This window comes from Lissotriton vulgaris, chromosome 4_1, assembly GCF_964263255.1.
Source record: "Lissotriton vulgaris chromosome 4_1, aLisVul1.2, whole genome shotgun sequence".
NCBI lineage: Eukaryota > Metazoa > Chordata > Amphibia > Caudata > Salamandridae > Lissotriton > Lissotriton vulgaris.
The window spans coordinates 371664537-371808715 of NC_141691.1; the positions used below are offsets into that span (position 1 = coordinate 371664537).

General features: G+C 43.3%; 1 protein-coding gene across 1 annotated transcript; it reads left to right on the plus strand.

Moving 5' to 3' along the window:
* Positions 1–5498: 5498 nt before the first annotated feature.
* P2RY10 (P2Y receptor family member 10) lies at positions 5499–81785 on the plus strand. The gene is made up of 2 exons (XM_086918748.1): positions 5499–5635; positions 80141–81785. Exon 2 carries the CDS (start codon positions 80179–80181, stop codon positions 81139–81141), a length of 963 nt encoding a protein of 320 aa, XP_086774874.1. The 5' UTR covers positions 5499–5635; positions 80141–80178; the 3' UTR covers positions 81142–81785.
* Positions 81786–144179: the final 62394 nt, after the last annotated feature.

Below are 144179 nucleotides of genomic sequence, written 5' to 3' on the forward strand. Positions count from 1 at the left end.
AGCCAAGACCTGCCAGCGCTTATGTATATGGCTATCCCACTGTTGTAACAATTTTCTGCTAGATAGTAGGGTTTGAGGCTCACCAGCTGGCTGGAAGCCCCTACATTGGAGGTAGTTTTGAAGGATCACTTTTTTGCAATCCCCAACTGCCTCCTGGACAAAATCATATATGGTCTTGGTATTCTCCTCCGGCATGAGAGGGGGGAAAAAAGTACCTATGGGCACCAGAGTGTGGTGTCTTCATTTTGCAATGCCATGTTGTTCACTTCCGGGGTATTTGCAATTTATCATAAGGATATGTTGCCCACTGAGTAATGATATGCAGATTGGGGGATGGTACATTACACTGACGAATACTTCAGTACATCCGTTTCGAGTACAGCAGAATAGTGCAAACCTTGAACTCTAGATTCTTCTTTGACAGTGCATTCAGGTTATACTAACAAAGGAGACAGAACTACACATGCCGTAGGCACAAAATTATGAATTTGCTAGAGGGTGAAAAAATGTGTTCAAGGCCTGCAACTTCACAGAGTGCAGAATTCTATGGACATCTGTGAACAAATGCATGTATATTTATTTAGAATATGGTGGGGATGTTATACTAGCATATCATTCTAATGTATGTATCAGTGTGAATTGGACAATGTGTATGGACAAAGGTGTATTCCAGATGTCATCATAGACTCTACACTAACTGTTCAGTATAGTTCTGCAGCCAAACATGTACCTCAGGAGAGATGTTAGGTTATGATCTGGTAGAAAGCATGCATGCCATGAGCCCTTCTTTTTGGCACGTGCCAAGGAGCTAAACAGAGTCGGAATGTGGGTTCTAGCTATGTATTATTACCAATGCAATGTTGTAAAACATGCCATAGGCCAGGATGATCAAGCACAATGTTCCTTCTGAGCATGGCAGTACTCCATCTAAATTGTGACTTGATGAGCCAAATTAACACACTCTGATGCCTCTGGATTGTGTATGTACTATGTTGTACCTCAATAGGTGCACAGTAGTTGGACTACAATCCATGGCCATGACATGAGGAGATACCGCATATGCAGAATTACCTGTGAAGATGATGGTGAACGGGTATGGGCAAACTTATTTGCACTATCACATAAAGATACGTCACTCATACACTGTGAAGTGATATTAGGGCTGCGCAGTGTTCCTTTTCATAGTATGCCACAAGTGAACATGCAGGTCTAATGTAGATGTGTGATATTAGCCAAGAATGTTTCTGTAATCCTCTGCAATAAGGTAAGCAGAAATTGATGACTGACAGAACGTGAAGCTGGCATGCATTGCACCAAAAAAAGCCTCCATTCTCACGTGAAAAGTGACTTTTGGCATTGCAGAAGCTTCAACCTTGATGAGCTGTCTGCAGTGTCAACTGTGATAAAGTTGTGCAGCATGCTGGGATCACTACGGTGCGACGAATGTGGCCACTGGTACCACTCATTCAAGGATATGGAGAATGTCACAAAGTTGCCATAGCAGAATTTGCCTATACTGGTGCACATTGCTGAGGAATCAACATGCCTTGTGCAATTAAGCAAGTGGTTTGGCTTGGTTGTGAAATGCCAGCTGAGCTGTGTCTGGTTTTCTGACATTTATTACCACATGGTCCAAATTACCTATTTTATTTATCGTTGTTGTCTGATTGACTACATCCACTGGTATTTTTTTTTATTCTGATGCAGATCCAGAGAGTGGTTTGTGTACTAATTAACTTACTTCAGTGCTAAGCAGGTGTAAATTTGAATCTGCGTGACCCGTGAGGTTTTCTGGTCTTCTTTACACTGTTGTGGGTGTGCCAGAGGCTTTGGTTGCCATCACAGTGGTCATATTTTGTTCCTTTCTTTGCCACACCATTTTTATGAGGAGGTATCACCAATTTCTGTTAGAGCACGTGGAAAAGCCAACCTTTACATAATGACTTTTTGCTGCAGAATATTATGCAAATATGATTGTCAATATAGTTGCAGGCGTCCTGCATTTTACAGCAAGTATGTCCTCCATTGGCTTAGTGAATTTAAAAACGTAACTTTTCATTCAACATATACTGAAGATGTATGTCAATTGTATTAGCACGCATTGTTAGAATAAGCTTTGTGAATAAGGAAAGTATTGATATGTATGAAAATAGCCACTTTAAAAGTAGGACTGATTCACAGAGGTTTTTCCGTGAGCATTTGTGCCTAACTTTACCCCTAGTTGAAAGAATATGAGATGCTCTTTCAGAGAAATTGGTTTCTGAATCACAAAACATGTTTCCATGAGTAGACATGTCCCACTGTCAGAAATACATAATAAGTCACATCTAGGCCTGGAAATGTACCTTACGAATTAAGTACCTAGTGAAGCAAGCCTGAAACAACTACTTCCACAAATTGGCAGGAAAGTGTGTTCGTGTGTGTGTGTGTGTGTGTGTGTGTGTGTGCGCGTGCGTGTGTGTGTGTTAATGAATAATATTTAGGGCATGAAAAGAGAAGAAATAGCACCTGACACTGTTTCACATGGTGAATAAAGTGCCCATCACCAAATCTTATTATATTCGCTCTCTAAAATAAGAAAAAAAGTCTGCTAAAAAGGGATTTAATTCAGATCTCTCAAAGATTTAGAGGCTTCTTTAACCTTAGTACAAGGGGTCAGATTAGAAAATAACCGAATCTGTGGATTTTCCCAGAACCATCTGCCCATGTCTATGCTAATTTCGGAGCAGCTTGCTGATAAATTTCCAGGCTGGAATCATGTGCGTGAATGTAGGCTACAGTAAGTAAACCCCCCCCCCCTATCTGCTATTTGGAGATTTCAATAATTACTCTTAATATGACGAAATTGTCCGAGAGAATGTATCAGATATTCCTTCCCAAATCAATGGCCATCTCGTATAATGTATGTCAACACATTGAGGCAATTTTCCATACCCAACTTAAATAGATATGCTTGATAAAGTTGCCCCTACTATACATGATACTCTGAATGATTGAAATCTGTCAATGCTATGTCTATGTTTTGGTTACTATGATCCATTGAATTCACCATGAGTATATTGCAAGGGCAGGGGTTATTCAAGGGACATCTATTAGGCCATCAACAGATTACCTTACGATTTATTTGAGATCAAATGTGGGTTAGTCTAAATTTCCTATTTGCATATAACAGATCTGCACTGGTAATTAAACTGATTAACATTTCACTATCTGGAGGAATGGTCACCTTAACCTTTCGATATTACAGGTAAAGAATATGGTCTTGTTACGTGTGGCTGTCTGCTTGTTCGATGTTATAAATATCCTTACAGCCTTAAAAGACACAAAATCAGTGGAACATGAGGAATTTGCAGGGATTACATTTTTATTGATTCAGTCACTCATGCAGTTAAATTGATAGTTCCTCACCTTTTACCTAAAAGAACCCCAAATGGCTTTGGATCTCCAAGGATGGAGGTGAGTGGTGCATAGAAAGAAATGTGCAGATCCAACACACTGGTGACCCTTCTCAAGTCAAGCACCAGAATTACAAATATAAAAAATATATTTTTTTCCATGCTAGTCTCCCTAATGAATTTGTGGCACGCATCTAATTTTTTTAATGAATGTCATTGTATAAGTGATAATCACTAATTCATTTCTAACCAAGCTTAGTTTTTGTTCACGAGTATGCTTACAGAAAGTCTACAATAAGTCTTCAAATGCTGAGTATATTTCTAAAGTGTATGCCTAGTCCCCTCCCCCTATTTTCAATCACTTATGTGAAACAGCAGCCCCTGCGTCTTCCTACACTACTGTATTTTATAGAAGCATAGCCAGAGAGATGTAAGGCTCCGATGGGCATGGTACGTTGAGTTGGGCACAAAGTGCTGATACATCTACAACTAAAAAATGGATATTCACTTTTCATGACACCATGCATTAACACCAGCTTTTTCAATGAGTAGCATCGTCATAGGGTTGGATTAAGAGGACAGCCTCATAATGTTATGTTATGTTATGTAAGCATCTGGTAGAGTGCGGCAGCTGCCCCAGCAAAGAGGCGTCCCGGCGCTGAGAAGACCATGTCAGCTTCAGAGTGAAGAGAGGGAGACAGCTAGGGGGACTAGAGAGAGGGAAATAACGGGCCGCCTTCACAAGCCATCAACTTCTAGTAAGCATTGCCTGTTCAATGTAACTTTTGGGAATCAGAAAAAAGGCTGCCATTTTAATAGACAGTTTGATACGTTTGATCTATCTTACACCGGTTTTGGGGTACCCACAAGTGTAACTATAAACCAGAGTGGTTTGGTCTTCTTAATTTAAGATGCCAACTCGTGTGATAATGGCTGGAGGCAGAGGGTGTTCTATTAAAAATCGATAGATTTTATATTACGTGTGTGCTTTTTCAGCCCCCTTCTTGTAAACAAATAACAATTTTGTTTTTTTGGACTGACTTACCACTGCGGCACTTGCTACTTAAATATGTAGGGGCAGATTTATGTTAACTGGCGCATCCCCAGGGATGCGCCAGTTAACGTGCGCCACAGTGCGCCACAGCTCCACCACCCATGGTGCGCCGCATTTATGATGCGGCGCACCATGATGCAAAAACGGCACAGATGCGTGACGCATCTGTGCCGGAAATGTGGCGCATTGCTGGAGTTGCGTCGCAAGCGCGACGCAGCTCCAGCAAGGCTCGGGGGTGCCCAATCTGCACAATGCTGCGTCAAGACCTACGCCTGCTTCAAGCAGGCGCAGGGTTTTGACGCAGCATTGCCCTGAAAGTGACTGAGTGAAATCTCATAGATTTCACTCAGCCACTTTCAGGAGGCGTTCCTGCGCAGGAACGCCCCCCCCCCTGCGCAGGAACGCCTCCTTATGGCGCAGTGCTTTACAATGTGACGCATCTCCTAGATGCGTCACGTTGTAAATAGGGCGCATTGTTTGCGCCGCAGTTGCGTCAAATAAAGTGACGCAATTGCGGCGCAAAGAGGCGCAACGGCCTCATAAATCTGCCCCTATGCATTTTAAGAATCTATCAAATGTGTTTTTACGCACAAACGATTTGTGTGAGTCAGAATTAGTTCGTTTTTTTACTTAAATAAAGCCATGCAAATACACGGTCGAGTTTTGGTAGAATATGTCTATGGTAAAATACTGCACTTCCCTTTCTTGCCTTGGTTGGTTGTAGTTTTTAGGAAAGAAGCTGCATTCAGCAACTGAAGCGGTTCACTTAGCCTCCAACGTCCTTTCCAAGCCAACATTTTGCTATTTTAGGTGTCGATTCAATATTTTTCAATCAAAACAAAACATACTATTTTCAATAACTAATAAAGTGTAAGAGGTGTTGAGTACAAAACCTAAAATGATTGACGACATTCATTTCTCCCTGTTGCTATGAACAGAAGTGTTTACATGTTTACACCACGGTCTCGACAGGCACACGCAGATCGTGCGTGTGGTTAGAGCCATATCGACGCCACTTCCTCTTCCTAGAGTCATCAAGTCGGAGACGCGGTTACTTTACAATAATTATGAGGCGTCAACGGTCCTCGAGCTGAAAACGCAACCGACGCAATGTCTCAGAATCCACCATTTCAGAAATCAAAGGGTGTCTGGGGCTGTTTTACTTGTAATCGAACATTACAATGAGGTAAGATGCCTTTTATAAAGCCTTATGTTCTTCTGGAGACAAAGATGTAAAGCAACAACTTTTAATACACCTGGATCATGTTCGCAGCTGATTATATTTTAGATGTAGAATGTAGTATTTGTCACTTTCTGGAGTTGCTTTGCATGAAATAGGAAGTTGGTTAGAAGTAAGAAAAGGTTGATTAAATAAATCATTGTTTTATCATGCCTTAATATTTAGCGAGTCGAAGTAGTTCTCTGCTTTATTAATTGCCTTAAAGTGGAATGATATCTCTTTTCCGTGTTATAGCAGTAAATATTAATGCCATTGCCGGTGCGTCGAAGCGTGCCTTAAACTCCAGGCACTATCATAATAAGTGTATATTTTCATGTATACAAGTAGTAAGTACATATTTCTTGCGGAGCTTTCATATAGATTTACTCATGATGCGTTGGAACTAATACAGGATGAAACAAAATAGTTTTTTTTGCTTCATGGCGGATGTGGTTCTCACTTAAATATCCATTCGCAAGGATTCATGCGAATAAAACTTTTTGTTCAATGCAATCTCGACAAAGCAGGTTTAAAGGCGGTGCTTCATGTGCCCACCTTACACTTTTTGTAATCCAGGAGATAATTAAATTGGAGGGGTTTAGGGTCTAAGAACTATGGGGCATATTATCAAGGGCCTTATCGCCGCTTTAGCAGGCACGGCCCGTGCAGGGCGTTATACCGGGGTGGTGATGTCAGGCAGGGAAGGGTTAGGGTGGGGGGGGGGTGTAAAATGCGGGATATGGACCATTACAGGTAAGTACCGAAAGAAAAAAAAAACAATTTCGTTGCCCACGCTGCATCGCCAAATGTGATGCCACGGGGGCAACAAAATTAGGTTTTTTTTTTTTTTCGGTACTTACCTCTAATGGTCCATATCCTGCATTTTACAACCCCCCACCCTGACCCTCCCTTGCCTGACGTCATCGCCCCGGTATAACGCCCTGCACGGGCCGTGCCTGCGCTTTAGCAGGAGTTTTTCCCGCTAAAGCAGCGATAATTTCATCGGCCTTTTAGCAAGCTGTTGCTAACAGCAGTTAGTGACAGTTTGTAGGCTATAGCGAGCGGTTTGGGGCCCGCTTTGCATGTCAGCGATGTTTATCGCTAATGACATGCAAAGTGTGCGTACCCAACCTGTTAGCGACTGAAAGCAGTCGCTAACATCGCTATTGCCTATTATCAACACAGGCAAAGCGATGAAAAAATTTTCGCTAAGCGCGAATATTGACAAAAACGAATGCCTGCTCAGAACACTTCTTAACCTGTATATCCAATGGGAGTTGGATATTCAGGTTAAGACCCTATTGGCGTTAATGCCTGAATATCGCTGGATTTCCAGCAATATTCACGCATTGAGCCGCTATCGTCGGATATTTTATCGCATTTGAGATAAACGTTGCTAATAGCACGTTATCTCTGCAATAAAATCCGGCGATGCGCGGCGATGAAAAAAAAATCGCTAAGCTGCTTTAGCATTAAATATCGCTAGTTGTTGATAATATGCCCCTATGTTATTGGGTAGATTGAATCTCTTAAATCTCCCTTGGCAGTGCCTACTGTACTGGTATACAATAAAAAAAAGAATAAGGGCAAGTTGGCAGCCTCCGATTTTTCAAAATACAGGAAGTGCTATCACAACACCTTGAAACTGGGGGTGCTGGAATAAAATTGGGCCACGTCAATCCGGAGCAGGAAAACGCTTGAGGTGTACTATTTTGTGTGCGTGATAATTAGCATGTGTGGCAAGGAGGGCCGACCAATCAAAGTGTGGGTCACGAAGCTGCAGTCGGTAGTTTACTGAAATATCGTTTTCCCTGAAAACCAATGAGGATTTTCACAATAGAATCCATGAATTGGTTACAGAGTTCTGCTCTTGTTAGTTGTATTGTATAGAGTTTTGAAGATGCATTGGAGTTGGCTTACAAAGGTGTAAGTAAAGGAGTTATTTGCAATGAACAACATTTAAAAAAAATGTTTTTTAAATACATTTCTTTGGTTACAATGCTGTCAAGCATTAGAAAAATCGGCTTGTTTGCTGATGGAAATGAAACAACTTTGTGTACCTGGAAATCCTTGCAAATCTACGACTTGAAGGACTGCACAAGGTGCTTTAGTTAATGTAAACTAACAATTGTCAGATGATGTTCCTTTTGTCCAATACAATTGTCTTCAAAATGGTACTCTATAATTCAGACTTTAACACGACATTACTCCTCAACAGCAAAAGGCATTTTCTGATCACATCACATATAGTTTCTGTCTCCTATGTAATTCCCTTATATTTCATATAGTCAATGTCTGCGGCACGAATGATCAAATTTGGAAGGGCACAACTAAACAGGTCACATCAAAGATGCATGCATGGGAAAGTGAAACAAGTTAGGAAATGGTTTGTTGGTGGAAACAAGCTTGGCAAGGAATGCTTTGATAATGTGTTTTGTCGTTTCACACAAATAGACAACCACGTTTGGTTGAGCTACAAAGCCCCTTTTACAATACCCAATGTGGTGGCTTCTTTGGAGTGGGCGTGTCTTCACAAAGGGTATATTTACTCACCTACATGACTGTTCCATCTAGTGCAATCGAGAGGAGATTTATTGTCCATGCACATGCTATCATTACAAAAGCAAGCAAATGGAAAATTAAGCCCTTGCAGATGTGCCCAATGTGTGGTGTACTGTGATTCGAAGTGTGTGTCAAGCTCCTAGACCATGGGGCAATATCGCGGCATCAAAGCTTTTAAGTTAAAAGAAAGACTGAGACAAGTTTTGCTAAAGAATAGAAGACTCAGTAATCTGTGTTTTAGGATGGAATTTAAGGAGGATACTGAGGGGGTGAACTGGCAAATGAAGCAATTAGCAATGCATCGGGTCAGGGAACTTGATTGATGATGATGTTGTGTCCTTACCGGAATGTTCATTGGAATAAACCCAAGTGCAAAACATGTGATTCTTTTTTTTTTTATTTTTTTTTATTGAAGGTGTATTCAGATTTATGCAGCATAGATCATAAAATAAAAATATTGCAACAGAGTAAATTACATTTGTTTTCAATTTAACGTAATATCAATCCAATTTACTCAAAATAACACCCCCAAATTTGATCGAACTTTCTAATACACCCAACTCTTTGAGCGTACAACAGTTCGCTTTTCCTAACCCTTTCCATTTTTTCCAACCATTCCTGCAACGTCGGGACATAGGTTGAAAGCCAATTCTGCAATAATAAAGATCTAGCAACGGCCATTATAATATAAATCAATTTTGCCAAGTGACTTGAAAATGTACATTCAGGATCATAGCCAAATAATAACATTGCTGCATTGCATGGAACTGATAGGATACAATAGGTTTTTAAAAAACCAATAATTTCTTCCCAAAAATGCTTAATTTTAGGACAAAACGCCATAATATGTGACCAATTAGCTTGTTCGCAATTGCAATGTCTAAAACAAATAGCAGATGCATTGTTATACATTTTAGCAATTATTACTGGTGTACGATATAATAGCCATTTGCTAAAATACAACATCCGGCGCCAATTGGCACCACGCAGTACACAGAAATTAAACTGATTAATAGTTTTCCATATTTCCGGTGACAATATTACATTTTCCTGAGTGTACCATTTACGGATAACTTTAGCAGTCAACTCTACCTCCCGACTTTGTATCAGACACTGTTTCCATGCTCCAGGTTTCTTCTCCAAGTTATTAACAAAAAGATCTAATACAAGAGTAGAAGTATAATTCGAAATGGTGCCGGGATGTAACTGCACCAACATAGGATAAATTAAATTAGTATAGGAACCAATTAGCAAAAAATTGCCAAAAATTCGACCTGACATCTCATTGACAGAGAGCCAAGCCCCGCTGACCAAAAAATCAGCTAATGTTGTAAACCCTGCCCGGCCCCAATTTTCTATAACAATGGGATCGATTTTAATCCTTAAAAAGGAAAACACGCCAATTAAAGGAGTTAGTAAATGAAAGGGAGGAAGTGAATATCTCTTGAGCATTGCATCACGTCGTTTAAAAAACCAGTTTAGGATTTTATACCGCACAAATTTGGGTGATTTCGGCACAGACAAAGGGGATGGAATTTGAATTTCTAAAAATTTATAAAACAACCAGTTGCTGCATTTATATTCTTAAATCTCTCTAAGTACTGCGCAAAGTAAGCATAGTAATAATCTTTCAAATTTGGTAGGGAAAGACCGCCATATTCAGTTTCTGCAGTTAAAGTCCATATGTCTAATCTGGGTGTTTTTTTCGCCCAAATAAATTTGGAAAACATAGATTCTATTTTAGAAAAAAAAGTACCAGGCAAATAGACTGGAATTGATGCGAACAAAAAGTTAAAAAGAGGAAGGATTGGCATTTTAATTAAATTGATACGGCCGAGAATAGTTAAAGGCAGGGGGTCCCAACGAGCAAACATTGATTGAACTTTTTTTATTAATGGAACGAAGTTGAGTGCATATAAATCCAGAATATTGGAAGAGAACAGAATCCCCAGATATCTTTTTGGTTTTAAGTTAATACAACCTTGCAAATCTTTGTATAAAACTGGGTCTGCACCCCCACAGACCAAAATTTCGGTCTTTTTTTTGTTAATTCGATAACCTCCCAGAGATTCAAACTCTTCAAAAATTTGAAAAATATAAGTCTGTGATTCCAAATCAGGTTTAATAAGTAACATAATATCATCTGCATAGAGTTTGATTTTGGCCATGGAGGTAACTGGTGATGTGATCTGTAAACAATTCCTGATAGCAATGGTTAACGGTTCGATAAAAAAATCAGAAAGAATGGGTGATAAAGGGCAGCCTTGCCTAGTGCCACGTTGTACTAAGATTGAGCCTGCTAATGATTTATTAATAATTATGTTTGCTCTAGCGCCCACATACAAATTCTTTATCAGATTGATGATGCGTTGAGAAATGGCAAACTTAGATAAAATAAGAAAAAGGGTGTCCCATACCACCAAATCAAAAGCTTTCTCTGCATCTAAAAGTAAAACCAAGGCCTGTATCCCACGTGCTTCAAAGTAATCTAATGCTTCAACTAAAAAGTGTGTATTAGTGAATAATTGTCTGCCTGTTATAAAACCGTTTTGATCGGGATGGATCAAATCCGCCGTATGATCATTAAGATGGAATGAGAGCAGCTTAGTAGTTATTTTATAATCTGAGTTTAATAAAGTAATTGGCCTGTAAGAGTTCGGATCTTTGGATTCTTTCCCTTTTTTTAAAAAACTAATGACTGTACCTTCATGGAAGGATTCCGGGACTTGCCCTCCTTCCAGCATTGAGTTCAGCAATAACAAAAATAAGTCACTGAAGGAACTAAAGAAAACTTTAAAGAATTCTGAAGGGAAGCCGTCGGGACCACAAGCCTTACCTAATGGAAGGTTTTTTACAACTTCTTCCAATTCTGCTTTAGAAAAAGGTCTTTGCATATACCGCTGATCTTGGAGGGATAAACTTGGAATTTCATGTCGGTCTTAAAACTCTGATAATTTTTGATGATCAAAAATATGTTTTATAGAGTAAATACTATCATAATGTTTAAGCATAATAGTATTTATTTCAGCCTGGTCAAATGTACCGATATGAGTAAGAGGGTCTTTTAAGGAATGGATCAAATTTGAAGCCGCCTGTTCTTTTACTTGCCAGGCTAAAAATTTCCCTGAGAAGTTACTCTCTTCGTACACTTTTTGTGATTGTTTCCGAAATACCATTTCACTTTGCTCATAGTAATGAGCGCTAAGCGCTTGTTTAGCTTCCCTCAATTGATTTACAACTGCATCATTTGGTTGACGATGATAGCTTAATGTTAGATCCTGAATTTTTTGAAGCAAAGAGTTCCTTTTACTTTTCACAACGTACCACTCAGCCGCATCTTTACTAATAAGAATCCCCCGTAAAAAAGCCTTTAACGAATCCCAGATAATATGAAGAGGGGCCGTGCCTATATTTCGGTTAATGTACTCCGCTATCTCCAGCTTTAATGCCGATATCCAATTCATATTCTGTAGATAAATTTTATTAAACATCCATCTTTTCGAAACCTTAGTAATCTCCGCATAATCAAAATTAATCACTACCATGGCATGGTCTGAAAAGCCATTATGGTAAAATCTCTGAGAACTAAATTTAAGCTGTCTAGAAGTTAGAAAAAAATCTATGCGAGATGAGGATTTAAACCTTCCTGACCAGCAGGTATACTCCATTTTCAGAGGGTTTCTCACACGCCATGGGTCACACAAACCAAGTAAAGATATATAATTTAGAATAGTCTTAAGGGATCTAGGCTTAGACTGCCTCTTAAGAGATGATGTGGAGTCTAAATTAGGGTTCATGAGTATATTGAAATCGCCACCTATAATGATATCTCCATCTACCAATAGAAGAGATTGAAACAGAGCATCATAAATCTGGGGATTATCCTCTATAGGGGCATAGAAGCAAACAAAAGTAATTAAAGAGTGATGGTATTTAACTTTACATGAAACCCAGCACCAACGACCTGAAGAATCATTTTCAGTCTGGACTATCTCAATCTCTAAATTTTCATTTAAAAATAGAGCGACACCTCGTTGTGAACCCATGGCGCACGAAAAGCCCCGGAAAGAAGCCCACGTTTTAAACATCTTGAAATCCTCTTTTTTAGAAACAGCAATATGAGTCTCCTGTAACATGATCACTGTTGGATTTTCAGTTCTAATCCAGGACTCTATTGCACACATTTTTCTAGCGTTATTCAGACCATTCACATTAAAGGATACCAATTTCAACCCCGTATTAAACGACATGGAGCTTATTTAATTGCAGGAAGAAATACAAAAGTTTTAATCTAAAAAAAACTTAATTTATGCATATATATGCTAAAATATCTACCAGAGTACCAAAAATGTAAGTTCTTACCACATTCAAATCTACTGAAAACAACCTCAGTTTTTTCATTTTTTTCCCCCTCCCCCCTTCACCCATGGCCCTCCTCCTACTACTCTCCCCCACGCTTGCCACCGGGTCTTGCCCCCAACCATGGAGGTGTCTTGGAATAACACCCCGTATCCTGCCCAGCCCTCCCCCTCCCGCTCCATCACCCCATCACCAAATCCACCATATCTGTAGCCATAATATGACCATCATCTGAAAGAAAAAAAAAACACCAGAGAAAAATACAAGCAAAAAGTGTGCTAGGAAAACACAGAGTTAGCCTACAACATCTATCCAGGTGACATTTGGCTAAGCAAATCATTAGCTTCATCAATATCCGTTAGCAAGTGGAATTTGCCTTTAATCAGCACCTTTAATTTCGACTGTTGTGCTATAGAGGCTTGTGCCCCTTTAGCTTTAAACAGGTGCAAAATTTTCATAAACTCCTTTCTGCGCTTCGCAGCGGCAGCAGACATATCGGAAAAGATCCGGCATTTTGAAGTAGCATTTGCTGCGAATTGACCCTGTTTTATGGCCCTTGACAGAATTGTCTCTTTAACCCGAAAGTCAGCAAAATTAACCAAAATAGTACGGGGAAAAGGGGAGTTCGGAAATGGCTGAGCGGGCACACGATGAGCTCGGGTGTTTGTCAAATCACCTTTAAATTCCGGAATGACTTCGTGCAATATAAAAGAAGTGACCCACTGAACCATATCCGAGCCCTCAATTTTCTCCTGGACCCCTACTATTCGCAGATTTGATCTACGATTGCAATTCTCCAACTCATCAAGCTTGGATTCCAAGGCCTTAGACGATTTATAAACATCTTTAACGTCCTTTTGAAGTTTGGGGATTTCATCCTCTAAGCTTGAAATTCTGGCTTCAGCCTCCTGAAGACGAGGTGGGAAAGAAGTAACAATATCCTCAATTTTGTCTAGACGATTTTGAATCCCATCAAGTTCTGCCTTCTGAGACTGTTTAACTTCACGAATCTCATCCAAAATTATGTTAAGCATGTCAAGTGCACCTTGCCAGTCATGATCTGAACAAAGAGTGCGAATGCTACGGTGGAGTTCCACGCCTCCACGTAGCACCTGAGCGCTCCTGCCTCCTCGCTCCTCCCCCCTACCATGAGCACGAGCCACAGGGCGATGGCGTCTATCTGAAGCAGATGCCAGGCCGATGCCGTTCATCTGAAGCCGAAGCCGAATGCCGTCCTGATATCGGTCTTGGCGCTGGACCGCTGCTAACCCTACCGTGAAGGGTCCGAGGTGACTGCCGGACGCTCTGAAGCAGTACCGGCGAACTTCGACTGACATTGGTGAGGGGTGATCCGGAGCCTATTTTGGGCTGCTGCAGGGGGGCTTCAACCTCGGCTCTATCGTCATTATCTGATACTATTGTACCTGTACACGGTGCGGTGCGATGTGGTTCCTGCGAGGTGTGGTATGCTGGATACGCTGAGCGGAAATTAGCAGGCATTGACTTTTCATTCATTCCAGAAGACGTTTTCTTCAATAATAACGGCGCTGCACTCTTCAACCCCTCAAGAGACCGGGATTCTCTTGTAAAGCAGTAAAGCAGAGTACTTAGTACGCCTGGATTTTGCTTACACTATTTTGACAGCGTTTCTTTTTAAGCAGTCGCATTGGTAGTGATTGAATACTGCATATTGGACTACATCTCCCATATTGCCCTGCTTCCCTGTAGTCTCGTTGTTACACTCTATTTTTCTGTTTAATGCAAGAGTGCTTCTATTGTGCGACTCTCCCCATCTCGATAAACTTCTTAAATAACTGCAGTCGTTAATGGGCAAACTAACAAACGCGCGTGCTAAGGCGAGAGCCCGGCGGCTTAAGGTTATAGAAGAGGCCGCACTTGCAAAGACAGGGGGCCAGATGGAAGGCAGGGTGGAGATTTCTTTTTGTGAGCTCCGAGGGGGAGACTGAGGCAATTATAGAGTCTCCTGATACTTTGGGGAATGTTCGCCCACTTGAGATTCTTCAAGCTGATTCTATTCAACAAGATCCCGTGCCTGTAGTGGATACTGGTGCACAGCTGAAGGCGATGTCTACTAATAAACCTTTAAGACAGTTTCCACTGTTTGAGCCTAGAAATAACTTGCTCATATCGAATTGTTCTGTTTCCACCCAGCCTAATCCGGGTTTAGTTTGCACTCAAGATCCAAGCACAGCTCCTGTTGCAATAGTAGTCACTAACTTAAATGATGGAGCTGATAGCCATGTGGATCGGGCCGCAAGTTATGAAACGCAAGTTGGGGAGGAACAAGCGGGTATGGTGAGCTCCATCCTGTCTTTGAATACTGAGACTAATCGGACAACGGGTTTAGATACGCTGCAATTATCAGTCAAAGGCAAAACATGTGATTCGTCAATTTATTTAATGACGACCGACATGGACTAGAACTCTCTGAAAGTGCTAAGAGACTAGCACAGACATTGTGTTGAAACCATTATTAGTTCATCGAGTAAAGATAGTGCAAGAGGCAATATGGAGACACATTACAGACTAAATTGGGTAGGTCTTTGACTGGTAGCTAAATTAGCTAATGTCATAGATCAGAGAAGACCTAGAAAGTGTTTGAAATAATTCTTTACACTTATCATATTGTGTTTTAAGACCAAGACTGCCTTCAAATGCATTTAGAAGTGGTAACTGCTAATATACTGTTGTAATCTAACCACAAATGGGTAGCTGTACAGTACACGTTGACGACGAAAGGGTTCACAGTGCCCATGACTGCCATTGCAGGAGTGTGTAGTGCCTCATCTGTAACTGACTCACGGAATGCATCTGCACACACAGGAGGATGTTGCTGGACAAAAGCACAAGTTTATTTTATGGTAGAAGACTTCTGTTTGCTGGAGTGTGTAATTGTTGGGCAACACGTTTCAAAATTGGAGGAAGACGTTTTGACACCTCCTAGGACTGCTAAACATTACATATGTTGTTAAGCAAAGAGTACCGGTAAAACTGTGTGGCAAGCAATTACACCTCTGAAAAAAATAATTTAGAAAGTCAATAAGGTATGGTTTTTGTTATGAGTGTACTTCGTAACATGTTACTGACTTTGTGTGTGTTTAGGCCAGCTGACCGAGAAACAAAAAATCACAATGAAGGAACATTTTAGGCTACAACATAATGACAGCTGCATTTATATCTACTTTATTGAACAGACAGCATTAGCAGAGATAAGCGGCGCAAAAAGTAGAAATTAGAAGATGAAATTATCATTGGAATGGGTGTACTTAAAAGGCACATACAGGGACATATTAATAGCAGATTGCACTTTTGATAAAAAATTTGAGCATTTTCGTTCCATCTATTAGTAAGTCTTCATGTTTAAATGTATTTTTTTCTAAACAAAATAGTAGTAAACCCTACATGTTATCTTAACTACAATGTGAAACAAACAAATGCATCAGGATGATTAGTGACTGTCAGCGTGCCTTAATGACAAGTGAAAAGAAAACAGTAATTAACCCTCATCTACAATAGATGATCAACGTCTATTTAATTTCTCAACAATCTCTTTGAGGCAACTTTTTTAACTCATCATATATATTGACAGGAGAAGGTACCCAAAGAGCAACTAATTTTTTACCAAGAAAATATAAAATAAGATTGTCAGCAAAGTAAATATATAAATAAACTTACACTGGGTCTCAAAATCCATGATGCATCTGCAGTTTCACAAACGGATTACTTAATACTGCAATCACCAAACCTTAATGGGAAAATAAATGGTACAAAGTAACTATACTCAAAATGTCATAGCCTTGACGGAAAAACAATTCAAGAAATGGCAAACAATGAAAAACACACTAAATGATAGTAAGTCATTCTCTCACTTTATTTTTATGAACTTTTTGTTAAACAATGATAACTTGAGGGCGAAATGACACGTTAAGATGTCTTTAGCCAGACCTAAACATTGATGGCACTGTCCCCATATAGTGGTGCAAAATCTGTTATGCTAAGCGAAGGAAACGTGTATTGTAAAAACTAAACCACCCTTGAAAAAGCAGGAGAGTAGGAGGGTGAAACGTATATCGAAGTTCTCACTGGATGCTGGACTGGACTGCAAACTGCTTGATATAATTTTTAAGAGTTTCGTCGCGATCCCGCCTGAATAAAACAAGCTGTGTGCATATGTTGGGGTACATGCCGTGTAATTGAATGTAGATTTTGTATTTCAAAATTCCGAACCAATAAATAGTAAAACTTATGTAGTGCCTTCATATTGGTTACTGCAACTGTGTACATGTGATTGGTTAGCTAACATCATTCAAGTGTGGAAAGAAAAGGGAATGCAGGATTCGTAGCACGTAGTATATATCGGAACAACACAATTCTTTGGTTAATTCAGAGGAGCCTGATATTGCACGCAGTCACAGTGAAGTTGTGGTTTTGCGTGTGTAGCAGCATCTGGGCAAGTGGAAATGAGCAATATTAATTCCTTGATTTATGGGAAAAGGGATCTAGTTTATTTAATAATGACATTATCCATTGGACTAGGGTAAGACATGGAGGATTTTAACAGGTGCAAGAATGGTATATATGGCTATCACAAGTGCACTGGCTTTGATAAGTAGATTACAGACCAACAGATCATCAAGATTGACAACACAATTATTCAAAAGAGGAAATTGTTTGCAAGAAGTCTCTAAATTTAAGAAAACGAAAGGGTAGCAAAATGGAGGACATGTGAACGCAGTGGGAGAGTAAAGGAGACGTGGGTGTGTTGAGGTAATATAAATTTTATGGTCAAGTTATGTTCCCTAGCGCGTACCCCACCGACTCCATGTACGAGTTAAAGTGCATGTAACTTCCCTCCTGTACCAGCTATGAAGACGCAAATACATTTGCGTCCAACGTTAACTTGTCCTCTTTCAGACCCACCATGAATGGGTTGGATGGTCCGTTCCTAAGTATGCTATGCCAACGTCTTTTTGTAGTGTACTCCTACGTTTTTCAGCCCTGGCTGAAGTAGGCCCTGAATCTCTGCCACCGAGCCTCTTTTCTGGCTTCTGACTCCGAGAAATCTCTGCCCAGGCAGCCCCCGTATCCGTGAACTCTGACTTACTTCTAGCGCGGCCCTCCGTGCTCAGCTCAGCCTGCTGCCTGCCAAGATTGACTATAACCTTCGAGTTATCTGTTTCCCTCCCCGAAAATACATTCCAGCCTGCTAGCTTCAGTAAACATCCTTCCTCAGCTACAGGGCTAAAGGGCCGACCTGTCTCTATGCAAGTAATTCATAGCCTCTGTTGCCATGCTTTCCTGGAAGGCCCCTTGCCCCACGCTTCTCATACAGACACCCAGGCGCTTATACACGCACTCACAGCAAGTATAGAATAGCTTCTGCCCTAGAGACCTTTCTGCCCCGATAGCTTAGTTCCTAAACATCAGATATCAGATATGATAGAAGCACAAGTTGATCTGACATGCCAGACTTCTGTCTCTTTCCGTCAGTGTAAATGTCAAGTCCCCTGCACCCCTCTAATTACACGTCATGCAGCTGCGCGCGCATCCAAGCTTCCGATTTCTGCTGACATTGCAACATTCTGTTAGCACCACCCCTTGGTGCCACCCACTTGTGTCACCTATCAGTGACGTTTCCAGAACACACCTCTAGCTCACGCCTCTTGATTACGTACATGTGCCACGTGTATATGGTTATCTTGTCTTCTCTCAGCTGTTACGCCTCTTGCACTGTTACTTATGGAATGAAATAAGTATATAAGCTATGTACTGTTAATAAAATGGAGCGCGCTCTATCCCTTCTGACACCCTGTGTGGTGGTCAGAACATGATATCCTGATTCCTTTATGAGGAATAAAACCCTTAGAAACTCTTACACCACGGACTCTGTTTTCCTTCATTTTGATTGAGTTATTATTGATTAAGTACTTACCTGCATAGAAATTAAGAGAGTAAATTAATTATTTACGTCATTTTGGCGCCCGAATAGGGACCCCTCCCCCACCTCACGCGCCGGTTGGCGCGTTGCATACTGTGTCCCCTGCCATCAGTTAGATGGAACACACGTGTACTGGCAGGCTTTCCTGCATCTCCCTCTGACCCACGGAGGTGACGAAGACTGCAATCAGTGCCCAGACGAGGCGGTGAGGAGTGCGGAGGATCCCGACCAGAGCCCAGCCGAAAGAAGCAAGGTCCGAGGTGTGAAGAGGCCCACCAGTTTTCCGAAGTTTTCCGAAGTTTTCCGAAGTTTTTCCGAAGTTTTCCGAAGTTCCGAGTCGAGTCCAGTCGAGTTTTCCGAGGCCTTCTGTTTTCCGTGCTTCCCGGTGAGTACCATTGCTGGGTCGTATCTAGACGGGTTTGGGTACGCAAGTCCGGTCTGCACTGTTTTTAGGCAGTGTATCTGTACTGTTTAGCAGTATATCTAGTATTCCGAATTTCTGAAATTCTGCACTGTTACAACAGTGTATCTGTACTGTTGAGCAGTACATCTAGTAAAGAGGGGTAGTCATCTATGTTTTAAATGTTTTTGTAATTAATGTCGTGGTATGAATGTGATTGTTTTTGTGCATTTTTGTGTTTTCTTGTATAAATAGTTACAGTCGAAATTGAGTATCAAGGATCAAGCATTTCAGTATCAAGTAGGCACAATGCCGTTTTTCAACAAGTTAAAGCATATAGGAACTAGGAAAGGGATGTTAGAGGAAGAGATTCCAATCCCCCCTAGGGACACTCCAGGTAATTTCATGTATAATAAGCATGGCATAGACGCCATCCTGTATCTAGAATTATGGACCGATTATACCAAGCACTTAGAGGAAAGATACCGATGGCCAGTTAACGGAACATGGGATGCCGAGTGCATCATAAAGGTAGAAGAGGTATTACGGAAAAAGAAAGCCAGACAATCTCAGAAAGACGCCATAGAATTTTGGCGTAAGGAATCACGTAAGCGTGCTGAAAGAGCACTCCGTAGAGAAGACAGACTTAAAGAATCAGAAAAGGCCCAAGAAAACGAATTAGTTACTGAGGGAATTCGAGTAAAATTAGAACAAATAGATCGTATCCAAAATAGCCAAGTGAACAACATGTATCTTTTGGCCGAAGGTACCCCTGACGCCATTTCAGGAATACCGAAAAATTTGCCGTCACCATTGGTTCCAACTAAAGTAATGCACAAGACTACTAAAGACATATTCCTAAATTCCTATCTAGACGATGTAGCACCAGCTTACACCAATCTGCCTGTTCGTGCCCTGCCTACAGACAGGGACGGGGGTGGTATTCCGCCCCCAGGTCACGTTCCGCCGGTACCACAACAGACTTCTCCTGTTCCGCCAGCCCCGCCACTTCCCCTACTCAAAACTGACCTACCGAAACCACGTTTGCCTGATCCACCTAAACGACAAGTTCACGTTCAGATACAGACTCCCCAGGGAGGTAATGTACAAGCGTCCGCTTCAGGAGGTGCGACCGCGGGTCCTCAGACCCCGCCACCAACTCACAGATTCAATCTCAAAGATATGCAGAGTCCTCTCACCTACAGGTCTCCCCACTCCTCTAATTCATCCCGCCTCGACGCATTGAAAGAAAACATGTCAGTCTGCAGATATGATCCAGTACCCGGAAAGGACGATTTAATGATATTGGCATCATTACGGTTAAGATCCGCTACTGATAGCTTGTTATGCTATGCAGGAATGAAGGATCGTCTAGACAGAATATATGAGTTTGTTCAAACAGGAAAGGACTCTGACAGTATTAAGGATGCCATGGAGAAACAGAAAGTTGGCATGCAAGCACTGATACTACGATTTTTCATAAACTGTCTAATAAGAGAACGAGACAGGCCCGGAACAGATCAGAGTGAATTAGACGCATTGAACAAGTGGGGTCAAAATATAGCTGATGGAAAACATGACAGACAAAATTGCATAGAGTCCATGTACAAGAAGATTAAGAAAGCAGTGATAGCAGTACACCAGAAAGAGAAAGAAAAGGCTTCCTCCGAGGAGGAAGAAGTACAGGAAGAATCCGAAAGAGATATAGGAACAATAGCATATGTAGGTAAGGGAACTTACCTTAGGAAGGGTATCCGTCCGGAGAGCAAGAGAGTTTTCTTCTCTGCCTTAACAAATCCGAATTCTGCTGAGCATCAGTTCCAGGAAACTGATAAACGGCTTCGAGATCGAGTTGGGTACCATGTACTCAATTCTATGGATGAACAAGAACTAGCCCGATCAGCTGTATCATGGGCCGAAAATGCAGACATATATAATGATGACACAGTAGCGCAGACATTTCTGAACCTCTCCCCCGACGAACAGAAATTAGCAGGTGTATACATGATTCAGCACCTTCTTATCAAATACAGGAAACACTATTCTGATCCAGGTCCTTTACACGAAACACTAGAAGCACTACTGATGGATAGATGGAGAGGCTTAAGCACTAAATTAATTCAAATAATTCTAGAACAACGACACAGATATGATACCTTTGTAAGCTCTGAATATGTTCCCGCCCCACCTCCAGAAAGGAAAATGTACCATATGCAGTGCGGGGGTGGTATTGAAAGTCAGAACCCCTTACGAGAAGTGCACCCTGTTATGGGTGAGGATAAAATTTTGAAACGCGTGTATGTACACACGCCTCTGACTAAATTAGAACTGTTAGAAATGAAGAAACTAGTACCATGCCATGATAAAGACCCTGCAGGTTTTCACAGAGAGCTTAAAGACATGTTACTGATGGGAGATTACACGTATGATGACATCATGAAAATGTTGAAAGTATTATTGCCTACGGGAATATTCGAGAAATTAAAGGAAAAGGAATGGGAGGTGGGAGACACAAAGATAGCATGGGCAGAAATAGAGGACGAAGAAAGAAAACGGGTTCCAGGGTTAGGCCTTGGGGACAAAACTAAAGCATTACCAGGTTTGATAGTACAGGTCCTGCCCAGATTGTTGACAACTAGAAAAGAAGATTGGGACGCAATTTCGTCCTGTAAACAGAAACAAGATGAAGATACTAGTGACTTTTATTCAAGATTCGAGAAATGTTTTATTATAAATAGTGGTCTAAAAACTAGTAGCGAGTCATATCCACACCTTTTTGTAACCAAATTAGTCGAGAACGCCCTACCATTAGTTAAAAATAGAGTATACAAGGTCGAGAGTACATGGCAAGCAAATACGCCATCCCAGATGTTACAAATGTTACAATATCACCAGAATAGAATTAGGGAAGAACAAGATCAGGAACAGAAACGTATGAAAGACACGAAAATGAAAATGTTAGTAGCTCAGACGGTCCCATCCGACAGTCACAGAAAAGGTACGACCCAGACAAGTCACACTACAGCTCCCGTTAAAGGGACATGTAACTACTGCAAGCAGCCAGGTCACTACGTACACGAATGCCCAGTTCTGAAACATAACATAGCGACAGGTAAAACTAAAGAAAGACCGCATCCGCCTAGACAAGACCATAACCAGCATCAGTCTACACAGAATACACAGCCTATGCATGCATCCGCACAGACAGCACAGACCGTAGCAGTACCACAGCCACAGCCCATTGCTGCAACTCAGCAAGTTTCACAGCAGATGTACCAGTATGCCCAGTCTGCTTACCCTGAATATTCCCGATATACATGAAACAGCCTAGAGAGGGAAGGTGGCTTGCCTCTTATTGAGATTCCTGTAGATCAAGAAGGTCCTTATGTACACATTCAAGTATTGGGAAAAGACAGAAAGTTTTTAATTGACACAGGGGCAAGTCGCACTACAATAAGTCATGACGAAGTTCCAGGGGCACCCCTCTCAGGCTCACAAAATGTTTCCCTTGGTTTTTCGGGACAGCCTATTGTAAATGAAGTCTCCGAACCAGTCCCCCTGGCTGTGGGTCCATTATCACGTGTTACAGACTTATTACTCACGAAATCATGTCCAGAAAATCTATTAGGAATTAAAACATTGAAGGCTCTAGGAGCTATAATCTGCTGTTCCCCGGAGGGAGTTAGACTCTTTCTGCGGGATTTCAAGGGTCACTATGTTCTGCGTGAGTTTGACGTCAGATTGAAAAATGTACCTGATTACTTGTGGGCAAAAGGCCCAACAGATGTAGGATGTATGCACATTACACCATACCGTGTTACACTCAAGGCAGGTGTTGTATTACCCAGAATCAGACAATATAAGTTACCACCCGATGCTGTAGTGGCTTTACTGAAAATCATTGAAGAGCTCATTGCCCAAGGAGTGGTCGTCGAAACCGACTCCAATATCTGTAACTCGCCCATCATTCCGATTCTTAAACGTACAGATCCCAATGCACCGCCAGTATATCGGCTGGTGATTGATCTTCGAGAATTGAATAAATGCATTATCCCACAGTATCCTGTGGTCCCCGATATCTCATCCTTATTGACTGCTATTGATTCAGAAGCAACGTTCTTCACTGTAATTGATCTCAAGAACGCCTTCTTCAGCGTGCCTATTGATCCAGAGAGCCAATATCTCTTCGGATTCTGTTTAAATGGACGCAGTTTCAAATTTTCGCGCGCACCTCAAGGATTCACAGAAAGCCCCAGCATCTATAGTCAAGCACTGAAGAGACAACTAGATTGTATTCAAATGCCAGTTAACACCGCTTTACTGCAATACGTCGATGATCTGCTGATCACCGCACGAAGTGAGCCCGAATGTGAAAAAGCATCATTGACAGTTCTACACTTTCTGGCCGACAAGGGACACAAGGTGTCTCCTTCGAAGCTACAATTCTGTGTTCAGCAAGTTGTGTACTTGGGTCACTTGCTGTCCAAAGTGGGGAGACAGCTCACTCCCGATCGCATTCAGTTAATTGCAAATATGCCACAACCCCAGACACAAAAGGAAGTGCGGGCCTTCATAGGCCTCACCTCGTACTGCAGACAATGGATTCCCCAGTATGCATTTCTAGCCAAGCCACTCATCCAGTTAACGACACAGGAGGCAGCGACTTCGACTGCCCTCCCTTGGACTCAGGAACACACACAAGCTTTTGAAGACTTAAAGAAAGCCTTATGTCAAGCACCAGTTTTAGCGACACCGTGTTACAACAAACCGTTTACACTTTTTGTTACAGAACGTGATGGTACAGCGTTGTCTGTCCTCACTCAAGATCAAGCAGGTTCACATAAGCCTTGTGCTTATTTTTCTAGTACATTGGATTCAGTAGCCCAAGCACTCCCTGCGTGCTTAAAGTCAGTAGCAGCAACAGCGTTAGCAATCAGACAGAGCGATTCAATTGTTCTAGGTCATCAGTTAACAGTACAAGTTCCACATTCTGTAGAGGTTTTGTTAAACAGAACCCAGACTCAACACTTGACTATAGCACGATTGACAGGTTATGAATTAACACTATTCCAGCCACACATAGAAATCAGACGCTGCAGTATCTTGAACCCAGCAACACTGTTACCTACAGTTATGACAGATCCAGCTCCACATGATTGTATAGAAATAATTAATGCAGTAACTAAGCCTAGACGAGACTTAACAGATGTCCCATTGACAAATCCAGACCTGACACTTTATGTGGACGGTTCATGCATGAGAACAAGTACAGGAGAATTAGTGGCCGCGTATGCCGTGACCACTGAAACTGAAGTTAAAGAAACACATCGTATTGATACACTGTCTGCTCAAGCAGCCGAGCTCATCGCTCTGACCCGAGCTTGTATTCTAGCCAAGAACAGAAATGTTAACATATATACTGATTCCCGTTATGCCTTCGGAGTTGTACACGACTTCGGAGTCCTCTGGCAAGAACGAGGTTTTCTGACTTCCCATGGGGCCAAGATACAACATGGCCCCCTCATTCAAGCACTGTTAGAAGCAATACATTTGCCCTCGGGCATATCAGTCATGAAGTGTAAGGCACATACTAAAGTCACAGATTCTGTTTCCCAGGGTAACGACCTGGCAGACCAGACAGCAAAACATACAGCACTGACTCACATCCAGATTACTGATGTGACAAAGACAATAGTTCCGACAAAGTGTATGGCAGTTAGAGATCCCGCCCTAGACGTAATTGATATCCAGACACATGCTACTCCAGAGGAGATAAAGAAATGGACTGAACTAGGAGGGATTCAGACAGATCAAGGTTGGGTGACGAAGGGAAAATCTATATGGTTTCTCCCCGACTCAATGGTTCAGGTCATGATAAATACAGCACATAGCCCGGCACATCTAGGAGAGAAGGCGAAGTTAGACAGTTTACAGAATCTCTGGTACAACAAACACTTACGAGCAGCAGCAAAACAGAAAGTGCGTACTTGCATGATCTGTTGTCAGTTCAATCCAGGTAAAAGCGTCCCTGTTGAGCAAGGAGGATTTCATCCTCCCGATCACCCTTTTGAAGTCCTCCAGATGGATTATATCCAGATGAATAGCTGTCGAGGTTTTAAATATGTCCTTGTAATTGTTTGTGCTCTGTCCCGTTGGACCGAAGCATACCCAGTCCCAGACTACACTGCTCCGACCACTGCCAGACAGTTGGTTCGTGAATTCTTCCCACGGTACGGTTTGCCCCGTGTCGTGTATTCAGATAACGGACAGCCGTTCTCGTCCGAGTTGATGAGACAGGTTTCCCTTTTGCTAGGATATCAGTGGAGGTTCCACTGTGTCCGACATCCCGAAGCAGCAGGCCTTGTAGAAAGGCATAATCAGACACTAAAAATCCGCCTTGCCAAGATCTGTCAGGAAAAAGGGGTCGACTGGATAGTCGCCCTGCCCGTGGCACTATTCTACATGAGAATGGTCGCCCATTCTAGATCAGGGCTATCCCCGTACGAAGTGGTCTTTGGCAGACCACCGAATATGTGGGGGACGCCCATTCCGAAGAAGATCACTGATGTTGATTGTAATATGTTGACAGATTACCTTGCCTCCTTGATGTCTGCACTCCAATCATGTCGTTCACAGGTTGCCGCGGCCTTCCCTGACAACACCGATGTAAAGGCGCATGAGGTCCGTCCTGGGGACCTGGTACTCGTCCGGAATTTCGACCGGAAAAGTCCGCTGGAGCCCCGTTGGAAGTCTCCGAAGACCGTCCTCCTTACGACCAGGACCGCTGTGAAAATCGAGGGGAGAAAGGGGTGGGTCCATACGAGTCACATCAAACTTTGCAATGAACTAAAAAACGGACTGAAACAGGACTCTGACTCGTCCACCCCCACCAAAGACTGTGTTGAAACGAAAGACTTTACCGTTACCGAACGAGAAAAGACTCCCCAAGAACTATATCGAATGAAACTCAGATCTAGCAAGTCAGACAGTTTAATTGTTTAAGTCCTCCCCTAGGTGAATCGGTTAAATAGTTTCTGACATGTATCCCCTAGATCGAGAGAGAGAGAGAGAGAGAGAAGCAAAGAAACGTACTTACTGCAAATCACTGCGTAGTCACTGTATAGTGACGTTGTTAATAATGTTTTTTCTAAGTATTCTAATTATTATTGCCAGCATTCTGCTACCTATATATTGGCCTATTTTCAGGCGTGAACAATCTGCTTACAATGTCTCTGCTGAACACACTTTTAGTGAACTTCCTGCACATGAACTCTCTTACAGACTTGCGCTGCGCAACAATACATTCATTAGTATGTTACATCACTCCCATCAGACAAATAATGCTACCGACTGCTGGATATGTGGCCGACTCCCTCCGTACCAGAATTACAAGGGAGCTCTGCCCCTCTTTCCGTACCCGTTCACTCACAATGGCTCCTGTGGAGCATGGTTTAAAATAATTAATTCCTTAGATCCTGATATTGCTGTTTTCGACGGGGGCTGGGTTTGGGGAAACTTGAACTTAGTCCTGCTCAACATCTGTTACCCTGATAAAGAGGGACTTCCCACTCGAATAGGAACTGATCTAGAAAATGAAGTATATGGATTAGGTAATTACACAATTAGCCTTATGATCCTTACTGTTGAATCCGAAGCTGCTCCAGTATTGCCCCATATGTTAGTATTACCAGTCACAGGTGAATTATGTGTTAGCAAGAAAGGTTCAGTACACGTAGGTCATAGTAAATGCACTACTGTGGTCGAGTTCAGTGATCATGGTAAATCGTCCTTTAAAGCTACCAGTCATTCCTACTTTGTTTGTGGTCATACCGCATACATACGTTTGCCTCCAGATTGGGATGGTACCTGTTACATTGCATTCCTTCTGCCACCTGTTTTTCTAGCTCCCCCTGATTACCATAGAAATACGAATCTAGCACCGAATAGACCCAAAAGAGATATTCCCCTTGTCGACTACACAGAAACGGCATGGGAACAGTACACTGATTTCAATAAAGGATTCTTTTTCTTCCTAGGACCTGTCCAAAACAGTAAATTGATACGCAGATTAACCAGAACACTTGAAGCAGTAGTACATGAAACTGCCTCCGCCTTAGGTAACTTAACAGAGGAGCAATCTGCTATGCGGGTTGTTGTCCTTCAAAATCGTCTTGTAATTGACGTCATCTTGGCAGATAGAGGTGGAGCCTGTAAGGTCATCGGGTCAAGTTGCTGTGTTTTCATTCCACAAAATGCACCATCTGTCTATCAAGCTATTACCCGTCTGCATAAAATTGCAAATCAGATACATCAGAATCCAGGCACCTGGACTTGGTCCGGTTGGTTCTGGACTACGTTAACAGCTTGGGGATGGAAGATCTTATCATTCCTAGGCATTGGCCTTGTTATAGTATTCAGCTGCTGCCTGTGCCTACAGTGTGGGCCAGCGATTTGTGGACTGTGTGCCACATCCTGCATTGAACATTCCAGTTGTCTCTCAAATAGTCAAAGAAAGAAAGATGAACACATAATGTTACAAGAACAGACTGATCGATTCATGAGGATCGATATATCATGAAGGGTCCGTAGGGAACAAGGAGGGAATGAGGTAATATAAATTTTATGGTCAAGTTATGTTCCCTAGCGCGTACCCCACCGACTCCATGTACGAGTTAAAGTGCATGTAACTTCCCTCCTGTACCAGCTATGAAGACGCAAATACATTTGCGTCCAACGTTAACTTGTCCTCTTTCAGACCCACCATGAATGGGTTGGATGGTCCGTTCCTAAGTATGCTATGCCAACGTCTTTTTGTAGTGTACTCCTACGTTTTTCAGCCCTGGCTGAAGTAGGCCCTGAATCTCTGCCACCGAGCCTCTTTTCTGGCTTCTGACTCCGAGAAATCTCTGCCCAGGCAGCCCCCGTATCCGTGAACTCTGACTTACTTCTAGCGCGGCCCTCCGTGCTCAGCTCAGCCTGCTGCCTGCCAAGATTGACTATAACCTTCGAGTTATCTGTTTCCCTCCCCGAAAATACATTCCAGCCTGCTAGCTTCAGTAAACATCCTTCCTCAGCTACAGGGCTAAAGGGCCGACCTGTCTCTATGCAAGTAATTCATAGCCTCTGTTGCCATGCTTTCCTGGAAGGCCCCTTGCCCCACGCTTCTCATACAGACACCCAGGCGCTTATACACGCACTCACAGCAAGTATAGAATAGCTTCTGCCCTAGAGACCTTTCTGCCCCGATAGCTTAGTTCCTAAACATCAGATATCAGATATGATAGAAGCACAAGTTGATCTGACATGCCAGACTTCTGTCTCTTTCCGTCAGTGTAAATGTCAAGTCCCCTGCACCCCTCTAATTACACGTCATGCAGCTGCGCGCGCATCCAAGCTTCCGATTTCTGCTGACATTGCAACATTCTGTTAGCACCACCCCTTGGTGCCACCCACTTGTGTCACCTATCAGTGACGTTTCCAGAACACACCTCTAGCTCACGCCTCTTGATTACATACATGTGCCACGTGTATATGGTTATCTTGTCTTCTCTCAGCTGTTACGCCTCTTGCACTGTTACTTATGGAATGAAATAAGTATATAAGCTATGTACTGTTAATAAAATGGAGCGCGCTCTATCCCTTCTGACACCCTGTGTGGTGGTCAGAACATGATATCCTGATTCCTTTATGAGGAATAAAACCCTTAGAAACTCTTACACCACGGACTCTGTTTTCCTTCATTTTGATTGAGTTATTATTGATTAAGTACTTACCTGCATAGAAATTAAGAGAGTAAATTAATTATTTACGTCAGTGTGAGTAGTGGATATGATAAAAAAAATAACTAAGCAGTGTAGAAGTATCCATGTGGCAGCAGAGTATCTAGCAGAGACAGTCCATCCCTTCGGTGTGCGTATTGTCACCTACACGGACGATACCCAACTGGTGCTCTCTCTGGACCACACTGAGGGGTCGTCCAACACCTTGGGCCCCTGTCTAGAGGCGGTTGCTAAGTGGATGCAATCCTCTTGTCTGAAACTTAATGGGGAGAAGACGGAGATTATGCTACTGGGCAACCCTCCACGGACCACTCTGGCCTCCATCTGGCCCACATGTCTCTGCGCTCCTCCCCCCCCCCAACCTCAGATAAAGAGCCTTGGAATTTGGAACGATAAAGCGCTAGATTTTTCAGTCCAAGCCACCAAAACAGCCTCCATGTGTGTCGGGCTAATGAAAATGCTCCACAAAGTGCTCCCTTTGCTTCCATTCCAGGCGAGGAGAATCATGGTTCAGGCCCTGATAGTCTCCTGCCTGGATTATGGAAATGCTTTATACCTAGGAGCCCCAGCAGCAGTGACCAACAGGCTCCAAGTCACGCAAAACTGTGCCGCTCGATTACTGTTCAACATCCCCCGCTGGCAGTCAGCCAAGAAAGCCCTAAAAGAACTTCACTGGCTCCCAGTGGCTGCCAGAGCACATTTTAAGGCCATGTGCATTGTGCACAAATCCTTCCACCGAACAGGCCCTGCCATCCTGTTCCCCTTAGTTGTGCCCTACGCCCCGTCCAGAGCCCTCCGCTCTGATTCACTACATCTAGCAACCACTACTAAAATCAACAAAGCCCGATGGGGCGGGCGCTCTTTCTCCCACACCGCCGCGAGGCTTTGGAATTCTCTCCCCCTAGCCCTTAGAGAGAATAATAACCGGATGGCATTCAGAAAAGCGTTTAAAACCCATCTGTTTGCAAAAGCGTGTTAATCCACCCTGTAGCCCGCCACAGTAATCAGTCAAAAGCGCTGCGAGGCCTCCGGGTAGTTACGCGCTATATAAATATAATTTTTCATTTAATTTAATTTCATTTCACCTGGGGTAGTACAGAATGCAAATGGCAGCCAAAATCTGCTAAATCCATCGGAGCTCTGCACAAACAGAGAAACCAAGGTAATCACATTGCGGGACAATGGTAACAAGGACTTCCCAAGGGCTAAAACTCTCCAACATAATGTGCACCCGGAACGTGGTGCAACAAATAGCAAGGGGGGTGTACAGTCTGCATGGAAGTGCAGGAAGGGGATTTTTGAGGAAACAACCAAGTACCAGTATATCCTTTGGCACACAAATTTGGCATAGGCAGTGCCTGTGCAGTTCTCAACTTAGGGAATGGGACCCTCCACTACAAAGCTCCTTTTCCATCCAGAATACAAATCTAGAAGAAGGCACGAAATCTTAAATCAGGGCAATATTTTGAAAATGTTAAGAGGCCTATATGACCTCACATCGATTGATTTATCAGACATCGATTCAATCAAATGTTTGCCACCCAGGGGCTCTCAGTGCATGGAGCCTAACCGGATTTCCTTTGTAGCACTCTTGCTCAGAAAGTCTACCAACTGAAAGACAGACTTAGAGATTGTGGACTTAAAGTTATAATATTTCATGGATATGCATATCCCCGGATTCACAGCAAAGCCTACCACATAATGAGGCAATTGTTGATTCCCAAGCACTGGGAGCTCCCAGATTCAGAGCCCAAGCCATTGAGCAACAAGACAAATGAAGAAGCTGCATTCTGGCCTATATAACCCCAAAGGTTACAAATTGCCGGCCATAAAATCTGGATAGTGTGCCGATAGCCATGACAAAATACAAGAATGGACTTGGCTTTCTTTCCCTCTAGTTCCTGACACCTTAGTCTGATTAGGCGCCCCAGTGGACCTATCAAGTTATCCGCATATTACATCAGAACTAGTAGCCTTACTCCAAATCTGCTCCTGGAATGTGGAAGGGTTACGCTAGAAACTTGACAAAGAAGATTCTTGCATACATCTGCATGAATTCCAAATCATCATTCTGTAAAACATCTTGTTAATAGCATCAACACCTCTAACGGGCTTTACAGAAATTCTCACACCAGCTAGTAAGACAACACTGAGGTCTAGACACAAGTGAAACCTGGCTACAGGCTATGAAGGTTGTCGCTGTGACCAAGAACTAGACTTTTCCCCAGGATATAGTAAATATCTAGGGGCCATATGTATTAACCCCTTTACTGCTAAGGCAAATATTAGGATTCTATATAATTTCCATTGAAATCAATGGAAAGTCCATGACGAGTTACCCTTGTCATTAGCAGCCAAGAGGTTAAGCACAAATGCGTTCGCAAACGCCGAAATTCGCAGAATTTCGGAGTTTGCGAACGCATTTTTGCTAAATGGTATGTTTGTAGGTAATATGAGTGCAAAATAAGGAATCGCAAATTTACGATTCCTTATTTTGCGATTGCATTTAAGGAATCGCAAATTTTGCAATTCCTTAAATGCAATGTAAGAAGCACCATAAAAGTGCAATTCCGCCTTAAGGAATCGCAAATTACCACCAACTTCAAGTTGGTGGTAATTTGAGATTTCTTTCACAGATGCACTTTTTTGCATTTGTGAAGGTGTCATGTGGCGCACATACATTCCCTTAGGGCATGTATGTGCGCCATATGCGCACGCATGTGAATTTCAGGGGTGCATCAGGGTGTCCTTATGACACCCTTGCACCCTTGAAATTATTCTCAATTTGCGATTCTCAAATTGCGAATCGCAAATTGAGAATAACTTCCCATTCATTCCTACGGGCCTCCTGGCCCATAGAAAAGAATGGGAAATTATTCCTTAATTGCGATTCGCAATTTGCTATTTGCAATTAAGGAATTTTAAGAAATTGCAAAAAAATTCAATTTTCTACATACATCCCTATTTGCAAATCTCAAATAGCAATTTCTAAAAAATCGTTATTTTAGATTCGCAAATCAGGATGTTGATACATCTGCCCCTAGATTACCCTATGCCATGGGGATAACAAAGCCTCATTAGATAAAATGCAGGCTACTGCGTTGGGTTTAAGAATGCCTCACCTAGATGCCCGATTGTTAATAACTAAGGATTACATTTCGTGTCTCCTACAAAGGGAAACTAATGATGGGCATACTAATGTGCAAGTTTACTTCTGGAATATCCCTATCCAGGCATTCACAGCAAAGAAACTCAGGAAAGTTTTTTTAGGGAACATCCAAGTACCAGTATCTCCTTGGGCACCCAATTTCAACATAGGCAGTGTTTGGACAGTTCTCAACTTGAGGAACATGAAACCTGCACTAGATAGATTTCTTTCATTAACTGTGGGGTTACTTAAAATCTTAACTGTAAAAAACACATGAACACTGCCCCCCTCCCAACCACCCTTCCCCCAGGAACAACCCAGTGTTCAGCTTTAAAATAGCGCTGTGGCTACATGGGCTCTATTTACTACTTTATGTCCATTTTTAACTTCAATAAAAAATAAATAAATTGGGTTACCACCCTTTCACGATTTTACACCTATAGGGATCAATGGTTATATAAAAATCCAACAGGGTCATTCCCTCCATGATATTAATTGTCATTAAGAAAAGTTCTTAAAGTGCCACCTGATGGGCCCCAAGTTTAATTTCTGATTCCAGTGACCTTGCAAAAAAAAAAAACCTGGGTTAGGTGACGGGTTACAGAGTTAGGGCACCAAATGATTTTCATTACAGAATGACAGGACCCCTGAGTTCTGTGGCCTTTTGATGGGAATCAAGTGCAATTCTAATTAGATGGATAAACTTTCCAACTCTGGCAAGAAATCAAGTTGTGGTTTCTGAAAAGCACCAGTCTGAGGCCTCTCTGCAGGTTCTGAGGCCCAAGTCCTTTAGGTCCGGGCGCAGCAAATGACAACGATCGCTGGCCAGCGTTGGGCAGCAGCATAAAAGATGTAGCCAGGATTCTCTGTGGTAATTGCATAACTGGCAGGAGGTAATGCTGTCAGTATGTGCCCATTTTGGGTTACAATCTGAAATCTTGAGGGACATGAGGTGCAAGTACAGAATTTTCTTTCTTGCTTGGGCCGAAAGTGAATCTCGCAAATATAGTTGAGCTTTCCCAGGAGTATATGACTTATCCAGGGCCAGTGTGAGGGAGCTGTACCGGAGTGATGAACAATCCAGTTCAGACAAGATGGTCTGGACTTGGCGCTTCACAGCTTTGGCACAGGCAGAATAAGGAATTTTTTGAAGGAGCATTCTCTTTGCCTCGATTTTCAGTAGGTCTATTGCTTCTTCCAACTTGGAGCGCCAAGGGGAAACACGCTGCCCTGAAAATAAATATTTGGAAATATTTAAGATTGTTTTCAGGGGCTTTCAGTACTCTGATGTAATATTTTATTAGGTCCCCATGTAGTACCAAGTCCGGTCTGTTCAGTTCTATTCCCTGCCTTAGCGTGGTGTTCCTTGCTTGTCTAGGAGATTGTAGCACGGTCTTGTAAGCTTTTATCTGGGCCGCATTGATGACTTTCTCAAGTGCTCCTGGGAAGGCTAAATGACCGAAAGTGATTGCGGGGATTACTTTTGCCCTACGTACAGTCAGCATGGGTTCTACAGATGGACTTACTAGGCGATGGCTTAGAAGTCTGAGAGACAGAATTATTTTGTTAATTCTCTGTATTAACTCCTTTATGTGTTTGACTGCTGTGGCCCTCTCCAACACCCATACCTCCAGATAATTGTAGGATGTAGCTGATTTGGTGCTAACCCAAAGACCATGTTTCTTGTTTTTGAGAGGGTATTTACCAAAGATTACTATCTTGGTCTTGCTCTCATTGATCTGTAAGCTATTTTTCTGTTGTATACTGCAAGACAATTTAGTGCTCTTTGGAACCCCAACCGAGTGTGGTCCATGACCACTGTATCGTCCGCATACTGGAGAATTCCCAAGGCCAACTTCCCCAATCTCGGATGTACTAGGCTGTCATCTTTCAAGGCGTGCCCCAAGTCTGCAGTGTACAAGTTGAATAGTAGCTGGGCCAAAACACATCCCTGCTTTAGTCCGGTGTTAGTTTCGAATCTTGGTGTTACGCTTGTCAGACTTAGTTTGCCCCAGACCCATGTCCCCTCATAGAGGGCTTTTATTGCTTTTAGCAGGGATTCCGGGATCCCCCAAGATTCAAGGTTTGCCCATAACTGTCTTCGATTGACTCGGTCGAAGGCCGTGGAGTAGTTTATGAAGCAGCAAAACAGGGGCAGATTATTACTCAATAGAGCTTGCTTCGAGAGGTGAGAGAGTGCTAAGATGTTGTCCATGGTGGAACTATTGGCCCTGAAGCCAGTCTTAAAAGGCGGGAGGATTCCGTTCTTTTCCGCCCACGCCTCTACTTCCCCTATTAATAGATGAGCATAAACCTTGGCTTCTATGTCAAGCAGGGCTATGAGCCTATAATTAGCAGGGTTCGAGTGGTCTCCCATCTTGTGTATTGGAAATAAGATTGAGCCTTTCCAGGATGTTGGTAAAATTGCTGTGAAGAAGGAATGATTGTATAGTGGGGTAAGTATGGATACAAAAAAGGCAGGAGCGGCTTTGAAGACTTGGGCGGGAATACCATTTGGGCCAGGGGCCCCATCTGTTCTTATCGCCCTAATGTACCTTACAGTCTATTCCACAGTATAAGTGACGGGCTGACTGGGCACTGTCATTTCTTTCTGCGTGCTCTGAGTTTTAATGGTTACAGCTGCCACCTGCGACCACTCTGAGCAGAGAAAGCCCATCTTGTTTGCTCCACTAGTGTGCAGACCCTTCACGTACTGTTCCCACATGTTGCCTGCAACACTATTTTCTTTGCGCTGGCTTCCAGAGCTCAGACTATTGATATATCGCCATAGCTTGCTGTTCTCTTTTTCTTTAATTAGTGAGAACACTTTAAGCCAGTTATTTTCTGTCCGCTGTCTTTTCAACTCCCAGACTTTCTTCTTATAAGTGTCTCACAAGGTAGGGATGGAGGACATCTGTGACGAGTAGATACCTTTCTTTTTTGCCTTAATTGCCTTCTTAAGGGCTTGTTTACTTTGTGTCAGGCACCTCGGTTTTCTACGTTCTCGCAAGGATTGATTGGAGTGTCGGCTGCTTCTCGATTGGTTGTTGTTACCCAAGTTCTTCTGTAAATCCGTTATCAGTGTTTCCCAAAAATGTGTGATGTTCTTTATATCTTGTGTCTTTAGTGCTGCCTCCCTTTTGGCTACATACTCCGCCAGGCTATGACTAAGGTTGACCGTCCATTTTATTCTTTTGAGGGATAGATGACGTTCATCGCCTGTGGTTGATCCAATTGTTTCTAGGGCTTCCACCTGTTCCCGGGCCAGATTAAAGGAGGCATAGAGAGGCCTGTGGTCGCTTTTGTCTCTGTAGTCCACAGTGAAGTCACATAGTTTGTGTGTCTGCCCTTCATTGATGAAAAAATAGTCTATGGTGGAGACATTCCTGAAGGTCAATTTAGGGATCCACAAGGGACGACTATTTTTTTCTATTCCATGAGTGGATTTTAGGTTAAAGTTTGTGAGGAGTGAGATCAATGGGCCCGACTTCTTCCCATTGCTGGGTACGACAGGGATCTGACCCAGACCTCTCTTGTTGATGTCTCCCGCAATTATCACATTATGATGTTCAAATCTGATGAGTATGTCTTCCAGGATGTTGGTAAAGGATTCCATTGCCTGTTGCGTTTGAAGTTGAACTGGGTTAATGTAACAATTAATTAGTAGAAGAGGATGGGGCTGTTGTCACTTTTTCAGCCCCTCAATTATAATGGGTTGAAGGTCAGACGGCTCTACTTTTATTTCTTTGATTTTAAATTTGAAAGTGTGACTTAAAAAAATTGATAAACCGCCAGATTGGCATCCAAAGATGGTCCTTTTGGTCGCTGGTATGTGATGTTCATAGAAGCCGCCAATTTGGGTGGTTGGATTGGCCCAGGTCTACTGAAAGCAAAATATGTCCCCCTTTACCACTCTATCTCTATCACGTCCGCGATTAGACCCCAATGTTTGTTGATGGTTTTTCTTATTTCATTGCTTTTTGTGCAATGCGTTGTAACACATATCATCCTGTCATTGGTTGTCGTATGTTCTTTAGGTGTTAGCAAAGTTTCCCTGTTGCTGTACCAGGCTCTTCCTGGCGCTTTTGACTAATCTCTTTGGGTAACCCCTTTCCAGAAGGCGTGAGATGAGTTCGTCTGACTCTGTGAAAAAGTCTTCTTTCAAAGTACAGTTCCTCCAGTCCACCAAGTTGAAAACTTGCATTGTGTCTCTTAAATAAGTTGATGTTGTTTCCGCGAGTGGTTTAAGGAAGATATCCACATATTTGCACAGTGGTTCAAGTAGTGAGCCACATCCTGATATTTTGAAGTAATTTTACACATAGGACAACCAGAATATATGTCCTAGGTCCTAACGAAGGGATCCCATTACATTTTTCAGAAACAAAAGGAGCTCCTGAAGGCCCTACACAGACGGTCAATAAGAGGCCGCATAAGAAGTAGGTATCATGTACCCGGATACCACTCACTGATGCAATGTTCACCACAGACCATCATATATACTAAACACAATTTATTGTTTTAAGTGTTCCCACACTGCCATGTCCTGATGAAGACCCCAGAATGAGGCGTGACTAACCCTTATATCCAGCGGGGTCGAAACGTAGACTTCATCACATTCTCCCATCATAGGATCTAATGAAATTGTTTAATCTGTCCTATGTGTGATGAGTTTTAGGGAACTACGGTTCATTTTAGACTGTAAAGGTCTACTTGTATTTTAACGTGATTGTGTTATTGTCACACTACCTTTACCCAGCCCCTCACCTACCTAATAACCCCCATCTTACCTAAATACCCTTCTTCTCTTCTTCACTGAGAGCACTATAGAAATATCAAATAAGTTTGAAGGCTATACGGATGACTTTGAATTACAAGAGTTATTTGTGAATTTTGACTTTTGGAACCAGAAACTTTGATTAATATATTTGGAGCTATGGAATTTGCTTTGAATTTCAAAACTATTAATATTTATGATTATGTGTTTACTAAATAAATAATGTTGATGAATTATGACAAATCAATTTGTGGTGAAACGATGAAGTTTTGAATTTTTGGGATTTTTTTGCATTTATCTTTGTTTGGGATGTATCTTTTCAAGTGTCATCTTTAAGTGCCAGCATCATGGGGCTCTGGAGGATTCTATTCAGTGCTGTTTAGTACTTAGGGACCGCCTGGTTAATGCGTATTAGCTGTATTTGGTTTGAAAGACTAACTCAGCGAACACCAAACAAGACTACGGCACCCAGAATGCATTAAGTCACCACGTAAATGCTCGGGTCTGGAAGCAGGGTTCGTAGTAATATAGAGTGAACTGTATCTTTATATTTGCAGTATCATAAAACACTTGGCAAGGGAGTACAAAAGTCAAAGTGCCGGCAGAAGGCCTCCTTAAAGTTTCTATAAGCTGCTATGACACCCGGAGTCAGCCACCCCTCCCGCAAAATCTCCTGTTATATATTCAGGCTGTACAGGCAATTGTGTATTGTTTTATCTACGGAATCCCTTGACACTTTCGCTCTCCTACCTGGGTGATGCCCGCTGCAAAGGGTGAGCTGGGGGCCGTGTCAGTAATCTCCCATTTCTGTCCAAATCTTTCCGGTTCCACACTCAACCAGCTCAAAGCGCCAAAGACGAACTAGGGGGCTCCAGGTGAAAGAATGAATGTGCGGTATGATGACCACAAGCCGAGGCTGCCGGTTTCGGCTGTGCACATCAATGGAATATAAAAAGGACACTGGCAGCTACTGCTGCTTCAGGCAATGCCCTCGCGGCTTCTGCCGTGTTTGGAAATGCTCTCGCGGCTCCTGCAGCATTTGGAAATGCCCTTGCAGCTCCCGCCATGTTTGGAAATGCCTCACGGCTCCTGCTGCGTTTGGAAATGCCCTTGCAGCTCCTGCCGCATTACAGAAATGCCTTTGCAGCTCCTGCCACGCTTGGAAATGCTCATGGCTCCTGCCGCTTTACAAAAATGCCCTTGCGGCTCCTGTCATATTACAAAAATACCCTTGCGGCTACTGCCTGGTCTGAAAATGCTCACGGCTCCTGCCGCTTTGCAAGAAAGCCCTTGCGGCTCTTGTCGCATTTGGAAATACTTGCGGCTCCTGCCGCGTTGCAAGAAAGCCCTTGCGGCTCCTGCCACGTCTGGAAATGTTCGCGGCTCCTGCTGCGTTTGAAAATACTTGTGGCTCCTGCCACATTACAGAAATGCCCTCGCGGCTCCTGCGTTTAGGAAATGGCTCCGGCCACGATTTGAAAGTACTCGCGGCTCCAATGTTGTCTGGACTCCTAGGCGGACTGAGCGCGCTGAAACCTTCACTGCAAATCTTCTTTTCCATCAAGAATACAAATCTGGAGGAAGGCACAATACCTTAAATTGTGGCAATATTTTGAAAGTTTTAAGAGGCCTGTATGATCTCACATCAATTGATTCACCAGGCATTGATTCCATCAAATGTCTGCCCCACCAGGGCTCTCAGTGCACAGTCACCTTTGTCTCTTGTACTCTTCCTCAGATGGACTACCAACAGAAAGAGAAAGGGACACTAATTTACATCAGGAATAACCCTACCCAGGCATGTACAGGAAAGAAGCACAAAGACAAATCGAAGAAAATACGATTTCTGCATCACTTGCAGCTGGTTTGAGAGTTCTCAATGGACACCTTTGCAGGGATATTCATCCTGCATGGACATATACATCAAAAAACCCAACTCTACAACTGATTACACATCAGCTAGTTTAGCGCTGTTTAATCAGCTAAATCTTGAAGTCAGTCTCAAAATACCAACATTTTCTACACAGACGCACACACCGAGAATCTAAAGAGACTCAGTTGTTGGGTTGAGCTAGTACCTGAAATTGAGGTAGAGGGCCTAATTACAATGTTGGTTGGAAAGCTTTACGCACAACATTGTAGGTTTAAACTCTGACCGCCGTATTACAATGACGGTAGTGAATCTGACTCGGTTCCGATGGGCTCAAGGAGCCTGTTGGCCAGTCAGAAATGCCTCATAATCCCTTAAGGATGGCATTATCGTCATCGGGATTATGAAGGCACTTTCAGACAGCAGTTCCATGTCAGCCTTTCCGCCATAAAACTGCTGTCAGAAAGTGTCTTTGGAGCCCCTTAGCCAAGCCCCCTTCTCCCCTGCCCTTCGCATGTGGGCCTCATAGGTGTCCCTCTTCACATCCCTACACCATGTGGCAGGTACCATGAGGTGCCTGCCACACGGTGCAGGAATGTTTATAAATGTCCATTTTAGAATGGGAGCTTGTGCTATGGATGGTTTTGGCCCATCGCACAAGCTCCCATTGAATAATGGACGTTTGCGACCGCACCATGTGTGGTCACATCCTAAATGCGGGGTCGAAACCGCCGAACTGATGTCGATTGGTTCCCCATCCACAGAGATGTTGGTCAGAGGCAACCCTGACCGACATTGTAATCAGGGCCAAAATGTGTACAACTTTGGAAGGAATTACATCTTGACAACAGTAATCCTTTCACTATCTAGAATTGATTTACAAAAAGGATCTTCGCAGTATGCCCCAAAGAAATAATTTATAGACACTATCCCCTGGTCAGAAAGCCTTGCACACCATGGTTCACACCTACGCTAATCGAATTAATGAAATGTCTCTCGAAGTAACTATGATGCTTAAATTTGGCACCCCAAGACCAAAACCACATTGTTAAGCTAAGACAGCTTTGGTGCCAGTGTAAAACGGGAATCTGCACTGAAAAAAATGCACCAGGATTGTTTCTGGGCCAAATTGCTCAGAGGCAGTAACAAAAATAATCCATATCACTTTTGGAAAATCATAGTTTAATTGAAATTGGAAGTGGAAGAGCTAGCAACGCGAACATAAATGAACAGGTATGGGTGCCTTATCTGCAAACTCTTTATACCTTATCTAGCCCCAGTACACCCTATGCTTCGTCTGGCACTCCATCTATTAAGGTTGCTATACTAGAAGCATAATCCACCTCTAACTGGGGAGCAGACGGTATGGCAAGGGAGGCCGTGCAAAGTGATGATAAGAAGTTAATAACTTGGCAAAAATATTCCATAGATCAATTGCTCAAAATCAGAAGGAAAACCAAAGCAGACATTGCTACTGGGCTGAACGGTTTTCTGCAGGCCTACTTCAAAGCCAACACAGATTTCCTGGTAGGCAAGCTATGCCTTTTGTATATTGCAGTTGTGACTCTGGGGGGGGGGGGGGGATCAAGACTCTTGGAGAGGTATATCTTAAACCCAAGCTAAAAGGGGGGAAAAAGAGTAATCCTGGCATTTACCACTTAATAACCCTAGTAAGAAATTGGGTTACTGGTTGAGGAGGATGAACCCTACTTAAATAGGAATCACTATCCTTGTCAGGGTGAAGTCACAAGCACATCCTATACTACCCAGTGCTCAATCTTTGGGTAGCTTGGCACAGAGGCTTAACTCAGAAGCAAAGTGTAACTGAGGATATGTCGGGCAGTCGAGGTGATGTGTCAGTTCAGAGGAGCTGTGAGGCTGTGATGGAAAAACCTGCATCGTCATCAAGGCTGCTGTAGAAAGGAGATTTGTGATGTGAGGGCCTACATCGGGAAAGCTTTGCATAGGCAGAAGTTCCTAAGTGGGCTTGCAGGTTGATCCAAAATCCTTGCGCTGAGAGATTCCTCACAATAGAGGCAATGCATAAGTTCTGCTCAGGATTGTATTGTGCAGAAAAGGAGATGGGTTGGTTCTCCTAGGTCCACAAGTGGGCTTGCAGAGCCCTTTTAGGCCCACTTTCAAGGGCCCTACTTGGGTGGTCCTTCTTCCAAGGGTAGAACTCACAGATGGCAGAGTCCAAGTGTTAGGTTCAGGGTTGTCGGAGCCTTCTTTCACTGAGACTCTAGCCATTGGACTCACTCTGGGGTCCTTGGCTCAACAGATTCAGGTCCAGTTTTTCTCACCCAGGCAAGAGGGCTGCAGGCCACAGGTCAGCACAGCAGGTCCAGAACTGTACTGAAGAGTTGGTATCTGAGATCAAATATTTATACCCAGTTTGACTTTGAAGTGTGAGAGGCTTCTAGAGGTTTCCCTTTGCAATTCACAGCCTTTCTGCCTTCCCTGCCCTGGCTCCAGAGTAGCTATTGGGAAATGTATCCCTTTGTGTGGTGGCAGGGCACAGCCTAGTCAACTGTAAACAGGGCTGTGCCTAGCTCTGCCCTCTCATCCCGCCAGTGATGGCCTATATAGACACACCTAAGCTCTCTATATTGTGTGGCTATCTAGAAGGAATACACAAAGCCCAACTGCCAGCTACACCTAGCCATGTGACCCAGGACCAGGCTACAGCCACTAAATGGTTAATGCTGGAAAATTATAACTTTCTTAAAGTAGCATTTTCAAAACCATAATTTAAAATCTGACTTTACCATAAGAGGGGATTTGTCATTACAATTCGAAAGACACCAAGCATCAACTGGGTACCTGTTCCCATTTAGAAATTACAGCTGATTATATGGCATAAGGTAACTCCAATGTTATTCTACGGGAAAGGAAGCCGTTGCAGTAGGGACATTTAGGGTTTTTACCACCAGGACATATGTAACTTAAAATTACATTTCCTGATCTTTAAGTGCAATGCACCCTGGCCTCTGGGCTGCCCATGGCCTACCCTGGGGGTAGCGTACATGTATTGAAAAGGAAGATTTGGGCCTAGCAAAAGGTTAATGTTGGCAGGTCAAAATGGCAGTTAAAATGCACACAGAGGCTGCAATGGTAGGCCTAAAACATATTTAAAGGGCTACTTGAAAGGGTGGCACAATAAGTGCTGCAGGCCCACTGGTAACATTTAATTTAAAGGCCCTGGATACAGTTAATATAACTGTACTAGAGACTTATAACTAAAATAAATATGCCAATTGGGGATAATCAATGTTACCATGTTTTAAGGAGTGAGCACCTGCACTTAAGCCCTGGTTAGCAGCGGTAAAATGTGCAGAGTCCTAAGGACAGCAAGAAAAATGGAGGGGGGGCATAATGTTTGAGGAAAGACCACCCTAAGGCTGACAGGTCTAACAGCCCTTCTGAACAATGAAACGAAGCATTTGAAAGCCTACTGCTATAGGACCTACACAAATGGGCAAGTGATAATGAGGCAGTTCCATTGAATCAGACCGGTTTCCATGGCGGTTCTGGAACTCTATCAAACCTCCTGGTGCTTTATATGGAAAACTTCTTTGTGGCTAAACTCGTATTACATACATGTTTTGTTGATTTTAAAGCTGCTTTTGAGAGTGTGCAAAAGATATTTTGTGTCAGAAACTAGAAGACAGGGGCATCCCAATGAAGCTACTAAGGGCTGGATCGATGTTGTGCACTGATAAGTACACACCACATCAGGACTGAAGAAGGGTTGCGTCTTGGTGCTTCTCCTTTTTGATTTGTTCAGTGCAGACCTTTCAAGAAAGTTGGACCAAGTAAGTGCACACCCGCCAAGACTGGGTGATAAACTGATTGCAAACTTCCACTATGCGGATTATTTACTTCTGATGAGTAATACCAAGATAGGTCTTCCAAAACTGCTAAATGAACTGGAATCCTTCACCACTGCTAAAATAATACTTATAAATCTGAAGAAAACCAAAGGTGCTTAAATCTTGTAAACTAATAAATAGACCTGGTGTCTGGTGCAGCAATGTAAAACCTCTAGCCATTAAAAGCAGTTACAAATATAATGGGGTTATATTTGACTCTAGAACGACTTTTATTCAGCAAAAGCTCTGGTTGAAAGCCAAAGCCTGTTCTCTCAATTTTGCATTTGGTCTCCTCTCAAAGAAATTGAAAGGCTCAATCTCAGGCTCTCTGCAAAAAAAAATGTAATTCCAAGTTGTTGGCCACTATAAACTGTGAGAATGAAATAATGAGAGGAAAGATAGATTTCCAAACTCCTAGACAGGCTAACAGTCAACACATATCAATCCACCTTTGGTGTACCCAAATTTGCCTCTCAACCGCAAGTGTGTCTGGAGTTTGGTCTCATCAAAAAAAGCTTGGCCAGATGAGGAGCATTCCTTAAAGCCTGCAATTGATTTAATACCACCTCACATAGACCACTGGACAATCTGATCTGCCATGAGTTAAACTTCCCCCTAGGCACCTCACCATATAGAGACTATATAATGTCCTCCCACCACACATTAAAAGCATAGGAAATGTTTGCTCACATTAGTACAGGGAATGAATTCAAAAACTTTATAAATAGCCAAATCTGCATGATCCCATTCTTCAACAGACTGCTCTCCTTCTACATCCCCAACCGCCAGCTACGCTCCGCCGACCTCTCACTCACCACCGTCCCGCGCATCCGAAGAACAACCACCAGTGGGAGATCCTTCTCCCACCTCGCCGCCAAGACATGGAACACCCTCCCACAGAGCCTACGACAGACCCGAGACCTGCTGACATTCAGGAGGATACTCAAGACCTTACTGTTCAATCAGTAGCGCCCCCCCAGCACCTTGAGACCCTCGAGGGTATGTAGTGTGCTTTACAAATGATTGGTTGATTGATTGAATGAAAAGACAAATTTAGCCAAGCGTGCAAACACTTGGTAAGTTATCAACAATTACCTTCTTTTTAGACTCCAGCCATATCTGTCCATGTCTTACTCACAGTTCATAAAGAGTACATTCCTGCTAACATTGGATAGGCTATCCTAAGATTAAAACATTCGAAAACTGTTATGTCAACTGTGTGTCAAGGTAGACGAAATGCCGATACATATACTATGCATTTGCTTTAACCTTTAAACTGAATGGAGACATTTCTTCAAGCAGCCCCTATTCGTGCTACGGGATCGCAACTTACAGGCATGCAATCGTCGAGTGTTTGAACCCAGCTAACATCACACTAAATGTAGGGTTCATCAAAATATTGGCATCATTCTCAAATCAGATTGCAGGGCCAGTGTTTGGCAGAACCTAACCCATCACTTGCCAATCTACCTATCATACCCAGCTGTTTCGCAAGCTGGAGCAATGACAGACCATGTTTTGTAACTTCAACTGTCACATCAGGTCTCCAAATAAGGACTATGATGACAAGAGATCTGTTGGCGGCAGCACTTTTCAACATAAAGAGGAAGTCATTTTTTCTGTGCTCATGATTCTATCAGCACAGGCCGGGTTCTTAACGGTTTTAACTTCTTGATGTTTTGTATAGTTGTCTGCACCTTATCTTTCATTTCCTCACTGTACAACAATGATTTCACCGTGTTCATGTACACCATACACTGGTTTTAAAGATTTAGGGGCAGATTTACAAGCCCCTTGCGTCATTTTTGCACCACTATTGAGCCACTTTTTGTGACGCAGCAGCAGCGTAAAAATGCAGCTTGTTTAAACGTGACGCATCTAGGGAGATGCGTCATGTTGTAAAGTCCTGCGTCACAATATACCTGCGTCAGGTATAATGTATGCAGGTGGGCGTTCCAACGCAAAAAAGCCTCGTAGAAGTGACGCAGTGAAATCTACAAGATTTCACTCCGCTACTTCTAGGACTCCACTGTGTCAAATTCTTGCGCCTTCTTGAAGCAGGCGTAAGGAGTGACGTAGCACAATGAGGATAGGCCTCCCCCTGCATTGCTGGAGTTGTGTCGTGCTTGCGTCCCAAACAGGGGCATTGTCCGAATAATAACCTATGCCCCAACTACATCTAAACCTATACCACAGCTCCAGGGCTGCTCTCAAAACCTTCAAACGTACCCGCTTAAAACATTTTAGAGATCCAAACTTATATATAAATGGCTCACCGCCTCCCCCTCCTTCCGCTCTCGCCATTTCTCCTAACAGCCTACCCCAAGCTGACTCCTCTGGTTTGATAAGTAGCATCCGGATGCTTTTAAACTGGAATGCTGCTGCGTATAGACTAACATCTGGAAGGGCTAACCCGCCTTTCTTTAATCTGCATCTACGTTTTTTCCATGCCAATCAGACCCCCTTGTCTCCCCACACAAAGCTCCCGATCTTGCTCTGCACCTTACTTAAGCTTTTTTTCGTGAAGGTTAATGGTATAGAGGTAAATAGGTACGACAGCTTAGGTAGAATGACCATCTTTACCAAATTGGTTTTTCCATAAATGGTTAAGGGAAGATTCCTCCATCTACTAAAGAGGCTCTCTATTTCTTTAATGATTCTGTTGAGATTGGTCTGAGGATTTTTTCCAAATCCTTAACAATATAGATCCCCAGATATCTCAGCTCTGTGCTGACCCTTCCTGCCCACTCCAAGTTCCAGCACATCACCTCTGTCTTTGTTTTATTAACTAAATATCCAGATAAAGATCCAAATTCCCCCATAAGCGCCTCTATCTGCCGAATAACCGCCTCAGGATCGCTCGTATACAGTATTAAATCATCTGCGTAGAGGTATTTTAGCGCTATATTGTTCAGATCTAAAGGGATAAATTAAATCGCCCAATTTCATTGCCTGTGCCAATGGTTCTATATAAATATTAAATAAGAGGGGCGAGATCGGACAACCCTGCCTGGTTCCTCTCTGGATTTTAAAGCTCGAAGTTAATAGCCCGTTAAGAAGGATTTGGGTGGAGGCACCCTGGTAGCAGTTCTGCAAGGTTTGGATCAAGTTGGAACCGAACCCCATTACCTTCAGAACCTCCCAAAGATACACCCAACAGACCCTTGTCAAAAGCCTTGGCTGCGTCCAAGGCGACTACGGCCAAGGGATCAGTCCTCTGAATGGCCAGATCGATATTGCCTATTAACAGCTGCGTCTGCTCCTGAATGTATCTTCCTGCAACAAACCCTTTCTGATCCGAGTGTATCAACTTCGGAACCAATTTTGCCAATCTCCCTGCCAGTATGCCCATAAAGATCTTATAATCGGCATTCAGCAGGGAGATTGGACGGTAGGAATCCGCCTTTTTAGGGCCCTTACCAGGTTTTAAAATCAGAACAATTGTTGCCTCGTTCCAATGCTCGGGCACCCATCCAGTTAGGCAGTATACCGAGTTAAAAGTAATGCCCATTGCAGTAATCAGCTCCTCTGCGAGGAGTTTATAAACTTCACTCGGGAGTGAATCCGAGCCTGCAGCTTTTTTGTACTTAGATTTTTTGATTTGCTCGGTTATCTCCTCTAGAGAAAAGGGAGCGTCTAGTTTGTTCCTGCTTTCTTCCGACAAGATGGGCAGATGTTTATTGCTCAGGAATGACTGAATAGAGCTCGGTGAGGGTGCAAGATCCTCTCTATAAAGATCCGAAAAGAGGGAAAGAAGACAGGACTGCATATCCTCAATCCTGCTTGAAGTCTCCCCATTGATGTTAATAATAAGTTCTTTAATATCATTCCTAGCGCGATCAGTTCTCGCTTTCCAGGCCAGTAGAGCTCCTGCTTTCTTCCCATATTCAAAATTCTGCATATTTCTGGTGTTCCATTGCGCTCTATATTTTGCATCTAACTTCCCTCTATATTCCGATCTTACCTCATTTAAATCCTTCAAGACTTGTGAGAGACGTTCCGAGTCCCCATTGCTTAGTCAATTTCTTTCTTTCTCCAGCTTGCTTATCTTCCCCTCAATACTCTTTAATGCCTCCGCCTCAACCCTATTCTTGAAACAGATAATTCCATGAAGCTTCCCCCTTAACCAAGCCTTATACGCATCCCAAGTAACATCCATTGTCGTGGAGCCCATATTTCATTAAAAAAATTCCAGAGAGGAAGCCTGCACTGCCTTAATGACCTCAGGGTCAAGAAGCTTGGCCCTATTCAGTGTCCATCTCGGTGGCTGCTGCGGCAACCCTTTATTCTGGTATGAAAATTGTAGAGGTGCATGATCGGAAAGGTGGCTTGGCAAAACTGATATCCCCTCTAGGTTGTCCAATGACAGCCTATCTGAGAATATAAATTCAATCCTTGAGGAATTACTATGTTTTTTTACTATAGAACGTAAAACCTTGTTGATCACCTCTTTGAGCCCTCCATAGATCAATCAAATCCATATCATGCATCATATTCAATAAGGCTCAACATATCTTTACTGCTCCTACATAGTGACTCAAATTGGATCTGTCTTTTGATGGATCCAACAAAACATTGAAATCGCCCCCGATGACATAGGGCGGTGACTCCAATATCAATATTGACTGTAATTTATATATGTAGGTCGGATCATCCATGTTTGGGTAATAGAATGAGGCACACATTAAGTCTACGTTCTCAAATGCTAATTGGGCTACCAACCACCTTCCAGTATAATCTGATTGTGTTTTTTTATAGAACAAAGAGCACTTTGTTTAATCAAAATTGCCACACCTCTACTTTGAGACGTCTGATGTGACACACTGAAGCACTTTACCCAAGGAACCTTGGAGAAAATTGCACTACTTTCTATAAAACTCAAATGAGTCTCTTGTAGTATACAGACTTGGGCGGTTGAAAGCTCTAAATACTTAAAGATTAACCTTAACCCATTAACATTCCAAGACATAAAGATGGTCTTTCTATCCCCTAGTCCTTGGTTTTCTACCATTCCCCTGCTCTACCTGCAAAAACTGACTGCCCTGCATGGTGTGATATTCCATACCTAAGGTTGAGATGAGGTTAATTCTTTTTCTTTTTTTCCCACTGCTCCCCACCCTCGTGCCCCCCTTCCCTCCGCCCCAAACCCCAGTGCCCCCTTATCCCCTCTTCCCATGAGGAACCCTCCCTTCCAATAGGCAAAGGCCTATTTGGCCTTCTCTCCCCTGTGGGATAATATTAAAGTTTCTAGATTAACAGAATTTCTGCTAGAAGCATAGTATATGGTGCAAAATGAAAAAAAACATCCCCATGATCCTACTTCCCTCCCCTCTCGTTTCTGATCTTTACTATGAGAGTGTCTGCCTCCTCACCAGTTTTATTCTGGTACATGTGATTGTTCCACATCACCCGAAGCAGTGCTGGAAACTTCAACTGAGCCTTGGCCCCAATACTGTTCAGCTCTTCCAACCTTTTCCCCAACTCCCACTGCCTAGTTGCTGTCGTGTGTGAGATATCTGATCTAATTTGAAAAGTGAAAGGATTAGAGCTATTGAAAAGTATGGAGCCTTCTTTCAGAGCGGACGACAAGATCTGCTCCTTCACATAATACGTTCGAAAATTAACTAAGATCTTTCTGGGTTTCTGTTTCACGGGGTTCCTTCTAAAGGGATTGCGATGCACCCTCTGGATTTCATGTACAAGATCTACTTCTGGTGAACCCTTTAGTACTGTACCCTTCAAGAGAGATATTACGAACCCCTTGATGTCAGACCCCTCCAAAGCTTTCGGAACATTCAAGAGTCTCAAATTGTTCTGCTGCAAATTATTTTCCAGATGCTCAAGATCTTCTTTTAGTTTTTTATTCTGAGTAGATAGCTTGACTACCTCCACTTCAGTAGAGTGCATAGATTCCTTAGTTTTAGGGATTTCCATCTCGAATGCTTCAGATCTTAGGGTGACCTCATCCAGTCTCTTAGCTAGCGCTTCGCATGATGATGAATTGCTGCCTGATTGGCCTCAGAAGTTAAAAATCTGTTAGCCATCTCCGCTTGGTTGGCCTCGGACACCGTAATCTGCTGGTTATTTCAATCTTCATAGCAAGAAGTATATACACCAGTGAGCGTGAGGTTGTACCAGAATTATCTGTTATGTCCTCCACATCTACATTCTTAGTAATAACAGAGTTATGTGCTATATCAGGTTGCGCTGCATAGTGACATTTTCTGTTTCATCGGCCACCAGTGCTGAATATCTATTTGCCAGGCTAACTACTGGATGCTTTGTGACCTCCCCCGAATCTGATGGTATATCTGAGCTCCCTTCTTTAGCAAGATTCAACATAATAGGGGCCCCCAAGGAATCCCCCTGGTTCAACATTCCTGTGGCGTTAACTACAGGGATAGACTGGGAAGAGCAAGTAGTAGTGGTAGCGGTAGAAATAACTTTAGAGAAGGTTTTAAGTGAAGGGGTTACTTTTATTTTAGGGGGAACCCCCTTTTTACCTTTACCCTTGCCTTTAACGCTTATGCACTCATTAGAGGTACTCCCCTTAGCTTTGCCCCGTCTTACACAAGCCCTTACTTCAGAGACTGGGGGAGAAATACACGAGGGGTAGACAGGCTTTCCTTTAGTTGGATCAAAAACTGCCCTGGCGCGTAATGTATATCTATTTATTCTAAAGTCAGGGTACTTTTCCTTACTACTGGGGCTAATCACACTACCTACTCCTACATCAACTGTGCCTTCTATAACCATACACCTAGTTGGTACCCTAATAGTCGTTGCCTTTCTTCCTTGTTGTAGATTCAAACCCCCATACTCGAGATACTGCACAACACAATGGGATTGTGCTCCCTTATTATGTTTCCCAGGGCTGATATCCTCCTCACTAAACGGAAAAGAAAGAGAGTGCCGACTCCCAACCTTAATGTCGGCGTCAGCTTTACAGTCCACTCCCTTCACACGCGTCTTCGTAATCTCCCTTACTGGCTTCAGCGAGCTAATGCTCCCACTGGTTCTCCCTCCTGCAACCCGGAACAGAAGCAGAGTGGAGTCGTGCCTCTTCCGCGTTTGGGCAGCCTCCTCCCAGCGCCATCGTCGGCCACAGCAAGCGCCGTCCCGGTCGCTCCTCTCACCGCCCGCTCTGAAGATCCGCGGGGAGCCAAGAGAATCTAAAAGGGATGCACCGTTTTGCGCATTTTGTTTATTCTAAAAACTAGCAGAAAGTCATAAACCCACAGGGGAGCTGGACTGCGACCGTTTACCTGGTGGCCGCCATGTTCCTCCCTTGAGCCTAAGAGGAATTGTCAGACACTTCAAAATTTTTAATACCAAATTTGAAATTACTTTCTAATATATAATCTCATATTTTCCACTACTGTTGTATTTCTTTGTTAAAGATTGACGTTTACTATTCTGCTCTTTTCTCTTTCTTCAGGTGTTGTTACCATATTTGCTGCTGCGTGTTCATCACCATATCTATTGTTTGTTCTTTTTTTAAAACTGTTCAAGAACTTCGACGTACAATCTTTGTCATCATCTACTATTTGTTTATTACTTAGGGATGTCCTTCCTAGGAGTTATTCCCTTTTTCATTTATTTACTTTGGTGCTTTTTCTATCCTCTCTTTATTTGTTTGTTTCTTCTATAAATTATCAATCTACATTAGGCATATTGCATTTATTGAATTCTTCAATGTTCTGTGTTGCGCTGTTTTTATTTACATTACATTTGTTTTACATGTTGATTAAGTCAATTTGAGAACTTAGTCATTTAATGTCCCTTCGAGTCATATATTGAAATGTCAAGGTGACGGGTTCCCCTGTCTAGAGATAAAGAGTTTTTTTTAAATTCATCTCAGTTGAAAGCAGATGTTACATTATTGCAAGACACTCACTTAATTGGCACTGAAGCTGTAGGGCTGAAAACGTTTGGGTAAGTAATGATGTATTTTTCCAGGGTTCAGTGAAAAAGAATTGCATGATAATTTTATGCAGGAAAGCCCTTGATATTAAATGTATTTCCCAAAAACTGGCTGTAATGTAAGATGGGTTGAAGTTAAATTATTGATTAACTACATTCCCTTGTCTATCTTTAAGGTTCATGGTCCTACACAACCTGATAAGATATTTTGGAAAGTTGTGACTGACACATTAATTACTTTTCCGGATGAGTTTTTATCTTTGGAGATTATTGTAATCTGGTTCTGGATCCCATTTTACATTGGAATTCCAGGTTTTCCTGCATACCAAATGTTATGCAAAACAATTTAACGGTATTACGAACAAAAGATATTGTGTGGATACTTGGAAACTATGCAACTGTTCTCCGGGAGAATACTTTTTCTCTACAGTACATTCTTCTCAAACTAGAATTAATTATGTATTTATTGCCAAGGTTTAATCTTAACACATACTAAACTCTGAAATTTCTACAACTGTAATATCTGGGAATGGTCCTGTCATTTTAGATTTGGATTTATAACCCCCTACCAAAGATAATAAAAGATCTAGATTTAATAATCTCCTCATATTAGAGATCACCCTCACCCAAAATTATTAATCTTTTACTAATTAATGTTTTTAATCTGAATTATACTAAAGACATCTCTGCGCAGATCATTTGGGACTCTCATAATGCGAATGCCGGAGATTTTATAATCAACTTTGTATCAAAGCAAAAGAAGAGGAGAACTAATACAAACAATAACATTTTACAATTATATTAATAATTTATGTTTTACTTCTAAGTCTAAAACGCATTTAGATAAGTTATTTAAAACTAAACGTCAAGTAAATTAAATACCTATAGAGAACCATGCTACCTATTTACTTAGATCTAATGCTAAATCCCATGGTCGTCGACCAAGGTTGGTTAACTCTTAAAATCAAAAAGATTGTGACAAAATAGACTCTATTTTGCAAGATAATACTTACCCACATTCAAAGACTCTGAAATGGGGTCTGAATGTTCAAAGTATTACCAAAAATGATATGCACTTTGTGAGAAATTGGTTTGCTGCCTGGGGGGGGGGTGGCAGCCAAAATCGTTTTCAGAGTGAACTACAACAAAATCACTAAATTAACCAGAACTTAGCCCTCTGGTAGCGTGACACAAAAACAGACAAGCTTAACTCAGAGACAATGAGTAAATTATTTATGCAGCACTTAAAGTGAAAACACAACACAAGAAAAATCCCACACCAGTATAGAAAAATAGAGTACATGTTAATACATTATTTGACATCAAAAGGACAAAAAATCAATTAGTAGAGTAGGAGAAATGCAATTTTCAAAGTTTAAGTAAAAATAGTGTTTAAAAAGGCACAAAGTGCTAACTGTGGTTATCTGGTTGCGTCAGACTGGTACAAAGTCACAGGTTCAGGCTGACCATGATGGAGCAGTGACCAGTCTAGTGACCACTGAGAATTGTACTTTATGTTCTTGATGTTGGATGTTTTGCCGCATAGGAGTAGATCCAAGGAGTGATGCAGGGTCCTGCACTGAGTTGGGTAGGAATGCGTTGGTTCTGATGAGGAGCTGCAAGTGCTACGAGGGGAGGTTTGTATCAAGTTATGTCACGCTGTGTAGGTTCCGATGAGGAGTTCTGATGATGATCACAACTGGGCTGACAGAGCACCTTTAGCCCCACTTCCAAGGGTCCAGACTTTGGAAAGCACCACTTGTGGGGTCAGGGCTCATGGCAGGCAGAGTCCAGGTGAAGGGTGTGTCCCTGTAGCTCAGAAAGAGGAGGACAGTCTCCACTGGTGGTCCTGGGTTCAAGGTGCAGGCCAGTTCTTCTTCCTCAGATAGCAGGTTGCAGCTGGGCAGTCCTTCTTGCAGCAGAGTATCAGGGCAGCAGATCAGTTATTCTTCTGAGACTTCCACAGGTCCAGAAAGGGATCTGAAAAGTGGTTCTGAGGGTCCTATTTATACACCTCCCCTTTTAAGTGAGAGAAGCTTCTGGAATTTTCCCCCTACAGAGTTGTGTGGAATTTCATGCCTCCCATGCCTGATCCCAGTCTCTCTGGGGGCACAATATGATACTTGAAGCACTTTGTGTGTGATGGGCCTGTACTTTTCGAAGAGTAGTAGGTGGCAGCTCTACACCCCTACCCTGCCAGAGATGGCACATCCTGCTAACTCCTAGACCCTGTATTGTGGTACTATCTGGAAGGAATACTCAAAGGCAAACTGCCAACTACAGCTAGTCATATGATCCAAGAACAGGCTGCAGGCCATAAATGGTTAGGATAGGAAAGTGGCAACATTGTAGCTGCTTGAAATGTCCTGCCTCCCTGCCCTGGCTCCAGGTAAAGTGGGCTAGTGTGAAGTTAGGTGAGAGCAAGGCTATGTAATTGGGGCTGTGCCTAGCTCCACCCTCATTGTGCCTGACATGGCCAATCCAGGCACACCTAATCCCTCTAATGTACAGCTGTCTGGGAGGAATATACAAAGGTCAACTGCCACTCGCAGCTAGTCATGTGGTACAGAAACAGGCAGCAGGCACCAGATGGTTGTGGAAAGAAAATTGCAGCTTTCTGAATTGTGAATTAAGCTCTCACTTAACTATTAAAGAGGGTCTTAAATTACATATCCCTAGACACGAAACACGACTTTCCTACCTGCTCCCAATCAAAAGTTATCACTCATTAAATGTAATAAGGTAACTAGGAGTGAAAGGAACTCGCAGAGTTTCACTCTGATGAATTCCTCAGTTATATAAAAACGCGGTGAGATTCCGATGAGTTCCGCAAGTGGGCAGAATTCAGCAATTTGTGCTGGTCGTTCTGACTTTTTGAGCTGGGAGCTTGTTCCGTGCTGCAAAATCAGCACAAACTGCACCATGAGGCGCATCAGTGGGTACTGCTTCTTTTTGCTGCTCAAGTGGATTTTCTACGCAAGGATGGCAGTTTTCTCAACGTGAATGGTCGCAACCTGCTGCAACTGCCTGTGTTAACAAATCTCTCCAGAAGGCATTTTAGCCCCCAAAAAGTATGCTTAGGGATGCAAATTCTTGCTTGAACTCTGCCACTTAATGTTGGTGAACTGGGCATGAATGGTTGGTGGAGTTTTGCTGGAACTCTGCGCTCTAAGTAGAATGCTCAGTGGATAAAACTCTGCAAACTCCGGTGGCGGCGTTCACATTTTTCACCCACCCCTAAAGGTAACCAAATGTTATCCTATGGGAGAGGTAGGCCTTGCAATAGTAAAAGACGAAATTGAAAGTTTTTCACTACTAGGACATGCAAAACTTACAAATACATGTCCAGAGCTTTAAATACAATGCACCCTGCCCTATGGGGTGTTTAGGACCTACCATAGAGGTGACTTATATGTATTAAAAAGGAAGTTTAGGCCTGGCTAAAGGTTTATTTTGCCAAGAGGCAGTTTAAAACTGCACACACAGGCTGCAGTGGCAGACCTGAGACATGCTTAAAAAGGCTACTTAACTGGATGGCACAGTAGGTGCTGCAGACTCATTAGTATCATTTATTTTACAGGTCCCGGGAAAATGAGGTACCACTTTACTGGGACTTACAAGTAAATTAAATGTGCCAATTGGGCGTAAGACAATTTTACCATGTACAAAGGAGAGAGCACAAACACTTTAGTACTGGTTAACAGTAGTAAAGTGTATGGAGTTGTAAAGCCAGCAAAAACTAATTCTGATAAATACGAGGAGGGAAGGAAATAAATTTGAAAATGACACTACAAAAAATTCTAAGCCCAACATGATTCGCCTACAGCCAAAAGTCAGGGTAGACTAATCAATACCTTGACGGGCTTCCCTTCTTAGACAGTGGAGCGTGGACGAAGGCCCTCTTATTCAGAGCCACTTGCTAGCTCTATACCCCTCCCTATGATGTCACTCACCTGAGCTATGGGACTGACCCAAGAGGAACCTTTCCCCTTACATGTGAACTTCATCTGCGGTGCACCCAAACTTGACTTGCTCACAGATGCATCCCAGTAGGCACAGTACCACCATTACCAACAAAGTGATGTGGCCCATTCCGCCCCTTGGATCCAACTTCTGTCCCCAACTGAAGGAAACATTCTGCCCAAAGGACAACAACCTACAGAGGCCACTGACAGCTGTCAGTTTAAAGAGTCAGGCACCGGCCACCCATTGCCAGGTGGGATTTCCAAGTGGGGGAACCTCTAGCCTTGGAGCTGACAAGGAGTTCTCTAAGATTTCCTGAGATTTCTCTGAGGTTTCTTAGAGTGGGGGTAAAAGGCCTGGGTGTTAGGCACTAAACTTCCACTTTCTATCCTGACAGTCTAGGGGTGGTGGCCTGTAACTAGCTCTTTAGCTCAGGTTCTGTACCCTGAAGCTGAACAGGTTTTGGGCTGTGTCCTTCCCTTCCCTTCCCCTCCATCTGTGCTTCTTTACCGTCCGATTATGAGTGGTACCCCCAGAAAAAGCAGCTTTAAGGCTTCTCTGGGTGCCCACCCGCTGCCAGCTCACATGAACTGGTGATAATAAAGTACCCAGAATGCAATTATTGGGCATCTGGGGGCTACCTATCTCTATGGAGCTCTAGCCAGTGTGTGGTTTCTTAGTACAGACCAAGTTCCCTCGCTTGTGCCCAAGCTGGGAGCAATAAAAGCACTGGGGGTGGAAAGGGGGTGCCTGGCCCACCTCCCCCTCTACTCTTAGATGGGGCATTGGGACACTTCCCCCATAATGTTATGGGTCCTGTCTGGGTCACTGTGTACCTCGCACCACTCTCTGCTGGGAGTAACCCACGCCTCCCTACTCAGGATCACTACCAGACACTCTGGTTCTACTCCAGAGGTCTGCCTCCTTTGCAAGCTCCCTTGGGTCAGTGAGCTTGTAGTCAACCAGGTGGTGGTGCAACTCAGTGAAACAGTTACTGAGCATATGCTATCTCAAAATTAGTGCATACAGCCCCTCATAACTGCATGCTTGGCTGCTCTTCAACCAACCATTCAGTGCCTTACTGCAGAAGTCTAGAAACTCTACCCAATACTGGTCATTCAGTTTGTGACTGTCCCTAACCTCAAGTTGTATCCTTCTGGGGAGAGACTAAACTTAGTGTTACGGGCTGTTTTCATGGGGGTATCCCTCCTTCCTTCTGGCATGTGACTCCACAGACTGGCCCCCCAAAATTTCTCTGGAACCCTATGTATTCTACAGGCTACCTCATAGGCTCCAAACTATCTGTCAATATAATCCCTCACCTCAAAGCTGGGTACCAGGTCTTTGGGTAATTAGACTCCTTGATCTCGATTAGGTACTATGCTGTGGCTGCCACCATTTCTGCTGGACCCTGATAGCGGTTTGGCGATCAAGACCATCTCCTTTAGACTAATTTCATGAGCCCACAACATCCATTTTTCAGCCAAGACCCTTTTGGCCTGAGCCCCCTCCTTCACTAAGGTCCTTTTTGCCTCAGTTCTTCTCTTTACGCAGCCAGTTTCATTAGCTGAAGCTTCAGGTCTTTCGCAGCCTACCTCTTTGTCAACTCTTCAGGTTACAGGGTGTGGGAGGTTACACTGCTGCCTGCATTGGGTCTAGCAGGGGACTCGGTTGCTGGAGCCTCCCTCTCTCCTCGTCATTTGCATCCTCCTCATCATCCTTCTTAGGACAAACACCCTCTTGTTCCTCTGTGGTATTTTGATTCTTTGTGTAGTCTTTCACCAGTGCATTACCTCAAATTCATACAGGGCATCCTGAAAGTCCTGCTTTGTGGACCCCTCCTTCACATCAGTTCCCTCTCCTTGCAGAACTTCCTCAAATCAGGCTTACTGAAGTCATCAATCTGGACCAGCTCAGTCATATTGTAGTCTGATGGGTGATTGGGAACCATTTCCATTCTGGCAAGGTACCACTGTTGCAACAACAAAAGAGTCCCAAGTGTATGACGGTGAGGTAGTAATTCATTTTGGAAAAATTACCAATTTGAAGGAAACAAAGGAGAATTTAAAATACGTCTTATTATGGTATCAACTTACTTATTATGGGATTTTTTTACTACATAGACCACTGTAATGTGCAGGCCAAAAACAAGTACTGAATCTCACCGCTGAGAACCAATATGAGAAGTTGGGTTCTTGGTTGGGGGTGGTGAAACTGTACTCAAGCAGCAGCCACAATCTATGTAAGGGTGACCAACAAAAAGTGACTACATTAACCCATGATTAAACCTCTGGCAGTTTGCCATAAAAGCAGACAGGCATTGCATAAAGTAGTTATGCATCACTTAAAAAGTTTTAAAATGAAAACACAATACAAGAAAAATTGCACACCAATTTAGGAAAATAGTGGACATTTTTATAAATTAATTGACACCATAATGGCAAAAATCCAATTAGTAGAACAAAGAAATTCAATTTTAAAGGTTTAGGTAAAAATAGTAATTAAAATCAGTTATCTGGTCGTGCTGGACTGGGACAAAGTCGCAAGTTGAGGTAAATCACATGAACCGCAGGCCGGTTAAAATGATCAGGTTAGGCCTGTTGAGAATTGTCCCTCATGTCCTTGATGCAGGACTTTCGCAGTGCAGCTGCAGTTCCGATGAGCGGTGCAATATCAGATGTGTTGTGCAGCTTGAGTTCCGATGAGCGATGTTTTGGGCCTGCATTGAATAGCTTCATGCTGCATTAGTTCCTTTAAGGAGCATGTGAATTGAGGACTGCTTCGAGTTGTGTTGAATTGTATTGCTTCCAATGAGGGCAACAGTTGAGCTGGCAGAGCACCTTTATCCCCACTTTCAAGGGTCGAGGAATGGGAAGGCACCACTTGCGGGTTAGGATTCACAGCAGGCAGAGTCCAGGTGCAGGGTTCAAGGGTGTTGGAGCTTGTGATAATGTAGCTCAGAACAGGAGGCCAGGCAACTAGCACTTGGAGTCAATCTGGTGGGACAGGGTTCAAGATGCAGGTCAAGTCTTCTTCCTCGGGTAATAAGCCAGTAGAGAAGTTCCTCTTGCAGGCAGGGCAGCAGAGCAAAAGAGCAGCTGGGTAGTCATTCTCGTGAGCCTGCCACAGGTCCTTGAAGGGATCCAAAGAGTGGGTCTGAGGGTCCTTTTTTTTATACCTGATGCCCCCTTTGATGTGGGAGAATCGGCTGGAGTTTTCCCCCTACAAAGGTGTGTGAAATGTCCTGCCTCCCTACCCTGGTCCCAGTCTGTCTGAGGCCACAGTAGTCTAGTGTGAAATCCATTGCATGTGAGCAGAGCCAGTGCCTTTGAAGTGCAAGTCTGGTAGGTGAAAGCAGTGCCCCGCTGAGGCCCTCTATTGTGATGCTGTCTGGGAAGAATACACAAAGGCAAACTGCCAATCACCCCCTAGTCATGTGACCCAGGAACAGTTTGTAAGCACCAGAATGTAGGGACAAAAAAATGTCAACTTTCTAAAAGTTGCATTTTCAGAATTTTTAGACCTAAAATCAGACTCTACTATTAAAGAGGGTTTTAAATTATAAATCCCCAGACTCCAAACGTGACTTTGCCACCAGCTCTCATTCAAACGCTAACACTTATTAAATGTAATGAGGTATCCCAAGGATATCCTATGGGTGATGTAGACTTTGCAATTGGTAAAAAAACAAATTTGATAGTTTTTCAGTTACAGGACATGCTCAGTACATGTCCACCTTTTTAAATACAATGCACCATGCCCTATGGGCTGTTTAGGGTCTACCACAGGGGTGGAATATATTTACTAAAAAGGAAGGTTTGGGTTTGGCAAAAGGTTTATTTTGCCAGGTCAAATTGGCTGTTTAAAATTGCATTCACAGGCTGCAATGGAAGTGCTGCAGAACCACTACTATCATTTAGTTTACAGGCCCTGGGAACATGCAGTATCGCTTTACTAGGGATGTATGAGTAAATTAAATATGCGAATGTTGTGAAAAATCATTTTACCATGTTTTAGGAAATGAGCACCAGCACTTTAGCGCTGGTTAGCAATGGCAAAGCGCCCTAAGGCCAGTAAAAATGTATCCAGAAAAATAGGAGGCTGAAGTCAAAACGTTTGAGGGAAAGCCACCCCAAGGCTGGCAGTTCTAACATCAATCATAACCGGTGAGCGGTTGTTTGCATGCATTATTTCAATTCTACTGTTTTCAGCTTGTCCTCAAGTAACATCATGTGTTAACAATATTCTGTGAAGGAAGCCAAACTGTAATATCTTTACTAACTTATAAATGAAAAAGGGAAAGTTACAGCATCACACATCATATGTTATACATAAGTAGGCACATAGAGCGACCTTTAAGTGCTAAATATTCATGTTAGCAGAGATAGTTAATAATTGTTCATCCAAATTCAATTCATTTGTTTCTTTGGCATACACTATTGCAATATGAGAATTCAGTTGCCTCAAAGTCTATTTTCTGTTCTAGATATCTCTGATTACCTGATGTATGACAAAGTATTTAATCTAATCACTATTACCACCATGGTGTGTTTGGAACAGTCTTACCACTCGGTAACTTTCATGCGGACTTCAAATTGCCCATCTGTGTTGCAACATTCATTTACATACAGGTAGAAAGGTGTTTCCTATTGTAAGAAATTATAATAATATTTGGATTGGATGACTTTGCTTGTCACAGGTGAATCCTCAATGTCACTATTTTAATTTGAGCTCAATCCCTTTGCAGCTATGACACAGAGCAGACAGATAATTTAGGACAATGTGTAAAGTATTGATGGGGGGTCAAAACAGTAATAAAGTCAAAACACAACAGATTTACTTTTTTTTAAATGAATTTGAAAAATAACGACACTAAAAAAAAAAAATGGGTAAGTGGAGATATGATTTTAATGTTTTTTAGGTACAAATAGTCCCAAAACAGGAAAGCACCAATGGTAGCCGATGGTCCTGGTAGACCCAGGACCCTAGTGCAATTTCAGGCCAACTGCAATGGAGCACAGGTCAGATACAAGAACCAGGTTCTTCTCCAACAGAACCCAGGGGGTCCAACTCCCTTCCTTCCTCTCCAAACCCACGGGAAACCCACGGAAATCAGCTGCAGAGTACCCCAGGGATCATCACTCAGCCCCACGCTCTTCAACATCTACATGGCCCCTCTCGCCAGACAGCATGGGCTCAGCATTGTATCCTACGCCGATGACACTCAGCTTATCCTCTCACTCACGAAGAATCCCGAAGATGCCAGACTCTACTTCCAGGACGGAATGAAGAACATGGCAGCCTGGATGAAGGACAGCTGCCTAAAGCTAAATTCAGAGAAAACCAAGGTCCTCGTCCTCGGACCCTGCACCGCCACTTGGGACAACACCTGGTGGCCCTCCGCCCTCTGGGACAACATCTGGTGACCCACCGCCACAGACCATGCTCGGAACCTCTGCGTCATCCTTGACTCCTACTCTCCATGAACTGCCAGATGAACGCCATTGCCTCCAACAGCTTCAACTGCCTTCGCATCCTCCGAATCCTCCCCCCCACTGCAGAAGGACCATCACCCAAGCACTCATTATTATTATTATTATTTAATTTTATAGAGCGCGTAGTCACCCGTAAGTATCCCAGCGCTAAAATCAGTACAACTGGAAGTTGAAAGGGGGAGGGGAAAGACAGTTTAAGGGAAGAGGTGGGTTTTCAGTTGCTTCCTGAACCGTAGGTAGTTGGATTCGGTTCTCAAGTGGTGCGGTAAGACGTTCCAGAGACGTGCGGTGTGAATCGAGAAACGTCTTCCTCCTGTTCGGGCCTTCTTAATTCTGGGGGTAACAATGAGGTGTTCCTGGTCCGAGCGGAGGGATCTCGGGGCTTTGTATGGTTTGATGAATTTTTTTAGGCTTGGGGGCCATTGTTTTGGAGCAATCTGTGAGCAAGGCAGAGAGCCATGAACATCACCCGTTCTCTCACCGGAAGCCAATGGAGACACTTTAGCGCTGGTTTGGCTGAGGCTCTGTCGGGGGTGTTAGTAAGGATCCGGGCAGCAGCATTTTGGACCCTTTGTAGTTTGTTCAGGGTTGCCTCTGGGGCCCCTAAATAGATGGAATTGCTAAAGTCGAGCCTAGACAGAATCAGTCCTTGGATCAACAGTTTTTGGGAGTTGTGGGGGAGTAGGGGCTAGATCTTTCGAATAGACCTGAGCAGTCCAAAACACGTCCCGGCTACCTTTTTTGTCTGTGTTGTAAAAGATAGTTCCTTATCGAGCCAGACACCCAGGCTTTTTACCTCTGGTTTCGGATCTGGGATCGGACCTAAACAAGGTGGCCAGATGTTATGAAGTGAAGTGGGTCCCTTCTGACCAAGGAGGAGAATGTCAGTCTTTGAACCGTTGAGTTTCAGAGACGATATATTCATCCATCCTTGTATCTGCGTCATACAGTTGTAAAGGTCCGCAGGTTGTTGTTTAGGATGAGAGAGGGACACCACTAACTGAGTGTCGTCAGCATAGCTGACGATGCTCACTCCGAACGGGATAACAACCTCCTCCAATGGGGACATGTAGATGTTAAATAATGTGGGGCTCAGGGAGGAGCCCTGAGGCACACCACATTGGAGGGGAGTGTCGGAGGAGCAGGTGTTATTCTCCCAGATTTGAAAGGAGCGTTGACTCAAAAAGGACGATATCCAGGACAGGGCAGTTCCTTCAACACCAACGCTCATGAGTCGTTGGATAAGGAGCTGATGGTTGACGGTGTCGAAGGCCGCACTGAGGTCGAGGAGGATCACTGCCACTGATCCTCCTTCATCTAAGAGTGCTCTAGCCTCCTCCACCGCCATGAGAAGGGCAATGTCGGTGCCCTGCCCGGGGCGGAAACCTGTCTGCGAGTTTTTTAGACGGTTGTTGTTCTCCAAAAATTGTGAGAGTTTTCTGTTCACAATTCGGCAGGCAAGGGAGGGTTTTTTTAGAAGTGCCTTGACGACTGCCGCCTTCCAACTGGGGGGGACGACTCCTCGTTGGAGGGAGGCGTTGATGAGGTGAGTGAGAGAAGGAGCGATCGAGGGTGCTACCTTTTTGAGAATGCGTAAAGGGGCCGGGTCCCTGGGGGATCCGCTTTTAATGACTTGCAGCGTATCTTCGACCGCTTCAACTGTCACCTGTCCCCAGGAAGTGAGGCATGGGAGAGTCGGAGGGTTGCTGGCTTCTCTCTCCTCGCTCGAGCTTGTGGATGGAATGGAGTCAAGAATTTTTTGGATTTTCTCCTTGAAGAAATTGGCCAGCTTGTGGCACTTTTCCTCATCAGCTTTGGGGTCTGAGGGGTCTCTCGGTCCCGAGTCAGGGACCCTGAGGAGTTCCTTCAAAATGGTAAAAGATTCTTTACTAGAGCTAGCGGAGTGTTCTATTCTATCTTGAAAGAATAGACTTTTGGTATCGCGGAGAGCAGTTTTGTAAATTTGTGAAGCGGTGTGATAAGCTTCCTTATTTTCATTGGACTTGTCCTTCCTCCAAAAGCGTTCTGTTCTCTTGCATACCTGTCTCAGCGATTTAAGCGCCGGAGTATACCAGGGAGCGGGAGCCACTCTTTTTGTATGTTTGAGAGTGGTGGTTTTGGGGAGGAGTTGGTCCAGTGAGGATGTGAGCCAGGAATTGAACTGCTCGTCGGCCGTGGCTGGATCCATGGAAAGGGCAGGTTTCGAGTCTGAGAGTAGACTAGCCCACTCTACAGGTTCAAGCTTGTGCCAACGTCGGTCCGTCACTCGGATTTTAGGGGGTTGGGGGAGTGCCGTGGCAAGGTCCCAGGAGAAGGGAACAAGAAAGTGGTCTGACCACGGTAGAGGGATGGGGGGATCTGAGGTGATATCCCCAATATTGGTCAGGACGGGGTCCAGAAGGTGACCTTTATCGTGGGTAGGTTAATATTTGACAAGTCGGATGTTAAATGACCTCAGGTCCTGCAGGAGATCCAAAGCTAAGGGGTCTGTGGGGTCGTCAAGGTGAAGGTTGAGATCGCCCACGAGGAGAAAGGTCGAGGCAGAGGAGGCTGATTGTGATACCATGTCAATGAGGGCGTTGAGGAAACTCCCTATTGTCCCCGGAGGGCGGTAGATCAACAGTCCTGAGATGGAGTGTGTCGGGGAGATTTGAAGGGCGAAATGGCAGCTTTTTGCAGTCTGCAATGTTGGCGTTACTAGTCCTACAGGCGAGATGTTCTCTGTGGATAATTGCCAGCCCCCCTCCTCTCCCTTTAGGTCTATGTAAGGTTTGAATGAGGTAGCCTGGGGGAAGGGCATTGACAATGTCCGAGTCCGTGCTAGCAGAAAGCCAGGTTTCTGTAAGAAACAGCACGTCCAGGCCATGATCCTGTATCAACAAGTTGATTTCGTGCGCATGCTTAGGAAGGGAGCGGCAGTTAAGGAGGCCAATCAGTAGTCCCGGCTTTCCCAAGCCCTGATCGGCTGGGTTACATCGTACACAGTTGGCGAAGGGTTTACCTTCAGCGTGGACGTAGTGGCAGTCCTGCTTTTTTTCCTTGCGAAGGGCTCGAAGCATGTCACTTGTGTACACCACACGTTTCTGCAGCGGATCCGGCAGAGTTCCTGGGCCTGGGTCCGGCTGGGCCCGGACAGGCCCAGACGGGCTTGCCTTTGGCGCGCCTTCGGCGCCATTACCAGCAGACTGGACTACAGCAATGCCCTCTACGCCCGGAATCAACAAAACTCTTCTACACAAACTCCAAACCATCCACAACGCCACAGCCAGACTCATCCTCAGGAAACTGCGCCACGAGCACATTGCCCAACACCTACAAGGCCTCTACTGGCTCCCCGTCGAAAAGAGGGTCACCGTCAAACTCCTCACCCACGCCTACAAACCCCTCAACAACATCGGACCCAAATACCTCAACGAGGGATTATCCTTTCTCGTACCCAAGAGGAACATCTGCTCTGCCGACCTCGCCTGGGCATAGGTCCCCCTCATCCCCAGAAACAGAACCGGTGAGAGAGCTTTCTCCTACATCGCAGGATCGCTTTTTAATAAAGCAAATGAGTGATTACCACTACCTTTTTGTAGTCAATAAAAAAGGAATGTTTTGTGACCGTAATTCGCTCACAAAACATTCATACATAGCACTGCAATTCGGAATTTAGAAGGGATGCCCTAAAAACGCACCTTCCAAATACCAAATCACTAAATCAAATTGCGATTTGGAAACATGTTACCAAATCAAATTCGGGCATTTGTACATATGTAAAAGCATTTATGCGGGTGGAAACGGCCTGATCTGGCTGTTTCTGACTGCAAAAATGAGTTGTACATATGACCCGTAGTTATGTTTGTGCAGTTGAATCACCTATATGCGTTATTTTACATTTCGAATCCTTGAAATCTCCTTACACAGATGAGCACTTCATGGAATACAGCTGTTTAGTGCCACTGCAGGTTGCACTGATCTGTCAGTGTGAAAAACATGACAATATTCATTTAACAACTTCAGTGGTAATGTCTCAGGTATTGTTTGTGGAGGAATTTCTACATTTTCTGGATCAGATCATATGTGTTTTATAAATAGCGCAAGCCAAGCCCAAAGTTACTGAAACACTTTACACAAGGTCACATTAATTTGTATGCATGGTGAGTTTAAGTGATTTGCTCAGACTCACAGGATGCTGAGCCTCACCGAGACTCGAACCAGGGGGCTCATTTACAAGCCATGTGCCCCACCGGAACGTCACTTTTTGTGCCATGCAAGGGGTGCACACGGCTTAGCCACATCTACAAGGCCACATAAAGCTACCCAGTGTGGCTTTTCATAGCCTTGTAGATATGGAGTAAGGCAAGGCCGCAAAAGTTGATGCGTTGCCTCACACTACGATAGGGAGGCGTCCCATGGGCGTTACTGTGGGTGTTCCCACATAGCACAATGGCATTTTACACATTCCCAGATTTACAACAAGCTGTAAACCTGGGAATGTATCAAAAGCCTACGCCTACCCAGGGGAGACATAAGGGAGGCACAAAGAGGAGAAATAACATTATTTCTCCTAGTTTTTTCCTCTTTCTGTGGGCTGCATTCAGCAGCACACATAGAAAGAGGACATCACCTCCATTGATTTTGTGCATGAAGATTTCCCTTTCTGCACAAAAACCTTCATTCCTACAATGCAGACATCTTTGCACCATGGTGCAAGTGTGCATGTGTTGCCGTAAAGCAGCCCTTTGAGTGTCAGAGCAGGGAGAAAGGACAGGAATGTGCTGTATCTTATAGATATGGCGCATTCCTACCCTTTTCTTTTGATGTAGGGCAGTATAGGAGGAAGGATTGCAGTGCTGTCCTACACCCACATTTTTTTTTTATGTGGCCCCAGGTTCCCCAATTCCAAAGGTGATGCCACATTCTCTCTAAGTACATCCAAACTGGCATGACATGGCCCATTGCATGGGTTGCACATGCAATGCACGAGCATTTGGTATGCCATCTTTAGTAGCGGCCTCTAGAAATAGAATAGCCTTCACCACACTTATTTTCTCACCTTATGTGGTGGGCCATTCTTTAATTAACTTTTTCCATTCGAGCAAAGCAATTGGCCATAGTAGAATATAAGTGTGTATAGTCTTATTCCTGTACATAGTATGTGTACAGCTTGACTGGTTTGAAACTATTCAGATCACATGATTATATTTGTTATCTACTGTTTGTCAATGGCCACTTGAAATAATATCCTTTTGGAGTTCATTCAAATATGGGTGCTGTATTTCCAGTCCTTCCCAGTAAATACTGTTGACATCAGTGTGGAGAAGTGGGGGTTAACAAATTCAGGGTCAGGCACATTGTTTTCTGCATGTTATTTCCCAAAGACTTATGTTCTATGCATAATGGGGAGCTGCATTCTCCCAATGTTCAATAATTTGATTACTGCTTTAAGGGCATTAAATGGTGAGACCTGATTGCTTTAACACATAATGGCACATTTAGTAAAGTACTTCTGAGTAAAAAATGACCTTTGTGTGGCATTTACGGATAAATGAATGTCATGAAAATGTTTTCCAAAGATGTCAGAGGGCTACTTGCTAACAGAATGGATCAGAGGTATGGTAAGGTCCATGTGGACAAGGAGAATATGGTGCATCATGCCAAATTGGGTCAATAATCTTCCATTAGACACTCTCACTCAAGATATAGAGCATTTCAGGAAAAAATGGATGTGAATGTTTTTTTTGAAGGACCAAGACAAAGTGGGTCCAAAAGGCATCTAATATCATGGCTTTCCATGGATAGTATGCAGAATTGGCTAAATCTGTAAGGTAGGCCGTGAGAAAAGTCGGGCAAATAGACACTGAGAATATTCAAGGAATAATCACAGTAATAAATGGTGATCTCAGAATGTTGAAAGAAAACATATATTCAGTTACAACTAGAGAGAAGAGGTCAAGGAGAGCACAATCCTGGAAAACATGTACAAGAGAGACTGATGGGTCATGTAGTATCAACAATACTTTAAGCTGTGCATATCCTGTAGATTCAATTTTAGGACAAGACAAAGGAGTAGATAAAGTTCATGTTTATATTTTCATTTTCTTTATTTGAAGATCCATAAAATTAAAGTTGATAAAAGACAGCCGACACGTGTTTCGTCAGTACTATCAATCAGTACTCGAACTTTTTCAAGGCTATAATGAAGAAATTACCCCAGCGCATGTAACCTCATGTCATATGCATATGACAATAACAGAGAGACTCAGGAATCAAAGTCAGAAACAAAGGTTCATATCATCCTGTGTGGTCATCTGAAGTGTAATTATGTAGGGTGTGATGAATCAGAGTACCGGCTCAAGCTCCTGTATGAAGTACACAGAAAATATTCCACGCTAAGTCAGGTAATAGAGTCCTGAGTCAGGGTAATAAAGCAGATAGAGCATAGCTCAAGCGTAATAGCAGAATGCTGTTGTCTGGTCTCGAAGAGGTTTAGAGGCGGTAATGTAGCAGAAGGCCCCACATGATAATGATGCCTGGAAAACAGTCTGCCCCTGTAAATGCCAGCGTTTTAAATGCGTGTTTCTAAAGGCGCCAAAAGTCACTGGCTGACGAGAAGCAGATTGGGTTAATAATCTTTCATTAGACACTCTCACTCAAGATATAGAGCATTTCAGCAAAAAAATGGATGTGAATGTTTTTTATGAAGGACCAAGACAAAAAATGGGTCCAAAAGGCATCTAATATCATGGCTTTCCATGGATAGTATGCAGAATTGGCTAAATCTGTAAGGTAGGCAGTGAGAAAAGTCGGGCAAATAGACACTGAGAATATTCAAGGAATAATCACAGTAATAAATGGTGATCTCAGAATGTTGACAGATAAAATATATTCAGTTACAGAAATAACATCATCCACCTTTAAACTTGCAAAGGATACACTAGAAAGTTACAAACCAAGCAAGTACAATACCAAGCAATATTCATATTGCAAGCATCTCTACAGGTGTGAAAATCATGCAGAGTACATTGGAACTTTATTAATGACACCATGAGTTTTAACCTTAATTCTTCTAAGAATGAGAAGCAAATGGGATTCAACTTTTTTTTGGGGGGGGGGGGACGGGGGAGTTTTATATAGCGTGATTTCGATCCGAAGTTATCAGAGCACTTTACATGAGCGCCAGTTGTGTTACAGACAGACACATTCACTTTGTTGGGCATAGGGAGATTAAGTGATTTGCCCAGAATAACAGGATGTTAAGCATCCCTTCTGAGACTCAAACCCGGTTCCCCAGTTTTGTGGTGAACTGCACTAGCCATTAAGCCACATCCTCTCCCCTTAAACTTAAAGATCAATTGCTATACACAAGTTTGAAACTTCACTATTTACTCCTTATGAGGAACCAAACTGTTACATGGTAACACATGGGTTTATTACATCATTATTTTATGATTTGAAGGATTCATCTGGTAAGGATAAGGGAATATAATATATAAGACACATTCAGATAGACATTAGGATATGCTGTTCAAACACGAGGGCATCTACTATCTATTTTTGACGTCTGTATCGACCTCCCAGACCCCCTGCTTCAGGGAAGCTATAGCCGACTTCATCGCTCACCACGCTCTCACCTCAATGGATTACATTCTCCTCGATTACCTCAATTTCCACCAGGACAACCCTGACGACCACAATACCTCATTCCTACTGAAGAACCTCACCACCATCGGACTCAAACAACTGGTCATCGCCCCAACCCACTCAGCAGGACACACGCTTGACCCTCTCTTCACTACAAGCAACAACATTGCCATCAACCACACCTCCGAGCCACATTGGACCGACCACCACTGAGTCCACTTCTCTTTCACCAAACTCACCTTATGCCACCACACCCACCACTATCCTTGCAGAAGCTGGAGCAAGGTCACCAAAGACCAGCTCACCACCTCCCTCAGAAAAATCCCACCACCGACATCCATGGACGCCAACACCTCAGCGTGCAGCCTCCACTGCTGGATCTCCGACTGCGCTACTACACTGGCCCCCCTCAGGAAAAACTCAGGCAACCAGCCCTCCAAGAAAGCCAGCTGGTTCTCCCCTACCCTCCAAGTATCTAGGAGCACCTGCAGACAGCTTTAGAAAAGGTGAAGGAGCTGACCATGCAGCCTTCAAAACCGCCGTCGCCACACAGCACCACCTCATCAGAACTACAAAGAAAGCAGCCATACAGCAAAGCATCAACGCCAAAACACACAGCAGCAAAGGACTTTTCACCATGGTCAAAGAATTTGCTAAACCATGCAGAGACAGCAGACATTACCCCTCTCAAGATATCTACAACAACCTCACCACCTTCTTCTACCGCAAGATCAAGGATATCTATGACAGCTCCGCAACCCATGACCCACCCGCCCCACCCACAAACACTGCATATGATTGTTCCAGACCCCAGCAGACCTTGTTCAACTGGACCAACCTCATCTCTGACGACACTCTCAAGAGCCCCCTTGGATCCCTGCCCTCACCTCATCTGCAACAGAGCCTACATCTCCATCGCACCCGAATTCTGCTGCACCATCAACTGCTCCATTGAGTCCACCACCTCTCCTGAAGACTGGAAACACACAGAGATCAACCCCCTACTGAAGAAACCATTGGCCGACCCGACGGACCTTCAGAACTACAGACCCATCTCTCTGCTCCCCTTCCCAGCCAACGTCATAGAGAAAGCCATCAACGCCCAGCTCTCTGAGTTTATTGAAACAAACTACATCCTGGACCTCTCCCAATAAACAGATGAAATCTGCATCCTACTCGATTGAGGCGAGACTGCCACCCTCATCCTCCTAGACCTCTTAGCCGCCTTTGATACCGTCTCCCACCACACCCTCTGCACAAGACTCCATGACACCGGCATCCATGACAAAGCCCTAGAATGGATCCGCTCCTTCCTCACTGGCCGATCCCGAAGAGTCAGACTTCCACTATTCAACTCAGAACCCGCAAAGGTCAGCTGTGGAGTGCCTCAGGGATCCTCCCTGAGCCCCACATTTTTCAACATCTACATGGCCCTACATACAGCCATCGTCAGAAGCCACAGACTCAACATCATCTCCTATGCTGATGACATCCAGCTCATTCTCTCCATCATAGATAAACCCACAGCCGCCAAGAGGAATTTCCACAATGGGATGAAGGCAGTCGCCACTGTGATGAAGGATAGCTGCCCCAAGCTCAAGTCAGAAAAGACTGAAATTCTCATCTTGGGTTCTACCACCTTAGCCTGAGATGATTCCTGGTAGCTCATAGCGCTAAGACCTCCCCCACACCCACAGACCATGCACTAAACCTCTACATCATCCTCGACTCCTTGCTCTCAATGAACCGCCAAATCAGTGCCATCTAGTCCTCCTGCATCAACACGCTCCAACTGCTACGTGCGATCCCCTCCGAGTCCAAGAAAACGGTCAGCCATGCGCTCGTCAGAAGCAGACTTGACTACAGCAACACACTCTATGCCAGCCCAACCCAGAAACTTCTATAGAAACTGCAGAACATCCAGAATGCCCCTGCCACACTCATCCTGAACATACCATGCCGCAGCCACATCATTGGCCACCTGAGAGACCTTCACTGACAACCTATCAACAAAAGAATTACCTCCAAGCTCCTCACACACACCTACAAAGCCCTCCAAAGCGCCGGACCTGCATTCCTCGACCACCACCTCTTCTACACTCCCACCAGACACCTCAACTCCAACCAACTGGCCCTAGCCTTCATGCCATGAATCCACAAGACCACAGCCGGAGGATTATCCTTCTCCTACCTTACTGCGAAGATGTAGAACTCCTTGCATATGCACCTGAAGCAATCACCATCGCTGCTGCAATTCAAAAAGGACCTCAAGACCTGGCTCTTCGACTGAACTACAGATCCCCCACCCCCAGCGCCTTAAGACCCTAACGGGGTGAGTAGTCGCAATTTACAAGAAATTTCATTGATTGACTGGATTTGCTCCTGTTAGATTTCGGGTCTCTAGTTGGCACAGGTACTTGTGATAAATAGGGACCCTTGCCTCTAGTCAGGATAAGGGGATTACACTCCTAAAATAACCCTTGCTCACCCCCCTTGGTAGCTTGGCACAAGCAGACAGGCTTATCTCAGAAGCAGTGTGAAAAGCATTTGTGACCACATACAGTAACCCAGTGACAACACTACAGATGGACACCACACAAGGTTTTATATCAAAAATAAGTATATTTTATATTGAGTTACCACAAGACCATAAACAACAAAAATACACAATACTGCTTATTTAAGATGGTAGATTTAGCTTAGTTTAGTTCAGTTCTTAAGATGCGACACGTTGCGTCAATGTACTTTAGGTTGCGTTGCGCTTCCACGACAAGCAATGTTGCAGCTGGGGAAATGCGGCAAAGTTCATCTACAAAGAAATAAAGACGTGAAGATCTTTCAGATGCGGCACGCTTCTCCGGGGATGCAAGAAGTTCTCGGTTTGATACGTGGACTGCAGCGGCGACACTCTGTTCCGCGATGCGACGGCAGCAGCTCCACTTGCAACACTCTTCTCCCATGATGCGTGAAGCTTCCGCACGATGCAACAACTACAGAGACGACATCCACGATGCAACAGCAGTCGCTCTGAGGGCGGCGCGCTTCTCTGGGATGCGAGGCACTTTTCTTTGATGCGGTGCAGTGCGACAATTCCAGCTGCAACACCTTCCCTCGGAGTTGCGACTGCAGGCACAGCGACGGCGACACGCTCCGACCTCATTGCGACACTCTTCTCTTGGTGCGGTGCAATGCGACAGCTACAGCAGCGACACCCTCCTTCGGAGTTGCGACGGCAGCAACAGCGACACGTTTCCTCTTCATTGTGGCATGCTTCTCTCTGATGCGGTGCAGTGTGACAGTTCCAGCAGCGACACCATCCTTCGGAATTGCGACGGTAGGCACAGCGACGGCGACACGCTTCTTCCTGATGAGTCACGCTTCCAGCTCCTTGTGACACACAGTTCCTCAGAAGGCCCAAAACAGCAGCAGGCACTTCCAAAAGAACTCTGGGGAGCTGGGGGTTGAAGTCTGTTGTCCCTGAGACTTCAGCAGGAGGCAAGCTGTTTTCCAAACCCTTGGAGATCCTTCACAAGTTAAAAGCAAAGTACACAAAGTTCCTTTCTCCTTCCTTTGGCAGTAAGGCAACCACTGCAGGCCAATCCCCCAAGCAGCACTTCAGCTTGGGAAAAGTCTCTCCTCAGTTTCTTCAGGTTCCTCTCCTCAGTAAAGGTTTCTTCTTGTAGCCCAAAGTGATCTAATTTCTTGGGATCAGGGTCCCAATATTTATACCCCCAAATCCTTTGTCCTCTGAGAGCAGAGGGGCCTTTGCCTAGTCCAAACCAGTTCTGGAGTACTCTGTTTACATGACTACTTCTTCTATCCTTTCACAGTGCAGGGCAGAAACATCAGACGCCCCACAGGAGGTGGAGTCAGCATTGTGGAGGAAAGGCACATCCCTGGAGCACTTTGTTGACAGGATTCCTTCTCTTCTTTCACAGTGCAGGGCAGAGACATCAGACGCACCACAGAGGGTGGAGCCAGCACTGTGGGGAGCAGGGGGGCAGGCACAGTCCTATTCAGGTCCCAGATGCAACTCCTCCCTCCCATCTAGATGCAGATCTCTCTATTCACCACTGGGCGGACTCACCATTTCTCCTGGAATCCCCCATCCCTGTCACTCAAACTCCAGACAAGGAATACAGAACCTAGCAGAGGCAGGCATATTAAACTCGAATTTTTACCATGTATCCTGAGTCAGTTAGGATCATAAGATGTAATAATCTAACTGCCCATTCTGTCCTATGGAGAACAGGTAGCCTTGCAATAGTGAAAAATGAAAATGGCTGTAATTCACTATTAGGACATGCCACTTGCCCAGTCAACATGGCACCACCAGACTGCACACAGGCTCTGCAATGGCAGACCTTAGACACACTTTTACAGGCTGCCTCTGTGGGTGGCACAACCAGTGCTGCAAGCCCACTAGCAGCATTTGGTTTACAAGCCCTGGACACACTCAGTGCACTGTACTAGGGTCTGACCAGAAAAACAAATAAGCCAATCATGGAATAATTAATTCATACATTAATTTATAATTGGAAGAGCATATGCACTTTAGCACTGATCAGCAGTGGTAAAGTGCCCAGAGTCATAAAACCAACCAAAACAGGTCAGACAAAATGGAGGAGGAAGGCAAAAAGTTCAGGGATGACCCTGCAAAAAAAGGCCAAGTCCAACAGCTCCTATTCTTATAGTGGGTAGAGTTGCAATTTGTGTACTATTGCTGCTAAGGTAATCAATGACCTCATTAGACGGATGAAGGTGTCTAGAGCATGAATTGAGGAATAAATTAACATACATAAAAACAACCAACAAGCATAAGAGCATAGGCTGAAGAATATTGATATCCTGAAAGACTGTTGTGCATAGGAGCGTTTCTGACCTGTGATGTGGCCATCTACAGAAGTGCACCATGAATGGAACTTGGTGCTCTGCTGAGTCACTGAAGAACACAACTATGAAGAGATGATGGCCTGAAGCACTGAAGAATATTGTACTCCCCCAGATTCGAAATGCGTTGGCACAACAAAAGGAGCATATCAATTGGAAATTCAATTCTGGTTTTGAGATAATTTGATACTATTTGGTCAAAACTGCTCCGTCAGATTGCAAAATTGGATTTTGATTCATTCAGTAACAATCAAAGAAATGTCATTATTGTATTTTCAATGTAATGTGTAAAGTATGTCATATTGAAAATGTGGATTTGACCTGGTGGTGTAACTATTTGTGTAAATGTTTGTAAATAATGCACAGAATGAATTCTGTTTCTCCTTTTGATATATAAAGTTTGGTAAACACATATTTAAAGAAAATTTTAAATGGAAAGGTATAAATAAAATACCGGTGCAAACAAAAAGTAATAGTGTTTGACCAAAAAGAGAGAATAATGAGAGCTTGAAATAATAGTGGTATAGGTAAATGTGATGTTTAATGACTTTTAGAAAGCTAGCATTTCTTACTTTAACCATTCTGTGCCTCTGCCTGTCCCTGGAAAACACATCTGGGTTGGGTGACAGATGGACTTTGTGCATCCCCTCTAGACAGTCACACAAAGGGAGCTGAGGTGCGCTCCGCATATCGTGATGGCCCATCACCAGGATGTTAGGTCTTCCCGAGTTAGAGTGAGAGGGAACAGCTGACACTTGAATAAGTATGGGCAAATTTTGTGGATTTGCGGTCCGCAAATTCGTGCGAAATTGCAAAAAAATCAGCGAGTTCACGAAAAAAATCACGAACTCGCGGATTTGCACAAATAGACTGTACTTTCTACTTCTACTGGCTAATCAGTAAGTGCTACCTCGTTGGGTAAATGTCTAGTGCTTTTCCTACACTGCAGCTGCGTAAAGGGCCAGAAGATTTGTCTCCATTGACCATGTGTGCCTGTAACTTTGCCACTGCTGAATTTGAGCTTCAACTGGCCCACAGGAAGCACTTACAGAGTTAAGGCAGGTGGCCGAGTTGAATCTAACTTTGTAACCATTTTAGAATGGCGCCGGCTTCAACTCGGGCACCTGCCTTAACTCTGTAAGTGCTTCCTGTGGGCCAGAATGTTACAATTTACAAACTGAAGAAAAAAAAATCCGCCCGCGAGCGGATTTGAGGATTTTTCGGCAATGCCGCGAGATTCGTGGATCATGACATTGCCGAAAATCCGCAAATTCCACGAGCGGAATGTATGGCTGTACGTAGGGTAGGCAGAGGAGCTCTGCACAGTGGACGAAAGGTTCTTCCATGCCCGATTTAGGTAGAGAGGGCCACTATGAGATTCTTTGCAGTAGGACACAAAGGAGCTGTTGCAAAAGCAGTTAGTGGTACCCTTGTGAACTTTTTTATTACTTGCTAGGAAGTGGCCAGGAGATTCCCCCACCCACAGGCTGGCACTGGGCATAAATTAGGCAACCCCAGTACCCTCTTCAGATCACTTCTGGGCCTATACACAAACAGTAGAGGACTAGTCCTGCTGTCTGTGACCTGATAAGAGCATTGCAGTCTTGGCTTGCTCTCCTTCCTGTACCCTGGACAAAGAAGAATACTGCAAGGATCATACGACTGATCTCCGTTTTCATCTACAGAGGCTTAACAACTTCCAAGAGACCATTTTCCTGCACACCCACCTAACCAGTACCAACTTGACCTGACCCAGGACCCTGCTGCTGGACTCTGTTGAAGTGTGTCTTGAACCCCAAGTGCTTCCCCCAAGGTCCTGGACACTGAACTGGTCAGAATGTGCACTTCTGCTGAAGTTTTCTGACACCTGGGACTCATACACTTTTTGCCAACTTTTACCTCTGAGAACCGATAGAGGACTGGGATCAATCTATGAAGCCAATCTGATGAAAGTGCATGACCACTGGGCCAAAAGTCTAGGTTGCTCCCAGTCCGGTCTTCTTTGCAGCAGCAATTCTGATCTAGTGGTTCCTCGGGGACAAGGTATGCATCCTCGTATAATCTTCTTCGATTTCAGCCTGCAGTCTTGCCCTGCTAGAAGCCTCAGAGCTAAAAAAAATTACTAAATCTTAAGGTAGAATTCCACTCCGGGTGAAGGTGTGTAAAGTATCTGGACAGTTGGGGAACTTCTCTGCCGCAAAATTCAAATTTCTCCCACCCAGAACTTTCCCACCAAAAGTAAATGGCTTTACCATGAACTCATCTGGTGATTATCCGACGATGTGGTCTGCCCTGTTCCCAAGATGCACTGGGCCAGGGACAGACTAATTTGCATGTAGCCAGGTTCTGAGCTGGGATGGTGCAGTGAGCTAAAAAACGGTGATGGATCAAGCCCTGATCTGTTGACTGGGTACGAGTGTTCTGCTTAATTCAGATACTTTGTCCATCACCACCCCCTTTTCTGAATCGTTTTGTCCACCATAAGCGTGGAAGGGTATGCTCAGACATGAGTCCCTTGCTCATTGCAACATCAGGATTCAAGCAAGCCGGGCCGAAGACGGCTGTAATGCCAGAAACCGGTCCCCGGAAGCTTGTTTCCTTCCCAGTAAAAAAATTGGCTTGGTAGTTTGGTCTGCCCTGTTCCCATGATGCACTGGGCCAGGGACAGACTAATTTGCATGTAGCCAGGTTCTGAGCTGGGATGGTGCAGTGAGCTAAAAAACGGTGATGTATCATGCCCTGATCTGTTGACTGGGTACGAGTGTTCTGCTTAATTCAGATACTCTGTCCATCACCACCCCCTTTTCTGAATCGTTTTGTCCACCATAAGCGTGGAAGGGTATACTCAGACATGAGTCCCTTGCTCATTGCAACATCAGGATTCAAGCAAGCCGGGCCGAAGACGGCTGTAATGCCAGAAACCGGTCCCCGGAAGCTTGTTTCCTTCCCAGTAAAAGAATTGGCTTGGTAGTTTGGTCTGCCCTGTTCCCATGATGCACTGGGCCAGGGACAGACTAATTTGCATGTAGCCAGGTTCTGAGCTGGGATGGTGCAGTGAGCTAAAAAACGGTGATGGATCAAGCCCTGATCTGTTGACTGGGTATGAGTGTTCTGCTTAATTCAGATACTCTGTCCATCACCACCCCCTTTTCTGAATCACCTCCTCTAAAACAGGCACTTCATCTGCACTAAGATTGGCTTTATTATCCAATGATTCTTCGTGGACAGGAAACTCACTGCCAGAATCTTCCACTCCCTCTCCTGCCTCAGATACAGAGTCAGTCTCTGAACCATAGTCAGAGGAAAACTCAAAATGCATACCAACAACCAGCTGAACAGTAATCCTGTGGCTAGATATAATACTTACAAAGAAAGGAGACTTCACAATTAAGTCAAAACAACCAACACTGTGCAAAATAAATAATAAACATAGTGTGGCTTTATCACAAATATCTATATACCAAAAACAATAATACTCACTTGCCAGATATCGCTACACTTACCAGCACCTACTCTGCAGAGACACAGCAAAAACTAATGATATCCCACTAAAAAAGAAAAAACAAAAACAATAACTCACAAGACAACAAATTACACTTCAAGTACAAATGGAAAAAGATTTTCACACTCCAAAAACAGAAGCCAAACAACTGCTATTATTACACCATTTACAAAAAACACATACATGCTGGGAATTGAGTAAATAGTACAAAACAAAATTCTTACCAAACACATACAACTACACAAACTACAGAACCACCAGTGATGAAACCCTTAGACTCGAATAAAAAGGATAAATAAAACATTACAATTGAAATTCACAAGAAATAAAACAATTAACATTACGACACGCTATGTCACTATCCAAAAGGTCAATCTGCCAGATGGGCCTTCAAATAGAGCTGACAAGGATTTGAAAAAAAAATGGGGGGTGATCTTGCCCAAGGGATCTGGTGGGGGTTTCTGCCAGTTCGATCTGTCCCCAGGTGGGGAAGAAAACAGCAGACAGAAATTTGCCCCCTTTGGAAGCGGCCATTGCCCAAGGGGTCGCTTCCATTAGCAAAAGAAATAGATCCCTGGTGCCTAGTTGGGTTTTTTGCCCCCCACCCCCAGGGAGCAGAAAGCCCAAAAAAACCAAGCAGATTCAGTCCCAGCAGAAAATACATAGACATAATTTACCCCCCCCCCCTTAGAAGCTACCCTTGCCCAAAGGGTTGCTTCCATCTATAAAAAAAAAAGAATCATTTTTGCCTAGTGGGGTTTTCTAACCCCCTGGGAGCAGAAAGGCAAAGAAAACAGGCAATCTATCCCCAGGGGGCATAAAATACATAAGCATAATTTAATCCCCTTGGAAGCAACCCTTTCCCAAGGAGTCGCTTCCATCTGCAATAAAAGAAAATCCCTGGTGCCTAGTGGGGTTTTCTGCCCCCCAGTGAGCAGAAAGCCAAAAAAACGGGTAGATCTGTCCTCGGGTGGGGGTTTTGGGGGGGGGCAGGAAGAACATAAACTAAGTTTGACCCTCTTGAAGCAACTCTTGCCCAAGGGATCGCTTCCATTACGCAGGAAAAAAATCCCTGGTACCTAGTGGGGTTTTCTGCCCCCTGGTGGCAGAAAGGCCAAATGAATGGGCCGATCTGCCCCCAGGGGGGATCAAAAAAATATACATTTATATTAACCCCCTTGGGTTGCTTCCATTACATTTAAAAAGAATCCCTGGTGCCTAGAGGGGGCATTTCCGCTGTATGCACATGACACTGTGCGCTATCGTGCAGCAGGAATGCCCTGAAAAGAGTCATCAGGGGAGAGGAAAATTCTTTCATCTCCCCTGATGCCTGGATGCACCATAACCCCCTCCCCCCCCCCACCGCACAGGAGCAGGAAACACTCACCTCTCCTCTGAAATGCCTGGAAGCAAATGGCTTCCTGCTCGTCCGGCTGCTGCTTATGACGTCAGTGCGCGCTGACATCATAGGATTGTTGAGGGGGGATCTTGGTGCAATCCCTGTTTTGAGGTGTAGATGGACTGCCCATGGGGGAGCGCCAGCACTTCCCTCATGAGTGAGTGCCATGATAGGAACAGTTCCATCATGAGCACACGTCCATCGTGGCTCATGACGGAACCATTCTATCATGAGCATAGAAGGGTGTATGATTTTTCTTGTTCAAGGTTTTTACTTTATTACTGCTCCTGTGCTGCATAAATACTTTACACATTGCCTCTAAGTCAAACCTGACTTGTTTGTGCCTCACAGCCAGAGGATTAAGCATAGGGTTATTTAGTGACTTACGAGGTTCACCCAGACAAGGATTGTGAATATTAACTGAGGTAAGCTCTCATCCCCTCAATTAATACTCCAGTCTCCTACAGCCATCAATAAAAGTTTGGAATGAGAATGTGGTAGCCACTGTAGACCAATCCAGTATCAGAACTCCTTGAGAATTGAGAGAATCAGGAAATTAAGAACGTGCAGGGTTTAAATCCTATGATAATTTGTGGTTCACTGACTATTGGCTCTATCCTGGAGACCTCTTCGGGGGTGGGTGGGACCCAAAATTTTTCTAATATGGATCCGATATTTATCTAATGTGGAATCACCAGGACACGTTCTGCAGCGCCTGTACGTTGACTGCTTTCCATTCCCAGTAGCAAAGTGCAGGCAGCGAGGGAGCTTTTTTTTTTTACCTCCAGCAGGGTCAAGTTAAGGGTCCATCAGGCCTCCTTTTGTTTGAATATCCTGGCTGGAGGCGGCCTGGAACCTCACACGTAAATGTAAGTGCCACGAAGGGGAAACAAAGTCACAAAGCTTGTTTATCTCTGCACAGGTACTAAGAGAGGCATGCTTTAACCTTTGTTCAGTCCTTTAATATAAGAGATGCATGCACTGTAAGAATGTCAGGTGTGTTGCTCTGTCCCAGCATTTACCCAAATAATTTCAATAGCACTATTTCATTTCTTTTATAGCGCTAGGTGACCCAATGCTGGGTGTCAGAGCTCTTTAAGTAACAAACACTTTATACACTTACAAAAAATCATGTACATGTGTAAATCAATGTGCAAGATGAGTTACATGAGACAGAGTTACAAGGTGTAGGAGTAAAATTTCCTTCATAGCTCACTGAGCTATATTTCAAAATTACAATTTCTGAGCTGCAGGAAACAAAAGGATCTCTATGTTAAAGCAGTAACCCACTTTACTATCTACATAAAATAAAACTGTCATCTGCATGTTACGTGATGCGCTTTGCAGGAGACACATTAACCCACTATGCTACATTGATTTAAATCTGGGACTTCACAATACACAGATCTGTCCAACAAACGCGTTCAACTCCAGAGTTATCTCACCATTATTATTATTTCTGAGTTTTACTGGGCACCTTTGCAGCAGATGCCTTAACCCATAAAATATTTTAAAATCCAGACTTTGCAATCAATTAAGCAGAACAGATCTACTGCCATGCTTCTCAAAGTTTAGCAATATGAGACTATGTATAATGCTCCCAGAATGCTCTCTGATTAAATGCAAATATTTTCAGAGGCTTGAAAGCAAGCTTGAGGAGACATTTGGCTAAACTACTGTAGCATGTTAAGTACCATTTCTTTGCAACATCATTCAGTAAAATGTGTTGATGTATGCAAGCATATCCCAAAGATATTCATAATGGAAAATCAGTGTAACCAGTTTCAATGGGATTGTGGAAACATAAAAATAAACAAGCAATGGCAAAGTCAGCAGGTCTGAAACTGATGGTCAGCATTTTGGTTTTGTCAATGTCTGACTTGGTTTGGCATCGTTTTTGTAAAACCAAATTGGTGTGGGAACTTCCGGGTCCTCATCATTATAACATGCCTTGGCTAAATCAAAAATAGTGTTTGGCCTCAAAAAGCACATATTGCCACAGTAGTTTCTGGCACTGAACAAAACGACTGTTTGTGCCGATATGCTTCTTGTGAAAGAACAGAATGCTGTCAGTCACAGTGAGGCCAGTTGATAGACACAGAAAGAGAGAGCGAGAGAGAGACAGACTTTTAATAAACACAAAAGGCCATGGTAAATGGCAGACCTCATTAGGGGCCCAATTATTAAAGAAAGTCTCAAAAGTGCACCCATGGTATATGTCCTTGTATTAAGTGCAGATATACAACTTTCATGAATTCACAAAAAGTTACAGAAGTGGGCCAAGAAAGAGTACTCCTAGAAAATATTTGTGAACTGCATTTTAGCATGACTAAATATGCATGTGTAGATTTGCTCATGCGAAAATCTGAGTGTTTGCAAGTTCTCTTTTCCTCCAACCACTTTTTTCCCAACCCTGGAAGAAGTTTCACATCTGCCATTGGTCAGGAGTTAAGTTCCAACTTTTCTCAGTATGGGAAAAGATTAGGGAAGAGTTGGTGAAAATCCTTAAAACATGCAAGTTAGTAGGTTTGCACAGACTCAAAGGGGCATTCCAACCCTGGAACTATTGCTTACCACTACCTTTAGCCCTAGTATTTAGATCTGTGGAAACGTGGCAACATAAGGGAATGGATAGAATTCAAACCCTGCTATGGTATGAACCTGGCATAATCAGAGAGGCTATATCAGCGATCTTATATAATGAGATTGCTGCCATAATTTGTTGCCGCATTATATGGCACAAAAGGGACAAGTGGATTTTGTTACAGGACAAGTAGATTTGTGAAGCAACGTGCCCCTATGGATAAGTAGATATTTTATTAAATTCCACACGCCTTGCAATATGCTGAATCTGTTATTGTTTATATACCCTCATTGAAGATAAAAAAAGGTTTGTGTATTAGACCATGTGTAATTATTTACTTTGTTTTCTATTTCATTTTTAGGATTTTGTTCTTGACAGCAGGTGTTTCGCAGTGTCGAGATGAAAAGTAATGCCTCATTGGACAATTGCAGCGCCTCGAGCCTGACGTTTCAGTCTTCTTTGTACGCTACCACATTCACCATCATTTTCATACCTGGCCTTTTGGCGAACAGTGCTGCATTGTGGGTGTTGTGCAGGTTCATCAACAAGAAAAACAAAGCAGTTATTTTCATGATCAATCTGGCCGCGGCCGACCTGGCCCACGTGCTCTCACTGCCTCTGCGAATCTATTATTATGTAAACCATACCTGGCCTTTTACAAACACTCTGTGTCTGTTGTGCTTTTACCTGAAGTACCTCAACATGTACGCAAGCATTGCTTTCCTGACGTGCATTAGCGTTCAGCGATGCCTCTTCCTGAGGAATCCCTTTAAAGCTAAAAACTGGAAGCGCAGGTATGACGTAGGCATCAGCGCTATCATCTGGACGTTTGTGGGTGGGGCGTGTTCACTCTTCCCAGTCATGAGAAGCTCGCAGGTGAAAGCAAATAGCTGTTTCGCAGACCTTGGCATAAGGAAAACTACTGCTTTAGAGTCTTCATTTATGATGCTATTAGTTGAATTAGCAGGTTTTCTTTTTCCTGTCATCATCATTGTGTACTGCACTTGGAAAACAAGACAATTTCTTCAAAATCCAGAAAGGCTTCTTCAATATGCCAAAGAAAAGTCCCGCGCTCTCAAAATGGTTGTGATGTGTTCAGCGGTTTTCTTCATTTGCTTCGCCCCATATCACATAAACTTTCTTTTGTACATGCTGGTTAACTTGGACGTCATAACGCACTGCTCAGTACGCAGTGGCATTTTAACGTTTCACCCTTTCTCGTTGTGTCTCGCCAGCCTCAATTGCTGCCTCGACCCCATCCTATACTATTTCATGGCATCGGAGTTCCAAAACCAGATCTCGAGACATGGTTCCAGTATCATGCGGGGTCGTCTAATGAGTAAAGATAGCGGCTCATCATAAAAGTGCACCCTAATCCAGCAGCAGAATATGGCATGAAGGAAGAGATAGTGTGGGAAGGAATGGGTTTGGAGCTAGGAAGGGATTAAAGCAGTGATGCAAAGGCTCTCATACATTCCAATGGAAGTACATCCTGTGAGGCGGAAAGATACACCACACAGTCAGTAGCATGAAGGCAATACCAAATACTCTTCTGGGCTAGTCCAACATGAGACTGATAATGCCTCAAGTCAGTAGGTGAATGAGGCTAATATAAATAAGCCAACTGTTGGAGGGATATGATCAAAAACCCTCTCTGTGTACATTATAAGCAGTAGGTATTGCAATCTGCATCCCTGTCAATCCAAACGTAAATCCAGAGCCTTTGAATAGCTTGGTTTTATTTGTTTTAAAGATCTATTCAAATGCACTAGGAGATTTTAGCACCACCATGCATGTAAACATTTCTCCTAAAAAAATAAGTCAGTTTTACCTATATTAAGCTTCTGTTAACTATGCCCTGCAGTCTCATGAGATGTCTTATTAGGTGTGATTACTCTGAAACTAATGTTCAAGGCAAGGGCAATGTCAATGGAAGGATCAGAAGACAAACATCCTTGAAAAACCGCATAGGATTGACTATTATTAAAAATGAAGATAAATAAAGTAGACACAGCGATCTTAGTCAACTGTCCTCTTTCAAAAATAGTAGCTGTACTGTAAGAAAGGAATTTTCTGCATTATAAATGTTTTTTTATATGTCCAAGATACCTTGCTACATGTTGCACTTTTCCACATACTGTTGTTGGCTAATGAAAAAAGGCGGTGGCTAGATTGTAGGGTGTGGCGACATGTTTATTTGCAGCATTATCCCTTTTCGAGACATATTACATTGTGTACAAACTATGAATATTCGAAATAGCATCAGATCATTTGGTGCACTAGCACCTTTCTAGAATCTTTCCTTTCAAGCTGAAGTCTGACTTTTCAGCTCTTTATTTCATGAAGCAGTCAGGCTTCTGCCAACAAATCATAATTCTAACGCAAAAATAACTTGTTACGGATTTAACATGAATACATGGCTGTTATTTTACTCTGCCTCGTTGTATTAGAACCATTCTCATCCAGTCTAATAGAAAATGGTGGCATGTCCTGTATGCTGAAATGAAACACTGCCACTGCTCGGTGATATCAACACCAGGTTTAAAGTCAGCATAGCCTATTACAAACCACTTCTATGTGGCTTTGAAACACAGTGAACTAACCTACAAACCATTTTATAAAATATGATTCACACAGGTCACTAGTGTGAAATTCGCACATCCACAGAGACCCATCTGCTCTTAAGTGTTTAAAAGGGAAATCACTAGTACTACACTGTGTCCCTATATTCGTAAAGATTTTTAAGCTGGACTATGCAAGTCATAATTGATTTAGATCTTTGCAGAGGTGGTACTCTGTCACAACTGTGACGGATATCCCGTCCTCCGAAATATATCTGTCCACCGAAATATAAATCCCATTGGATATATATTGGGATTTGCATTTCGGCTCATAGGATATCCTTCACTGTTGTGATGGAGTACCTCGACCGCAAAAATCTAAATCAGGCCATAAGTTTTTTTTACTTCAGTGTTGAGTTTCGCAAAATTAGATGGACAAAAGGAGCACTGTTTGCTAACCCAAATAGTCTAACCATTAGTTTCTAATTTCGTTGATATGCCAATTTGTAGAGCCTGGACTGACAAAAATGTCCTGTTTGGTGAATTAGAAATATTATTAAAAGATTATTATAGATATTGTAACAATTTCTATAGGGAAAAAATCAAAACCCGTGTCTTGCAACATAAAACATTTTCTTGAAACTCAGCCATTTTTGGACATTATGGGAATACATTTTTAATAAAGGAATAGGTTTCTCTAAAAAAAATTACAGACAGATACAGGAAGTTTAAAAAACATCAAACCACTTAACAGCAAAACAGTGCAGACACCGCTAATCAGATTGAGATGCAGAAGGTTGGCACGGTATAAAGATAACAGAAGGAGAAAGAGAGAGGTTTTCTAAAGATAAACTCTCCCAAGTGAAGGCTAAAGTTGGTTGAGGGAGAAAACAGAAAAAAAGCAGGGGGCTGGGGTGGTCCCTTTTAAATTAAAAAATAATCATGTATGTGATCCTGATAAAAAGTACTTGAAAGAGCATAGTGAACATGAAACCTATTTACTAGATCGATTTAATTACCATTGAACATTATTCATTAAAAAAAATGTGTGAGAATTGTATCCAGTGCATAAGACCACATGCATGCAGACTTTTCAACAACAGACAACTCTTCTTTACTCTCAAAACAAATTACGATTTGAGAAGACATCATGCTTACACACACATATATATATTCACAAGCTTTCTGGAAGCTTTGAATAGTGTTTTAAAATGCAAGAGAGTATGACGTACCTTGGGTACCATCTCTCATTTATGTAAATGTGCAACTGTTTTCTGTTAGCTGTAAAATACCCATATAAAGAAATATATAAAAAGTGTCTAATTATGTAACCAAAAGTTTCAATGGGCGAAGCTTCATTTATAACAAGTCGATGGCGCTAAAGGCCTGTTTGTTTATAGCTTTTGTGTGATCAGTTTTATAAGCTGTGGCAATGTAATGCACTTTCCAGATCTCTTTTACTCATTCGTTATTGAAAATTTGCCAAAAATAAATGGTTTGGAGGAGACAATTGAAGATGAATTCAAATTGTGCTAAAAAGAAATGCAGAATTAAGACTGTTGATTTGAAATTGGTTATCTAAATGGCTGAATTTCTTGATTATTGTGCTTCTCATTTGACCGGTATATACCCCATATACAGCAAATTGTTGAAATGTCATTTAGGTGTCAATTGATGTTAATGATTGCGACATTTTTTTTTCTAAAAAAAAGTCGCCAAAGGTTCATTAACTTGCTTAAATTATAAAAAATGCCACCAAGTCCAAAAATAAATTTGGTAGCATAAATCACCAAGATTACTCCTTTGTAATTTAAAGTTATAATCTTTGGTTTGTTTAACTGAGAAGTGGAGTACTCTATTTTCCTTTTTCTTTTCTTCATGTTGCATTCTCTTTCATTTGTGCTGTCACGCAAATACTTCATGACATGTTCCTGATTTTCTTGCTTACCTTTTTTCTCCTTTTCTACCCTAATGTAGGCTCGAGTGTGCAAGATATCATATGTGTTTGTCTGGTGCTCTAAGTTTTAATTCAGTATTGCAGTTGAGATTACTATGCTTCTTGTATTGTGCATTTTGTGCACCAGGAAAAGATTGGAATCGTATGCAAAGTGTGCATGATTCCTTATTTTTAGGTCGAGCATTCGAGACCTCTTGTATGTACTTTAGTATATATACTTTAGTATATACTTATATGTGTATGTACTTTTTAGGCTCTGGAGATCTGCCCTAGGACTGGTCTGCTTCCGCTTAGCGACTTTATTTTCTGTTCAACTGCCTCTATTTAACTGTCTTGATAAAAAATGACCAACAGAAGTCAGTAAAATACCAGAATTGCTTTCTGCTGAGGGACTTTCTTCTTTGAATTTTTCTGGCAACTGCCTTTATTTAACTTTCTTGATGGAAAACGACCAGCAGAGCTCAGTAAAATACCAGAGTCACTTTAGCATTCTCTAGATTCCAGTCCATGGAAATTGTCTTCCACGACCACCTGTAGACAATACATTTTTTCTCAAATCTTGGATTTTCAGTGATATGACCCCGAAGGCCCTGCTTTTATATTATAAATAGAGCTTTGGACTATACCATTTCCAGCTTAAAGGCAACATTTCTCTCCATGTGTCACTATACCTGGCATGTCACACAGTTTGGTGCTTACTTTCCCTCCATGTTAAAGAACAGTAGATGATTCAGCACCCAGGCTGCATAGCTAAATACATATAAGGTCCCAGAGGTGATACTGATTGCATTGCAAATGCTTGTGGGATGTGCAACCTATCATTGGACAGAAATTGTGCACCTGCTAATTTGTAAACCAGGGTTTATGCAGATTACTGGGTGTGTATTGTATTTTGCACCTCGATTTTGTGGGCCCATCATGATCAGGCCCTTAGTCTCCTCATGCAAGTCAGACCAGGACCTAATGATTTAGTTCTGATGTCTGTGAAGTGAAAATGGTGGAATAGACTATGAGGGGGGGGGGGGGGGGGGGTTGGCTGGTCAAAAATTTAATCTTATGTCGATACCAGTGCTTAATTTGAGCCGGTAGTTTCTTGTGCTCAGCACCAGCACTTATATTTCACCACTGGCACTTGTGACAGTCTGCCACAAGGTGGCGTTATCTGGCTTATTTACAGATGACCACAACAACAATTATTAATTCAATGTACATCAAAAATTACCATTACCTGGTACCCAAGCTATTCTTATATGTTTGATGGCAAGAAATAGTCAGAATTGTCACAATTGTATGAGTGCGATGGTTAATAGTTGTGTTGCTATCATCATTGGCAGCATAGCAGGGGCAATGTGGGGTGCAAGCTGCAGGGGCCTCCTGACCAAAGCCCTGGCACTTATGTTTTTACAAATTAGGCTCTGAATACAAGAATTCTTGAAGTTGGTTTCAATCTAGTTGTTCAAACCAGGAGGTTGACCAAGCAAGTTGTGATTGTAGTTAAAAACTTGGTTAATAGCTTTTATAGAGATAAAAATAAATCTCTCAGTGTGATAAGCCTGCTGTTACAGTGGACCCTGCATTGATAATTACAGTTACACAAATCCCCAACTGTGTCTCAAAAGTCCCTCTAACACTGTTTCAGCAATGAGATATGATTCCAACTCTGTAAGATTTGTTTTGAGAGCCCGTTGAGCAAAATCCAAGGTGACGTGAGCCTTAATGTGGATGTCAGAAATCTTGTGGTTGTAGTGAAACCTCCTACCTGGTAACCAGTCTAGCTCCAGGCCCTAAATAGACCTTCTACGCCCATCTGTTAAACGAAAGGCAAGGGCCTTGTGGGTTACATGGAGACAGAGACCCCTGGTACTGACGAGAGCTGAACAGGGCAGAGTACACATGCCAATTAATACGTAAGTAATGGTTTCAGGCAGGGCTGGAAAATATGCCCCCTATCATCTCCATTCATGTTGCAGACACTAAGAACTATCACATTGGCTTAAAATCACATGTATTATTTTTGGCACCTAGAAACAGCAAAATAGTAGTAATAAGATAAGTTTGATTATTATTATTGTTCCTAATATTGTTAATATTCTATAACAGTTGAGATATTTGGAATCCATCTTCCAAAAATTATTTTAATAGATATCAGTAGGCTTGAGAAATTCCATTTTAGCCAAATATATATTTTGGAATAGATGTATTTGCAGGCAAGTAAGTAAACTCAGTCTGTGGCCCACTAAACGTTACTGTTTGTGAGGAAAATAATATTGGACGAAGGATATATAACTCACAGATATTTAGCTAGATAAAGCTGGCCCTGTGCTCTCACAGATAGCGTATAATGTGTAAGTAATGAACATTTCACACCATATAGAGAATACAAAGTTAGATGTCTGGAGAAAGAGACAGCACCTTTGGGATCATTATTTTATTCTATTAGATAAAACTCCATTGTAGCTGTATTATTTGTTCCAGATGTTCCAACGTGACAATCAGTTGGGTAATATGCATTCAATTGGTTAGCAGTGTCAGGACTCATTGCTAAGATTGGACTGCAGATAGCTGCACTGCAGAATTGAGCTCGAAACTCAGAAGTGACTAAGGGCAGTACATACAAGGCAAGGAGGCAAAAGAAAGACCTGGTGGAAGCAGTCATGGTTAAAGCTGTGAATTTGTGTTAGTTAATGTCCAGACTTGGGGACGAGGCCTCTGCAGCTGAGAGATGTAGGGAAAAGAAACATAGAAAGTCAAATGCATAGCAGTTCTTATATTTGTGGTTGGAAATAAGATTAAGAGTGAAATGGAAAAGTAAGAGCTAAGAAGAAAAACGGAGGGTGATATTTCTATCAGTTACCACCAGCTAAAGTGAATGAAAGAGAGTTGCGTGAAGATTGTTGCCTGTCTGGGGGGGGGGGCAGCCTTTACTCCAAAATGTTTACTTCGTATAACATTTACCATACATTTGTTACACCATAACCACTGTTGGCACACAAGTCTTTACATTGCAGGACTTTACCAAGCATTGAACAGTAGGTGGCAGTGCTTCTCAATGTGACAGGTTTTATATACTTTTGAGGTTAATTAAAAAGGGGTGTTTGAGGGGTCTCCAATAATTTTTTAGGTCTGTAGAGGCGATGCTTCACTTTGATTTATTCCGCCAGTAGCACCGCCTAACTACAGTTTCCGTCCGCTCTACAGGTTAATAGTGTCCGAGGGGAACTTTCTTAAATATCCACAGACCGAGAAGTCCAGGCTTCCGTATTCACCTCCTTGTGTGTGCAAGTCCATTCCACTGTGGTACTCATGGACAGATAGGCTCTCATGCTGAACGCAGTGCATAATTCTAAGCCGCCTTTCTGAGATCTAAAGGTTAAAATTTGCCAGCCGTGATTTTAGTGCCGAGGTCTGCATGCTCCGCCTCTCGCTCAGTTTCAGTTTCATTTACGTTGCTACACACTGCTTCGTGTGTGGTACAGGGAGTGTTAGAAAGGGGATTTCTGGTTGGCTAAGGCTTGCACCAAAGCCAGGCACAAACCACCACTCTAGTCAGGGCAAGGGAGTTACACGCCAAAGATAACCCCTGCTCACCCCCTTGGTAGCTTGGCACGAGCAGTCAGGCTTATCCCGGAGGCAATGTGTAAAGCTTTTGCGCACGCATACAGCAAAAACATCCAGGCACACTACAAAAGGAACTCCACACAAGGTTATAGCCTTTGTATTCTCATAACACATTAGAATAGTAAACACATAACATACATTGTGCCAAGTGGCATGGGCAATATTCACAAGGGATTATTTACACAGGACAGGGCCATGTGGGCCACTGTCAGGATCAGCACTTAGCAGAAATTGGTAAAAGAAGTTGGTTATAAACATACAACCAGTAACTATTGGTAATCACTGTACTCCACCTCAACCTGTAACATAAACTACATTATGCACAGTCACTTCAGGCGTGAATTACATTCTGCTCCAAACTCACCAGCATACACACCTTATACAATCTCCTCACTAGTCTAAACACATTAGACCCTACCTCTTAAGTATAACTCACATTAGGGGCGTACCTCACACAGTGAAACAATCTCACTAGCATAACCACATGAAATGCAAAATAACCTCATAATCATAAACCACAGTTTTAGAGGTATCAGATACAGGGTGCGCAAAACATACTATATACAATACATTTCCTAGCACCACATCACTTTAGCGCATAATCACATTAGGGCCTTGCGCACTATACACCTACCAGCCCCCCTGGCAAACTGGCCATCCAAGAAGGGGCTCAAATGCCCTGTGGCCAGAATGTCAGGGCGCGCTGCCAATTTAGCAAAAGTCAAGGGTGCGCCATCTGCGCAAACCTAAAGGTTACAGCTGCCCACTAAGTGCTGAGCAGCTGTGGAGGCCAAGGTAGGGGCAAAGGAGTGCGTCTCACTCCTAGATGTCCCCTGAAAGTAATACCTAAACAGTGTAGCTGCCCACTACTTGCTGGGCAGCTGGGAAAGTCACAAATGTGGCATGGGCCCTCACTGTCCCTTTAGAACAAATTGCGCTGAAACGTTGGAGCCTTCTGGTTCTAAGACAACCATGTCCCCTAGAGCACACAACTGGCCCCTAAAACAACTCTGCTCCACTGTAGGAAAGAACTTGGCCCCAAACACCGAAGCATCCCACAGGGAAAGACACGGGCCTCTCTAGCCCCTTCTGAATTTCTATGGCCACAAAGGAAAAGGCACGGTGCCTCACTGGCCCCTCACGGGGCTCTCTGAAACAATTACTGCCCCATCGTTGGAGCACACTGGCTCTGGGGGGAAACATGGAGCTCCTAAACAACGCTGGTGGGATGCGGCATTGAATTCCAGTATGGATGGTTTTCGCAGAGACACGTGATCAGTTGACACGGATGACCCGTAAAGGAGGTTTGTGGGTATGCTGTAACTTTGCAACCTCTAGGTGTTGAATATTAATACAAAGTGAATGAGTGAAAGGATGAACCCCTGTTTTTATTAACTGTACAATAAAGTTACTACTATACCCTGTTAGCCCTGATGAAGTTACGCTAAAAATACAGCAACGAAACATGTTGGCAATGAAGTATTAGATTTGAAGTAATAGGAACCAATTTAAGTTTGGAAGGCTTGCAGCCCAGAATAAAATTGGAGTGGCCAACAAGCCTTACAATTTTAATGGTGAGAATTACACTCATTCTTTCTCACTGGGTTTTTTTTGGTTGATTTTTGTACGAGTGAGCATCACTAATTGTGTCTTTTTACAAGGGGAACAAGTACTGGTTCCACTTTCTCCTTTTTTTTCTCTTTTCTCTTTTTCTTGTTCACTAATGAGAGATAGTTACCAATGATGATAAGTGGGTAAACTGGTAATTGCTAGCCAGTAACCCCGTTGGCGGTTCTACCGTGAGGTACTCTCTCTCTCTCCTCAGATTTTTTCATTTGAATGAAAGGCGGGGATTATAGATCGTAGCAGACATGGTGTTTCTTTTTAAATTCGACACTGACCTACATAAATAATTGAATTTATATACATAAGGGAATGGAATAATATTGAAAACCCTGATGTGTCACGTTCAATGGGAACAAGTGTCTATAAGGTGGGGCCTTGCGTTGTTTTTAAGGGGAACACGGGCACCCCTGGACCTCCGGAACAGAATGTGCCCAGTGTTGGAGCAGCCCGCTGCAAGACAGGGCAGCTCGAGATAAAACACGGGCATGGTGCATCAAATGGCACCAGGCAACATGGAGCCCCCACTCACTGGGGCTCTGCAAATGAGGGGCACATCGTGGGGGCAGCCCTCTGTCAAGCGGGGCTGCCCTGAAGGGAGACGCCGACGTGGTGCTTCAATTCTTCCCTCCCCCAGCTGGCTTCACTTACCGGCTCTGCACAGGGGAGGTTCTCTCTCCGGGCGGTTGCTCCTCTGGCCACACGGTGGAGGCAGGCACCGGTAATGTGCCTCGAGCCCCCTCCGCCTTCAAGCTGCACTGGCTGGTGCCCGTGGGGCACTCCCTCAGCCATGGGAGCCCTGCACAGACAGGCACTAGCTTCTGGACTCCCGGCAGCTTCTCTTTTCCCTTCCGGCGGCGGGCGCAGGACTTCCCTTTGAAACCGGAAGTCCCGCCCGCCGTCAGGCACTACGGTGCTTGACTTCCTGTTTTGCCGCGGGCTGCGGCGGTGATCTCTCTCCCCGCAATGCCGATGGGTAGGCACCCTCGTAATTAAAAAATGTGAAGTGGAGTGAGCACCTACTTAAATTACAGACAAAGTCGCGGGGTGGGCACCCGCGCACTAAAATAATTAAATAAGCGGGGTAGGCACCCGCGCATGAAAATGCGGGCAAAGTTGCGGGGTGGGCACCCACGCAATTAAAATAAGGACAACCACGACAGGCCATGCAGGGTGGGCACCCGCAAAGGTCACAAATAACAATATCCAGAATGCAGGGTGGGCACCTGCAAGGACTGCTAAATAACTGTAAAGGTTGACATAATGCAGGAAAAACACCCCCCAGCGCTAAAGGTACAGCAAGCCAGCCCCTAAAGGGCAAAAATAGCTCAAAAGGGTCCTAGGGCATCAGGGAGGGCAGTGTAGAGCCCAGGGGCCAGCACACAGAGCACTCCAGCAAGGACACAGCCCCCAAGGCAGGAGGATCAGTGGCAGTGATCCTCCTGGATCTAAGTGCGGCCTTCAATACTGTTAACCATCGTACGTTGGTCCAACGGCTCAGGGATCTGGGTATTTCAGGGCTTGCCCTGGCCTGGCTAAAATCCTTCCTGCACAGCCGCTCCTTCCAGGTGGCTGAGGGTAACCACATCTCTGAAGTGACCCCTATACACTGCAGAGTGCCGCAGGGCTCTTCCCTGAGCACTACGCTCTTCAACGTGTACATGTCTCCCCTTGAAAAAATTGTTAACCCTTATGGAATCAAACTACTGACATATGCACACGATACCCAACTTGTAGTATCACTAAGCCATCAGGACAATCCCACCATCGATCTGCATTCCTGCCTTGGAGACATAGTCAGCTGGATGGACAGGTATCACTTAAAACTGAACAGCGATAAGACGGAGATATTGGTGATGGGCAACCAGTCCCATTTCTGCCCAGAGACCTTGTGGCCCCCCTGCATGGGCCTGCCTCCAACTCTTAAATCTGACATCAAAAGCCTTGGGATTTGGCTGGATCAGGAGCTTACCCTGAACACCCAAGCAAGGAAAATGGCCAGAGCCAATTATGGCCTCCTCCGCACCTCCCGTAAAATCCTTCAGTTACTCCCTTTCCAGTCTAGGAAGCTCCTAGTCCAGGGCCTAATATTGTCTAGATTGGACTATGGAAATGCCCTCTATCTCGGCGCGCCTAAGATAGTGACAGCCAAACTCCAGGTAGTGCAAAACACTGCTGCTCGGATCCTTACAGACACCAACAACCGCTGTTCAGCCAAACCAGCCCGTAGAGCATTGCATTGGTTGCCGGTACTGGAAAGAGTGCATTTCAAGGCCCTCTGTCTAACCCACAAGATACTACATGGTAAGGCCCCACCTATCCTCAAAGATCTCATTGTCCCCTATACTACCATCAGAACCCTCCGATCCACTAACCTCCATCTGGCCCTGACGCCCAGGATCAAGAGGGCTCAATCTGGAGGCCGGCGGTTCTCGTACAACGCCTCCAAACTGTGGAACTCTCTCCCACTGGATTTGCGTGCTCAACCCAATCTCCTCCCTTTCCGTAAACCTCTGAAGACCTGGCTGCTCCCGTAACTCTCCCCCCTCTGCATTCGCTTGTTTCTATCATTAGCGCTGGGATGCTTACGGGCAGCCATGCGCTCTAGAAATCCTTAAACATTAAACATTAAACAAGGCGGTCCCTCCTGGGCCCCGCCAGAAGCAAGCCCCCCTCTGTCAGGATCCAAAAGTAAAAGGGTCCACAAGAAGTCCTCCAGGCATCCAGGGGCAGGGCAGGTCATCCAGGGGCTCTGCAGGGCACAGGGAGGCAAGCCTTCCCCTGGGCCCCAGCAGCAGCACGCCCCTGGTAGATTCAAGTCAGGAACAAGAACAACATCATGAGGTCACAGCCCCTCTTTTATACACCAAATCCTGTGTCTCCAAAGGTGCAGGCAAGGGGCGAATCAGATACAACTGGTTCTTGAGCACTTTGTTTTGATCAGCCCATCTGCCTATTCACAGGGTGGGTCAGGGACATCAGACACACCACAGGGGGTGGAGCCAGCATTGTGGAGGGAAGACCCAGCCCTATTCAGGTCCCAGGTGCAACTCTTCCCTTCCATCAGCATACTGATCTCCCCATTCACCACCGGGCAGACCCATCCTGGCTCCTGGAGCCAAGCATACCAGTCAGCTCCTGTCAATCATAAGCCAGGCAGTCCAATTCACATTCACAGCACACAGAAATGGCAACTTCTAAAAGTGTCACTTCTACACTAGATACAATAAATCCACGCACATCATCGCGCCACATTTAATCTCACTAGTTCGCACATATCAAACTCCCGCCTGCACTCCCCACACATCAGGAACTACCATGGACACACATATCCTCATGCATTCCTATGGGAGGGCAGACCACTCTCACCACACATACACAGAGAGCGCACACACTTTTCACTGGACCACAGTGAATAAAGGCGCAGAGGCCTAAAATCACCAACACCAGGTTACAGAAACAGACTAGGCAAATGCAAAAAGCTTTGGGGTGAACCTGCCAAAAGGGCCAAGTCCAACAGGGAGCATCTGGTGTTTTAGTCACACCGTGTTCCTATTGGTGTCTCCGGGTGTGCTGTGCAGGTTTCTGCTACCAGCAAGAATGATGGCTCATGTTCCGGAGCTGTGCCTCAATGGAGACTGCCCAGGAGGGCTGAATCAGTGAGTAAAGTGTGTCTTCGACTCGACTACTTCCTGCCACTTGTCTTTGTGTGCTCTGTAACTGCACGTTCTCTGTGTGTAAGTGTTGTCTCTGTGCCTGTGTACATTGGTGCTGTCTGTGTGTATACCTTGTGTCTACATGCTCCGTGGGTACATTGTTTTGTGTATTCATCAGCATGTTTTGTTGTGGTGTGTCTGTATGCTTCTTTTATGTCTTTGTATTTCTTTGCATGCGTTGTTTGCTCTTCGGTGTCAATTCAAATAAGGCTTGGCTTGCTTTCGTGGACATTCGGGGATGGGCAGAGAAAGAAAAGGACTGTCTCTTCCTTACTGCCAATAGCAGACTCGGATAATGTCCTCTTCTTTTCTGTACTGGCAGCTGCCCCCCCTCTCTACCTATTATTCCCTCTCTTTCTGTCTTGCTCCTCACTTACTGAAAACCGTGACTTGAAGAAATGGTTCACAACCTCTCTTTCCTTCTTTCATTTAGATGCTTACATGTGAAATGGATCCAAAAAAGAAAAACACTCTTGCGGGAAAATGCCTTTTTTTTTACACTTTTCTTTATTCCAAAGTGCAGCCTCAAGATAGAGATGAAAACAAGGTTTTAAATATCAAAAATAAATACATAACTAATTAAAGCAGGACAGAGTGGTTGCAAAGTGGCCAGATTGGTAATATTCACATCCAAACACATCAGCCTCACTTTACAGACTTTGCTGTGAAGCGCTACTTTTGTCTTTCTTTGAACAGCATTGTTGTCCCTAGGTGGGGAAGTGCACCATTCCTGGATGTATTGCAATCCCTGATGGATGGGTGGATTGGAAAAGAAAATGTCTACCATGGCTCTGTGTTTATAGAAGTGTTTGTTTAAAACCATACTGCTTGGGTTTTGTATGGATATAAGCAATGAACGTTGAAACGGTTCCTTTCAGGGCCCCCGTAGTCATGTCCTTATCTTTTTAGGTAAAAGCACTCACTGATTTCTAAATAGTGAGTCAGAAATCATTAAGGTAACCACATTGTTTCTGCTTACATTTCACATGCTTTACTTAATCTTGCATTCCCTATAAGGGTTTGATTATTCTGTTTTTTAAAATTTATTTTTAGGCAGCATATTACTCTTGTCTAATGCGTAATTTGAGTTGAGCCACATCCAGGTTTTTATAGCGGGCAAAATTAGGTTGTAGCTGAAGGCAGTCCGAGTTTCTCTCACTGGGCAATATGGTGTTCAGTGGGGGATAGGATTTCGCACTATGGCCAGAGCTGCTGAATTTGTATTTGGGGAATCAAGGTTTAGCTTTCATGACCAGTACACCAGATCACTTTCCCGAAGGAGCATTTTTGCATGCTAGACCTTTGTAGGCCCTGCTCGACCTTAGAAGCCCTGGAGTCTTAGCACCAACAAGTGGACCCTTGTGGTGGCAAGTGTGGGTTAACCTTGAATGCTTGTCCATTACAATCAATACTGAAGTTCATCTGCGGGCTTGCGGGCAGGCCTATGAAGCAGCACACCCTAGATCCAGTCACTGTGACTCTGTCACTAAGGTCACAGGAACCTTGAGCAGGCTAGGGCGGTGCGAACAGTGTGACCACACTGGATACCTATTTCAGGTGGGTGCGTAGTGTTTGCAAGTATGTTATGGTTTAATAAAAACTTGCTTCCTCCTTCCTGGCCTCCAACAATTTTCAGCCACAATAAAAATGTTAACTTCGGTGATTAATGTTCTTCTACGAGAGAGATGGGAGTTTTGTCTAGTGGAAGGGTTGACTCCTGGAAAGGTAACACAAAGGATTAATGTACCTGCTGCATAAAACATGTGCCATGCAGATCACAAAGTGCACATAATGTTAACTAGGTTAGTAGGTTGCTGCTTGCTTTTGTCAGAGAGATCCTTTTGTTACTTGCAGTTTATAAGTTAAAATCCTGACATAGAACAGTGAGCTATTAAACTATACTGCCTGCTAGTATGGTTGTCATGTGGCTTCTACACCTTGTAGTCCTTTGTCTCATGGAACATTTCCTATACAGTGATTTACACACATATAAATGATTGTCTCTGTGTAGTGTGTGTGATGTAAAGTGCTCTGACACCGTACACTGGTATGAGTGGCACTGTAAATCAAATTAAATGCATCTGAGAAAGAGTGTGGTTATGGAGACTTGAGGGGGACTGTTAAAGGGTGGTAGTGAGGGAGTCCGAGGTATAGGTGATCATTGAAGGCACCAACAAACATTGTTGCACAGGGCACCACCAACACTAAAGCCGGCCCTGCCATAGAGGCCAGCCCGCCTGACCCATTGGTACCTCCATTGGCCTTGTTTCAGCTGTAGTGGCTGCAACTCACCAAGGATCAGCAATGCAGGATTTGCAAGCACACCAAACTAAGTTTGCAAACTTCACAGACGCTCTGCTTCATGCACAAGTTTTTTTAACATGTGCTACCTGCTCTGGAGTCACTGGAATTATGCAGCAATGGGGGACAAAATGATGCTGCAGTGTTGACTAAATCATGCAACAAAAAAAGGTTGCAGAGTAATGCAATATATTTTTAAATACTTTATTAATTAGACATTTGTACACATTTTAACCCCTTCCAGGCTCATGACGAGCTGGGCTCGTCATGAAGTAGCCTCCTACCAGGCTGATGACGAGCCCAGCTCGTCATGAACAATGGACTTTTGAAAATTACAGCACAGGAGCAAAATATCGCTAGCAGCGATGGTGTTAAGTCTCTGCAAAGATTCTGCCGCATTAGTATCAGTATAACATACAAATGCAGCAGTGAGAACGGTGATAGTCAACCTTTGCAAAGGGCCATCCACTTTGCAGCAACTCAAGTCACGTTTTTTATTAACTTTATATCTGTTTGAGCTACAAAACTTAATAGTTAAAACTGTGAGATTATGCAGTGGATAATGCATTATGTGGCAAATATGCCAGAGCCATAATTATACAGAAAACATATACAAACTAGGATATTTTGCCATCCATGTTTGAACTGCTCTTATGGAAGAAGGGAGGAGAAGTGCTAATGAGAGAAACCGCATGGCTTGGAGACAAATGGCTTGTGATTCCACTTTTTATTTGGGACATTGTGTGATTGGAAATATATCGCACATTGTGAATGTATTTAAAAGCCAATAACTCCTATTAAACCTTAAATAATCAAGTGTATCCATTGGTTGAATTGAATAACACAATAAGCTGTAACTGGTTGGTGAAATGCCAAACAAATACCAAAAATTGGGATGTTTGGCACATTCTGGCCACACCTCTGACTCCGCCCACTGATCCAATCCTTGGCTTTTCCCTGCCATCGGAGTCTCTGCCCGCAGTTTCTTACTTTTTCCCCCCACTTCGACCACTGTTTGGATACAGGGCTTAAGTGTGTGCCTCTGCACTCATGTCTGGTTTGTGTGTCTGTTGCATGTTTTAAATCTGTGCATACGTATGCAACTCTAATGCACATGAGCCTGTGTTTCCACTGTTCCTGTATGCATGTTTTATGTCAGTGTATCTGTATACCTGTCTTGATTTTGTGCCTGCTTCAGGTGGGAGAAGGACATCAGATATCGTGCAGGCACTGCTAGTCATCCACGGTCCACTGAGAGAAGTCAGGGTATGTAAACGCGCCATGCTGCCCTAGTTTTTAATAGTGAGATCAGTTTGTAAACAAAACAAAGGATGCTTGTTAGTTTAGTCTTTCTTTTTTAGTGAGAGATTAAGGCAAACGATTTAATTAGGTCAGATTAACCCTTGCATTGGGTACATTTACACAAATATTGTTTAAAGCAACAAGGTTCAATAATGTGCCACATTTTCAGGTATCAGAATGCAGCCGATTTCCTTTTTCAGGTTATTCAGAAACACTCTGCAGGGCATTCTAGAAGATGCTATTATATCTACATAAGGAGTGTTCCAAAGGTTTTTGGGGAGGGAATGGTATGTTGACTTTCAGTATTTTTAAATTGTTTAGATTGTACTTGCTGGGTTCCTGCTTATATTGATAACAGGCAGCTGGCACGTAGGTCTTATTTAGTCTGTAAGCACTATTTTTTTATGAGTTTCTCCTACTGCAGGCCCCGCATGCTTTCCTGCAACATTCAGTGTGCCATGCACACTTTCACTGTCAAAGCAGCCCTGGACAATGTTTGCCGCTTCTTTGAAATGAAATAGGTCACGCATTTACAAGAGTTTGAGCTATTGGAATTGTAAATGACAATGCCTTTTATATATTTGTTAATTATAAAACGGATAAATAAAAAGCATTGCCATTTACAATGCCAATAGCTTAAATTCTTACAAATGTGAAACCTATTGCATTGCAAATGCTTGTTTTGTAAAGAAGCCCATTTTCCTTAAAGGAAAATGAGATGCTTTACAAAATTGAAAAGTTTTCTTATAATTTTTAAAGAGCAGGCAGTGGTCCATGGGACCACTGCCTGCTCTTAAAAATGCTTTTACAAACATTCACAAAAGAGAAGGGGTCCCTTGGGGACCCCTTCCCATTTGCGAATGTCTTACCACCTACTTGAGGTAGGTGGTAATATGTGAATGTTTTGCGACCGCATTCACGGTACTCATACTGTTAGGATTCACTATTTGGAAGGGACGCCCTAAACACACCCCTTCCAAATAGCGAAGCGTAAACCCATTTTGAGATTCAGTAAGTTACCGAATCGCAAAATTGGGTTTGATGCATCGCAAAAGCATATTTTAAAATTGCAAACGGGCCGATTCTGTGAAGGACAAAATTGCTTGATGCATCTGGCCCAAAAATCTCAAATAGTACCAAACAGGTATTCGACAAATGTAATTAAAAATGCTTTAAGAATTTATGAATAATTTTTGAGCAGTAGATGGCAGTGTTAGACTGTGACAGGAGTTTTCAGTAACAGTAAGTGTGGTAAATGTATTTGTGGTAGTGGAATACGTGGTGAAGGTGTTTCAAATTTGAGTGAATGTAATTGTGTGGGAGTGGTATGCGTTATAAAATCTGCGATTTAAAAACGTGTGTAGTGAAGGATGGTGTGGTAATGTCTTACAACCGACTGGAGAGAGCAGAGGATTCAATAAAATATTCAACAGCCATGTTCTCATACACATTCATGTTCTATCTTTGCCACTAAAGCAGTATGTGTATGCCACAACAGAGTGCTACTAGATCTTACAGCCTCCTCTTAATTGCTAATTGTCACCATTTCTTAAGCAATTCTTTATAGCCATGGTACCTCATCATCTTCAAATACAAAGTTCAAAATTATATAAAGTGGCACACCAAGCATACATGATTATCGTACCAACAATTCAGGACAATGTCATCTGTATGTCCCAACCACCACTCCTTCCGGCCGTATAGGCATACACAGTCAGTCCACCCAGCAATAGTAGCCATCATTAGAATAACATCATGGGTAATGTCAACCCTTATTTTTTAAAAAGGTTCAATCATTTAAAGTTATGCTACTATTTCCTTTTCTATATAATTATGAATGAACAACAGACTGAGGACAATAGTTTGTTGAAGATGTACTTGCAGGAATAATGAGTAATAAAAAGGGACATAGGTGACTTTCCCCTTGAACAGTTCCAAAGCCAGTTAGAAGGGAACAGCATCAATCTGTTTGTGAAGTATGTAAGTAGGCAGCCATTTTCACTCTTAACACTCGCCCAGAATTTTGGTCACGATTTCACAAAAGCCTGTCCAGTGCATCAAAATCAACCCGAGTTCTCTTCAAAATTGGACATATGATATTATAATGTGTAAGTTTTTGCATAGGAGTTCGTATTAGTCATATGTTTCAGACACAGACTGTTGATGAGGACTATCATTGATCTCCATAATCTCAGAATGTCTGATTTGGCTACCGCCAATTATGTAACTCAGTCAGAAATGTGAGGGATGAAAGAAGTATCAAGCAGTAATGCCACTCTTGTAGAGATTCAGAAAAGGGGGTGGTGATGAACAGAGTGTCTGAATTAAGCAGACCACTCTTACCCAGTCCAAAGATCAGGGCTTGATCCATCACCGTTTTTTAGCTCACTGCACCATCCCAGCTCAAAACCTGCCTACATGCAAATTAGTCTGTTCCTGTCCCAGTGCATGATGGGAACAGGGCAAACCAAACTACCAAGCCAATTCTTATACTGGGAAGGAAACAAGCTTCCGGGGACCGGTTTCTGGCATTTCAGCCGTCGTCGGCCCGGCTTGCTTGAATCCTGATGGTGCAATGAGCAAGGGACTCACATCTGAGTATACCCTTCCACGCTTATGGTGGACAAAATGATTCAGAAAAGGGGGTGGTGATGAACAGAGTGTCTGAATTAAGCAGACCACTCTTACCCAGTCCAAAGATCAGGGCTTGATCCATCACCATTTTTTAGCTCACTGCACCATCCCAGCTCAGAACCTGGCTACATGCAAATTAGTCTGTTCCTGTCCCAGTGCATGATGGGAACAGGGCAAACCAAACTACCAAGCCAATTCTTATACTGGGAAGGACAAAAGCTTCCGGGGACCGGTTTCTGGCATTTCAGCCATCGTCGGCCCGGCTTGCATGAATCCTGATGGTGCAATGAGCAAGGGACTCACATCTGAGTATACCCTTCCACGCTTATGGTGGACAAAATGATTCAGAAAAGGTGGTGGTGATGAACAGAGTGTCTGAATTAAGCAGACCACTCTTACCCAGTCCAAAGATCAGGGCTTGATCCATCACCGTTTTTTAGCTCACTGCACCATCCCAGCTCAGAACCTGGCCACATGCAAATTAGTATGGCATAGACGATCCTTCACTCAAACAGGAGCCACTTGTGGCAATAAAACAAAAGGTATGCCGCACCTTGATGCGTGTATTGTTTAGCACCACAATTGGATAGAGGACCACATTCATTAAACAAAATCCCCCTTTTCTTTTTTATAAACAGTTCCCATGGACTACAATCACAGCGCCCTGATGAGAATCCTGTAAATAATGCAACAGGATTCGAAACGGGTCGGCACTTTTTCTGACATTAAGGGTCCATGTCACTGATGCACAAAATGGGCTTTCCTTCCTGAATAACACAAATTGAATTTGTTCCACGAGTTGAGAGTTGAATTTTGAGAAAAAAACTGTTTCCTCTCGCTCTCCCTACGATTGTGATTTTCTTCTGTGAATTGTCCATTTTTCTTACTATGTTCATGACTGATTTTGTCCATGTACAGAGTGTGAATGTTTTTTCTTTAAATGTTTATCATTGTTTTCTTGCACTGTATATATGCACAAATTGTTTTTTGAATCGTATATGGCTAGATATGAGGTTGATGGCGATCCCATGTCTGTTGTTGTAGAAGGAAGATAATTGTTGTTAACTAAGTAACGACTCAAAGACATAAATCATTGTCAGGGTAAACTAATAAAGTGTTGTTTATCCATAATCAATTGGTGCTTAACTCAAAATTTGGAGGCATAGGCAAAAATTCTTTTTTTCACGTCAGTGTGGCCCTGCCTACCCTCTCTCCCATTGGGCCCAGCCACCCCTGTTGGTTTAGTACAAGTAGACTGCAGCACTCATTGTGGCATCCACTACAGTGACCGTGTAATCATAGCTGCACACATGCCCTCTGTAGCCTGGCTGTGCAGGATTCAAATACAATATTGACCTGTCCAAAACACTACTTTAGATAGGCCTAAACCTTCCTTTTAGTTAATAATACGTCACCGTTAAGTAGGTCTGTCAGCCCTTAAAGAAGGGTCATTGGTATTTAAAAGGATGACACGTACACGTTTAATGTTAAACGTGTCATTACTATGAAAAGGTCAAAAAAGCAATTTTTTCATAAAACTTTATCCAATTAATCAATCACAGACCCATAACGACAATTCATGATTCGAATATGATAAATAATAATGCACAATCAAATTCTTCGATGCTTTGTGATGGACATCTAAATCTGGGTTAAAAAAATCTTGTTTTCTTGTCCCCCTCTTTCCTCTTCTCTCTTTCTTTTCTAAATATACTAGTAAAACAGCATGATTTACTGGCATACATAATTTATTCAGGATTCCTTTTGCTGCTGATAAGTCTATATATCATAAATAAATGTAAAGTATGATAAATAGACCATATTGACATATATATTGAATAGTTATAGTTGTAGCCATTTCTTCACCTTATGCTTTTGTTGTTGTCTATAAATATTTGATTCTAGTCTGCCCCCAATATTTGTACACATTTCTGGACAGCTACTATTCTAAGGAAATATAGTTTATCCCTTTCTTTTGTGCTTCTCATTTTGACTACCCATTGTGCAAATTTCGGTGAATCCGAGGATTTCCAATTTTATATAATCAAGGATCTAGCTATTAAAGAAGCATTAAAAACAAATTGCTTTTTTCGCACCGTTAAAGTTGGATTAGGGATCCCGAATAAAATAACTGTAGAATTGGGGTCTTTGTTCTGTTTAAATTGCCTGCTAATCAACTGAAAGACCCTAATCCAGTAGTCAGTCAGTTTAGGGCAAGAGAAGCACAAATGAAGCCAGTCGCCTCCTTGATAATTGCATCTAGGGCAACCTGGTGATATTTCTTGGAATATTTTGTGCAATTTCTCAGGGGTATGGGATATAGCTGCCATTTGGAGAAGAGTGCCATACGTTTAAAATTCGCCCCACGGATGGCCTCAATAGACCATTTATTGTAATCCTTCCATTGGGCTGCTTCTGTATGACACCCTATGGTCACCTGAATTTTTAAAAGAGGTCTCGGGACTATTTGATCATAGATTTGTTCCTGGAGAATATGATACCAGTTCTCAATTCCTATCTTTTGTTTGCTATATAGTGCATGGGTAACGGTTGCGGAAAGTGAGCCCTCCGGGAGTCGTAGCTTTTGCACTAGACTCAAGATTTGGAGGTAGGAAAACACTAGGGTCAAGACAGTTTCCCATGACTTCATCTCACCCTGTATTACTAGATCTTTTATTTGATAGATTCCCAACCTTTCCCAGCTTTTTAATATTGGTGTATCGATTGGAACTCCTAGTTCCTTGCAGTGGATTAGTTGAGTTTCTAAATGTAAAGGTGTAAATCGATATTCTTCCTTCACTTGTTTAAGTCTATCATGAACTATATGGGACGTCTTATATCTGTAGCATTTAGTTAGCTTTGGAATTTTGATAAAAGGTTTTAGATCTATAATTGTTTCCAAAAGCATTAGGTGAAGATAACTATTGGGTCCATGATTGTTGGCTAATGTTGCAAGTCCACACCAGTCTAAGAAAGCAGCTTGGAAGTATTTTTGAATGTGAGGAAGCCCTAAACCACCTTCTTCAGGACTCAATTATAATCTTATCAATTTTTTACCTAGTTTCTTCCCTGGCCATATAACTTTCTACGCTAATTGATCTATTTCCGTGAAGTGGTTATGTGGAATCAACATTTGAGAAAATAAAAATAAATCGCAAAAGTACCATCATTTTTATTAATGTGACTCTTCCAATTATTGATAAGGGAAGGTTATGCCAGCTATTTAAGATATTCCTTACCTTATTAAGCATTGTGGTATAATGAAGTGCGAAAAGCTGTGAAAAATCGTGTGTGTCCCGGATACCTAGGTATCGAACAGGGTTATTTTTAGCCACTTGAATCTGAAGAGCCTGGGGTAGAATCTGACATGGCAAATAAATAATAGGATCTCGGATTTGCTGTTGTTGATTTTATACCCTCCTAGGTCGTAAAATGTCTTAATTGTGTCGAATGTTTGTTTAATATTTGTTGTTTCTGTCTCAAGATAGAGGATTCGATCGTCTGCAAATAATTTAAATTTGAGTGCCACTGCTAATAGTGGCCTAATTAAGAGGTTTTGAAGTATCAAATTCGCTAAAGGCCCCTATATAAAGCAAGTAAAACGGGAGACATCGGGCCACATTGTCGAGTTCCTCTTTGGATCTCAACTATACCAGCAGTATTAGAGTTAAATAATATTTTGGCCTGGCCTTTACCATATAATTTCTCAAGTAAATCTACAAAGTGTAGGGGAAAATCAAATTTTTTTTAATATTGCAAAAAGAATATTCCAATCGACCAGATCAAAGTCTTTTTCTGCATCAATCATAATAATTGCTGCTTTCGATTTACTATTTGAAAAGAAATTGATGGCCTTAATTAAGAAGTTTGTATTATTAGTGAGGAATCTTTTTGGTAGAAAGCCACATTGATCCTCATAAACCAAAGTTGCAGCGACTACGGTAATTCTCATTGCCATGATTTTCGAGAATAGTTTGTAATCATTATTTAGTAAACTAATAGGCCGATAAGATCCGGGTGTATCTGGGGACTTCCCTTTTTTTTTAAACTAACTATACCTGCTTAAAAAAATGTCTTTGGGTTATGGCAACTGTTAGATCTGGGGGTCTCTAGTTGACAGTGGTAGGTACCAATGTCCAAATAGGGACCCTTGCTTTTAGTCAGGGTAATGGAGATAAACTCTTTAGATAACCTCTGCTCACACCCTTGGTAGCTTGGCAAGAGCAGACAGGCTTATCAAAGGCAATGTGGAAAGTATGTGTACCAACGCTCACAGTAACACAGTGAAAACACCGCAAATGGACTTTAGTTTAGAAAAATAAAGTATCTTTCTCTAAACTACACAAGACCAAAACTGTCAGGAATATCAGGGCGGCTTGCGGTCTAGGGCCCGCCCCACGGCATGAGTTATGCTCGAGGTATTTGTGTGGGAAAGTTCACAGTTTTCCCTCCAGGGGGCGCTGGTGGTTCGCTTGCACAACCTACAGTAACATATGTTGATGCATACAATGATGTGTGATGTAAATGTACTTGGAACATGCTCTTTATACCCCTTAGTTCGCCTAATGCGTGAGATTTGACTGTCTCACGCGAAATGAGTGAGGTTTGGCACCTCACGCGAGATGCGTGAGGTTTGGCAAGCGGTATTGAAAACCTCACGCGAAATGCGTGAGAAACGGCAAGCGGTCGGGTTTAACATCGGGCGTAGCCACGTTAACGTGCGCGACCACGCCCAGACCTCTTTGCTCACTATTCTAGAGATCTTGAGGGTGAAGCAGCGTCTCCCTGTAGCTCTGAGTGGAGTTCAGAGTTTTGGAAGCATTTTCTTGGACTTTGCTTCTGGAAGTGGTTGGCAATCCTTTTGAAGGTCCTTTGGGAAGGCGCAACCTGCTGTGGAGGCATTTGGGAATCCTTTGCAGTACCTGTAAGTTGGATATCTGAGGCTTAGGTTTCTTCGGCCACGCCCTGTGTATCAGTAGAGTAGGTCGTACTCTACAGGTAGGACATTTTAAGTTATTTTCTGCGCCAATATTTAAAGTCCATTATAGTAAACTTATTTAAAAGTGTTTTTGAGTCTTTTATCTGCGCAAATTACACATTCTTTGTTCTCTGTGAAATAATTCTCTGAGAGCTTAGGCTCTAACTTGTTGGGTCTTTTTCTTATGGTTTCTTTGGTCGCAATCCATAACCGTCGCAGTACGAATTGACATTACAAAAGAAAGAATTATATTGTTAAAGAAAGAATTTTCAAGTGAAGGTTTTGAACTTGAGATTATTTATGTAAAGACTGCACTAGAGATTATTCATGTAAAAGTTTATGTTTTACTAGGCGAAGAGACATTTTTGACTGTCATTGTAAAGTGGTTATTTACAAGAAAGGTGTCATTCTGTCAGTGTTGAATCTGAGACCCAAATGTGTTTTCTTTTGATGCTTAATTTAAAGGAATGATTTCATATATGTTAATTTGGAGTTAAACCCAGGTTAAAGACAAAAGGTCTTTTATTGAGGGGTGAAATTTTAGTTCTTTAAGCTGTTGCAGAGTTCTTAGAATATCGGTATAGATTTGCAACACTAACTTTTCCTTTTCAGATCTCCTTCCCTGCTGTTCCCTACCCAACTCCCCTGACTAACTTTTCCTTTTCAGATCTCCTTCCCTGCTGTTCCTTTCCCAACACCCTTTTCCCCTCGCTTGATCACTTCAATATTCTGTGTATTTACTACAATCAGAATTGGAGGTATCGAGAGGTGGGCCCCTATATCAACTCGACAGATCCTGAGGAAGACCTCGTCTGACAGAATAGTGAGCCCACGAATTATTTTCCTCCTGATCTGTCGGAGTTGCTATAATGGCCACCTTAGATGATTTAATGGCGGTAATTGTAAAAATGCAAACTGATCTAAATGAAACCATGAATGCAACTGCGTTATTGGCTGAGAAAGTGGATAACATTCAACTTCAGAATACACCATTGCCTGATGAAGTTCAGGATACAGGTTCAAGAGGTCCCACTAATATCTCTGTTACTGTACCCCCGCAAATTCCTTTAGCATCCCCAGAACGTTTTACTGGAGATCCTTCTAAGGTGCAAACCTTCTTGACACAAATTGAGTTGCACTTTTCTTGCAGGCCTGCAGCCTTTCCCACTCCTCAATCTAGGATTGCGTTCCTTATATCCTACCTGTCTGGAGATGCCGCTACTTGGGCGGTTCCGTTGGTCAGACAGGATAGTGCCTTATTATATAACTGGAGACGTTTTGTAGGGGAATTTGAAAAGGTGTTTGATAGGCGAACTGTAACTTTATCTGCAGACAGGGAATTATTGCAATTAAGACAAGGAAACAGAGACCTTATTTCTTATTTGTCCCATTTTAACAGACTGGTGGCCGAAACCTCTTGGCCAGAAGAAAAGAGAGCTGCTCTTTTTTATCAGGGTTTGCGGGATGAGTTGATAGATGTTCTTGCACAAATTGATCCACAACCAACTGCATGTTCGGATTTGATTAATCTAACCTTACGACTGGATCATCGGCTCTCTGAAAGAAGGTCAGATAAAAGAAAGAGCGAGAAGCCAAATTGGAAGAATGAACCTAGATCTCGGACTCAACTATCTCACTCCGAATCCAGTTCAGAACCAATGGAGATCGGAGCTCTTAGACAACCATTATCTAAGGAAGAAAAAGAAACCCGACGCAAAAATGGACAATGTCTTTACTGTGGTCGCAAAGGACATTTCGTGAAGGATTGCTTGATGAAGCCAAAAACTAAGTCCTTCAGTGCAAACAAGGCGGCAATCCTAGAAAAAACAGATCAAACGTCGGAAAACTAGTTTGCCCGAGATGTTTAGAAGGGGATCTCTTGGGTACCATCGCTTACCCTTCCATAAACTCTTGTGTGTCCAATTACAAAGCTCATTTCAGGTTAGCAGTACAAATTCAAGTAACTCTTAAGATTTGGCAAATGGAAGTTTTAATTGACTCTGGTGCTACTGGGAACTTTGTTGATCTAGACACTGTACAGAGACTAAGTATCATTTGCGAGAAAAAAGAAACTCCAGAAATTGTCCAAGCAGTCGATGGGAAGGTTTTGTCCGGAGGGCCAGTTACAATGCAAACCTCAAAAGTGGTTATGATCTGTGAGGATTCAAAGAAACAAAGACATTTAGAAGAAGTGCAATTCGATGTGATCCAAGCTCCTCAATATGGGTTTATTTTGGGCATGCCTTGGCTCTGCTTGCATAATCCTCTAATCGATTGGCAAAAAAGAGAACTTGTATTCCTCTCAGAGGTTTGTCAGTCATCTTGTTTAAAAATCTTGGAACCAATTGTAAGTAAAATCGCAACTGCAGAAGAAAAAGAGACAATTTTACCCAAAGCATACAGAGAATTTCAGGAGGTGTTTAGTGAAGAGAAAGCAGCAAAACTTCCACCTCATCGAAGCTATGATTGCCAGATTGATCTTCTGCCAGGATCATGTGTACCCAATTGTAGAATTTACGCATTATCAGAAAAAGAAAACCAACATTTGAGAGACTATCTAGACCAATATCTAGAAAATGGTTTTATCCGTCCTTCTAAGTCTCCAGCTGCCTCCCCTTTGTTTTTTATTCCAAAAGCGAATGGGGAATTAAGAACTTGCATCGACTATAGGGCGCTGAATAAAATAACCATCAAAAATAAATATCCATTGCCGTTAATCCCTGTCCTTTTGGATCAAGTCAAGACAGCAGTGATTTATACCAAACTTGATCTCAGAGGGGCTTATCACTTGGTACGAATCCGACAAGGAGACGAGTGGAAGACTGCATTCAAAACTCGATATGGTCTGTTTGAATACTTGGTAATGCCATTCGGTCTCTGTAACGCCCCAGCAGCATTCCAATTCTTCCTCAATGATGTCTTGCGAGAATTTTTAGATCTATTTGTTATTGTCTATATCGATGATATTTTAATCTACTCAAACTCTGTGGAAGAACATGAAGGCCATGTAAAACAAGTTTTGAAAACCCTACAAAAACATAATTTGTATTGTAAATTAACAAAATGTGACTTTCATGTATTTGAAGTGGAATTTTTAGGTGTCCTACTCACCCCAACAGGAATGAAAATGACTGATCGAAAGATCCAAGCAGTAGCTGAGTGGCCTATTCCAACTTCAGTCCGGGATGTACAATGTTTTTTGGGTTTTGCAAACTTTTACCGTCGATTTATTGATCACTTTTCTGCAGTAGTAGCTCCTATCACAAGATTACTGAGAAAAAAGGTAAAATTTGAATGGTCTTCCGAGGCAAATGATGCATTTCAGAAACTAAAAAAGGCGTTCACAGCAGCTCCAATTTTAATGCACCCGGATGTTAAAGAACCTTTCATAATCGAAGCAGATGCGTCAGATGTGGCAATTGCAGCTATTCTTTCTCAAAGGCATCCTAAAACTGGTCAAATGCATCCGGTGGCATACATGTCACGAAAATTGAACTCAGCCGAACAAAACTATATCATCGCAGAAAAAGAGTTACTTGCTATCCTAGAAGCCTTCAGAGAATGGAGACACTACATCATGGGAGCTAAATTCACGGTAACCGTTTACACGGATCATAGGAATTTGCAATTTATGAGCTCAGCCAGAATGTGGACACCCAGACAGCTAAGATGGATGATGTTTTTTGCAGAATACGATTTCGTAGTAACTTATCGACCTGGTCAAGACAACAAGAAAGCTGATGCTCTTTCTAGGAAAGATTCTTCTTTGCACAGGTTCGAAGGAGATCCACAAGCGATCATAAGCCCAGATAAAGTACTTTGTTTGATATCAGCCGATCAATTTCTAGAGAAAATACACGAAAACTTCTCTCCTAATCAATGGAAAAAATGGGAGAATAAGGAAGAGAATCAAACTATCAAAGAGGGATTACCATTTCATGGAAGGCAAATCTATCTACCAACCAAAGAACTACAAAGAACTGTTTTCAGTTGGTTACATTCTCATCCAATGGCAGGACATCCGGGTCCGAGGAAGACAGTGGAGAAAATACAAAGATTATTCTGGTGGCCAACTCTGCAGAAAGATGTGACTCAAATGGCTCAAAACTGTGAAACTTGTGCAAGATTCAAAATGGATCACAGTAAACCAAAAGGTCTGTTGCAAGTGCTACCCACTCCAACCAGACCTTGGGAACATATTTCCTTGGACTTCATTACAAATCTTCCGCAAAACAGTCAACATTCAGTTATCTTGGTAGTTGTAGACAGTTTAACAAAGTACGCACATTTCATAGCTTGTAAACAATTGCCTACAGCTGGACAGTTAGCGCAAATCATTCTAAAAAATATCGTGAAACTACATGGACTGCCTTCAGTATTGATATCGGATCGAGGTTCTCAGTTTTCATCCAAGTTCTGGCAACAATGGTGTCAATGTCTACAGATCACGTCAAATATGTCAACCAGTCATCATCCTCAAACGGATGGTCAAACCGAACGATTAAATCAAACCCTGAAGCAATATTTGCGATGCTATGTAACAGATTCAAAAGAGTCTTGGTTGGATTTGCTATGGTTTGCTGAGATAGCCTATAACTCATCACCTCATTCTTCTACAGGATCCTCTCCTTTTGAGGCCCTATATGGCTATATACCTAAAACAATTCCTCTAAATCTGCCCAAAGAAGAGACCAATGCACCCGCAGTTCAAGAGACAGTGCAAATTATGCAGAACATTCATCAGAAAATTCACAAAAGGCTATTACAAAGTAAAGAGAAATACAAGCACCAATATGATAAGCGTCATCGAGCAGGACCAATGTATTCTTCTGGAGATAAGGTGTGGTTATCCACTAAGAACTTACAATTTAAACACAAAAACATGTTTCGTCCCAAATTCATTGGTCCATATTCAGTGATCCGTCAAGTTAATCCAGTGACATACAAATTGCAACTTCCCAAGAACTTGCGGATTCATCCTGTATTTCATACGTCATTGTTAAAGCCAGCTAGACAAGGTGTAACCCCCAAACCTGCACCGATCCTGATTCAGGGCAATTGGGAGTATGAGGTGCAGAAGATATTGGATTCTAAACGCAGAGGCACGAAACTATGGTATCTGGTTTCCTGGAAAGGTTACGGTTCTGAGAATGATTCTTGGGAACCGGCAGAACATGTTCATGCCCCTCAGTTGTTACGCAGATTCCACCTCCTTCATCCTTCTAAGCCGGGCCCTAGACCGCTCTTGGGAGGGGGAGGTACTGTCAGGAATATCAGGGCGGCTTGCGGTCTAGGGCCCGCCCCACGGCATGAGTTATGCTCGAGGTATTTGTGTGGGAAAGTTCACAGTTTTCCCTCCAGGGGGCGCTGGTGGTTCGCTTGCACAACCTACAGTAACATATGTTGATGCATACAATGATGTGTGATGTAAATGTACTTGGAACATGCTCTTTATACCCCTTAGTTCGCCTAATGCGTGAGATTTGACTGTCTCACGCGAAATGAGTGAGGTTTGGCACCTCACGCGAGATGCGTGAGGTTTGGCAAGCGGTATTGAAAACCTCACGCGAAATGCGTGAGAAACGGCAAGCGGTCGGGTTTAACATCGGGCGTAGCCACGTTAACGTGCGCGACCACGCCCAGACCTCTTTGCTCACTATTCTAGAGATCTTGAGGGTGAAGCAGCGTCTCCCTGTAGCTCTGAGTGGAGTTCAGAGTTTTGGAAGCATTTTCTTGGACTTTGCTTCTGGAAGTGGTTGGCAATCCTTTTGAAGGTCCTTTGGGAAGGCGCAACCTGCTGTGGAGGCATTTGGGAATCCTTTGCAGTACCTGTAAGTTGGATATCTGAGGCTTAGGTTTCTTCGGCCACGCCCTGTGTATCAGTAGAGTAGGTCGTACTCTACAGGTAGGACATTTTAAGTTATTTTCTGCGCCAATATTTAAAGTCCATTATAGTAAACTTATTTAAAAGTGTTTTTGAGTCTTTTATCTGCGCAAATTACACATTCTTTGTTCTCTGTGAAATAATTCTCTGAGAGCTTAGGCTCTAACTTGTTGGGTCTTTTTCTTATGGTTTCTTTGGTCGCAATCCATAACCGTCGCAGTACGAATTGACATTACAAAAGAAAGAATTATATTGTTAAAGAAAGAATTTTCAAGTGAAGGTTTTGAACTTGAGATTATTTATGTAAAGACTGCACTAGAGATTATTCATGTAAAAGTTTATGTTTTACTAGGCGAAGAGACATTTTTGACTGTCATTGTAAAGTGGTTATTTACAAGAAAGGTGTCATTCTGTCAGTGTTGAATCTGAGACCCAAATGTGTTTTCTTTTGATGCTTAATTTAAAGGAATGATTTCATATATGTTAATTTGGAGTTAAACCCAGGTTAAAGACAAAAGGTCTTTTATTGAGGGGTGAAATTTTAGTTCTTTAAGCTGTTGCAGAGTTCTTAGAATATCGGTATAGATTTGCAACACTAACTTTTCCTTTTCAGATCTCCTTCCCTGCTGTTCCCTACCCAACTCCCCTGACTAACTTTTCCTTTTCAGATCTCCTTCCCTGCTGTTCCTTTCCCAACACCCTTTTCCCCTCGCTTGATCACTTCAATATTCTGTGTATTTACTACAATCAGAATTGGAGGTATCGAGAGGTGGGCCCCTATATCAACTCGACAGATCCTGAGGAAGACCTCGTCTGACACAAAACAACAAAAATCCAACATACACAGATCAAGAATATGATTTTCAAAGAGTTCTAAGCTTTGCGTCAAAATAATCCACAGATGCGCCACGTTTAGCCCAAAGTACCTGTAGATGCGACAAAAGTTCCAAAGGGAAGCTGCAGCATTGAAAAACAAGCGATGCGTCACTCCTGAGACCATGGGGAGGCGATGCGAAAGCCCCGCTGGACGCAGCGGGCATGTTGCGATGAATCCGGTCTGTATGGAGAGGGATGTGATACCTTTCATGGATTCCAGTGCGCAGGTTCGTTAGGAAGCGTCTCGCACAGGTACGATGTGATGATCTTCGGGACGGCGACGATCTTGGGTGCGGCTGCGATGCGTATCGTCGATCTTCTACTCTTGCGACCCCTCGAAGCGATGGCTCTGCGACGATGTTCGCAGCGACGTGATGCGGTCCGCAAGCAAGCGATGCCATGATCACACCCAGCAACGCCAGATGCTGCGACAATCTTGATCTTCCCGGCGGCGGGAATTTCCTCGCACTGTCGACGATGCGCTTTGCAAGCGAGTGATGTGTGAAAATTGCAGATTTTCTTCTTTTCTCCTTGATCAGCTCCCCATACAGCAGGCACAACTTCCAGAGGGCCCACAATTGGATCAAGCACTCTAGGAAGGGTGAAGAACTCATACAGCAGAGTTCAGGGGGAAGCTGGGGGGGAGGTCCTTTTGTTCCTGGGACTTCTTAACAGGAGGCCAGCTCTTCTCAGGCACTTGGAGATCTCTTCAAGCAAGGGGACACTGCAGGTCAGCCCACAAATACACAGCAAGACAGTCCTTCCTCTTCAGTCTTCCAGCTTTCTCCTTGGCAGAGGTTCCTCTGGATTCCAGGATGATCTAATTTTCTGTAATCTGGGTAGCCCTTTTTATACCAGTCTTTCCTTTGTTCTCAGGAGGCAGAGAGGCATTGGCTTAGTCAGAACCAGTTCTGGTCAGTCCTGGAGCCCTTTGTTTTCCTGACTTCTTCTTTCCTTTCAGAGAGAGGGGCAGGGTCATCAGCCACCCAGCAGGAGTTGGAGCCAGCATTGTTAAAGGCAGTCACAGCCCTATTCAGGCCCAGGTGCTATCCCCTCCCACCACTCAAGATGCAGCTGCAGTCATTCAGCCTAGGGTTGACTCATCCATCCTCCTGGGGGCTTGCCAGCCCCTGTCACTCACAAACCAGACAGTCAATTCACAAACAGGCCAAGGCACACAGAAAGGTCAGACAAGAGAACAGCCACTTTCTAAAAGTGCTGTTCTCAAACACAGGATTTAAAAACCATCTGTCCTAAAAGATGTGTTATTAAATTCTGAGTTCAGGGACACCAGACTTTTTATTTTCTATCTTGCTCCTATGGGAAGATATGCAGGTAAACATAATGCACAGCATTCCCCATTATAGACTATGGGCAAGATAGTTCTCTGAATAGTGAAAAAGAAAAAAGGCTGTGATTCACTACGAGAGCATGTCACATACACTAGCACATGCTCTACCTTTCATATACACTGCACCCTGCTCAGGGGGGGAGACAAGGCCTTCCATAGGGGTGTCCAATGTGTACAGAAAGGGAAGGGTTAGGCCTGGACAGTGTGGACACTGGCCAGGGCAGCATGGAAGTTAGCAACTGCAGCCAGGCACCGCAGTGGCAGGCCTGAGACACAATTTTAGGGCTACTAGTAGTGCTGCAAGCCCACTAGTAGCATTTGAATCACCAGCCCTGGCACACTCAGTGCACTTTACTAGGGATTTCTTGGTGGTACAAATATCCCAATCATGGATAACCAATCACAATAACAATTTACTCAGGGAGCACTTGCAATTTGACACTGATAAGCAGTGGCAAAGTGCCCAAAGCATCTAAACCAGCAAAATCGCAATCCAGCACCGCGTCAAAAATACAGGGGTAGAGGCAAAAAGTTAGGGGAAACCACACCAAAGATGCCAGGTCTAACAGCAATCTTACAGGATTGTATTATATAAGGAGAGCAATACATTGATCGTCAGGTAACCTATATCTTTTGCACTTTCTGCAGAACCTCCTTATGTATCAAGTCATTTATATATTGGACCCGTTTTTTGCCCTCTTCCCGATCTTCAGGTATACCGGTAAATCTCAAATTGGTACGTCGGGCTCCAATTTCCATATCATCCAGTTTGAATTGCAGTTCTGAATTTGATTAAATTGCTTCCATGGTCGTTGTGTTTTGCTTCTGGTGAGGAAACCTGGAGCTCAGCCTGTGTCAAATGAGCTGAGAGTTGATGAAAGTTTTCATTGAGCAGCCCCAGTTGTTCGTTGGTTTTCTGGTGTGCCAATTCCTTGGAGAGCTTTTTATCACGTAGGTCGAGTAGGATCTGATTAAGTGTGGTTTTGCTATTAGCAGAAGGTGAAGAGTGGGAGATCAGTTCTGGCGCATCTCCCTCTGGTCTGATTGATTCTTTCACAGGTGCCAGTATATGTTCAAAAAATACAAGAACCTAGTCTAGTTGGACTAGGCTCTTGTATTTTTTGATTGAATGAGTGGAGGGCGACCTAGTCCTGTAAACCCCTCTTAACTCCCAGTATATGAGCGCCAGTATATGTTCGTCAAATAGACTTTGTTCTGTTTCCACATTGCAGGTTACATCTCGAATGGGTATCCATTGTAGAGGGTCAGGTATTGGGAGATTCGGTTGAAACTTCACCTTTGCCCCTCCTACAGAAAAGTGAGGAGATATAGAATTAGATCTGTGCGCACCATATTGAGATCAGGTTCTGCCGCTGGTGTTGCAACAGTGCAAGGTGGGATGTCCACATTAGCACTTTTAACAAGAATCATTTTAATCATCCATACCCGCAGGCCTCCTTACTTGACTCTATCAGGAGATGGGGACGGAGATAGAGTTGAGGATTGGGTAACTGACTGGAGGGGTGAGATTCGATACCTGCAATATTTTTTTTAGATTGAGATTTCTTCCTCCTTGTGATGCCTTTTTTTTGCACCTGTGGGATCTCTAGATAGGCGCCTCACTGAGTGGAAGCTGTGCGCTGTTCTTTGCTTCTTTGCGATTTCCTTGCGACTTATTAATGCTGTTTTAGTTAGGGGAAAGTGTAGGAGTTAGCATAAACTGGTCGCAAGCCGTAACCTCAGTAGGCGGACCTCCTCCGCCCCCAGCTTTTGTTCCCCCTCTCTCGGGGGAGCCTAGAGCTCGCCCTCTGAACTGCTTAACCCCTACTGTTAGTTTATAGTTCTCGTCCTCTGTATCTCCTCTGTATCTTCCTGGCATTATGACATAGCCAGCCTGGCTGATCTTTATAGTGCTCCAGTAACCCAGGCCAGCCCCCCCTGAAGAGTCTGTCACTTTTCTAGTATTTTCTAATAATGCATGATAGCATGATAGACTCGGGATGCTGGGTATTAGGATCTTGGAAAGAGGAGGAACGTATTTTGATGGGCAAATTAAATGAGACCAATCAATTGTACCCCTTGATCCAAGATTCACCAGAGCTGTGATGTTGTGATGCCTTTGTTGAGCGTTGAACTTCCCTGGGATCCCCCTGGATCACTGTGTACAGCTTGATTTCCACTCTCTTTTTCCTTTCGTTCCTTAAAAGCTTCTGCATAAAAAATCCAGGTGCCCCCCTACTCAGAAGATGAAAGGCAAACAAAGCAAAACAAATCTTCTCTCATTTGGTTGTGAAAAAAAAATAAAAAGACCCTCTCTCCAGGTCACTGTTTGCAGCCGAATTCTCTCCTCTCCTCCCTCTTCTCTACTTTAGACTGCATGTAAATCTAGGCATCACCTCTCTCAGATTGTAAAACAGGAAATTATCTCTTGTTTTTGATCGCAGTAGTCATGCTAGACTGGAGTGTTTACCATCCACTACAGCGCCAGTATTTGGGGCGCCCACCGTGGCAGAGTTTTCAGCATCCTCAGTACCTGGTAATTTCCCCCTTGCTACCGGGGTCAGCACCAGCCTGTTTTCGAGCCCTTGCAGCAGTTCTCATTTAGCACTACATCTGTGTTAGTGCGAGGAACCAGCCGTGCCGAACGCCAAATGCCATCCCGAACTCTAGCCCGTGGATGAAAATTGGTCACTGCCCCTCCTCCAGAAGCGAAGCACAGTTTAGCCTTGGAGCATTGCAGTCGCTCTTCCCGGCTCTCCTCTCCAAGCTCCTCAAAGCTATCTTCATTGTAGCAGGGTTAAATATTCCACAGGAAAACATTAGGATATGCTATTACATTTAATATTGTTATCTTCAACTAAGGAACAATGACAAAGTCCAATTTTGGCCATTTTGAAATATTTATTACAAGCCAGTTCATTAGGGAAGACAGATTTGTAGTAAATATTTTGAAAAAGGTACTTTTAGAAAGTTATCTTTTCTGTGCCTAAAGTCTTTAGAGGTCCATTTGCATGAGCTTCAGCTGTCACTTGACAGCTGAATACCCCTTTGATAAGATGTGACCTTGCTCCTAGAGCTGGGACAAAGGCCTTGGGTGTGCAGAGGTGTTCTTGTTTTATGGCAGGATTACTATCTGGGCGGTGCCCCAGAACTTGATTAACTTCTGTCACAATGCACAAAAAATATCCACGGGTCTAGAGTCAAAAACAGACCCTAGAGCAGAGGTCTTCAAACTTTTTTACATTGAGCCCCTCTAATGAAAATGTTTTGAAGTCGGTCCCCCCTCCAAAACTTTATGGCAAGACTTGGAGGAGCGGGAGTGGTACAGATGAGCACAGGTGGCTAGGAGTATGAGATCATTTCAAGGGTACTTTTCAGTAGCTCTAATTCTGTACTAAATATGAGTAGTATAAAAGTGCAAATATGTCATACAAAACAAAAATCGACCAAAAAACTCTGCCTCACATAATTAGAGGGTTGTGAACCCCTCAAACTCCTGGACCCAAACGCAGATGTACCTGTGGGACTAATGATAGCTTCAACCCAGAGTAGCAGGCTGCTTCTGTCTTTCCCTACCATGCCTGGCCATCCTTCCAGCCCCGACACAGACTCTCTGATCCTTTCAGACAAAATCGAGTCCCTACATCTTTCCCACACTTTGCGTCAACAGTTACCTCAGCTCTAATGCTAGCAAGGCCCCATGCCTCTTATGTAGAGTAAGATAGTCACGATTCTGATGCAGTAGGCCCATCAACCCCCTGGCATCTAGTGCCACTTTACCTGCTTTACCTGCTTCACTTCCCGCTACAGCCTTGCAAAACAGACAGTGTCATTGGCTCTTTGCTAAAAACATGGGCCCTGATATTGCGTCATACCCCCTCTGTCCTAATCTGTCCTCTCTGCTTCAACATTCACCTCTCTTGAGCCATTGGTATGAGCCCAAAAATACTGGCACAGCAAGAATGCACTGGGGCCTAATGCAAACAAGGAAGGTTAGTTAAAATAGCCATGACTGGGGTTTAGTTGGCCTCTCACACCACTGGACCTCAGTGCCATTGCACTGGCAGCACCAATGATTCTTACAGTCCTCAGCCCACTACGCAAAAGATTCCTCCTAGGCCTGAGGCTCAGAGTGGACTGTCGGCCTTTGTGTAGTATAAGAAAAGTGAACAAAGTCCCTGTTCACTTTCAAACAAGGAGGGCCTGGGCCCTAATACTAGCAAGAAAAATGGGCCTCCACACCACAGTCATAATTGGAGTGTAGTGGCCCCCTCACACTCTTGGTTCCAGTGCCACTGCACCTGCTACATGAATGGTAGTCCTGGCCTTTCATTAAAAATAAAAAACGTCCCCATATGTTTCCCATGTGTCTGTTCATTTGTAGCTGGAAACATTAGCCCTAGATAGCACTGCTCCAAGGGGCTGTGTCTTTGATGTTCTCCACAAATCTCGCTCTTTTCCTCTTTCTCCCAGGCCATCACTCTAAAGCTGCTGGGGTCGGGATGATCAGAGCTCGGCTTCTGAATGTGACTTTGTAGACTGCCCTTCAATTTACCAGAAAGGATATCTGCATGTCGATGTGGGCAGGATTTGTAAAAACCAATGTGCCCATGTTTTCTTTCAATTCACAAAACCAGTTCCCATATTTTTTGTTAAAAAAAAAAGAAACCACCATCCACGAAAGGTTAATGAGGACCTTGCAGTGTCTCTGGGTGAAAGTGAAAAGGAAGGGGTTGAGGCTCTCAAGTGTTGAGAGGGCGGAACCGAGTTAAAGAAGAAATAGACCTTCTCACCAAGGTGCCTGCTACCAGAAAAAAATGTAAATGTGTGCAATTGGTTAACCACCAAATGGCTGCTTGGGACCCATTATAAGTGTTCATTGATTGAGTCACTGGAAGTTTCATGATGACACATGACATAAGAGTGTTGAGTTCTGTAAAGTGCCCTTTTAATGGATACTTATAATAATGCTTGCATTAGTTACAGTCTGAGGACCGATTGCTAAAAATATAAAGCAACTGTTTTGTCTTAAACACTAAACCCAGAGCCACTGGAATGATGTGATGTTGTGGCTTTTTTTGCATAATTATGGATTTGCCATATTTACCACATAATCCATCATCTGGTGCATAATCTGCAGATTTTAGAAAAAAATTGTTTCTACAATGTGGTGACACTTGGTCCCACACAATGGAAGGCCCTTGACAGGGGTTAAATTGTCACCTTTCATTTGCTTATTTCTGTATTTGGTGTTTAAACTGGTACTAATGAGGTAACATTTTTCCCAAGCAGTATTACCATGGGAAAAAATACAAAATAATGAAGTAATACTGTAAAAAAGATGCCACATTATTCCACATAATTTGCCTTTTCTTCTTGCATAATGTTGTCAACCCTAATTGCAGTGGCTCTGACTAAATGACCGTGGAGCTGCATATCTTTTATTGGGTGTAATGCAGTTTTAAAATGTTTTACATATTGACATTCACAGTCCTTTTTCTTACAGGCTTGGACCTCGAAAATCTATATAGACACCAGCTCCTTTTCCTCACTGCACCAACCAACATTAATTTCTGTAACTATTTGGCCTCATACACAAACATGTGCAGTGATTGCATTAAGTATTTGACGATTCATAAGTATGATCTTGAAAATATTTTTCATTTACATTGCCTGCAGGTGACAAAATAGCACATAATAGTTCCGGAATATTAAACTCCTTTTAATAATATCTTTGTTCCTGTCATGTACTTTAGCTGCTGCTTGCAAATGAAGACAGTCTGGAGGCACGTTTTATAACAAATTCACGCTTCCAAGCACTTTTCATTTACAAGTTGTTACTGAGAAATGTGTGCCCCCCCCCCCCCGTGGAACAAGACCACGCCCCCCTAGGGGGTGCGCCCAACAGTTTGAAGACCTCTGCCCTAAAGCAAATAAAGACCTAAAAATCTGTATTCCAATTTGTGGAGAAAGAACTTTATAACCAACCGGACCTTAAAAAAGGAAATCCTTAAAAAAGGAGATCCTTATAAAAGGAAGGATTCCCATCACTCACCAAGGTGACATGCTTCATCATCTGGGGTCTCTTCCTACACTCTTCCTCACATCTGGTAGGTCCGACACAGCGTCGGATTGGTAACTCGGGCATTCGGGCAATGCCCGAGGGGCCGGTGTCTGAGTTCTGCTGTGGGCTGCTTTTTTGAGCAGTCTGGAGGACCATTTGGGTGCTGTCTATTGTTCGAACACAGCCAGCGGCCCAGTGGGTGTCTGAGTGGCCTTTCTAGGGGCAGATGGGCGATCAGTACCTCCGTTTTGCAACAGGCAGAGGTATCACTCCCTTTGTCGCGCTGGCCGGCCCATTAATGTGTGCACATACTGAGCGGGGGCAGGGGGCCTGAGTGGAAGTGCCTCACTTGCTTCACCATTGTAAAGTAATGTGTGCATTTTTTTACCCCCTTCCCTCCTAAAGTTATTTTATAAGATTACGCCAAAGCAGTGATTTGACTGAGGAATGATTATGCAAATGTGGGCCGATATATTTTTTTTGCGTGACCGGGCCGATTTTTTTATCCCAATCCAACCCTGGTCCTAAAGAGCTGCCCGTTCAGATTATAGCACTTTGAAAACATCTGTTAGCTCCCCTCTCTAAGTGAGAGGGTTGTAGCCCTTGGCTGCACGAGTGTGCAACTAGAAGGAGACTGCGGATGATGAAGCATGTCACCTCAGTGAGTGATGGGAATCCTTCCTTTTATAAGGATCTCATTTTCTAAGGATTTCCTTTTTTAAGGTCCTTTTGGTTATAAAGTTCTTTCTATCAATCAACAAAAGAGTGACGAATAATGCAACAAATTAACACAATAACCAAGGGTGGGGCAAGTGTGCAGGAATAAACCTCTGTTTTTTAAAGGAACCCTCACTCACCAACCTAGTTGGTGACATGCTTCATCATCGGGTTCCCACCAGGGAGACCGAGTGCCGGGGTATTTTTAGGTTTTAGTGCTGGGTTTGGTTTTTGGGGTACAGGGGTATTTTTAGGTTTTAGGGCTGGGTTTGGTTTTTGGGGTACAGGGGTATTTTTAGGTTTTAGGGCTGGGTTTGGTTTTTGGGGTATAGGGGTTTTTTTAGGTTTTAGGACTAGGTTTGTTTTTTGGGGTACATGGGTATTTTTAGGTTTTAGGGCTAGGTTTGGTTTTTGGGGTACAGGGGTATTTTTAGGTTTTAGGGCTGGGTTTGGTTTTTGGGGTATAGGGGTATTTTTAGGTTTTAGGGCTGGGTTTGGTTTTTGGGGTACAGGGGTATTTTTAGGTTTTAGGGCTGGGTTTGGTTTTTGGGGTACAGGGGTAGTTTTAGGTTTTAGGGCTGGGTTTGGTTTTTGGGGTACAGGGGTATTTTTAGGTTTTAGGGCTGGGTTTGGTTTTTGGGGTACAGGGGTATTTTTAGGTTTTAGTGCTGGGTTTGGTTTTTGGGGTACAGGGGTATTTTTAGGTTTTAGGGCTGGGTTTGGTTTTTGGGGTACAGGGGTATTTTTAGGTTTATGGGCTGGGTTTGGTTTTTGGGGTATAGGGGTTTTTTTAGGTTTTAGGACTAGGTTTGTTTTTTGGGGTACATGGGTATTTTTAGGTTTTAGGGCTAGGTTTGGTTTTGGGGTACAGGGGTATTTTTAGGTTTTAGGGCTGGGTTTGGTTTTTGGGGTATAGGGGTATTTTTAGGTTTTAGGGCTGGGTTTGGTTTTTGGGGTACAGGGGTATTTTTAGGTTTTAGGGCTGGGTTTGGTTTTTGGGGTACAGGGGTAGTTTTAGGTTTTAGGGCTGGGTTTGGTTTTTGGGGTACAGGGGTATTTTTAGGTTTTAGGGCTGGGTTTGGTTTTTGGGGTACAGGGGTATTTTTAGGTTTTAGGGCTGGGTTTGGTTTTTGGGGTACAGGGGTATTTTTAGGTTTTAGGGCTGAGTTTGGTTTTTGGGGTATAGGGGTATTTTTAGGTTTTAGGGCTAGGTTTGTTTTTTGGGGTACAGGGGTATTTTTAGGTTTTAGGGCTAGGTTTGGTTTTTGGGGTACAGGGGTATTTTTAGGTTTTAGGGCTGGGTTTGGTTTTTGGGGTATAGGGGTATTTTTAGGTTTTAGGGCTGGGTTTGGTTTTTGGGGTACAGGGGTATTTTTAGGTTTTAGGGCTGGGTTTGGTTTTTGGGGTATAGGGGTATTTTTAGGTTTTAGGGCTGGGGTTTTTTTGGGGTACAGGGGTATTTTTAGGGTTTATGGCTGGGTTTGGTTTTTGGGGTACAGGGGTATTTTTAGGTTTTAGGGCTGCGTTTTGTTTTTGGGGTACAGGGGAATTTTTAGGTTTTAGGGCTAGGTTTGGTTTTTGGGGTACAGGGGTATTACGACTTTAAATAAATTAAATTAAATAAATTAATGTAATTAAATTTAATAAAATTAATTACAATATTTACAATTATAAAATTTATTGAATTACATTACTTAAATTAAATTAAATTAATTACTTTTTTTATTTATTCAATTTTTTATAAGTAAATAATATTATTTATAATTTTTAAATTAATTAACTTTCTTTGATTATATTAAATTAAATTATATTAAGTATTATTTTAAATTTAATTAAATTAAATTTATTGTAATAAATTACATTATATTAGTTACTATTTATAAATGTATTATATTTCATTAATTATATTATATTAAATATATTAAATTATTTACATTTTTAATATTAATTAAATTACTATAATTAAATTAAATTAAATTAATTGCTGTTTTAAATTTTTTTAAATTATATTTAATAATTTAAATTAATTAAATTAACTGTATTACATTTTTAAAAAAAAGATATACTTACCTATACTTACGATGTAATGGCATGCGTTGTAATAGTATCTGCTATGTAATGCCATGCGTTGTAATGGCATGCATTGTAATGGTACCTGCGTTGTAAAAATCGTGTTGTAACGGTCTGTGTTGTAAAATAACGCGTTGTAACGTCATAGATCCCCTGAGGAGTATGTGTGTGCAGTAAAACTCACGGTTTTACCAAACAGGAGCTCCTGAGATTTCCAAGGGCCCTAATCTGAAAGAGGGATAAACAAGATACAACGCATCAAAGCATCCATCCTTATATATTTTTTCTCTTATGGTTATCGAGGTAAGTTTCCTTCAATGACCCCATGTCATGGATCAGATCATGCCCCCACCAGTGCTCATACTTTTTAAACACTAGTGAAAAATAACCTCTGATACCTGGTCATGCCAGAGGTTCCTTGCAAGCCGACATTGTGTATTTGGTAAGTGTACTTGGATTGTACAGGAGTAGGGGTTGGACATTAGTGAGAGCAGAGGCTCAACTTATGCTCCACTCACGTAATATGTGCTCATTTGTGCCAATCCCTCTATTGAAAAGGATTAGCTAAATAAAAATTGCCTTAACTCTACACACTTCCGAAAAGAAGTGTTTACCGCAGCATGGAAGAATATGGAAAAATATAGGCTGACGTGAAGACTAAGATGGCTTCACGTCATGGGTTCCGCGGCAGAGGTTTTTTTGCCATGTAACATCTTTAAACAAGAAAAATTAAAGCAACACTGTTAATCTGGTGGGACACCGTCGTTAGATGTAACGGCACAACTTAACACTCACAAGCATACACACACTTACTCGTATTCAGGAGAAATCCCTCTTTTGACCTGCATTGCGGTCGTCCGCGGCCCGAATGTTGCCGTGTGGACGCCGATCGGGCTTGAAATGAATTTCAGAGGTCACGTGGTCACAACTCAGAAAGCATGTGATGTGACGTGCAAGTTTGCTGAAAGAACTAGAATGGGTTATTTCAGAGGTAACTTTATTGAGGCCTGTTGGATGGACAAACAAAGCACGGTAGTGCATAGAATGGAACGGTCACGTCACTGCATTAAAAGAGACACGGTGTATGGATAGTGATCATAACTAATGCAATGTATTTTGAAGTGAATCCCAAATTACGAAGATCAAAATGGGTAAACTTATTGGGATCCCAGAGCCGAACAGGCACCCAGAAGGGTAGCCCAAAGTGTGTATTGGTAAGTTCAATATCTTTCACTGTGACTTGGTGTACGGCTGATGTGCAAACAGGCAGTCCACTCAGTGTGTACTATGAGTAGGTCCAGTAAAAACAGACGTTGGTGGGAGTTCTGTTAATTTCTAAAAAGAGGAATGGATGTTGGTGTGGACATATAGTGGAACAAGGTTCACTGTCCAAAGTGCCCAATATTTGCGGTGAAACATTGTGGAGACAAATGCCCAAAGGTCTATTCAATGCACTAATCAGAAGATAACTGTTAGTCAGATAAATTAACGTCGCATCACTGAGCTACAAGGTATATTGTCATTCAACCCGGTTTGGTGTGTGGACAACCGATATATCCAACGCTGCTCCTTCTCAAAACAGAGACCTCCTTTATGTCAAAGAAAACTAAGAGGGGCACAGCGAAAATTAGCTTTACGATAGTTTGGAAACTTAGAAGGGCACTAGTATAATTAGCATTTAGGAAGCAATAGGAGCGCACCACAACGAGGGTGGGTTGGACGCGCATGCCAGAATAATAACCGCAGTGAATCGTAACCCCATTACTAAATATACAAGGTATCTTATTGTGAGAGGATGGGTATTAGGAATCCCTGGTGCACCAATAGTCTCACACTTGAAACTTATAGCATCTGCATGTGCACTGGAGTCACGACAATAATATCTGTTTTGTTTGAATGACAAACAGTTGTAGAAGGTAATGGTATACATCACTCCTTTATAATAGATACAAAGGAGCAACCTTTCAACCATCTGTATAGACTAAATCATTACAGAGGTATGTATGGGAAACCTTTGACCGTGGAATTAATAGGTTGAAGGACAGCATAATTAAGAAGTGAGTAACCCCTACTCCTTAATTATAAGTTCATTGAACATCTAGCCGGCCTGACTAAGACGGACCGACAATAGGATTCATAAAGAGACCAGGACTCCATGCGGAGCTAGGTCTGCAAGAGGTGAGCAATGTTCTCATGCTCATAATTGCTTTAATGTTAAAACACTGACCAATATCTGACACATGACCATTATGATTAACAGGCTGTCCCACATATATATAAAGTCCTGATGAAGACCCGGCCCATTGATGCGTGAAAACACCGCATCGCCCCCCAGGGTCGAAACGTCTACGCATTCTCCGCTTTTGGCATGAACAAACTATTCAAAACCCTGTAGGATCCAAGATTGAATTGATGTACCTACATGATTATTGTATATATAGTTGGTGATTCCAAAAAGTATATGAAGTAACACATTTCACTTGTTGTTTTTAGTGTGTATTATGCTTTAGCACAAAGTTTTTGTGCCATATATGTTTTAAATATTTGTTTTGGGACAGTGATTGATGTAATTTGTCTTCACATGTGAAAGTATTTGAGTACAAATTTGCTTTCATTTTTCTTTGTGGTCAGTGTGTTTGTTTGTGAATGTATTAGTACACTTGTCTTGATATCCTGGTTAGGAACGAGACCTGCAAAAGGAAACATTGAAATACTAAAGCAGTGTGTATTTTTGTCCGACAGAACCATTAATATTTTGTCTATTACCCACCCAGGTTCTGAGGGTTACAGGGTTAACCCATTACATGTAATGGCTCCTTCTCAAAAAGCACATGTTGTGCTAATGGGCTAAGTTGTGGCTGCTCAATGATTGTCCACCCGAGATCATTAGGGGAGTGGTTCAGTTGCGTTCAGTTGCAAAAAATGTGGATTATTAGTCAGTTTGGTGGTGTTCTTGCGACACCTGATGTTACTGCGGTGTTTACAAATTCGCTGTTTTATTTTCCTTGAGGTCATGCCCACATACCTGGGACCGCATGGGCAGTTTTTCAGGTATATTACGTTGGTCGAATTACAGTAGTAGTCGACGCTGTAGTTCAGGTGTCGTAGCACACCAGGGAGGCACTCGGTCTCCCTTGTGGGAACCCGATGATGAAGCATGTCACCAACTAGGTTGGTGAGTGAGGGTTCTTTTAATTTGTTGCATTATTCGTCACTCTTTTGTTGATTGATAGTATTTATCAGGGTAAGAGAGTGATTTCCTCTCCCTTTCTCTCTTGTTGTTTTTTACATATTCGGCAGCACACAGCTGCGAGAGAATTACCTGCTCTGATTTATTCTTTCATAAGTGCAATCCCGTCACCGCCAGCATGGACGATCTCGGTCTCTCATATTCAAAGGAGAAGGTTGACGCCCTTCTGGCAGACTCCTCCCTGTTTTCAGACCCCTCTGTTTCCCAAACTATATCTCAGACAACAGAGTGGGAAAAACTTACAGAACAAAAAAGAAGCTGTGTCCGCACCATCTTACATGGCACTATAATTAAGGAATATTTAAAAAACAATGTTGCACCGAAAGGCCTTTTGGTGACTAATGCCCCTAGAATCTTCTTAGAAGAAGCACAGTTCAGAAAAGTATGGGCCCAGATCGCGTGGTACTGTACCAGCGACTGGTTAGTGCTTATTATAAAAACAGCCCTCCATCTTCTCGAAGCACTATTGGTAGAAATCCAACTCACAGAGACCCATTTCAGAACCGCTCTTACTGGATACAAGAAGAGATTAGCCGAGCTAAATAAAGACTTAACTGATTACATAGACACTTTAGCCCAATCAAAAGCACAGAAATTCCAAAAAGATTTGAAACGTTGGTCATACACTAATACCTACCCTTATGCCAGCCCTGACTACACACCACCAGATAGAACTGACTACAGTATTGATGGTCCAATGATGATGGTTCCACCTCAAGTGGTTCTAGTGGGGATAGTTCTAGACACAAGCAATGCAACAAGGGAGAGGTAGAAACAGAAGACAACAAACTCATCAACCATGGCACTCCTTCCCACAGATGGAAGGGCAGCAGCTTTCATCACCCATTCCAGCAACCACAATTCCAATAAATGATGGGTTGGAATCCTGCCTTCATACCACACCCTCAATTCCAACAAAAATTGTACCGCCCGTCTTTTTTTAGAGAGGGGCCGGAAAGGGCACGGAAGAAGATGATGGTCCAACTAGGTTCATTGGGAACAGGAGGAAGCAGTAGGCAACAACACGAGGAGTAAGACCCAGGACCAGCGAGCAGGCCCAAGCAACCTGAGAGCCTGATTACTAATCTCTCATCTGTGGTCTTGATCAGCGATGAAAAAACAGTTCTAGAGAAGGGACTGGGTTTTATACTCACCGCTCGTTCGCATAGCTTTAAATTGCATTGTGAACTCTACGAGTTCTTTCGTAAATTGAGATTGAAAAATTTCTTTGAAAAACAGGCTTTGGAGGGGTCCCTATCCCCAACAAGCAATACAAGACTAAGGTTGAAGTCTATCTTTACTCCTCTCCCACATACCATACCCTCAGAAATCATAGCTTTCGAACAAGCTGTTTTTAATGACGTAGAATCATTTGAAGAACCATCCATCTTTAAGAACTTGAGGGCCACCTAGTTCCAGGCACTACAAGCACTGCAGACCAACACTAACATTGTTATTAAGGCTGCAGACAAGGGCGGTGGGATCATCATTCAGGATGCAGTAGCCTATGACGCTGAGTGCAGGCTCCTGAATGACCAGACAAAATATGTCTGTCTCACTGCTGATCCCTCACCCCAGCTCCGTAACGACATTATAGATCTAGTGACTGATGCAGAAGCCAATGGTCACATCACAAAGCAAGAGGCTGATTTCTTGACAACCACGGAGGGCAAAATACCTTACTTTTACACACTGCCCAAAACTCATAAGAACAGAGTTCCTCCTCCTGGTCGGCCTATTGTTTCAGGCATTGGTTCTTTACTTGAACCATTTTCGAAATACTGCAACTTCTTTTTGAAACCACTGGTTCAGGCCACCAGCACTTACATCAAGGATACCAAGAGTCTGCTCTTGGTACTAAAGGAAATTGAGATTCCCAATGAACCATAATTTCTGGTGTCTCTAGATATCGAAAGCCTATACACCTGCATCCTACAAGATGACACCATCAGGGTAATCAAAGAAACTTTAGAGCTAACATCATGGGATTTCAAGACACCCAAGGACTTTGTAGTCGCTTGTGCAACTCTTGTACTTAAGAAAATGTTTTTTTAATACAAAGGCGAGATCTACCTACAGTCAACGGGCACTTCTATGGCAGCACATTTGCCCCTAGAGTAGCCGGACTGTACGTGTATGACTTTGAATGTAATACATTCTGTCGGCACTCAAACCTTTTGCATCCTATGTAACCTTCTGGCAGAGGTACATAGTTGATGTTCTTGTCATCTGGGAAGGTACAGAGAACACTCTTCTAGAATTTTTGGAGTGGATTAACACATGTGACCCTAACCTGCGGTTTACCCACTCCTACAACAGAGATGGGATGATTTTTCTTGATGTTATCTTCAATAAGGTTGGGAACCACCTGAAGACTAAAACTCATCACAAGCCTACAGCTAAAAATAATTTATTGCATTTGATGATGAGCTCATTGATCGGCTATGGGCTGCACAGTACCTCAGCACGTTTGATTTGACGTCTGGGTACTGGCAGATCACCTTGACTGATGGGGCCAAAGAGAGGTCAGCATTCTCCACACCAGATGGGCACTACCAATTCTGGATTATGCCCTTTGGGATGAATAATGCCCCTTCCCCCTTTTAGAATTTGGTCAACCAGGTGTTGGCTGGACTGGAAGATTTCAGTGCTGCCTCCCTGGATGACATTGCAGTGTTCAGAGCCAGTTGGGAAGAACATCTGTGCCACCTCTGGGAAGTGTTAATGGCACTGCGCAAGGCAGGCTTCACAATCAAGGTGAGTAAGTGCCAGATCGGGCAGGATTCCGTGGTGTACTTGGGACACCAGGTAGGGAGCAGCGAGGGGGCGCCACTGCAACCTAAGATTGATACCAACCTGGCATGGGAACCCCCAAAGACTCAGACACAGGTGAAAGCCGTTTAAGGACTCACGGGGTACTACAGGAGGTTTGTCAAGGGGTATGGCAACATTGTTTCACCCTTGACTGAGCTGACTTCCAGGAAGCAGCCCAAGAAAGTGAACAGGACTGAAACCTGTCAGAAGGCTTTTGACGCCCTGAAGACTGCCATGTGCACAGCACCTGTGCTTTAGGCGCCCAACTTCTCAAAGGAATTCATTGTTCAAACGGATGCTTCAGAGCATGGTGTGGGGGCTGTTCTTTCACAGATTAATGGGGAGGGCCTAGCCCAACCTGTAACCTTCATCAGTAGGAGGTTACTTCCACAGGAACAGAGGAGGAGTGCAATTGAGCGTGAGGAATTTGCTGTAGTCTGGGCACTGAAGAAGTTGAGACCATACTTGTTTGGGACTCACTTCCTGGTTCAGACCGACCACAGGGCCCTCAGATGGTTGATGCAGACGGGGGATGGACTTTATGGGGAACACCGCCCTGGTACAGAACACGCCAATGCTGATGGTCTGTCCAGATTTTTCCGCCTTAGTGAAGAGAACTCCCAAGGGGAAGTGTAGTTGTCCCCATATTTCAGCTGGAGGACACACTTGTTAGACCTGGTATAATTGGCGTGAGTCTCCCTTCCATTTGTTACTGATTGGCTCCTCTGTGTTTGATATGTTTTGCTTGTTAGATGCTTTGGGCACTGTGCCACTGCTATTCAGTGCCACAGCGCAGGTGCTCCATATGTTAAATTGATGTATTGATTAATGACTCCATGATTGGGTTATTTTATTTACTTGTCAGACCATAGTACAGTGCACCATGTGTGTAAATCAAATGCTGCTGGTGGGCTTGCAGCACTGGTTGTGCCACCCACAGAAGCAGCTTGTAAAGTGTGTCTGTGACTGCCATGTTGACTTGGTGAGTGCACCCACTTGCCAGTCCTTTTTCTTCTTGTCAGACACCCCTAAGGTAGGCTAAAGGGTAGTGTGCATTATAAGTATAAGGTAGGACATGCCCTGGTGTGTGTAGCATGTCCTAATAGTGAGTTACTACTATTGCAAGGCTACCTGCTCCCCATAGGTCAGAATGGGCAGTTTGATTATTATATATTATAATCCTATCTCTTTGCAGGCTGATCTGCTAGAATCTAAATTCTTACTGACTCATGATAACCATACCAACCTGGTAATAAGAATTATCCCTGGGGCGGTGGGTTTCACGTACCTTACTTTTAACAAAGGTGACACAGTACCTATCGCTTACAAGTCACACTTGTACACTTCTGCCGAAATGCGGTTTTCCACTGTGGAAAAAGTTTTGACAGCAGTGCAAATAACGATTCTGAAGGAACGCGCACTGTCGCAGGGAAAACACATGCTGGTTGTTACCCCGTATCCTGCTCTAGAGGCAGTGACGAAAGCCAGTGTACCTAATTCTAAAGCTTTGCACCCATGGTGGATACAATGGGCATCATCATTGACGTCTCCAGATGTGACATTCATTTTTGATGCCTCCTTAAAGTCGCAGGAGTTTTTGCAGTATGAGTTTATTCATCCTGCTCCGTTGACTATGCAGCCTTTGGACGGTTTCCATTGTATCATTTACACTGATGGTTCAGCGCATGTTGCGCATGGGTCTAAGCACGCATACGTCTCAGCTTGTGCCATTGTTGTTGGTACCATGGTGAATGATGAATTCAAGTCCAATGTTGTACATACGCAGACATTAGGGGACTGTACTGCCCAATTGGCAGAGCTCCGTACTCTGATGCTTGCATTGGAGTACGCTAATCCTGGTGTGACTACTCTCATTGTGAGTGACTCTTACTACTGTGTCCAGTCTTACAATGAAAACCTGTTCTTTTGGACTCAAAATTATTTTTGTGATTCCAAGGGTAGCACAAAAAAATATAAAATGATCTGGGTTCGAGTGGCTGAACTTAAAGAGCAGCTACCACTCGTGTATGTAACTCATACTCTTGGTCATCAACATGTGGGAGTTCACGCTGTTGGCAATAGTGTGGCCTATGAGGCCTGAAAACAGCAGTTTCGACATATTTGGTTGCAGCAGTTACACGTTCCAAAAGTAAGATTGATGATGACATCTTGGCAGCAGGTGCCACTACTGAGAAGGGAAATAAATGTCCCACTGGATTTCCTTCAGAGTATTCTTATCATTTAAGTCCTGATAAAGTTCCTTGTGTGAAAATACCCGACGTTGGTGACAGATTGCTTCCCAACGCGGACTGCAGGTCCACACTTGTTACAGCTGCCCACGAGGGTGTTGCATCCGCACATGCAGGCGTTTCGGCTACTGTATCTCAGTTACAACAACGTTTCTGGTGGCGGGGACTGTACAAACAGACACGTGATTATGTCCTTCAATGTGATATTTGTCAGCAGATAAAGCCTTCGACTGCTAAGCATCCACCCCAGACACAGTTGTACATTTCTGATAGACCACTTGGTTGTGTTTATTTAGATCACTGCAGTCGTGTTTCCTCTGATACTGCGTATAAGTACATATTAGTTGCAGTTGATTCTTGCTTTGTTTGGGTGTGGCCACACCGCAGTGCTGATTCCCGTACTGTCATAAGAGATTTGCATGTATTTGTGGGAATTTTTGCATGTGGCACCTTCCATTCGGATGAGGGTCCAACGGTCGCCTCTAGGGCGTACAAGGATGCCATGAGTTCATTGGGGTTCCAAGTCAAATTTTCGTCTCCATACAGACCTGAGGGTAATAATGTTGTGGAATGAATGAACCAACACTTAAAGCAGTCATTGACAGACCGAGTTATAGGTACAGGCCAGAACTGGCTAGCCCATCTCAATAGCATACAGCGTGCACTTAATAATCTACCTAGAAAGTCTTTGGGTGGGCGGACCCCATACGAAATGCTCTTTGGTATCAAAATGTTCGTCCCGGACCTTGAAGCTCTAGACCATGGCAGCAGCGGCTGCCCCTTTTGACGTAGGTGAACATTGTCATGTTTTACAGAATCTACAAGAGACGAGAGACAGTCTTGCAAAGGAACACTTGCCCTCCACATCAGAAGCTGCGTTGCAGATTCCGGTAGTTGGCTGGCTACCCCAAGTTGGAGAACTGGTTCGAGAAAAGATCGAGAACACGAAAGAATTTGGTCCCTCATATCGAGCTCCAGTTCCTATACTTGGCGTGCAGGCCATAAGAACAGTCATTGGACCTGCACCTAACCCGAAACAGTCTGTAAAAAATCTCGGAGTACGGTTTAATCAGGCACTATTGCTGAAAGAACACAATAGTCAAGTTGCTGGATCCTGTTTCCGTGTCATTGGACTCTTACGTCGAGTTTTCCCATTCCTGCCTGACAACTACAGGAAGACACTGGTTCAGACCCTAGTCATCAGTAGACTTGATTATTGTAATGACCTGTACATCTCGGCCAATGAGGAACAACTAAACAGATTACAAGTGGTGCAAAATACTGCGGCGAGACTTGTTCTAAATGCCCAACCCAGGACTCCATCACGTCCCCTTCTGACCAAACTCCACTGGCTGCCGATTAGGCAACGTGTCAAATTTAAGATCTGTTGCACTATACATAGGTGTTTGTTTGGCACTGGCCCCAAATATCTGACCGAAAAATTTAACCTCTACCACACAGGACGCCCCCTGCGTTCCAGTAGTCAGCAGCTACTAGAGGTTCCCAGAGTCAAGAGAGCTAGACAAGGAGGTCGAGCCCTCTTTTACAAAGGCCCTACTCTCGGAACTCACTCCCTCCCACTCTGAAACAAATCACTAACCTTCAGTCTTTTAGGAAGTCCTTAAAAACCCATCTATTCTCCACATCCTAAAAGAAAAGATCAGTTATTTCACAGCGTAAACATCTTGATTGGGCTCTATCTGGTAGAAGCACAAGCGCAGAGATACCCCTCCGGGGGTCGAGTCCTGCGCTATACAAGAGCATAAATAAATAAAAATAAATACATTTTACCTCCACTTCCAGGTCGTAAGGAAAAAAGGTACATCTCCATTGACAATGTCAAATTACACAGAGTGGCCGATTGTTCTTAGTATGGCACCTGCGCTCTCCTGTCCATCTATACTGAGACATTCTGTTTTGGCACCGGCTCCTAACATCAGGCCTGATGTTGTCATCAAGATGCCTACTGTTTCCAGTCTTTTATTGAGTACCCCACCTGATGATCATCTTGATGATACTGAATATACTTACCCCACAGACTTATTGATGCCCGATCTGCAAACTTGTTTGCCAACTGAGTCCACATTTTTATTTGACACTAACTCTACCACATCAAAGACCCCTTCAAACATTTATTTTTTTGCTACATGGTTTAAAAACATTTTTTTTAATCCTCCTTGGACCTACATTTGGTTGGTGCTTTTTTCAATTTTTTTGTTCATGTCAATTGGATTTGTGTTAATCAGTCAAATCCCAATGCATTTTATTTTAAGATGACCGAGAAGTCCACTTCCATAGTTAGACTTACACACACAAAGTTATTATATTCCAAGTCCTTTCTTGACCAATTGGCTATTGGGGGCTATGAACTGTGGAAGGATACTATTGATCTTAAATCTGTTTGGGGTTCTAAAAGTTGGCAAGTGCAAGGCACTGAGGCTTTGCATCGTGCATGTCTCATCCCGAACCATATGTTGTTTTTGAATTCTGCTATTTCACAAACCACCTGCTTTGGATTGGCTACTACTGAAAAATTAAATGCTCCTTCTTTTCCTGAATTGGAAGAATACTCCAGTTGGGATAAAAATACCATTTTTCTATTAGAGAAATACAGACCCTATTGCTGAATTCTACTTTTAACATATCCAGTTTGGATCCTAATGGTTGGTTGTTGTGGCACAAAAGTGCACATTCTTGCCAACGTCGTTTTCTGGGTTTGGCCCCTGGCTAGACACAGGTTAGGTTGGATACCCGTTTTGAGAGTGACCATTCTGTGACTACCTATTCAGTAGGCAAATGATGTCAGAATTGGCTCAAACATTACACTTTAGCGTTAGTTAAGCTTCATTTATCTAAATTTACTGACAATGTTGATCTAAATGATTTTGTCAAGGGCCCTGCTTCCAGCAGATCCAAAAGGTGGTATATGCTATTTCCAACGAAGTTTGGAAACTACCCCAAATTGAGGCTTCTTCCCGCTTAAGAGCTGTAGATCAAGGGAATTTAGAAAAGGTGCTGGCAGTTGTAGATAACAGCATTTACACGCTTTCTTCCCGCATTAACACTTTAGTAAATATTATTTCATCTGTTGTTGATATTGTGCAAGAAGATGTCTCTATTTTCTACCATGGTCAGAATCAATTGCGTTCTTTTATGCAATTTGCATGGGCTTTGCCAACGTTAAAGGCAGGAAAAGGGCCTTGGCACTACATGAACACATCATCCTTATTTTCCCCTTTTAATTTGACTGACAAGCAATGTTTTATGTCTATGAAGGATGCGAGTGTTTCTATGTTACATATTGAAAAGTTAGAACCTTTGCCATTTTCTGTGGCTGAAACTAATTCTGATGTGTGGCTCGTCCATGGGTTAATAACATTACCTTTTCCTCTGTTCAAAGCTTGCATGAAGTACTATGCAATTGGCAGATATGAACCTCTGGGAACCGCTTATCTCCATGAAGCTTGGTCACTACCTTTTACCTATAGGTGCCAGAGGGAGAGAAAAGGTGAGGATTGCACAACAACACTGGATCACTCATTAATGTGTAGGAATATCCAATTGCATGGCTCATGCAACCAGGATGCGCTTATTCTAGCCTGTGTTTTGAAAGGTACACTGACGCCTGCTATCATACCCAGATTCACATTACTAGCAGACGGTAGTTATTTACTTTTAAATAATGAGGATTGTTGTGGGATGTTAGCTGGAATTCCATACGTCGTTACGGTCTCTGAACGTGTAGTTTGTTGTAAAAACTTAATGTTTCCTCCTCCACATGGGAAGCTGGATGTTTCCATCTGGCCGTCGATTCCGATCTTGAAAGCAGAGTTCAACAAGATGAGTCGCATAAGAGCTCTTTTGTCTCAAAAAGAAGTCGCCCTCACATCTGCTCGTGAAACATTTGTCCTTCACGTGGCAAACACCCGCACAGAGGTGCATGCTTTATTAAATAAGGATTTGCCCTTGCATTTCGGTGAATTAATCCACACTATCTTAAATGCTTCCTCCACCACAGGGCTGGCTCACTTTTTTAAAGTTGTTAGTAGTGGTTTCATTTCAAACTATATTTGGTGTGTTCCCAGAATTTTTTTGTTCGATTTTTTCCAGCCTATTTGGTGGATTTCCCTTGATGCTTGCTCTGGTTGCAGGAGTGCTTCTGTTGCTTTGTTTATTTCAAAATGGATGCACTTCGTGTGTTACAAGACGATCTGCCAACGCAACCGAATGCTTGATTATTATGGAGCGCTGCCTCTTGCTACGTTGAGTGCAGCTTATGGATTATCATTTCGATTTTCCTTTTCCACATGCGTCCAGCCTGTTTTTCATTGCCTGAGCTGCGATTTTGACTGGGCCCTGGATTTGTTTCTCTACAATATGGTGTCTCCCAACACAGATTATGATCAACTGATGAGCCGCTTAGTTGCTCATATTTATTAGTTGCTCATGAATTGCTTTGAATTGCTTTGTTCTGGCGACGGGATTATGGCCTTTGCAGATGTTGGAATGTTTTTGCAGCGGCGCATGACTTCTTGGCACCCAGTTACATTTAAGAGAACCCGAGTTGTCCTCTGATGGTACTAGAGGCTCCGGTTATTGAGGAAAATGTATTCTCCTTCCCATTACTGAATTGAATGGCTGAAGTGTTTTCAGATGAGAACAATGACTTCCTGTTGGAGGCTGTTGTAACGTACTGTGCATATACACTGTTGGAGTGAGATACGTTTCCTCTTCTCTCTCTTTCATGGCCGACATCACATGTTGGATATCAGATTTTTGGTTATTTTTGCCATCTTCATTTTTTTTTTCCTAGGCCCATTGACTAAACTGTGCCCGTCAATGTATTTTCAAAATTTTGAGTTTTGCTCCTGTTTTTTCCACTGTGGCAATTTGAACTTGATTCTGACTCTTGTTCTTGTACTCTGCGTTCCAAAATTTGCCCCCTTCTGATCCATGCTCAGATCAAGGGAGGGTGTCGTGGGGCTGAGCCTAGCATTCACACAGTGTTAGGTTGACATAGGTTTATTAGAAGTTTAAATACCATTTTTCCTTTCTTCTGCCTTTTGTGCACGGCACACACTTTATTAATTGTTTAGAGTTCAGCAGAGTGTTTTGCTTCACACGAGAATAACGTGTTTTTCTACATTAGTAGCCTTGTTTTTTTAATAATGCACTGTGTAGGCATGATCACAGACACTTGGAGAACATTTGAATGCTGAGAGCTTGTGCAGAATTTGATTTGATCCACTTCTGCTAATACCAGAAGTATGGGGCCGCCTATGTAATCCCAAGAGACCTTCTGTAGTTATAAAATAACCTACTAGCAAGGGAGGGTGAAATATAGGTATATTTTAAACCTGTTTCCATTTAGCATTATAACATGCTTTCTCCCTTTGTATTTTATGGAATAGTAACTATGCGGACAATCTTTTTTTTAATAATATGTCTGCTTGTATTAGCTAAGATGCTGCGCATGAGAAGACGGCGTTAGAAATAAATATTTCAAACTTGCATGTATCTTTTTTTACTCCCTGTTTTGGACTGGTATGAGAGTATAACGAAAGAGTGTTCATGTTTTCCACATTGCCTGAGGTAACCTAAGTTGAATGTTCTGGGGTGTCTAATCATTAGTATTTTGGAAGAGCCAATGTGACACTGATGCTAGTCTGGTAGGGGATTTTGGGTTCTAAGATGAGTTTAGGCACACTTTAATTCACTGAGGTCCCATGTCTCTGTGCACAGTTCTGTGTAGGAGCAGAATCCCTGCAACAGAAGACTCTGCTAGCGGACATAGAAAATGAGGAGCTGCAACTGCGTCGTGCAGAGAGGGCCCACTCGGAGGACCCAGAAGCGCAAGCCGAAGTACTGGCCGCGAGAGAGGGTGTGGCGGCACAGGTAGAGAGGCTGCGCTGCCTTGATTACATAGAATATTTGGTGCGGGCCCACGTGGAAAGGGACAGGGTGGGCTCCCTGTTGGCGTGGTTGGCCAGTCCGGCCTGAGGGGCTCGCCGGTGCTAGCTCTGACCTCCCCTGCGGGTGTACCAGAGTACACCCAGCAAGGGATCAAGGAGTTGTTTTTGGCATTCTATACTGACCTCTATGAGAGTAAATTGCGGGATCTAGGAGAGGGATTGGAGGAGTTCTTGGCTGAGGTGCAGCTGCCACACCTTGAGGATGACCAGAGATATGAGTTAGTGCAGGAAATCACAGTAGGGGAATAAAACATATGGCAGGCAAGAAGACCCCAGGGGCCTGCCGGTGGAGTTTTACTCTACTTATGTTGATGTTCTGGACCCCAAATTGCTGGCAGTTTATCACAAAGCCCGGGAGGTGGGGAGGTTACCGGACTCTGCTCGTGAGGCTATCATTATCCCATTGTTGAAACCGTGTTAAGACCCATTGGCTAGATCAGCCTACCGTCCATTGTCAATGTTATTGGTTGACTATAAAATATTGAGTGGGATTCTGGCGGCTTGACTACTCCCTTACATGACATCGCTGGTCCATTCGGACCAGGCTGGTTTTATCCCAAAATGCAATACTGCGATAAATGTGCGATGGCTGATGTGGATATTGAGGGAAGATCACAGGGAGGCCCCGACTGCAGCGGTGCACACAGTAGATATTGAGAAAGTGTTTGACAGCCTGGAGTGGCCGTACTTGCATAGGCTCCTACGCGAGTTTGGGCTTGGGGACGTCTTTGTGGGATAGACGGAACTCCTTTATAAATCGGCGACTGCTAGGGCGAGGACAGGCATGACAATTTCCTCGGTCTGCAAGATGGGGCGGGCACACGGCAGGGGTGCCCACTCTCCCCGTTGCTGTTTGCATTGGCCATTGAGCTGCTGACTTTCTCATGCGTGACTGGGGAAGTATTATCGGGGATTATTTCTTCGAGGAGCCAAGCAGTTTATTTCCCTTTATGTGGATGATCTGTTGATCTTTCTCGCAAATAAGCCCGCAGATTTAGAGGGAGCCCGAACATTGCTTACGGCGTTTGGACAGTATCCGGGGCTGAAGGTGAACTGGAAAAAGACCTGTTTATTCCCGGTGGCACTGGCTGTGCAGAATCCCGTGCATGTGGTGGGCATCCTGACTTGGCCCCATCCATACCGGCCTGTCTCCCTCTCGAACCTGCTCCTGCAAAATCCTGGTGTGTCCTGCAGGCAACAACCTCAAAAACTCTGGAGGACCTGTTTTCCTTTACTTCCAAAGACTGCTTCTCCCTCGAACACCGGATTTGTACAACTGCAACCTCTGGCAGCAGCCGGAAACAACAAATCTGCCCCACTCTGCAACTGCCGTCCCTGTCCGAGCTCGAGTGGGTAAACACCACAAGGAGGTCATCCCGGTGATCCTGAACCTAGATCCAGCAACCCCTGACCTGCCTCAAGCCTCCAGCCGACGCCTGCAGTCTAAATCCAGAAGGCCCCCCCCAACCGCAACCAGGAGCTGGTAAGAAGATCCGATGCCAAAAGGCACCCCTGCACCCGACGCCCCACAGCCTTGAGGGCTCAAACCAATGGTGCCTAACTAAACCCTAACTTCCCAACTTACCTCTCAAAGTGGTGGTCGTACCCAGAAGTCCTTTGTCTCCCTGCCTGCAGTGCTTTTGCAAACCAGAGGTTCTCCATTGGAAACAACAGAGCTTCCAACCTCAAAACCGTACCCTGCACCCGGCCGCCCTAGTGCCACTGAGGGTGCACCTTTGGTGCTAATTTTTTTCGCCATTTGCTATGAGCTAAAGTCCAGGAGATTTGCTCCAACATCCCAGTAGCCTGCTTACCAGCAGCCACCAACTGGAGGACCCCTAACCCCCATTGGATAACCTTGGGCCTCAGCACTCTGCACCCGGCCACCCTAGTGCTGCTGAGGGTGTAACAAGAGTGCATCCTTGACCCTGTGGGAACCCTAGTTCTAACCCCAGAACCTGAACTCCAAAGACCGATTACTTACCTAAAAACAAATAACCATTATTTTTCTCCGTAGGATAAAATTGACACTTTTTCTTGAAAAAGTTTTTGTGTGAAGTTTTAAAAACTAAAGAAATTCTTTAAAATTGTACAATTTAACAAAAACGCTTTTACTCACCTATTTACAGGAAATGGCCTGGTGCTGCATTCAGGCATACAGCACTGAGTAAGAAAAGTAATCCAAAATTAACTTACCTGCTATTTTAATGAAAATCTTATTGAAGTCTATGTACAGTATGTACAAGTGATTGCATTTCTCTGAAACAATACTGTAAGTCAAACCATACTAAATTTACAATTGCAATTGAACTGTTTTACAATCAGCATTTCTTACTTAAGTACTTATTGCTTACCTGTGCCAGAAGTGCTTGGTTCTAGAAATACAATAACTAAAACAATATTTTAATACAAAAAAAATTGGTCTGAAGTTCAGTCTTTAAGTGCGTGAATTAATTTGCTGACTGAGTGTGTACAACAAATGCGTAACACTATCCTCTGATACTGCCTTACTGCTCGACCACACTACCACAAATAGAGAGTAAGGTTCTATCTAATTTTACCTCTGCCTACCTTTGGGGTTCCACTGGAATCTATGCACACTATACCTGACTTTGGTATCGTATATACAGAGCCAGCTTCCTACAGACGTCCATAGACATGAGGGTTTATCCTCCACAGGATTAGAGGAAGCACCTATTTATTTTTGTAGATTGATCTTTTAAGAGGATAGTCCCCTATAGTGTGTCCTTTTATGTATTCAACTTATTAATCTGACAGCGCAGCCAGTGATTATTGTTGTTAATTGTAGACCAGGAGTAACTAATCATTTAAATAGATACAGGCTTGCCAATGGCGGTGGAGATATTTCCTTCATGACTGAGGCTCATGAAGCATAAAATGTGATTTTTCTTTATTCCTTGGTTACTTTTCCTTGAGTCAATGCAAATTCACATATATACAGAGGCTGCAGTTCCAGCCTCATATACACCTTATGTATATTGAGAAATTCCGTTAACATTCCTGGAGCATCACAATTGGTTCAAAGTCACCCTCCCACATACCCATTGGAATGTAAGACTGGGCCCTCTCAGTAATGATGCAGTGACCTGGCTGGTCTTAGCAGGCTATAGGCCATTTCTGAATGCTAGATATTTAACACAGCCAGAAATGGTTGCTCTTATAAATCATTTGGATAGGCTCTATCGACATATAATGCAGTTTATAATTCATACATTAAATACTGCCCAGGCAAGGATTCTTCAAGCTGGACCAGCGCAGCGCAGCTAGCTGTGTATTGGAAATGGATTTTATTGGTAAGATCCCAGCCAAAAATGATGGAATTGCCTATTGGATAGCACCAAAAAAAAATTAGCCTGAGGCGTTTTTTTTCCAATACGGGACAGCAAGACAAGTTTTGAATTCTCACTATGTGTTTTCCAATTTGTATTGTTCCCCTAGTTGAGGAGTATAGTACAAGGGGAACAGTATATGCTTGCATCTACACTCCAATGCGCCTGGCCAAATTCTTACACATTCACTGAATGCACTTCAGGCTGGAGACTTCTTGGAGGAGATGCTGCAAGCAAGCTCTTTTAACCTGTGGCTTTCAGTCTACTCCTTAATCCTTTTTGAAGCAAGGCTAAGTCGTCAGGCTGTAGTTCCAAGTGTGCAAACAAGAGCAGTCCTTCAGGGTACAGACGAGGATTCCAACAGGAGAATCCATCTTCTGGTAGTTTCAGGCAGCAATTTCAAATTCAGAACGGAGATGCTCTGCAGCTCTCACCTATTTATTCAATGATCTGTGGTGACCAGCCTGGAGGCACCCCAGTCAAATTAGGTGAGGGTGTCACCCAAAAGCATGACAGCTTCCTTTAAAGTGTGGCATCTTCTTGTTCCACAAAGCAGTGCACTACCAAAATCCGATGTCAAGCGGACCTCTCCAGCAGGCCAGATTTGCAGTGGCTTTATCGGCTGTATGCTTTGTACATATACTCTGCCATGCGGGATCTTAGTCCTAGTACATAATGCAATACCTTGTCCTTGGCTTCCATGAGAGGCTTTTCCCAAGACTCTTTCACCAGGCACAATGGCCCTCCTACAAGGTGCCCAAACAATAATTCATAAGAGCTAAAGCCAACTCCCGTTTTGTGGGACCTCCCTGATTTGATTTGATTGATTTGATTTTGGGTTTTATAGAGCGCATAGCTACCCTAGGGCATCCCAGCGCTAGTGACCACTGTCCTGTGGGGTGAGGAAACCTGGGAGGAGGGCTCAGGGGAAGAGTAGGGTCTTTAGTCGTTTCCTGAACCTGAGGTGATTGTGTTCTTGCCTCAGGGAGAGAGGAAGGGCATTCCATAGTCTGGGGGCGTTGTACGACTGTTCTGGACTTCCTAATTCTGGGAACGTTTGCAAGGGAAAGGGAGTTTGATCTTAATTGTCTACTAGACTGTTGTTTTGTCACAAGTGGCCTAAGGATGGGAGGGCCTTCGTTGTGCATTATTCTATGAGCTATGCACAGGGATTTGAAGTTGACCCGTTCCTTTACTGGCAGCCAGTGCAAGCTTCTAAGGGCTGGCTTGGCCGAGTTCCTTGCTGCTGTTCCTGTGAGGATTCTGGCGGCCGCATTTTGTGCACATTGAAGTCTGTGGACTACAGAGGCTGGGGCCCCCAGATAAAGGACATTGCCATAATCCAATCTGGAGTTCACCAGCCCCTGCATTAGGAGCTTCCTGGATTGGAGGGGGAGTAGATGTAGAATCTTTCGTGCCATCTTTATAAGGCCGAAGCAGGTTCCCGCGGTTTTCCTAGCTTGAGTCCTAAAACTGAGCTCCTGGTCCAGCCATATCCCAAGGCTCTTTACTTCGGGTTTGGGGGATGGCGGGGTTCCCATGCATGGTGGCCAGGGAAGGGGAGTGGGGATTTTCTTAGGGTTTCCCAGGAGGAGTATTTCTGATTTCTCCCCGTTCAGTTTTAATCGGGAATCGCACATCCACTGGTGTACCTTTTCCAGACAACTGAATAGATTAGGGAGGGCGTTGTCTGATTGGTTGAGGGAAACGACGAGCTGGGTGTCGTCAGCATACATTATTGATTTAATGCCAAAAGGCTTGACAGCATCCTCGAGTGGTTCCATGTACACATTAAAAAGTGTGGGGCTCAGGGAGGATCCCTGAGGCACCCCACACTTGAGTGCTTGAGCCTTGGAGGTGGAATACCCATCTGCTACTTGAAAAGACCTGTCTTCAAGGAAGGATGAGATCCAGGCTAAAGCGGAATCCTCCACTCCTATCAGCCCAAGACGGTGAACAAGGGTTGCGTGGTCCACCGTGTCGAAGGCGGCGCTCAGGTCGAGGAGGATCACTGCCACTGATCCTCCTGCGTCCAATATGCCCCTGGCTTCTTCGACTACGGCTAGCAGTGCGGTGTCGGTCCCTTGTCCTGGTCTGAAGCCTGTCTGGGACTGGCGGAGGAGGTGATTGGTTTCTAGGAACTCAGAGAGATGTTGGTTTGCAACGCGCTCGGCGATTTTGCTGATAGCCGGTAGCAGTGAGATCGGTCTAAAATTAGATGGATCTGTGGGGTCTAGATGCGGTTTTTTATGAGAGCCTTGACTGTGGCTTTTTTCCAGTTTTCCGGGACTGTGCCGTTTTTGAAGGAGGCGTTGATCAAGTTGGTGAGAGGGGGGCTATGGTGGAAGCAACTAGCTTCAGTTTACTGATCGGGGCTGGATCTGATGGAGCGCCGCTTTTGACTTTATGTAGGACATTAAGAAACGTTTCGGTGGTGATTTGGGGAAGGAGGATAGCCTCGGGGTGTCTTGGCGGGGGAGGTGGTTAGGGCGTCCTAATGCGATCGGAGCAGGCGGGAGGGAAATCAGGATTTTTTCGATTTTTTTCAAGAAGAATTCGGCCATCTGATTACATTTTGCGCCGTCCAGGTCTGGTGGTGACGGTGGGTCCTGAATTTTGGTGAGTAGCTTAACTATCCGATAGGTCTCTTTTGCGGAATTCGCCGCTGAGGCTATTTGCTCTTCGAAATGGGAGGCCTGGGCTGTTTTGAGTGCGTTTTTATAGAGCCTGATATGGATTTTATATTCACTTCTGTCTTCTGGGTTCCGTTTTGTGGGACCTCCCTGTAGGCAAACAGTAGGCATGGGAGGAGAATATCTAATCTCCTCATGAGTTTATCCTACAAGCCCATTGATCATTACCTTAAGGGTCTTATTGAACCTTTCCACCAGACCATTAGTAGGGGAGGATATAGGGTGGTGAACTTATAGGTAACACTACATTCTTCCTACATCTCCTTCAGAAAGCTAGATATGAAATTTCTGGCTCTATCTGAAACCACCTCTTTTGGCATACCCACTCTGGTGAACACACCAAGTAGGGCCCTAGCCACCGTAGGGGCAGTTATTTTCCTGAGGGAGTTTGCTTCAGGTGACATGGTCCACTACTGCCAAGGTATACTTGTTCCCTGATGCAGTTGGTGGATCTAGGGGACCAACAATGTTCACCCCCACCCTTTCAAAAGGAGTAGCAACTCTAGCAGTGGTATTAAGGGAGCCTTTGGTTTTCCCCCTGTCTTTCTAATGGCTTGACAGGTTGCACAGGAGCTACAGAACTCTTTTACTTTGGCAGTCATGTTGGGCCAATAGAAATGGCGAACCAATTTTTTCCAAGTCTTATTCTGACTTAAATGACCTGCCAAGAGGATAGCATGACTTAATGTGAGAAATTCTTTGCATTTTTGGGTGACTACCAGTCTCCTGATGGCCCCCTCCTTGAAGTTTCTGACCTCAAAGTAGAGGACTCCATCCTCCCAGTAGACTCTGTGGAATCCACTGACATCTCCTTCCTCTTACTTTGAGGCATTCTGCCTCAAGCTCCCAAGGGTGGGACACTCACTCTTCTCCTAACAAAATGCCTCTCTGGAGGGTCCACCAGGTCCTGTGAAGTCTGCTAAATCTGACAGATATCGCAGGGATGGAATCCCTACCTCAGAGATCAAATCCTCTCCCTCAGACTCAGATTCATCCTGCACCTCTGGAGGTCCTTCGGCTGGTCACCAGGCCCATTGCTCTTTTTCTTGTCATTAGGTGTTTGGCCCATTGTTGCAGGGTGCAAGTGTCCAATATTTCCCTTCTGGATAGTCTAAGACCTGTTCACAGCCCTTACCCCTCGGGGAGATCCGGAATCCTTGCAGGGGACATTGTCTCCAACCCTGACCATTCAAATGCTTCAAGATTATTTCCGAATAGATACTCTACTGGAAGTACAGGAGAGGAGACACAACTACCTTTTTAGGGCCTGTTACACCTCTCCATTCCAAACTCACCATTGCCATGGGATGGAGTTTGGCTCTGCTGTCTGCATATGTTACATGGTGATCCATACTAGGTCTGCTCTAAAGAAACCAGTTTCTCTGTGATCATAGTTACACTGGCTCCTGTATCTCTCAGAGCCTCACATCAGTTCCATTAATTTAAGGCCTCAGCCTGTACCTCTCCAAGGCGGAGAGAGCTGCAATTTCCACTTCACCCAAGGACACTAAGGTTGTCTCTGTCAACCCCTTCCTCATCACTGGGACAATTTCCACCCACTCAAATATACTGACAATCCCCTGTGACTGCCTATAATTGGGGGGGCTTTTATGTGTAGACAGTTTCAAAGAAGGTGGGAACCCCAATCTACCCTTGGAGGCTTCGATGATAAAAGCTTTAAATAAGTAAAGGTATGCCTGCAAGGGATTTTGTTTATCAATTAATTTTAGAGATAGTATCTCAAATACAATTATCAAGGTTCCACCCAAATTAGTGGTGAACAGTTGATTAATCAAGCAATGAATGAATAATTCTACTTTGCAGATTACTGTCTTAAAAATACAGGATGTAACACACAGGCGAAAATCTACTTCAAATCAAACATATATTTAATAAATGATCAAATTACAGAATAGGGAAAAGCAAAAATTTAAATCAACCAAACATAGTTCATGAGGTAACATAAATCAGCCTACAAAGACACTATGCAGACATTGTTTCTGTAAATTGATGGAAGGAAATAATCAGATATATCAATGAAAAAATTCCTTCAACATAACAACTGCACATTGAAAAAGATGTCCCAGTCAAAATGCACATTTACATCGAGTTCTTGAAAATAGTTCAAAAAGTCACAGAACGCCGAAATTACAGCAACTATTTTGTGATGCGAAATATATTTTACACAACAATATGTTTTTATTTTTAACTTCACAAGCATACAGATTTTTCCTGAACCAGAAAGAATTCAATCCTGTTTTCATGAATTATCAGAAGAAACTCTTAATGAGAATTTTCTTGAAGTAAGCATTATTATCTGTAATTGATACCTCAAAAAAAAGGAGGGCTTTTTTCTTGAAGTAAGCATTATTATCTGTAATTGATACCTCAAAAAAAAGGAGGGCTTTTGTTCCCCGCAT

Excerpts from the sequence above, each read along its gene's own strand:
- P2RY10 (XM_086918748.1), top strand. The coding sequence starts at position 80,179 with ATGAAAAGTAATGCCTCATTGGACAATTGCAGCGCCTCGAGCCTGACG.